The sequence below is a fragment of the Leptinotarsa decemlineata genome, unplaced genomic scaffold, assembly GCF_025532065.1.
Source record: "Leptinotarsa decemlineata unplaced genomic scaffold, Ldec_3_MD MMD2_tig00026354_RagTag_RagTag, whole genome shotgun sequence".
NCBI lineage: Eukaryota > Metazoa > Arthropoda > Insecta > Coleoptera > Chrysomelidae > Leptinotarsa > Leptinotarsa decemlineata.
In genome coordinates, this window is record NW_027412702.1 from 14,710,113 (window position 1) to 14,854,291 (window position 144,179).

The 144,179-nt window shown below is 34.9% G+C and overlaps 3 protein-coding genes and 1 long non-coding RNA gene across 9 annotated transcripts; 3 read left to right on the forward strand and 1 right to left on the reverse strand.

Annotated features, from left to right (window-relative positions):
* The first annotated feature begins 13,501 nt into the window (after positions 1–13,501).
* On the forward strand, positions 13,502–68,585 carry LOC111515237 (uncharacterized). 5 transcript variants are annotated; one of them, XR_012467764.1, is made up of 5 exons: positions 13,502–13,622; positions 52,169–52,316; positions 60,530–60,791; positions 64,781–65,073; positions 65,163–68,585. XR_012467764.1 is itself a non-coding variant. In XM_074184019.1 (4 exons), the coding sequence occupies exons 2-4, from the start codon at positions 52,184–52,186 to the stop codon at positions 64,950–64,952; spliced, it is 567 nt and encodes a 188-aa protein (XP_074040120.1). In that variant the 5' UTR covers positions 13,502–13,622; positions 52,169–52,183; the 3' UTR covers positions 64,953–68,585. The 5 variants fall into 5 exon arrangements, 2 of the variants coding, with proteins under 2 accessions (XP_074040120.1, XP_074040121.1); XR_012467765.1 differs by having other exon boundaries at positions 64,781–65,004; XR_012467766.1 differs by having other exon boundaries at positions 64,781–65,004; positions 66,983–68,585.
* LOC111508612 (uncharacterized) lies at positions 46,398–49,441 on the reverse strand. Its single transcript, XR_012467767.1, has 3 exons — positions 46,935–49,441; positions 46,804–46,878; positions 46,398–46,744 (listed from the first exon to the last, which is right to left on the reverse strand). It is a non-coding gene; the product is annotated as an uncharacterized lncRNA (long non-coding RNA).
* Positions 68,586–79,384: 10,799 nt separating the features above from the next.
* Positions 79,385–110,417, forward strand: LOC111511859 (fatty acyl-CoA reductase wat). Of its 2 annotated transcripts, XM_074184046.1 has the most exons (8): positions 79,385–79,710; positions 91,400–91,648; positions 93,682–93,827; positions 97,524–97,633; positions 99,783–99,987; positions 103,703–103,942; positions 106,619–106,855; positions 110,182–110,417. In XM_074184046.1, exons 1-8 carry the CDS (start codon positions 79,519–79,521, stop codon positions 110,279–110,281), a joined length of 1,479 nt encoding a protein of 492 aa, XP_074040147.1. In that variant the 5' UTR covers positions 79,385–79,518; the 3' UTR covers positions 110,282–110,417. The 2 variants fall into 2 exon arrangements, with proteins under 2 accessions (XP_074040147.1, XP_074040148.1); XM_074184047.1 differs by lacking the exon at positions 91,400–91,648.
* Positions 110,418–114,128: 3,711 nt separating this feature from the next.
* On the forward strand, positions 114,129–135,883 carry LOC111511860 (uncharacterized). Its single transcript, XM_074184149.1, has 9 exons — positions 114,129–114,659; positions 120,617–121,587; positions 122,396–122,538; positions 124,774–125,054; positions 128,350–128,458; positions 134,516–134,635; positions 134,687–134,824; positions 135,232–135,342; positions 135,720–135,883. The coding sequence occupies exons 1-9, from the start codon at positions 114,168–114,170 to the stop codon at positions 135,821–135,823; spliced, it is 2,469 nt and encodes an 822-aa protein (XP_074040250.1). The 5' UTR covers positions 114,129–114,167; the 3' UTR covers positions 135,824–135,883.
* The last annotated feature ends 8,296 nt before the right edge of the window (positions 135,884–144,179 follow it).

A 144,179-nucleotide genomic window follows, 5' to 3' on the forward strand; every position in this document is an offset into this window, starting at 1 on the left:
ACCTCACAAGATATTCTGAGGGGGAATAATATTGTGTTACTACAAATTCTAAAATAAATAATGAATCTCATCATTTGAAGAAGTCTGGAGAGAAGTATTTCACGAAAAAAAAATGTTAATATAAATTCAGAATAAAAATGTATTCATTTTATGGGATTATTTTCTTCCATCAACGGTGTTGATTATTTCATTTTAATGTGATGACAATACTCGATAAAAATATACATTGTGAGAATACATTGTGCCTTCAATATAGACCCATATGACTCTTCACAGCATGTAATTTGAATGAATATTTTTGAAGATATTACAGATTTGAAATGCAGGGTCAGAGGTTGCGGCGGTACAGGCCATGCGGCCGGCGGTACCGGCTATGCAGCCGGCGGCGCATGCCTATAAACTCTAAACGCTGTCTACGAAACTTAACAACACAACTCACACATTCTGTTTTTTATAGGTTTGCAAAACATTCTGTGATGACATATTTATTTCTTTTGAGAACAGCTCACTGTGTGCCTTCCAGTGTTGAAAGTAATGGTCACTTGTAATGTGTGTTGTCGTGTATACACATTGTGTACAACGGACCACATTTTGTCGTAGATAGGATAACGAAACGAAAGATAATACAAGCTACATACTGCCATATTGAATAATTTATCAACAGAAAATAATTGAAATGAATGGTGATTGTAGTCACAGTGTTTACGAGTTTTCTCGATTTTGTTTTCATTATCAGTTTACAGTATTATTCTGACTGGATACAAAAATAAAAGAAAATAATATAAATCAAGCGACCAGCATCGAAGTTCCTTGCGTTTGTTTTTGTTTTTCCCAAGCAATGGTTCTTTCTGGAGAATCTCGAATGAAATTGCTTCATCTACTCTTTGACTGCGAGAAAAGAAATCATGGCATTTCTTAATTTCAGTAATTCGAAAAAATATCGTAGGAGTAATTAACTTTCAGTAGGATGTTTGTTAAATTTTTTTACTGCGGCTGTCATGTATCGCACAAATCAGTTCGAGTTCTTTCTATGCGAAGCATTTTCACTAAATAAAATTGCTCTTGACGAATTATTTCCCGCAGTGAGTTCGAGATATGTTTCGTGACATGTTGACCTAAGGTTTCAAATACACTCGCTTTAACTAAAAGTTGAATATTTGTTGAAGAACATATTCAAGTCGATTATTCATTAGTGGCAATGCTTCTCAGGTCTAGTAAGTTTTAGAAATCTGAATTTTTAAACAACTTGAAAAATTTAAAGATCCGGTGGATCATTTTGAGGCCTCCTATCTTGTTTCGCAGATAATTGTTTTATGTTCTCCTTCATATTCCTTTCGTGTGACTCTAGTATGTTGATTGATGATGTTCATTGTGAATGCTTTATTTGAACTAATATTATTATCAATTTCATTGTAATTTCTATTCAATTATTCCAGATATAATTTGATCTTCAAAACACATTCTTTCTTTATAACTTCTTTCAGATCAAGAACTGACTTGTAAATTATCTTGACCCTGAATATAACTGGAGTTTCTTCCCAACACCAAATCGTTATTTTAACACCTCGACACGTGTTTCGATCACCAAGTGATCATCTTCAAGAGGAAGATCAAACTAGTAAGCTATCCTTATTTACATCATAGATACCTGTTCTAGGTACCTGCGTCTTGAGTGACTAAACTTAATTTCATAATGTGTCTTCAAATAATAGTCAGGTAAATCTAATAATTGAAATATTATAAGCTATATAAAATTAATTTCACATATTGCCTTATCTGCTAGTCTCAAATAAATTTTAGAATGTGTCCTTATGTAATAGTAAGCTAAATCTATAATTGAAGTATTATAAGCTATATAAAATCAATTTCACAAGTTGCCTTATATACTAATCCTAAATTATTTTTACAATGTGTCCTTATGTAATAGTTAGGTAAATCTAATAATTTGAATATTATAAGCTATATGAAATTAATTTCACATATTGCCTTATCTATTAGTCTCAAATAAATTTTAGAATATGTCCTTATGTAATAGTAAGCTAAATCTATAATCAAAGTATTATAAGCTATATAAAATTAATTTCACAAATTGCCTTATCTACTAATCCTAAATTAATTTTACAATGAGTCCTTATGTAATAGTTAGGTAAATCTAATAATTTAAATATTATAAGCTTTATAAAATTAATTTCACAATATTACCCTATTTACTTTTCTATAATTAATTTCACAATGTGTCCTTGATGGTCAGGTTAATCTAATAAATAAAATATTATTTTAACAAGCTATATAGTATACTATTAGGTATTGGTCCACCATCGTTATTCATATTATTATTGTAGTGTTCAGAAAGGGTAACCAAACAGAGCTCAACTCTCAATTACACACTTTATTCACACTCAAGTTCATGTGTCAATGCCCAGCACAATACTCGTTCCCTTTGAGATATAAAAAGTATGAATATGTTTTCTGTAGTAATAAAAACAACGTAGTACCTACCAGAAGGGTTTATAAAATTAGTTCCCTAGACATTACAATTATGTTTACTTATTTCTACACTTCCACAGGCATTTAGATGTCCCTTGTTGTTAACTTGTCTAACTAGTCATAATGAACTGAAGTCTATGGAATGGTTTTGTTGCAAAATATGATAGGCGACTGCTGATTTCCAGGTCTTTCATATTTAAAGTGTGCCATATCTTATTTTGATTGATCTGTTTGTCTGTTCATAATATTTTGCATCGCAGTCCTTACATTTAATTTCGTAAATTCCAGACTTTTTCGGATTCTCGACATTGTCGTTTGGAATTCCCAAAAGGCTCTGAAGTGTATGACTTGTTTAGAACACCACGTTAAAACCAAATTCTCTGAAAATCTTTTCAAAGTTCTTCGTGTGTTGGTGGTATGGAACTGAGATATATTTGTCTTGGTTTTCGTCCTTTCTAAAAATCGAGATTTCGTTCATTCTTAACCTCAACTTCTGCCATGCACAATACTTCTCGAGAAACCGTTAATGGCTCCTATTTCCTGTATTATACGTTCTTCTTTGGTGAACCTATCGTGTGTTAGAGGAAAAGTCAAAAGACGATGCACTAGAAAATTCAACCCAGCACGTTTGTGCTGTCCACAGTGATGTGAACTGTCAGGAATTACCGCAACATCAAGAAATGAAAGTTGTCCTTTGTTTTCTAACTCACGTGAATTTTATTGATGGAAATCTATTACTCGAAAAGGAAACAAAGTCCTCAATATTTTGGTATCGGATATCGCGAAAATATCATTCACATACCTTAGCCATATCCTAGAAAAATACTTTGACTTTTCTTGACCCACTTTCAGATCATGACATGAATAATAATCTCTAATGATTATATGACACAAATATTTGACTCCACCTTTTTGGGCACAATCTTGTTACCTTATCTATTCAGGTATATTTATAAATCCTTTTATTTAGCGGAGAAACTACTAATACAATGTATCTACAATCAAATATAGGACAATGTTGATCAATTGAAATTCAGGAAAAGAATTTGTTTAATCTTCCTCTTGAAGATGATAACTTGGTGATCGAAACACGTGTCGAGGTGTTAAAAATATTTATAGTACAAATACCAATACAATAAATATTATAACAAATACGAGGGTGATCTGAAAAGTTTCTGACCCCAACATTGAGATAGCAGCACTCGTAAATAATAGATAGTGAATTTCGTTGTTCATCTGTTGACAGTTACTGATCAAAGTTTCAGCCATTTTGGACGCGCAGATGTTATGTAATAGTCGTTTGAGTGAGTTGATGTCAGTGTATTTATGAAAATAGTAAAAATAAAGTGTCGAGCTTTCAATAAATATTTTTTTCTGTAAGGCAATACGCCTATGCAAATTAATGAGTTGGATTCAATGTATGGGGACTATGCACCATCATTTACCACAGTATAGGCCGTTTGGGCTTGGGAGACGGGTCGTCTAGCGCAGAATGGTGTTAGACGACCCGACCGCTAAATCATTACAGGAGCATACTACGCATCATCACTCGACAAGCTGAAAGCAGATCTTGCGGAAAAACGGTCACATTTTCATAAAAAAAATCTTCTTCCACCAAGACAACGCACCATATCTCAACTCAGCGGTTGCCATGGCAAAAATCCACGAATTACGGTTTGAACTCCTTGACCATCCGCCTTACTCACCAGATCTAGCCCCAAGCGACTTTTTTTTCGTTCCCTCATCTGAAACTTGCGCTTGGAGGACAGAGATTTTCATAAAATGGAAAAGTAATCACCTTCGAGAAGAAATATTTTGCTGAGAAAAACGCCGAGAATCCAATATATTGCTTTGCTGTTGACAGCACACTTGTCTCGTCATTTCATGTGAGTTCCAGGACATCGGCTCCCGAGGCACATCTTCACCGACACCAGGAGGTCCCATATCTTAATGAGGATCTAGAAGTGATTTAGAATTGGGGTGAAAGTAACCAGGTTCAATTTAATGCCACAAAAACCCAGGCATCGGTTTTCTACCGGAAGATAAATGTCTCCGAGCGGGATGTAATAATGTCAGGTCTGATAATTCCGCTTTCTGCTTCGATGAGTTCGTTGAGGATCAAAATGGACAATAATATGTCTTGGCAGAATCACGTCACTGGAATTGCGAAGGCTGCTTCTCAAAATCTTGGAACACTGTTCCTAGCCAGAAAACTTTACACACCTCTTTTTATGCTTCATGGAGTCAGATCAGACCTTCTTTGGAGTATTGTTCTCATGTATGAAGATCTGACCCCAAACATATCCTGATGTTGCTGGATTCCATCCAGAGGAGAGTCATCCACCTGATTGGACACGCGAACATCACATGTAACCTTGATAGCCTGGAACATCGAAGAAAGATTAGAGATTTGTCTCTCTTCTATAGATACTTTCACAGGAAGTGTTCAAGTGACTGGGCACATTTGATTCCATCAAGAGCGGTACATATCAGAAATACACAACGGACTATAGCTGTTCATCGTTCTGAGGTTCAACTCAGTAAACCGCGAGCTTCACTGTTCGAAAACTCTTTCATTTGCGAACTGCTTCTATGTGGAATAAACTTCCTTAGAAAATTTTTCCAATTGGGTTTGAATTCCAGCGATTCAAATCCAACGTGAATGGCTACTTTCGTACAGGCACCGTTCTTCAGTGTCTTAAGGATTTTTCTGTGGTGCTTGTGGTCTGTCCTTAAAAAAAGGGAACACGCAAAACACTTCTAACTTTCATACCTGTCACCAACAAAATGAAAATGCTAAACAACTGAAACTGTGAACCTATCTATATTCGAGACGTGAATTATATCGCCCGTTCCCATGTGAACCGCTGACCATGCTGAAGCAGAATCTCGCGATTCTGGGAAACTGATGTGCAAGCATTCTTATCTTCATGGGAAGAATACTTTTGTAATTCAGTTATAATTTTGCTCTCATACTGTTAACATCAATTTTTGTTAATAAAATTAATTTTTAAAAAAGGACTTTGACATCCGAAAGTTATATTTGGCGCAGTCGGTAGGATACTCGAAATTGAACGTATCGAACGTGCAGTTTTCGTTTCAACGATTTATCGGGTATCGAACTTGTTGTTTTGTCTTGTGGAGGTGTTTGTGAAGGAGTGGCTCTTCAAACCTCAAGAAACCCAATCCATCGTGGACCTTTAGCTACCCTCAACAGGCAGATCATCGGGGAGTGGAACAGAATCGTCCAGTCTCGCAAGGAAGTCTTTCTGGAAATCAAAAATCGAGGAACCAGTCGTCTACCTTATAAAGGATGCTCAAAGTTCTTACAATTTTAATGTAAGTCGTAATTTTTAAATGTCTATTGATAACTTATCTCAAATTCTTGGAAAGTTAAATTTGAATAACGAAAACCCTTCAGCTGACTCTTCAGTTTCTTTGCCTAATTCTTCTAGTAGTTCAAATATAATAATGGCTAATCAATTCAACTCAGAATACCTTAGGTGTGTGCCCGAATTCGACGGCAACCCTAATGATTTAAATAGATATCTAGCAGTTTGTGATTCAATAATTAATACTTTTTATAATGTGGCTGAGCCGACAAGCTTTCAAAATGTTTATTTGCTGAACTGTCTCATTTCAAAATTATCAGGCAATGCTAAAGTAGTAGCCAATATACAGAATGTTTCAAATTGGAGAGAACTCAAAGATACATTAACCAGAAACTTTGCCGATCAAAGGGATGAAACTTGCCTAAACAGAGACATGGTTATGCTTAGGCAATCCCCTAATGAAAAGCCTCAACAGTTCTATGATAGGTGTTTAAATATATTGAACCTATTGTGCAATTATATCGACGTTCACGAAATCACACAAGAATCTAAAAGGTGTAAAAGAGATTTATATAGCAATTTGGCATTGAAAACCTTTCTTTCTGGGCTCAAGGAACCCTTGGGTACTACAATACGTTGTATGCAACCCAAATCTCTCAGTGAAGCATTGCAGTTTGTTTTACAGGAAGACAATGTACATTACTTCCAAAATTTCTCAAATAAGAATACATTTAGACCAAACTTTCAACCTTCTAGAACACCAATTCAGATAAGACAGCCAAATTCTTCTCCTGTCAATAATTATAGTACACCAAATAACTTTTTCAGACAGCAAAATCAATTTCCTTCACAACCAATACCAATTCAGCCACGAGCACCAAGCCAACCCCAAAAATTCTTTACCAACGCGCAAGTTTTTAGACAACCATTTCAAAACAGAAATGTTTTCAGGCCCAATCAGAATCAGAACTTCACAAAACCTACACCCATGAGTGTATCCACCAGAAATACATATCAAACAAATAAACCAGTACCAATGAGTGTTTCGACAAGAAACGCCCCTAATTATCGATCAGGTCCCTCAAACTCATTTCAAAACCAACCCCAAAGAAATTTTATATCAGAGGAATTATTTAATACGGTAGTTAGTGACACTCAAAATGAACCAAATTATAGCGAACACGAATATTACGCTGAAGAAGATTATAACGAACATTATGACGAATTTCTATACTGCGAAAATGAAAATCAGGAAAGTAACTTTGACAATTCCGAGGTAAATTTTCAGGAAATGCCAACCACGAACAATCAAACCTAGTTCCGCAAATCATTTCTTTCAATAATTCTAGTTCTAGCGAATTATCATATATAACATTTCCGGAATATGACGCAAAATTTCTCATTGATTCAGGCTCCACGAAATCTTTTATAGATCCAGAAATTGCTCAAAAACTGTTTCCAAATCTAATTAAATACGACCCGTTTATTGTTTCCACAGTTTTCCAAAAATCAGCTTATAAATATAGCGCATCTATGCCCGCTTCAAAATTATTCAATTTGCCACAACAAAAACATTTAAAATTTTTCCTTTTCAAATTTCATGACATTTTCAAAGGATTAATTGGTCTTGACAATTTAAAACTTTTACAAGCTAACCTAGATTTTGGTAATGGCTATCTTATCACTCCTTATGCGAAAATAAAACTGAAGTTTCAAAAAACAAAAAGCGATCTCAATTTAATTACGATTGCTCCAAGATCTGAGCAAGTGATACAGGTCAAAACATCAATTCAGAATGGTGAAATAATAATACCTCACCAACGCTTTCATAATTGTGAATTGCCAGAGTGTCTTACTGTTGCAAATAAAGGTAGAGCTCTCACTACTATCTTGAACAACACCACCAAACCAGTAACCCTGAATTTTTCAGAACCAATCGCTGTTGAAAAATTTGATAAGAACGAAATTCAAAAAATCGATTTTCATAATTTTGATGATTCCCCTAAGCAAAATTTAGATTTTTCAAAAATTCGATGTGACCATTTGAATGACGAGGAAAGATCTAAGATACTTTCGCTGTGCAAAGAATTCTCTGACATATTTTATTATGAAAATACCCCGCTGACTTTTACGAGCCGTGTAAAGCACCAAATTAGAACATCTGATGAAATACCGGTGTATACAAAATCATACCGGTACCCATTCATACACAAGCAAGAAGTCGAAAATCAGATCAAAAAAATGCTCGACCAGAAAATTATTCGGCCAAGCAATTCTCCTTGGTCATCGCCTATTTGGGTGGTACCCAAAAAGGTCGATGCTTCTGGGAAGCAAAAATGGAGGGTTGTTGTTGACTATCGCAAGCTCAATGAGAAAACGATAGATGACAAATACCCTTTACCTAACATCACAGATCTTCTGGACAAACTGGGAAAATGCCAGTATTTCACAACACTCGACCTGGCCAGTGGCTTCCATCAGATTGAAATGGAAGAGGACGATATTGAAAAAACAGCTTTCAATACAGAACATGGCCATTATGAGTACCTGAGAATGCCATTTGGTTTGAAAAACGCGCCAGCTACCTTTCAGCGCGTAATGGATAATATCCTTCGTGGTATCCAGAACGAAAAGTGCTTGGTATACCTCGACGATATTATTATCTTCTCGACTTCTCTCCAAGAACACCTTGAGAGCCTTAAATCTGTCTTCAACAGGCTGAGAAGCTCAAACTTCAAAATTCAGCTGGATAAATCGGAATTCCTACGAAAGGAAGTAGCCTATCTGGGACACGTCGTGACTCCCGAAGGTGTCAAGCCGAATCCAGATAAAATCACAGCCATCAAAAATTTCCCCGTCCCAAAAACCACCAAACAGATCAAAGGATTCTTGGGTTTGTTAGGTTACTATCGACGCTTTATCAATAATTTCGCTAGACTAACGAAACCATTAACCAAATGCCTGAAGAAAGGCGCAAAAATTGAACATAATGCAGAGTTTTTGGAATGTTTCAATACCTGCAAAAATCTGTTAATCAATGATCCGATTTTACAGTACCCCGACTTTTCTAAACCTTTTAATCTCACCACGGACGCAAGTAAATTCGCCCTAGGAGCTGTCCTTTCTCAAGGCCCTATAGGCCAAGACCTTCCAGTTGCATACGCATCTCGGACCCTGAATGACTCTGAGCAAAATTACTCAGTCATTGAGAAAGAGCTTCTCGCGATCGTATGGGCTACCAAATACTTCCGCCCATATCTCTTTGGACGAAAGTTCAATATAGTCACTGACCACAAACCCCTTCAGTGGTTATTCTCTCTGAAGGACCCCAACTCAAAATTGCTGAGATGGCGGATCAAACTAGAGGAATACGATTATAACATAATCTACAAAAAAGGCAAGTTGAACACCAACGCCGATGCTTTATCCCGTGTCGAAATCCACACTAAGGACACCAAAACCTTTTGGGAGGAATTGGATGACATACTAGACGAATCACAACGTCTAACAAATCAAGGTGTCACTTTCAGTTGTCAAGGAAACCCAGTAAGTCGTTGCCTTGAAACCCCGGATTATCAACCCTCTTCCGATATTTTGATGATTGGAGAACCCAATCTGGACACTGAATATTCCCCCATCATGATTCCTCCTAACGAAATGCATGTAAATAATACGGACAACGAGTTACCTCCGAAAAGTCACACAGAAAATGACAATCTTTCTTTACAAGTTCAACCTGATACCGAACCTACAGGAGATGAACCCCTACCAGAACCCAGAATACACGAAGACAATGAATTACCTTCCACAGGTAATGGAAGAAATGACATTTCTTCACCATTGCAACCTAATATCGAACAAATAGAAGATGAACCCCTACCAGAACGCGAAAACCTTGAAGATGACACCATTCACTCAAATGCTGAACAGAACCCTGTTGTAACAATTCCAATAGCGCAGTGTGCCGTGAACCTAGGGCTCAATCAGTTGATTATAAGCTCAGTTCTCCATTCTCCGGCCAAACCTAAAACTACCATTCTGTTCGAGAAAAAGATGAGAATTCATGTACAAATATCGCAAAATAATACAGAAAACGATATTTTGAATTTTATCAAACAATATGTCGCCCCAGGAGTGCAGTACCATGTCTATTTTGAAAACCCCGAACTTTATGAACCATTTTCGGCAACAATTCAAAAATATTTCAAGTGGCCCTCTATAAAATTCAAAAGGTGTACCAAAAAGCTTCTGGACGTTACAAAAAAAGAAGACGTTCAAGAAATTATCAAAAACCACCATGAAGGTAAGTCAAACCACCGCGGTGTTGACGAAACTTTCGCAAGAATTAAGGAAAAACATTACTGGCCGAACATAAAAGAAACCATTCAAACATATATTAATCAATGCCTTATTTGCCAACAAAGCAAATATGAGCGAAACCCCATCAAAATGAAGCTCAACATCACCCCTACAGCAACCAAACCTTTCGAAATCGTACATATGGATACATTCACTATCGAAAGTAGAAAATTCCTCACAATCATAGACAGTTTTTCAAAGTACGCACAGGCATACCTAGTCAACTCCTTGACAGGTACGGAAATAGCCGACAACCTCATTCAATTTTTTTCTCATCATGGTATCCCCAAACGAATTATCGTTGACAACGGTACCGAATTCAATAACTTTCTCATTTCGGAACTCCTGGCTTTACACAAAGTCGAAGTTCATTTCACATCACCACATCATCCTCAATCCAATGGAATGATAGAACGGTTCCATTCTACTATTCTAGAACACATTCGTCTACTCAACACTAGAGGATTTTTGAAAACCCCTCCAAAAATGAAAATGTTGTACGCAATTTTGGCATACAACCACTCTATACATTCGGTCACAAAACTCAAGCCAATTGACATCATAAGTGGTCACATTTCAACCAATGATCCTTTCAATATTGATATTGATCGGAAATTACTAAATGATTACACCAATGATCACAAGGAACGATCGAAACTCCTCTATTCCAAAATAAACTCGGATCTAATAAAGCAAAAGGAAAAGATAGTAGAACGAGAAAATAAAAAACGCGATGATCCCATTGTATTCAAAACCAAACAAAAAGTTTACGTGAAAAAACATATTAGGCAGAAGGATGCAAATAAATTTCAAAAACCAACTCAAATCAAAACGGTCGATCATACAATGAAAACAGTTTCTACAGAAAACCAACAAAAAATTCACATGGACAATTTAAAACGTCCCCTCAAAAAATACCCATCTCCCATTAAAAATTGATTAATTTTTCAGATTATCTGGAACTCTCGGACTCCAGGAAAATATATCTAAACAAAACCTAAAGAACAATCCAGGACTTATTCCTCTCAAACTTGGAACAGCCAAAGTCGAAACGCACGCATATTCACTTATTCATTATTATGATTTAAATCCAATAATCGTGGAGGTAAATAAACTGAAATTCCATTCAAAAAATGTAAGGACACTTGTAGGCAGTCACAAAGACTACTCATGGGACACATCTAACTATTTAAAAATATTAGAATTTTCGGAAAAGGAGGTGACTGATAGACTCAACAATATTTTACCACATCCACTTAGAACAAAGCGCGGTCTTATAAACGGAATTGGATCCATTTTCAAGTCGATCACAGGAAATTTAGATTCCAACGATGGTGAAAAATATGACCGCCTGATCAAAGAATTACAAGATAATCAAAATAATCTAGTAACGAATATCAAAAAGCAAAACTCACTCTCAATCTCATTAATTGATCAGTTCAATAGTACAGTTCAGCAAGTGAAACATAACGAAAGGCTTTTGGAATCAAAAATTAATCAAATAGCAAAAATTGTTGAAAATCAAACGTATAAAGAAAACTCTATGTTTATTAAAGACATCTTGAATCAGATAATCAATACATTTGAAATCATAAATTCAATTTTGCAAGATGTTGAAAACTCAATACAATTTTCTAGACTGAACATTCTTCATCCTAGTATTATAAAAACAAAAGATTTGTTCAAAGAACTGCAAAAATTGAATAAAATCGTTGAGAAAGACCAACTACCAATTGAAATAAGTTTCGAGAATACTTTGCTTTATGAAAAAATTATTAGCCTCAAAAGCTATATATCAAATTTCAGAATAACCTATATCTTGCATATTCCAATTACCCATCCATCAAATTTCGATTACTATCACCTATTTTCTATTCCGATATTAACTAAGGGTCAGTTTAAGGCTGTTATACCTCAAAACAAATATTTGTCAAAAAACGAAAAATTGTATGCATTCTTGAGCGATCCTTGTTTGGAGATCTCCCATCGAACCTATATCTGCCCATCCACCAACATCAGAGAGCTGACAGAAGACAATCCATGCGAAATCCAGCTACTCAATGTCCAGAACACCTCCACTTGTAAGCAGACTGTCATACATTTATCGAGACCAGCCATTAGACAACTAGACAACTCAAACAAATGGGTTGTCCTCCTACCGGCTCAACAAACTACCAAACTCAAGTGCCAGAACCAGAACGAAATCGAGAACCTACTACCTGGAAGTTATCTATTCGACATTCCAATTGGATGCCAGTTATCCTGTGGCAACCAAATCATAACCAACGATCACCAAGTTACCAATAGTGAACCAATCATCTTACCAGACTTGGAAGAAGGGAAGCCAGAGCCACCCAAATCAATAGGAATCCAACTTGATGACCTGAACCTGGACGAACTTCATTCAATAAAAACCGCAATAATGGAAAACGAACCGATTATATCTTTCAAAGACGTAGCACATATCCCAAGTTTTTGGACGATGTTTATCTACTTGGTCCTAGTATCAATCTGTTTGTACCTACTGCACAAGAAGATTGGCTTCAGAGGGTGCAAAACCAATGGACCATCCGAACCAAGTCAAGATATCGAAATGTCTAGGGTTCAACTTCCTCGCTGACTCTCCTACGTTGAATCTTCGGGGGGAGGAATTATATCGCCCGTTCCCATGTGAACCGCTGACCATGCTGAAGCAGAATCTCGCGATTCTGGGAAACTGATGTGCAAGCATTCTTATCTTCATGGGAAGAATACTTTTGTAATTCAGTTATAATTTTGCTCTCATACTGTTAACATCAATTTTTGTTAATAAAATTAATTTTTAAAAAAGGACTTTGACATCCGAAAGTTATATTTCGTGTGAACCAACATGAAAAATATTAAAAAATCGCTAATCGAATGTACGAAATTAACCCTATTTTTGGACTAGACCTCGTATGCATATTTATTTTTTGTGTTACTCATATAGGTATATAGAATAATATATGTGGAAAAATTGAAAACAAAATTTGATCCAAGAATTTTTCCGTAATGCCTGTGCAGATCTATGAAGCAATGGAAACAACATAAATATGAGATTGATAGGAAAAGGTGAATCGATGCTATTATACACGTGTTTTTCGAAATGGCACCCCTTTGAGTTCCTCTGCAAGTCTAATCAAACATCCCCAGGAGATACGAAACCTTAATCGTGCAAAAACTTGTTGCGTTACGTTCGTTTTATTTACTACGGGACACTTGTGGAACACCCACATGGGGTTGCGCGCTGCCATGCCTCCCCTATAAAAGGCCCAGAGACCCGCAGGCTCGACACCACAACTTCGTGACTATCGCGGACAATTCGCCGAAAGCAACAACTCCTCGGAATTGGGCTCAACTTTCGAACTTTCGTCAGAACGGAAGACACAGTGGTGCGGTGTTGTGCGAGAGCTTCGATAAAAACACGTAAGGAAATCATTTTATATAGTAATTGATTGTTGACATACGAGTATTTTAAGAAAGCGGACAGGAAGTTTGAACAACAAAAAATATCGATATGGTATGAAACTTCCAGACACGATTATGTTGGTATAAAGAAGTGATAAAAATGTTCAAGTTAACATTAATCATCATTGAACTAAAAATGTTCTTTGATGTTTTTGAAAAATATATGACCTGTTTTAGATTTTTCATTTTTTCATTCAATTTATTGAAAACTTCTGAACAATTGTATTACATTTGGATGAAAATTAATGAAACTTTCTGTATCATAATCATGCAGTTTAGAATATTTAATTAGTGCAAAAGATTCTCAGACAATTTATACAGGAATTTAGCGTTTTTAAACAGTTTTAAATGATTCATAGTGATATTATTAGTCATTTTCTATACTTTCAAAGATATAACATCCACATAAATGAAGTAATTTAAAAACTTATCAACTGAAAATTGAAAGAACTGAAAAAGACTAGCGACTCCCTCGACTAACTGACTTCTATAGGCAGATTTGAAACTTGTCAGTTGCTTTTTGCAATATTTTTTTAAATAAAACACAGCTTATGCTACTCGCTATTACTAGCTTACAATAAATGAAGAAATGTTCAAATTTACTACTGATATTGAAGTAATCGCTTTCGCTAATGGATCAACAGAAACAATTACAAAAATTTACGTTGACTTCACGGAAAGATTTATCATTTCGATGAAATTAGTGAAATCAATATCCATGTATTCATTTTTTCGACTTCTGTTTTATATGTTTATGGTTATTTCTATATTTCTTTGACAGCTCTGAAACAGACAATAAAGTTGACAGAATTTTGTGTTCAAATAGCAGCTTTTTTGTATGAATCGAGAATAACTTTGCCGATAATATAACTTTTTTCATGTGAAATGATTTTCAGTTCAATTGAGTAGTTTTTGTCTTTACCTATTACAAACTGAAAAACATTTTCTCTTCATAATATTAGTTCAGATCGGATCAAGATAAAAAGGATTATTTCTGTAAAATTCTACATCATCAACTATGTTTGATTAAGTTACTTCAAAACTGAAAATATATCTGTGATATATGAGCAAAGTCGATGAAACTTTCTTTGATAAAAGTTCATTATTACAGTGATAATGAAGATATGGAATCACTTATTGGGGCCAGAGAAAAAGTATCAAAGTTTACCTTCACTTCTTTGAAAGATATGTTATTTTAAATAAAATGATAAACATGTACAGGCTTCTCAAATAATCAATTATTTTTATTGCCTACTGTTTCTTATTTCCTACAGTCATTTCCTTGAGTATTCACAATTATTTATTGTTTCTTGCGAATAATGGTATTCAGTTGAAATAACATTGTACTGAACTTCATGTTATTTGGAAAATAATTATGAAAAATGAGAAATGGAAATTTCTTTGCTTTTTACCACTTTTATTTGTAACTAACTGTACTGTAGTTTCGTCCTATATGGACATTTTCAAACTCTGTCTGTTAAAAAAATTTTTTAACTTTTTCTTCAACTAGCTGTCACCCCCTATGAACGACAACGGTCAAACGCCGAAACTTGTGCGAGCTAAAGACTAACGAGGTCTTACCTTTTAACGTGTGATCCCTAATACGGGTTGGACGATATAAAGTGAAAATCGATCGACCGGCCTTGCGGTTCTAACCACCGGTTCGCACATCGGTCGATTTACTAAGTGGAGCTGACTACCCACGTTAACCCACCAGGCTAAAAATACAATATTGAATTAGTTTGAAACACTATTGTTACTGCAGTTTTGTCATATATGGACATTTTCAAACTAAAACAATATTGTATTATGTCCGTATAGGTCTCTTGATGAAAATAAAGAAGGATTTATAAAAATAATTCTCTTACAATGACTTCAGTGATTAAAGTTTTCGAAAAGTAGGAAGGTGTCTTATAAAAATATCTTTATTGAATAGATTGAAGAATAATTTTCCTTTGAACTGTGTTCAATATGAATTCAAGTCATATTTAGAGCAAAACAGTATCTAATTCTCCCTTGCATATTTCTTCTTTCTGTGAAATGCCCCTTGTAAATATGAAGAATCGATGATGGACGCCCATCCCGAAGACATGCTTGTCACAAACACGAGTCATGGGAAGAAATATATTTTGCGGGCAGAAATTTCCGTTACAGCTACCTGTCTGGTATATTTAGTATATATAGAAGTAAATATAGCTTTGCAAGCACCAATTTCGGTCTGGAAATTGCATGTAAAACTGAAAAACCTATACCTATACCGAGTGCCAAAATAGAGCAGCGAAAAAATATTCCAAAATATGGAAATATCGAAATAGAACCTGATTGACTGATAGTAGACAGTATTCACTATGGCCACTTTCATATCGCTTGGTATTTAGAAATCGATGAGCTACTATGAGAAGATATTTTCAACTTATATTGACAGATGTATCCAAGATGAACTGGAATTAAGTTCATTTCGCAAATATGACGAACGGTCGGGTTATGAAAACTCTTTCGAGAAATATTAAAATTCTGATCCTCAAACTCGTAAATGAATCATCAACTGATTTTCATGCTGTTATTATTGATGTGAGTTGTATCAAAAAGCACCTCAAGTCTACATTTTTGACGCTTAGTATTTTTTTCTCCGGTTTTGCTAAATATCAACTTGTTCTAAATATAAAAAACATTTTTTAGGTAGGTATGTAATGGAAAATACTTCATTTCCCCCAATTTCCAACAATAAAAGTTTTGTTAGTGCAAGTTTTGATCTTGAAGTAAGCGAAAATTGCAAATTATGATTGTGGTTTGATAACTGACTACCTCATTATGTTAGTAAAATGTGGTTGAGATGAAACAGACGAGAAAGCAGACTAAATGCTGTTAGTCCATCTCCGAAGTGACAGGTAACATCTGATAATATAATAATAGTGATAAAACGTCTTTATTCATCTAAAATAAGAAAATAAAGAAACAATATACAACAAAATATTGAGATGAATGGGCGGCGTGTCAGCAGAACTGTTTTCAAACTCAACCCCCATCAGTGAAACAGATTGAAATGACTTTCAATCAATATTTCTATATCATATTTGTTACATCATTTACTAGAGGAGGACTTCCAACTCATCAATTCAATTTAAATAAATTGATATCATTAGATAAAAACTAATCAGTTTCATCTGGTTACTGAGCTTTCGGTTCGAGGTTGAATGATGGTTTCCATTTTTTTCGCAAATTGGACACATCATTCAAAAAAACTTCTGCTATGTTCTTCAATTTTTTTGTGAAATGTTCTCCCTATTTGACCAATGATTAGCTCAAGACATACAAGGTAACTTTTATACTTGTGATCAAATCACCAAAGTTATGTCTTCATTGTTTTCGAAGCATTCGTTCACATTCTTATTTGTTTTATGAAAACTCATCCAATATTTTATATTTTTCCAGAAGAATTTATTGTGCGGTAGTTTTGTCGTTTTATATTGTGCTCTTTGTTGTGGTTTCGTGAACTGTTTTGAGCAGATTTTACCACAAAGTATCACTAAATAGTGAGTTTCCATTCACATAATTATTGTGTATATTTCAAATTTTCTAGATATAATCCGATGATGAAAATCCATGACTGACGTAATGAAAAAATACAGCACATGTTTTATGATACAATAACTTCGTCAGGCGTGTCTGATAATTCCAATCATTGGAATAAGGATCAAACCAGATTGATTTAGGATCAAACCAGAAGTTGAGAAACGATAATTGACTCATTTGTAAACTGACAGATGTAGCCATTTTTTCGTGGTAGGAGATCATCATGAAAATTGAGAAATAAAACTTCCTAGCTTTTCATGTCACTTTACGAAGTAGCGTGTTGGAAATATTTTAACACCAGAGTTGAAAGCATTTTCAACACGATTTTTTTCGACCAAATTGCAATCAACTGAACATAATTATTCAATTTTCAAAAAAGTTTTATTATGTACAATAGATATAGACACAATTGAATTCTGTTACAAATGTATTATATACATTGATTACATTATTATTATCATCTATGAACGTCAATATGAAAAGTACAATTAGAGCAACTGCTGATATTAATACTTTGCGATGTTGAAGAGCCTTGTAATATATTTGAACTATATGTGTTGACAATTTCATGGACATTAACATTTAATTCTTGAAGTGGAGAGGACGGTGATGTAATGCTGGAGCTAGCTGTTGGGATTATTCTTTCAGCAATATCCTTTTTATAAGGAATTGATTGATCGATGTCCCCCTCAGCTATTGTTGTAGACTTCCATCCTCCATGCTTCTCAATATCCGTTTTATTTGTTCCCGATTAGGCTAGCAAGGAAGCAGAAGACCTTCTGAAACAGTGACCTGTATATTCCTTTGGTTCGGGGAGATTCAGAAACTCGGCAATGGTAGAGGGCATTTTCCCAAACGTGTTTATATCAACTGGGTTGGCACTGCATTTATAATTTGAGTATTTCAAAAAACAAATTGATGATTGATAACAGAAGGGCATAATGAAACGTATTTATTAAAATAGTCAATGTTTTTTCCAACAATGCAAAAAGAACGACCTATTTCCATTTTTGTATTTGGAATTTGAACAATCAGTGATTTATCCATTAATTTAATGTCTTCTAATAAAAAATGGCACGGCTCTGCACTCCGGCAGGCCCCATATGTTCCAAAAATAGTAGCAACATTCATTATCAGATATTTTTCATCTGGTGTCTCAGTTATAAAGCTCTGGTCTTGTGCAAACGTAAGAGTTTTTTGAGGTTTTGAGCATATAACTTTCATTTTTCCGCTTTAAGAATGCTATTACCTTGAAATATTTGCTTGTATTAACACAATTCTCAACGAGCGCACTCGATTTTATCATTGAAAACTTGCCTCACAAAGTTGACGAGTTTCAAATTTTTTATTTCTCTTCTGGATAGACTTTAAATAAATCGCGTGAGCTGTAAACAATACTGTTTGTTGGTAACCAGGTGATTCGACGTCATCTGACATGGCCACTTCCACAGCAAATGCGATAACATGAAAATAATTAACTGACAAAAGATGTCAAAATGTTTTATAGAAATATTGAATTTATCTATTTTGTTATGAAAACAGGACAGTTGTACAAACAACTTTGTGTGATATTTGTGTTAAAATTAAGTTTTATTTTGTTCGTGAAATCATAATAAATAGCTATTCTAATGCCATCAGTTTCTGTCTGAATCAAATAGCATAATAAGGTAGTTAGCCATCAAAACATCATTATATTCTGCAATTTCCGCTTACCCTATATCTAATTGACTTTAATTTCACAAACTTACAGAAACAAATTTTTCATCGATTGAAGCTAGGGATTCTAGTGTGATATTGAAATAGTTTTATAACAATCATTGCCAATAATTATTCTTCTGTGTATTGAAAAGTTGCTATTTCCTAAAACCAGAATTAAAAAATAATAATCGTCATGAATGTATGACACGAAATGCTTGTTCATACAACCGACATCGGCAATAGCCGCATGAAATTCAGTTGACGATTCATCCGCAAGTTGCAAGATCAGAATTTTAATATTGCTCGAAGGATTTTTCATAATCCGAATGTTCATCATATTGGGGAAATGAATTTCATTTCAGTTCATATGGTAAAAATTGAAAAATCTGTCAATAAAACTTGAAAATAACTTCCCACACCAGCTTATTGATTCTCAAATACCACTAAAAATGAGCGTGGTCGGAAGGCCTACTACCGTCTATATACTGAATACTTCGCTCCTGTACCATCAGAAAATCAAGTTCGTTCATTTATTAAAACCACTAACAAAAATTTTGAAAGAAATAGTTTGTAGGAGAATGAACTATCGAGTGTTCTATTTCAATAATTCCATATTTTTTTTCTGTTCTGGTACAGGGTACCTTGGTACAGGGTCAATATATTCCCGACAGGTTTTTCAGTTCTTTACGCAACTTCCAGATCAGTTTCTTGGATTTATCAATGTTCAATATTTATATTCACTATTATTTGTTTACTCTCTGTTTCACCCTGTATATAGTTATAGTTAGTTTGATGTTCAGTTGTTGTAACTAAAATAAGAAGAATAAAAAAAAACTTTTTTGACTGACACTGAATTTCAATATTTCGTTCTTTGAGACCGGATTAGACCTAGATATTTCAGGTAAAACATAACATTAATTGGTCCTTCTACGCCTTTACCGAATCAACCTATTGAGACAGAAGCAAGAGATTAGCGGAAAAACGGGAAAAGGAAGCGATTCCTATCAGTAGTGAAAGGAAACAAGAAAACATTTCTTCTCGTGGCTTACATTTGGAGCAGAGTAATGACATTGATGACAAAAACTCCACTTCTAAGTACTGCCATGCAGACAGCAAAAAAAAAAAATGACACGGCAGGGTTCCATTCAAAAAAGGAAATTGATTAAATCCAAGACTAGTAGCGCCCGTTCAGAAAAAAAAAAAGAATTTATGATTCAGACAGAAATCAAGAAGAAAGAACTGGAGCAGAAATTATTGAAGAAAGAACAAGAAATTCTCGACTTACAATCAGCCTTCAAGTTATCACAAATGGAATATCAATCTTCGGATGCATCGGTGGAAGATGAGTCTCCATCATATGGATCAGGGTTAGTGATTAACAATGGTTCGAATGTTCAAAAGTGGGTAAACGAGTTCACTTGGAATGGTAATAATGACACAAAAAATTGCATGCCTTGCTGTTCTCAGGTATGTGAACCATTTTCTACATTGTCACGAGCAGAAATATATCCTACTCCTAAAAATGCAAACAACTGTTAAAATGACGTTAGGAAAAATTTCAGTTCACGTGAAATGTCCAGTCAATCAATTGACAATAATGACATAAAGAAAATTTTGACTAGACAAAGTGTTCCGAAAGACTTGCCAATTTTCAATAGGAATCCTACAGAGTGGCCCAATTTCATTCACCAATTTGAAAATTCTACTGCTTTGTGTGGTTATTCAAAAGAGGAGAATCAAAGCAGGTTACCGAAATATCTCAAAGGTCCTGCCAAAAAAAATAATACCTGCATTATTAATACTTCCGCAAAATGTAGATGAAGTAAAAGAGTTATTGAAAAATAGATTTGGTCGATCTGAACATATTATTACTTGATCGTTTGAGAAAATTTCCAATAATAAGGACGACAAATTAGATATTTTGATAGCATTTTCAGACAATTGAACCCAGGTTTGTGTTTAATAAACCCTACAAAATACAAATTAAGCAGAACACAGAATCAGATGCTACAAATGCAATACGGATTTATACAGATGGCTCAAAAACCAAAGAAGGCTCAGGATGTGGAATGTACTCCAGATCACTAAGCCTAAGGATTAAGTGGGGAATGGGAAGAAATACCAGCGTGGTCCAAACAGAACTGGCTGGTATCTCAATTGCCACAAAAGAAATAACCAAGAAAAGAATTTCTGGCAAAAACATAACAATCTGCACTGATAGCAGACAAGCACTATTAGCCTTGAACAGACACCGTGTTACTTCAGGGCTAGCACTAGAGTGCCACCAAGATTTAGCCAAAGCCTCGGTGGATAATAACATTATCCTGAGGTGGGTTAAAGGGCACAACAGGAGTAAAGGTAATCGCATTGCCGACTCTTTAGCCAAGGAAGCGGCTGGACTAAGAATTTTAGGACCAAGTGGCACCCACGGCCTGATGACTTCGACAATTGCGGAACTAATCAAATGTTACACCCATGCTCAATCTTTAAAGAGATGGGATGAAATCAAAGGATGTAATCTTGCCAGGATCACCTTGGGCGACCCTGGGAAGCTGGCGCCGAAGAAATATCTGGCGATGACCAGGAAAAATCTACGCCTTACAGAAGGATTTCTGACTGGCCACTGTCAGCTAAGGAAACACCTACATGATATGGGGCTAGTGGACACACCTCTATGCAGGATGTGTGAACAGGAAGATGAGACTGTCAGGCATGTCCTGTGCGAGTGCCCGGAGTTATCGTCAATAAGAGAGTCTGTGTTCGGCGAGTCTTGACCTACACCTGCCGATATAAAGGCGATGTCTCCCAGCGACCTGTCCACCTTCCTGGAAAGGACAGGATGGACGATGACCTAGGAGGACAACTCCTCGGGAGGATGTACAATGGGTCACATGTGGCCTAAGTGCGTGGGCTTACACTCACCCTCCCTACTCTATAGATACAGATACAGCAATTTTGTATATACTGTCCAGTCACTGAAGGAGAATGAACACTTATGTAATCCTTTGCTATTACAAGAACTTCTGAATAAATAACCGACTTCTTACAAATTGAAATGGGCAGAATATATTACTGAGAAGACAATAAAAAATATGGTTGGGATCTAAAGCTAATGCAGCTTGTCAACTTCAAATTCCACTAATTTCAGAATTCAAAGCTAATAAAGAAAATTGCAGAACTAAAGATATCACTTTAGCCATAAAATTTGTTGGCAAAAATCAAATCATTTGCTGTAAAGATCAATTTCATGGTTTATTTTCATGTCATGTTTTCAAGTCGTTTTCCGTTGATGAAAGGTGGTCATTTGCGACAAAGAATAGAATTTGTTTTTCTTGTCTGATACCTTTTCATGGTAAAAAGAAGATCCAAAGGAAAAAAATGAATATATGAAAAATATTAAAGTATGAGAATGAATTATGTAAAAAGGATTTGCATATGAAAATAAACTACTCAATATATGAAATTAGAAACACATAAGTTAATATAAAATTAAAAAAAATAAGTATAAATATAAAAAGTTTTCAATTTTGACTTATAATATTATTTAAATATATAATCATACAAACATAAAATTAAATCGACAATTAAATATAAAATCACAATTATAAAATACGCGTACTAGTAATAATATATAAAAACATGTTGAAATCGATATGGATATTGTTGAAAATGAATGTGATATAACACATATGTATTAGAGAATTATTAGTGGACTATATAGCAAAGCTACTCAAATAGACGTAGAAGTTCAAGTCAAGAAGAATATGCTCTTTCAACTCTTTTTTGAAGCGATTGATATTTGAGATGGATTTTATATTTTCAGGCCCTGACCCTGGCCATTAGGGGTGTAGTATACTGATCTCTTTGGAATTTACAACGTAAAACGAACCTATATACAAAATGTCAGGTTCCGAAAACATAGCGATACGCAAAAACAGTAATGAAAGGGTAAAATTCATATGTGAACGCGCCCCTTAGGGCTCCCCAGTTGAAATATTTAAATATTATTTCTTAGTACGTATCTGAGACCTAAGAAGCACATATAGCAAATTTCAGCTTCCTAGGACTTACCAGTACAGAGAAACAGAGATAAATGAGTAAGTGTTAAGTGAGTGACTTTCGCATTCATAAGTATAGATTTGATTTATTTCCAACCACTCTCCATAACAATAGAAGAATATAAGACAATAGAAAAAATCAAATAATCTAGATGCTCGTTTTCCAGACAGCGAAAAAGACATATGGAAGATTTCAGACATAATGTAGTCTGTTACTTCCCTATTCCTTCTTTCATTTCTTTCATCTTTAGTACGATAACAATCAGAAATACGTTTACGTTCTGTGTCGTTGTGTAGGAGGAGACATATACAGATAACGACTGCTCATCTGTTCACGTGTGACATTCTGGTATTCAGTTGGTTTTCAGTGAATTGAATTCTTTCCCTAGTCGTTCATCTTATCGTTCGTCTTCTAGTATTACAGTCGAGCAATGACAGGAGATTCGCTCGTTTTTTGAGTAAATAGAAACATTCCACAAAATGCTCACAATTACTTTTTTCATTGAGCGAGAGTGTGCGGAGGAAAGACTGTAATTGAGACTGGAGAATAAACCCGCAAAAAATGTCGCTATTCTTTCATTTCATTCCACATTTTTCAATTTCTAATCTTTCAAAGACGACTATAAGCCTGCTATCACGAATCGCTCTCAACAATTTCAAGCATTTTTCAATGATTTTTCAAGGCGTTTCGAGAAACACTGGACTTCTTTGGTCTACGAAACTGAATAAATGAAACGTGGTCTTCAACACGAGTTATTACGGTCCTCTGAGTTTAACCAACGTATCTTTTGTTGCAAACCCCACAGCTCAGACGTTTTTCAAAGATGACGAAATTTGTGGCATCTAATCGTTGAAGAGGAACAAACACACACACACATCTTTTGACGACATCTCCTGATGATGCTAACTTGGCAAGCAAAACGCACGTTGGAAGATAGTGCCTTCACATTCATTTTGGGTCGAAGATTCCAATTCAACTTGTCAAGTTCTGATATCATGGAGATCCAAGCGATTATGAATATATATTGATATATTTCTGCAGAATTATTATCAAAATATCTATTACTAAATGGTAACACGACTGTATACACTGTAGGTATCCGAACTCAGTGTGGAGCAAGAGACAGCGTAACGTCCTACCAGTGGGGATAGAATCGCACAGTCGATTGCGCTTGGTGCGGCTATTAATGTTTCACATCAATAATTTCAATGATGTAGCTTCATGTATACATTCAATATTTGAATTGTTTTCGAAATTATTTCGTATCATATACTTACTGTCAGCAAATTATAACGATTTTTCTTATCAATTGAAATACCAACTATTTCCCAATTAAGTATGTTTCTTAAAAGTTTTTGATTAAATTAGTTTTTCTCTAATTATCTGCCAAGGCTTCTTGTCATAAAGTGCCTTGTGAGTATAGGTATGTTTATTTTTCATTGACTTTTTTGGGGTATTTTCACTTTCCATATGCTGGAAAAATAAAAAGTATTGAATATGCAGGTGAAAAAAAAACCATTTCAGTCACATCCAATCACATTATCTCTTTGATAGAGCAAAAACGATTTGCAATACAGCTGAAAATTCTGATGAAGAAGTTACATTGATAAAATTTGTTCTGAAAATGATCCTACATATGGCATCACCAATTCAACTACCATCAACTTAACAACCACTGATACATTTCACTACCAACGTGATGCCTTACGAGTACATTCCAAGACTATATGAGAATATAAGACGAACTAGAAATAGATGTGCTAGAACATCTTTCAGAACAACTAATACATTGAGATCTATAATCACGACAAAAAAAAACAAAAAAATGTGTGTGTCTCGGGACGCCCGACAGAAGTTATAACTTAAACTAATCTGAGTTGAACTATTTGATATTGAAATTGAAATCCATTTATTACAGCTACCATAAGACAATTGTTACTTTTGTAGGATTAAATAATAATAATAATAATAACAATAATAATAATATTTATTTCACTTGTTGAACAGTAAGAAATCATTACAATAAACATTTACATACAGTAACAAGGACGTCCATAGGTACCTTTTACGTTATCCGTAAAAGGTACCTATTTATTGTCGCTTGCCCACCTACTAATAGCTCATATCGAGATCATAAACAACCACCCGATAGCTGCTGCCACTAACGGATAAATTAGAAACTTTGTTGGTCCTTGACCAAGGTATTTTGATCATTTTTCAGTTGGAAATTGACAATGATACTCGAACTGTGAATTTAACTTAGGGATTTTCGTAAACGCTATAAGCGGTTGTAATTCATATAATCACAGAAATGAATTCGTAATAGTGTTGATTTGGAAGGTTGAGAATTCCGTTTTCTTATCTCTTCGGAGGATATTTATATCAGTTTTTTCCAACTGTATATGAAAACGTCTTCGAATTATTAGGGTTCGATAATCGGAGGTGAGTTTTTAAGTATTATTCCTTGTGTCATCATAGGACAACAATATATCCCATAATACAAGGAATCCAACAATAATTCAATGTCAGGCGTTGTTTTTTTATAAATTGGTGTACCACCCAGGAAAAAAAACCGATATTATTATATGAACAGTTATTTGGGGACAAGGAAATGAGGAAATGTCACATGGGTTCTCATCCTCTTCCTTGATGGAGCAGCGCAATAGTGCCGTATTACAGCTGGCCCTTTGGAATCGAGGCTAAGTACCGCATAGCGGCATTAAGGACTTTCCATTTGAGTGCAAATTTAATATATATTATTTTTTATAATAATACCTTCACATTTCACATTACCAATATCATGTCTTCCGGTCAAATTTCTCTTCAGAAATTTCTAAATACAAAATAAGTTTTCCCCCTCGTTGTGCAGGAGATTGGAAGGGTAGTTTTGTTTTTCCCAAACACCCTGTCCAGTTATCTCTGTCGTGCACGACCCCCCTCCGTGGTTGGCTATTATTTATTAGTTAAGGTTTTCCTTGCCAAACCCTGTGTGAAAATATGTCAATATATCCATTTGTCAAATTTTGAGTTTTATTGGGGCATTATTGTATAGTGGATAATTTATAGATTTGGATCTGCTTGCTATTACATTATATAGGGTAAATAGTAAATCTGTTGGCGCCCTTGGAACATACATCATTTGTATAACTACCCCTCCCCCTCTCGCTGTCTAAAAGAGAGCTGTGGTGAGCAAATAACCCTATCCTGTTTATATCTAAAATACCCCACATATGAACTAATGATTGAATAAATAAGTAATAAAAAAATATTACGTAACACCATGTATAAAAACAAATATATATAGAAATATAAAATAACAAAACATGACAGATACTACACTGAACATATAAAGGTAATTAACAATTTTTTTTATCAAGAGTAACTATTAAAACTCGTCAACGGTGTAGCAGTTTCTTTCAACGAGATATTTTTTCAATTGTCTTTTGAATATGCAGATGTTCATTGAGTCCTTAATAGAAACATCTAGCTTGTTATATAATTTGGGCCCAAGGTATAGGTGTGACTCTTCTGATCGAGGGAAGTTCGGAGAGGATTCGCTATCAACAACCCCCTAGCTCTAGTTGCGTATGGGTGGTTTTGCTGGTTTGCGCAAAATTTTCCTTTATTCTTATAAATGAAGAGACACTTCTCGTATATATACAGACCAGCAACTCTGAGTGTTTCCAGCTCTTTTAATGAGCTTCTACATGAGTGTCGCCATCCCAAACTAGCAATTATTCTGATCGCGCGCTTTTATAAAATAAATACTCGTTCAGCAGAGGAGCTCATACCCCAATTCAAGATCCCATAGCGCAAGTGACAGCCAATAGTTGCATAATACAGATTTAGGAGAACCTCTCTTCCACAATGATTCGACATAAATCTCAGTGCATAACAGTTCTTTCGTAATTTATCACACAGTGAATCTATATGAGCTTATGATCTAGAGTTAGCCCTAGCATTTTTGTTTCTGGTTTGGATGTCACCTCTAGTTGGCTATCTTCATATATTTTAAGAGTTTCTGTGGTGTTCTGCAATGAGAATTTGACTAATGCTGTTTTGCTGATATTTAGTACTAAATGATTTTTATCAGCCCATTCCATTATTTTCTCATATATGAATTCTGTTGTTTCTGCAAGTGCTAATGTATTACAATCAGTGACCTGCATATGCAACTATATGTACCTTTGAAAGATTTTAGGTATTATATCAAGTCGTTCGCATAAATAATAAAAAGCAGTGGTCCGAGTATAGACCTCTGTAGAACTCCTTGCCTGCAGTCCAAGGACTGACTGTGAACACCTTGAATCATCACTGTTTGTGACCTGTTCTCTAGATAGAACCTCATCCAATCTTGGGCAACTCCACTAACCCCATAGCGATACATTTTCTGAATTAGTACATAGTGATCCACACAGTTAAATGCTCTAGAAAAATCGATGAACAAACCACAAATTTGTAGTTTGTTATCCAAGGCTGTTACTATGTGTTCTATGAAATCATACAAAGCTGTTTCCGTGCTTTTATTTTGCATGAAACCATGCTGGTTTGTCGAAAGTAATTAATTTTTGAGGAGAAACGATAGTAACTGATTTTTAATATTCATTTCGTATAACTTGGATATACTAGAGAGAAGACTTACTCCTCTATAGTTCTCTTAGCTATTTGAGTCTCCATTTTTAAAGATTGGGGTAAAGATTGCAACTTTTAATTTCTCAGGGAACATTCCTCGTTCCATAGACAGATTTATCAGATAGGTCAGAAAGAAGACTATTTCTTCCATGCATTTTTTCAGAAGATTGTTTGAGACCTGATCATATCCACTAGCATTACAATTCTTCAATTCATTTATTAAATCAAAAACCTCATATTCCTTGATTGAGTGGAGAAATATGGAGTTTGGGCAGAGTGTGACTATATTTTCCATAAAATTTAGGTCATATTCTCTTTATTCTTCCGCTTTCGTGAAATGAGCAATAAAATTGTTAGCCATGTCAATACATGACACCTTATGTTCTCCACTTAAAATGGAAATATCTTTGGGCTTATAGTTTTTTTTTTGATATTATTTATAGTTTGCCACATGGTTTTTGATTTATTGTGAGAACTATTTATCTTATGCTCAATGCATTTTTGATTATTCTGCTTTAGTTTATCCCTGTATGTTATAGTTACTTGGCGACATATATCCTTGAAATTTTCGTTTACTCTCGCGCATTCTGAATATAGAGAAACCATGTTTTTAAGGTTATAGAGTTCGGGGGTAAGGGGGTTAGAGTTGACTTTCTTTGTTTTTTTTGTCTGTTTGAGTGGAAAAGATACCTCAATGTAATATTGAAGGATTTCAAGAAATCTATTATATGCTTCGTTAGGACATGTTTCCTTGTAAACATTCAGCCAGTTCTCGTTTCTCAGTAGTATTTTAAAATCTGAAATATTAATGATATGATACTAATAATGTACATACACAAAATTAATATCATCATTTTCAAGCCACTTTTCACATATTAAAAGAATATTATGTGCTTGCTGGTTAGATTTTTATAATAATGTCAACAGTACATGTCTAACGCACACTAAACACTGAGTGTCTGTCCGACGACAGACTAGGAGCCTGCCTTCCGATGACCTATGCGTGGGAGAAAGACGAGCCGTTACGTGCTAGACTTATTCATAAAGTGTATTGAAAACCCACGCACATGGATAGGTATCTGCACGAACTATCGAACCACCATCCTAGTCAGAAGAGAGTGGTCATTTCCACTCTTACGGAACGGGCTCAAAGAATATGTGAACCAGAGCATCTAGAGGAAGAACTAGAAAACCTTCCAGTGACCTTGAGATCGAATGGATACAGTGTACCCGAGATCAACAAAGCCATGAAACTGAAGAGTCATACGGTTCAAAACGAAGAGAAGGATCAGATGGTTGTACGCGCGTATATACCGTATATCCCTCGGGTCATAGACAGAATTGGAAAAATATTGGAAAACATGACATTAAAACAATTTTCAAACTCACCAGGAAGACACTACAAAGCCTCAGGTCGGCAAAAGACGAAAGGAACCCACTACCAGCAGCAGGGGTATATCGCATACCTTGCACTTGTGGAAAGGTATATATTGGAACCACCAAAAATCTATGGGAACCAGGCTGATGGAGTATGAAAGAAACTGCAGACCGGGTCAAACGGACAAGTCAGAACACGCACTCAGTGAAGAAAACCACAGGATTCACAGGATTCACAGAACTTATTGTCCCCAAGCAGGGATACCATAGCCGACTGGTAGCAATAGAGATCCACAAACATGTGGATGATTTCAACTGAAAGGAAGAAGTGGTGAACCTCAATCGAATATGGAATCCCATTCTAAGAAGTTCAAGCATAGAAAACAGCATGACATCAGGTAGAAAAGTGTCAGTGAAAGTTAACGACGAATTACCTAATCCAGGTACAGATATTAGCACTCTAAACTACCTGACACAGCATAAATACGCGTTAAGAAACCTTAATTGTTAGTAATTGGATAGTAATCCACCTGCTATTCCCACACTAGAATCCACAATGCCGAAAGTTACTTTTCAACAGCGACTAGTCAGGCGAATTTTGAAACAGCTCAATATCAACAAGGCGTCTGGTTCTGATGAAGTGCCCGTCATCATACTCAAAATGAACTCGCATCAGTATTTTGCAGACTTTTCAACCTGTCTTACAAGAAAAGGGTTTTTCCTTCTTGTTGGAAGATTGCTCGCGTTCAGCCTTTTCCCAATAAGGTCAAGAAAACTCATCCAAATAACTATAGACCCATGGCTTTGCTTTCAGTGATATTAAAAATAATGAAGAAAGCCGTAAACCCGCAGCACACTTATCTCGTCATCATATTTGGATCCCACGATATCTGCTGCGAGAGCACATCTTCACCGGCAGCAGGATGTTGGATGACTTCATGAGGATCTGGTAGTAATTTCGATTTGGGATGAAAGTAACCAGGTTCAATTCAATGTAACAAAAACCCAGGCATCTGCTTTCTCCGAGAAGATAAATGTTTCCGAACCGGATATAATAATGTCAAGTCAGACAATTCCGCTTTCTGCTTCGATAAGTTTGTTGGGAGTTATGGCACAGCCATGTCGCTGGATTTGCAAAGGCCGCTTCTCAAAAGCTTGGGATACTTTAACGAATCAGAAAACTGTACACACCTCAGCAACTGTTGATGCTTTATAAAGCCCAGATTAGATCTCCTTTGGAGCATGGAGCTCCGCCCCGGATTCTGGATTCCATCCAGAAAAGAGCCATCCGTCTGATTGGATACGAGAACATCACTTGCAACCTTGATAGTCTGGAACATCAAAGAAACGTTAGAGATTTATCTCACTTCCATAGATACTTCCACCGGAAGTATTCAAGTGACTTGGCACACTTTATTTCACCAAAAGCGATACATATCAGAAATAAGCGACCGGCTGTGGCTGCTCATCGTTATGAGTTTCAACTCAGTATACCTCGAACTTCACTGTTGAAGAACTGTTTCATTTGGAGAATGGCGTTTATGTGGTTTTCTCTTCAGTTTCATGAGCATTTACTTATAAATTTTAGATATCAGAATTTTATTGTAACATTGTGGTGTCGTCGGGTATTTCAAACACCATCTCAAAAATTGACCGTAGTTGGCTGCCCGTCTTGAGGAAAAATTTGGATGGTAGCGAAATTGCAACACACCAGTATCAAAGATGTCCTTGTACTATATCGAATATTTCAGAAATCAATAAAATTGACATATTTCACATTCCAAATCTCATTCAACATCTTTCGGAGATGTTTGAAAATGAAGCGAACCAAAAGAGAAACTGTGTTTGGTTAGATTTATTCTATTTCTGAAGACGGAGACAGATTTTAGCCTGCGAAATGATAAGATGGGTATCTGAATAATAATAATGTTTATTCAAGGAAATATTTCATAAAGAAAACAGTGTTACATGAATAATGTAACATGAGTAAACATTGAAAACATCATGGAAGTATTCAAGATACTTGTATGTGATGATGCTAGAACAAACAAACAAATATATACATACATATATAGTACACATAACCGTAAACACTAACTGTTTCACACATCTAATATATCTACTACTTATATATCAGTATACACATATAATCAGCAGAGCCACTTAACAACTTGTACGAGCAAGGGAAGACGGGGGTCCTATCCTGTAACGTGCTATCCTGATTAAGGATTTCTTCAACCAAAAACATTAGCTATAATTGTAAAAATATTAAAATAAAGAAGATAAAAATATAAAAGAGTATAAAATTAAATGAAAACGAGCTCTTAATTTGTTTTTTGCTTCATCGTGAGTATTTTAGATTTATAAGATTGTTCCACTTCCACTTTGCATAATCCAATCTTTGACCTCATCTATATATTTTCTGAATTTGTCTATGCTTTTTATTTTAGCTGGTAGTAGATTGTATAACCTTGGAGCGATGTATTCACATTAACGTTGACGAATTGTTTTTGCACTTGTGCAGGTATATACTGATTCCCCTCTTGTTTCATAATTATGATCTAGAGTATTTACTGGTATTTTTTTCTTGTGGATGTTATTTAATACATTTTGACAAAAAAGCTGCCTTACATCAAGAAATTAGCTCTCTTGAAACAAGGAATCAGTTGGGAAGTCAATATTCTTTCGGTAGATGATTTTCATAATCCATTTTTGGATTACATTCAGGTTATGTAAGTGGTGTTCAGCCACTCCACTCCATCCCAAAATACCATAACTAATAAGCGACTGGACCAAAGAGAGATACAACGTTCTAAGATTTTTTAAATCGAAGAAGTCTCTCAGGTACCTGAATCTAGACAGTAGGCCCCTTATTTTATTAACAACATTTTTTATGTGGTTGTCCCATCGGAGGTTTCGATCAAGTATAATACCTAGGTATTTCACTGTTATTGCTTCAGGTATTTGTGTGTTATTGTCTATATTCAGTGAGCCAAGGTTTGGTAAGTTGTTCGAGTAAGATGTGAACGGTAAATATTGTGTTTTGTCACAGTTCAAAGTAAGTTTGATGAACTGAAACCAAGACTTGAATATTTTGAAGTCATTTTTAAATATCACTTTTTAGGTCATACCACGTTTTTGCCTGGTAGAATATTACAGGGTCATCAGCAAAACTAAGGACTCTCCCCTTCGAGTGCAATGTCATCATGTGATATAAATTGTAAAAAGTAAGGGTCCCAGGACGGTTCCCTGAGGGACACCAAAGGTTACTTTCCTGGAATTGCTGCATGATGGTGTGATGATGATTTCTTAGATCTTTTTTTGGTAGGGAAAATCGATAAAAATTACGAGTTACTGATAAATAAATCATTTTTCTTTGTGAAAAATATTTTGGATTCACATGGTGAACTGAAAAGTTTGTTCTTCCTACACCTGCACTCGTGTGGAGTTTTTTTTCACTTCCTGAACTAGTTAGTGCATTTTTGGTAATTGAACTGTTGAAGAGCACATCAAAATCACTTAAATCATAACATACTTTATTCAGTAGTTTAATTCTGTAGTTTCAATGCTTTCACGCAATTTAATTTATTATTCAAAATTCAATCTCATGAAAGCATTTCTACTAGACACCAGCACTGAAGTATTTTTTCTCGACGGACCGTCGAGAAAAACTCAATATTCAAAGACATCCATCTTCCTCGGGCTAGTTCAGCCAAGATAAACTATAATTCATTTGATGAATCTAACTTGGTCGAAGAAACACGAGTCGTGAAAAGTTTTGCAGTTCCAATATGCGGTAACGGCTTTTTTGTTGAATTTATTCAAAGCTTCAAATTTTCACCCCATCTATCAGTTTTCATCCAGTTGAAAATTGATACTGACGAAGAAGATTTTAATGAATTTGCCAATATTTCAATTCGCTGATTTCCAACATACAAACTGCGTATTATTATACACATTAACGATTCAACATTCAATTTTATTATTTGGAATTTTCAATCAACATAAACTGAGTGGCATTTCTACAAACAATTAAAGTAGAAATGAATGCGCTGCAGGAAAAAAGGAATAAAAAAACTTCTTAAGAAAGTTTCCAGTGGAATTTGACATAATAATATACAAATGAAATACTCAACTGATCGCTATCTTCGTTAAATGATAGGTTTGCTATGTGACGATCTTGTATACCGAAACCACTTGAGGTTACTTTAAATTCAATTACAAATTTGGTGGAGTAGTGGACCCTTTACTGAGAAAGTTTTGATTGATACACAGTTCTGTTAGACAGGAAACTTCTGATATAGTTAATTATCCATTGTTTATAACTGAGTAAAATCTAGTTTAGTAATTTCAAGTATGCTTTTGGTGCCAATTATTTTTCTGGAAAAATTCTGCAATTTGTGCTTTCTGACAAGAAGTGAAAAAAATCAATGAAGCTCTATGTATACGAAATCAATTACTATATGAGTAAAGATTATTCAATAATCAATTTTTCAACTGAGAATAAAATAGATTTCTATACAGTTTTCACCATTGGACGAAGAAAATTAAGGAAAGTTCATGCGTATGATACTGTTAACTTTTCCCTTGTTTTGACAATAAATGACTACACTGTATAATTGAACTCGACTTTATTTCGCTGCTATACTGACAATACAACACAAATACTTCAACTGATACTCAAATGTCTATCACCTTACTAGAACACTCCGCACCGCACTTCCAACTAGACAACAATTGCGATGCGCAAGTCGATTTGAGCTCGACCTTGGCCAAGTCACAATTGAATAATGATGAATAGCAGCGGCCGGTGTTAATTTTTTCAGAGCATGATTGACAAAAATACATTCATATATTTTCTAAATTGGTTTCTAAGTTTTTGTATGCCTATTCCTTTCGAGATGTAACAAAATAGTTCACTACTTTATGTAAAGTTATATAGACGTATACAATATCAATCCTTATCATTCTCAATCCTACCTGGATGCGTTAGACACCTTGAGTGTTTCGTGCACTTTTTAACAATCCTTTTCACCATACAAATCAAATTTATCTCATAGGAATTAACTCAAAATTGGAACAATCGTGCCAGAAAATTAATTGTGCTAAACGTGTGATGTCCTCGTCAATTACTGCACTAGCAGATTGTCAGTCGTATTGAGGGTGTTGTTGGTACTTCCGTCCGGTTCGTCGTTCCAGGAAAGACAGAACCTGGGAAGTGAGTTTCCATGAGAATCTCAGCACTCTCTTGGAGGTTGGCGGCTTTGTATCCGTCAGGATGCCGATACTCTTATGGTGGTCATTTGAGAGTGCCTTCTCTAGCCTAGAAGCTAGTGGAAAGTCTTCGACTGCCTGACAGTAGGCTCTCCAGGCTTCTCTTTGATTTTGTCTTCAGACTTTTTTGAACTCTCTAAGGTTGGTTTTATATATATATACCCCAGTTATCTTCGAATCTTGTACGTTTTGCCTTGTTAAAGGTTATTCTCGCTGTCTTCCTGGGGTGTTCTAGTTCAGGGCACCACCATGTATTGGTTGTGCCACCTGTTTGAATTGTCCTCATCGGACAAGATTTTTTGTAGGCAATGTCTATTTTGTTTTGGATAGATAACCGTGTACCTTTCTAGTTCTTCATTATTGCCAGGAGTCAGGACCTCTGTTTCCCGCAGAGCTCCTTTTGAGGGTCGATTGTAGAGAGCTACATCCGTCCTCTTCGCATCACGGGATTTTACAGTGGTTTTGAGATTGTGGCTTACCGTATAGGTCAACCAGCGGTGGTCTGACATAGAAATATGGTCCAAGACTTGCCAGTCCTAGATTTTGTTTGATATTTCGGCTATCGTTAGCGTGATATCTATTATTGTATGGTCAAGGGCTTAAGATGGCTAAGAACCAAAACCACAAAATAGTATTTTCCTTAACGTAGAAAGGATACGTCTACTGAGAAGTAACATTCACATTTGTCTGAAATGCATTCCGGTATATGCTCCTTGAATCGGATTTCATGATCGAGTTCTAAGCCTAAATTACGAACTATGGTTACAAACGGTATTCATTCAATATTTATATTCATATTAACGGAAAAACATATTTCAAACACATGTTTAACAGATTTTCAAACAGATATTACTTTCGCTAACCACTTCATTTTTGTAACTATAGGGAAAATGTTTTTTATATTGAATTGCCAATTGAGTTTTCAGCTTACTTTGTATCATAAATATGAAATGCATATTTGATCTGCGTATTCATTAGATTTCCCATGATGTCAACACCAAAACAGAGTTGAGCCTAACATGGATCCGTGAGGTACACCACAACTAACAATTGTTTCATTCAAACTACTGGAATCTCATAATTTATCTCATAAGAATCAACGCAAAATTAATTCTGATAAACGTGTGATGGGTAGATATGTACCTACTCATTTTTATATTGAAATTGATAGTAGTGAACACATTTCTGTCTGAGTGGATGTTGATCTTATAATGATCTTCAGCTACCTATATGATTTCCTATATATCACTGATATTAAAAAAATGGTCAATAGTAGTATTTCCATTGAGACAAATGACCCAGTTTCCTTTTATCAAGTTAGACATAATTGTAACTGATGTGAGTGTAAACGATATATCTGCCAATAGTCGGAAAAGACGAGAGACGGATTTCCAATACCGCTATACTTGAGTGGTATCACAACAGTGAAGGAAATCTCTGAAGATAATTAACTTAAGCTGTTTCAATCAATGTGTTTGCAGTTGCCGAGATATCACGGTTAATTCACTTCAGGTGTATATATTCAAGAGAAGATTCCTGGAATAACACGGGGTGTTTATGTTGTCTAACTTAACATTTTCCGTAGAACGACGACTCCAGGCATTTTATCTGGGTTACTGAACTATTTTGTTGAAACCAATTTACTACCCTGGGAAACATGTTTTCTGTATATATTTATAGATTCTTGTCATTATGAATGAATTAGCATGATTTCAGTAGTTAATAATCATTGACTGACATTTACCAGATGTCTTTATATTTTCCAGAAAATAGTCGTGATGATATACAATTAAGTTCGTCATATAATCCATTGTGAATTGAAAATTTTGGGTAGGGGATTGTTACCACATAGGCGTTTGTTTATGTTATGAAATCAGATTTGTTCAAACGTATCATGTTTTTTTACATAATTTTTAGGATTCTATAATTTTTTTGATTCAACATTTTTGACCCTTGGGTCCAGTTGTAATCTCAAGATGTTTATTGTGTTCATTTATCTTTATTTGAAATTAGAAACTTTCATAGTATTTGTTTACGATGGGTGAATTTGCAACTTAACCCTCAATAAAAGGCCTATGCTTCTATTGTTAACTTTCTCAAGACCACCTATTTTATTTCTTCATGACTATATTATTTGACATTTCTCTGCATTCCTATCTTTTTGAATATATGGCAACTATTATCTACAATCCTTTCTAATTTTGTCTGTTTGGCGAATTTGGACCTAAGCAGCCTCTTCCAAGATGTTCGGGAAATACGTGACTTTCCAGCCCATCCTGATAAAATACCCTGTCTCAAAAAGGAATTTTTGGGGTTAGGCAAGTACCGTAGAAATAACAAAATGGTTTAGACTTTCACGGCTGAGGTTTTCAGTGTCATTGCTGTATGTCTTGATGCAAGAAATACAGTCCAGGTACTATTAACAATACCAATCTCGTCTGAGTTTTTCACCACCCATTTTTTTTCATACATTTATTTATCTGGTCAAAAAGTATTGGTGAAGTCTAATAACTTTTTTCAATCAAATCAATTAAATTAATCAATAATCAATAATCAAAAACCAAGATTGAAACCCTTTCGAATTCACATAAACCATAAATAATACCCAAACATTATCTTTGGACTCTTTGTATACGATTTATATTTGACATATCTGATAATGATTCATTAAAGCTATCACAATATTTAAGGTGGCTGAATCACAAAATAGTATTTTCGTTAACGTCTACCGAGAAATAACATTCATATTTGCTTGAAATACATTCCCTTGTATGCTCCTTGAATCGGAGATCCATAGAGTTCTAAATTACGAACTATGGTTACAAACGGTATTATTCAATATCTATATTAATATTAGTTTCGATAGCCACTTCATTCTTGTAACTACAGAGAAAATGTTTTTAGATTCAAGTGCCCAAGTGAATTTTCAGCTTACTTTGTATCATAAATATGAAATGCATATTTGATCTGGGTATCATCAGCATACAAATAGATTTTCCATGATTTCGAATAACCGTTTGGCTCTTCAGGATAAATCATGAATTTCAAAATGGCCAACATAATATGCTGATTTATACTATCAAATGCCTTCGTATAATTGATTATTACTAACCCAAACACACTCTATTCGATTTCACTTTCACAAAATATTTTAAACTTTGTTCTTTTTTATGCACCTATATGTGTAAGAATTGCCTCTGCTAGGAAACTTGCGAAAATATCCATCAGATATAATTCAATGTCTGTCGTGGTATCGATCAAAGTATAGTTATTTTCAAAAGGAATCCGCTGTGTTTAGAGGCGTGAATATATATTAATCTATGACAAAGTCATATGACTGATTTGATTTCAATCGTCTATATTGCTATTCATACATACATCTTGTTAAATTTAAGAGCAATTCACACAAACTGCGCATTTCCTGACGCTTGAGACGAAAAAGGGTAGAAACTAACTGATGTATACACTTCAAGATTATTTTTGCAAATAAAAGCTCCCACCGTCTTCTAACGCGCATCAAGTAGCAAGACCACTTCAAAATTTGGTAATATCTTCCTAGATATGACAAACTGATATGTAAATTATTTTCAATCCCTTTTTAGACGAATGAAAACATTACCATCATTATTATAAAGACATTCAGGAGTTTCTGCTCGTATACAACTCATTGTTTTCGAAAGATTATGGTCCAAACGATTGTCCCGTGAGTTAATTACTAAAACAATCTAATTTAAGTTCTAGAAGAGGTAATTTCACACCAGTACTTTTTTTTTCATCTCACTTTCCCTTTGTGTATTTGATATCTAATTTGAATACAGAAAGAGAAAAATAAATTAGTTTTAATCAGATTTCCTTGAAATTTCGATTATATGAGTCCCTCGTTTTCATTAATTTCAAAATAAGCGACACCTGTTTAGATGGTAAATTGTTTATACAGGGGCACTCGATAGATTTGTTGAAGTAGTAGAAGTAGACTCTATTTCTTTAGTGAAACACACGTCAAGAGAGTTTTGCCATTCTGGTGTTGCGGAGCAGGGATTATGATGTTTCTTTCGATTATTTGTGAGCATTGTGCAGGGGATATTAATTCGCTTTGAATAAAGAATGTATAGTATCGTTTGGAAGACTATCTATCCGCTTTGGAATACAACTGGAAGCAGATGAAATGATGAAATGCTCGTCTTCATCATGTGAACTATTCATTATGATCCACACGAATATTTTCAAGATCATATGATCGTTTCTTGTTGAATGAGTAATAAAATGATGCATAGCTGCCTACTTTCGAAACCAACCACCGATGAGCAAATTCATAACTTTACAGTCGTTTGAATTAAAACGGTATATTTTTAGGAGAGATCAATTTTTGGGAAAGAACGTTTTTGGCCTTCTACTTCCCCATCTTGATACATAAAATGTGGAAATCTTCCAAAGGAAGGAAGGGAAGGAATCAATTTCGAAAATTAACTATTTACGAAGAAGTAACTTTCAGACACAAACTGGAAGAAAAAGCCCTTCGAAACAGTTATTTTCATATAAACATTGAACTATACGAAATAAAAATACTTTCGAAACAAATACTTTCATATGAACGATTAATTATACAAAACACATTTTTCACTATTCCGTTTGCATTCTAAATGTTCGTAACGGGATCGAATCAGATACTATTCACATGATTCCTACACAATATAATTGATGAAAGAAATAAAATCTCAATTACATGGAACACTGTGATCCTCACTGCTAGATATCCGATGTTTTCGCCGTAAGACACTTGCCTTATCGGTTCTTCAGTAGCAAATATCTGTTTACGTTTAAAACCTGTTTTTCCGTTAACCAGCTATCGCACTCCTACAAACAACAACCCTCAGAAGTCGAAACTTCTGCGAGCTGAGGACTAACGAGGTCTTACCTACAAACGTGTGATTCCTAACACGGGTTGGACGATAGCAAGTGAAAATCGGTTGAACCGACCGTTCTTAATTACGACTTTTTGTCAGGGAATGGGTTGAATCCACCCATGTCATCGATGAAAGTACGTAAATAATATCCATTCGCTCATTTGATTGAATCCCAGCCATAGGAATCTTGTTTAAATTAAAGGGGATTGGGAGAGATACATTTTTGCGAAAGAAAGTTTTTGGCCTTTCACTTCTCCATCTTGATACAAAAAATGTGGGAATCTTCCAAAGGAAGGAAGGAATCAATTTCAAAAATTAACTCTATACAAAGATGTGTAGAACATGCAAAGAAGTAACTTTCAGTCACAAACTGGAAGAAACAAACGCCTTTCTGAAACAGTTGTTTCCATATTAACATTAGATTAATATTAGGTACAAAAGGAAAATACTTTCGAATTCCCACATTTTTTGTATAATTATAAAGAAGTAGAAGGCCATTAACTTCCGTGTTTCGATGATTTTCAATCTCATGCATGTCTTGAAAATTTACTTAATTAAAAATATGTTTTTATACGTTGCACTCAATCATTGAACTGACAGTCTGTTTTGAAATATATAGTTCCTAACGAAAAATGGGAATGAAAACATTGACTCGAAACATTGACAAACAAATTGCATTTTTTGAGTTCACCAATCAATAATAGAAGTAGAGTAATTTGGCACTCTTATAGTTTTATTTTACGGTGATTTGTTTTGACATTTGTATTTTCATTTATTTTAACCACACAAAAGCACAAAAGCATGTCCCCAACCCTAGAACTACTGCTACGTGCTACACTCTTAAGTGCTTGTTTTGAGAATAGGACTTCGTGTTCCACAAACACGTTCTGAAAAAGTTAACATTTTAGGTAACAACATTCTGATAACGAAATTTAAGAAAACAAGAAAGTGGAGAAAATAGCAATCTATTTCAATCAAAGATGGCCATCTCTCCTGAGAGAAGATGCTGAAGTGGCAACTGATATCTTGATATCCAGTTTATTGTGTATTCAGAATGGTTATGTATCTCGAAATAATAATAATAATAATGATAATAATTCATTTATTTCGCTTGTTGAATATGACATAACAGTCGATTATTCTATCAGTAGGTACAATAACAAGAAAAACTTGTTTTTGTGATTGATTCGGCCGTTACTTGATGAAGATCCATAGTAATTTCACAAACTACACCTAAACGATTTGATCTCCACAAACTTTATTGAAAAAATATATCACAACATGTTTCGCTAAACATTAGCTTTTTCAAGTGATTAATAATCACTTGAATGTTTTTCGTATCTTGCTTAGTTTTTAAGGAAAAAAAGTCGACCTAATTGCATATCCCTGGACCTCACAAGGAATAATATGGGGAATTGAATGTTTCTTTTGGAAATTATTATTTTTACAATTTTTCATTACTAATTATGTAACAATGACAACAAATATTAAATAACATTAACATCTAGACTAACGAATTGAACTGAATTAATTGTTGGAAATGGCCTCCTTCAGCTTCAATACAACCGTCTAGCCGCCGCATCATTAAATTTCGCACTCTTCTGAAAATACCATAAATAATAATCAAGGGTTGCCTTGGAAAACGATTGCATCATTTAGTAAACAAGTTGACAGTTGTTGTCAACTTTATAAGCTTTTAATTTATAATTGTTATAAAAAGTGTGTTTAGTGGTTATTTTTCGAACCATTTTTGTAAAACATGGTTCAATTTACTAACAGTGAAATGGCAGATATGCATTTCTGTTATGGAATGGCTCACGGAAACTCGAATGCTGCAAGACGCATTTACCATGAAAGATTTCCTCAGCGTGTAGTGCCTGATTGAAGAACTTTCTTACGTCTCCATGCACGACTATCTGAAACAGGTAGCTTTAAAAGATCAAAGGTTGTCATTGGGAGGCCTGCAACGATACGAAGAGTTCAAATTGAAGAAGCTGTTTTAAATGAGATTGAAGTAAATCCTCATACCAGTACTCGGAAAATAGCTGAAGAACTGAATATTACCCATATCACAGTGTAGCAGATTTCAAGAGCCCAGCAGAGATATCTCTATCACATGCAACGTGTGCAAGCTCTCTTGCCCAGAGATTTGCCTGTAACACTAGCTTTTTCTAATTGGTTACGCGGTAAAATAAGAAGAAATCCAGGTTTCTTAAGTCGAATATTGTTTACAGATGAAGCTTGTTTTTCTCGCAATTCAATTATTAACTTCCACAACAATCACATTTGGGCCGAAAACAATCCACACGCCTTGATTGAAAATAATTTTCAAGAACAGGTTTTTTTTAATATTTGGGTTGGAATTGTTGGTGACCATCTCCTTGGGCCTCACTTTCTTTCTAGACTTAAAGGAGAAGAATACCAAGGTTTTTAACATTGTTTTACCAGGAGTTTCATAAGAAATTCCAATCATGGAAAGATTCCATATGTGGTACATGTACGATGGTGCTCCACCTCAATTTAGTGTAGTGGCACGGCAATTTCTGGATGAAAATTACCATAATCGCTGGATTGGGAGAGCTGCTATTCAAAGTGAAGAGGTTTTACGGAATAAAATCATCAATTCATGTGACATAATAAAAAATACGTCAGGTATTTTCAGAAGAGTGCGAAATTCAATGATGCGGCGGCTAGACGGTTGTATTGAAGCCGAAGGAGGCCATTTCCAACACTTAATTTAGTGCAGTTCGTCAGTCTAGATGTTAATGTTATTTGATATTTGTTGTTATTGTTGCATAGTTAGTAATGGAAAATTGTAAAAATTATAATTTCCAAAAGAAACATTTAATTCCTCATATTATTCCTTGTGAGGTCCGGGGATATGCAATTAGGTCGACTTTTTTTTCTTAAAAACTAAGCAATATACGAAAAAAATTCAGGAGACAAAAAAGTTGTATTTCTAATTGCTCAATCCAAAGAAATAATAAAAATTGCACAAAACTCAGTGGCATACATTTGTAAGTCAAACATATTCGTTCAAATCCCGCTCGAGACGCCACTGGACTTAATGAATTGAATCACGTTCGAGATAAGTTAGCTCCTTAATGTTATAAATACCATTGCCAAATTACAACAAAATTAGGTAAAGGATATTTAAGATATTTACGAATAACTTTATTTTTATTTTTATTTCAACACCCTGTATCTTGAGAACGAAAGATTTGCGGACCCATGTTTATATGAACATTTCGTCTTGAAATTACCTAAAGAATTGTCTGTTAAGTTTATGGTACATACTTAATTAACAACCTGTATATATAATGGAACTGGCCGATACTTCATGAAATTTGGGTCCATATCTATTGCGAGAATTTCACTAAACGGTTCACAAAATCGCATCACGTGTTTCACTATACAACACTTTCATGTGGCGTGTTCATACTTATATGAACAGACGTGTTCAAACCAGTACGAACATGCTAAGTGATTTAATAAAATATTTGACAGCTGAATAGTTCCATAAGAAACGGTAGTTATTAAGTTGTTTCGAAAGTTTTGTCCGTTTTTCTGAGTTCACTTCAGACTGTCATATATAGGGGAATACGTATTCAATTTAATTGAAATGAACGCCTTTCGAATCAGTGCTCTTTTTCCAAAGTAACACAAGTCGAATAATTCCGTCAGCATAAAAATAAGATGCTTGGAATTCGTTGAAGTCGACGAAGACCGTTTCGGCCTGCTTCCGATTGGCGACGATTCTACCAGTGAAAAAGTTATGGAAGTCCTCAAAAAGTTGGTAGTCGATTGGCGAGGAGTCTGGAGAGTATGCTGCGTGAGGCAGAACTTCAACGCTCAATCCATTCAATTTTCTGACGGTGATTTGCAAAACGTGCAGACAGACGTTGTCGTGGAGCAGGATCGAACCTCTTCTGTTGACCAGTGCCGGCTGCTGCTAACGTAATTTTCGGTAGGTACATTTTGTCGATTTCCTCACAATAGCACTCTGCTGCGGAAGTTTGGCCCGGTTGCAGAAAGTTATAGTGAATCACACCAGTCGCTGACCACCATACAGCATTGTTGGTCTTTTTTTGGTGGGTTTTCAACTTTGTGAAGTGCCTAGGTGGCTCATCGGTGTCTAAACACGGACCTGAACATCTACTGCTGTCGGAGAGAATTCACTTTTCATATAACGTGACGATCAGATCTAAAAAAAGATTTTTGTTCCACAAAAGCAGGAAAGAACAGTCATCGAAATGTGACAATTTCTGTCGATCGATCAGGTCGTGGAGCACCCACTTTTCGAGCTTTTTGACCTTTTCAGAACATTTTAAACCATCAAAAACCGCATTGGAGCTGACGCCCAGTTCGTTCGCCGTCCCACGCACAGTTCTGGATGAGTCAGTCTTCACCAGGGTCCTCAAATTTTCGTTCTGAATAACTGTTCGTCGACCACTTCGGGGCTCATGTTTGAGGCTGAATTTCTCGGAAAGAAATTTCGCAAACCAATCACGAACAGTGCGTTCATCAACACTATCATTATGAAATGCCTGGTTAATTGTTCGGCATGTGTCGGCAGCGCTTTGGTTCAGTTTGAATTAGTAGACATACATTCGCCAAACGACAATTGAATCGAAAGTACGGTGGGTATAACAATTGCAAGCATTTAATCTTGAAAGTCACAGCGTTCTGGGAACGACTTCCGATCTAAAGCATTACGGTACGATAGACAACATGCCGGTCGATAATAGTAATATTTTTATGTGCTGCAAAAAATCTTCTTCAAATTCCATATGTATAAATTGTTTTGGAGTCTTCCATAAAACCTATATGATCAAGGCAAGAAAAAGTCTCAAATTGTTGGGTAATAACTTAGTTATTTGTTGTGACAAGCAAAAAATAGGGAACACAGTGAAGAAATCAGCATACTAGAAACAACCATTCAGGATTTGTCAGAGGAAGCAGAATTGAGAACTAAACACATTGAAAAACTGAGGAATGAAAAGGAAAAATTCACCCAGGAAGCCATTGAAATGGAACAGGAACTGAACAACCTGGTTGAAACTCAAAATATAATCATTGAAACTACAAGATCTACAAAAAAAACTAAGTGATAAGGAACCTGTAACAAAAAGTATTGGTATACAAACATTGAATTCCCTAGCGAATAAATCAGTAATGACGAATGAATCGTTGTTCAGTGGTGTATCCATTAATCACACAGAAATTCAAGGGAAACAGCAACATGAGTTGATTAGAAGCTTGAAAAATTCCAACTCAAGTAGCCATGATGAAATATCAAACAATCTTCTTGAAAAATCTGTTTTTGAATTGTGTTGTCCTATAAAACATATTATAAACCTTTCCACTGAACATGGAGTATTTCCTGAAATCTTGAAAATGGCAATTGTCTCTCCTGTGCATAAAAGAGGAGACAAAAACCTGTACGAAAATTACAGGCCAATTAGTCTACTCTCAAGTATCTCCAAGTTGAATATCAAAAATCAGTTATTGTCTTTTTTCGCAAATAATAAACTTCTTTCCCCAAATCAACACGGATTTACTGAAAGCACAGAGACAGCACACTCAATGGCAAATTGAGTATTTGCGGTTTGTTCATAGACTTTTCAAAAGCATTTGATTATGCGAACCACGATCTACTACTAGGGGTGTTGCCTTGAATTTGATGAGGTCTTATTCAGAAAACAGAGTTCAGAGCGTCAAGATTGGTGATAAAGTTAGCAATTTGGCAAATATCAAACATGGGGTACCTCAGGGTTCAATTCTTGGGCCTATACTATTCCTGATATATGCAAATGATTTGATGAGTTATCTTCATGAAATGACGACAGTTCAAGTGATAACATATGCGGACGACACAAACTTTATCATCAAAGCACAAGATGCATCAAATTTAGTAGATCGTACCCAAATTGTGTATGAAAACATGGGCAAAAAATAATCACCTTGAACTCAACATATCTAAAACCACGCTGATGAAATTCACAATGAGCAATGTTGAAGAAATTTTTTATATATAAAAACGAAGATCGACAAATTGAATCTTGTGCAACCACCAAAATGCGAGGTCTAACTCTTAATTATAAACTTACTTAGACTCCTCACATAGATACTCTCTGTAATAAACTAATAAAGAACTGTTATGCTCTCAGGTTTATGGCTAATTTCTGTAGTGAAAAAGTCTTATTAAGCTTGTACTATGCGACTATAAACTGCCATTTAAGATACGGAATCTTGAATTGGGGTACAAGCTCTTCTGCTGAAGAGCTTGTACCCCAAAAAAGAGCCGTCAGAATTTTAGCTGGAATAGGGTGGAGAGACTCATGTAGAAACGTTTTCAAAAACCATGGAATACTTACAGTTGCCGGTTTGTATATCTAAGAGTTGTGTAGTTATGTTAACATGAACAAACGTATATTTCCAACCCAGCAACATAGATATATTACCAGTAAAAGAGATTTTCTGATGCCCAACACTCACAGAATGACCTTATTCCAAAAAAGTTTCCTTTATCTCGGCCCGAAATTCTTCAATAAGCTGCTGACTCAGTTAAGAACTCACCTACGTTGAAAAGCTTCAAGTATAGATTGAAAAAAAATTTATTTGAGAAAAATTGCTACTCACTTGATGACTTCTGAGCATTTTCTCACGAATGTATATATGTGTATATATATATATATATATATATATATATATATATATATATATATATATATGAATATGTGTGTGTGTGTGTGTGTGTGTGTGTATGTGTGTGTTTGTTTTCATATCTTTTTGGGGATATGTGTGTGAATTTTTTCGGAGCTGTGGGGACTTGCACAACTTATACTAAGTACAGGGGACATACCTTCGTCCCCTTAACGAAAATGTGGTATACTTCTTTCATTTCTCAACTTATTGAATCATTTTTTGGTAGGAATCATTTATTCATTATCACGCTATCATTTCTCTCAGTAGTTACCATCACAGTCAATGACATCGTGATATTTCCGTCAAAAATTTTCTGTCCCCACAGCGGTAAATAAAGGTCTGGTGTGTAGAGATAACAATAATGTAACTATTGTGAGGTCACTATAATTCATCGTTTAGTGGCGCCCTCTAAAATTAAAATCATTTGTGCTCTTATTTTCATATATTGAACAATATGGGTGTGAAGTTTTTTGGAGTTGTGGGAACATTTGACTGAAACGTGCTTGAAGATAGAATAATATTATTTATACGATGAAAATGAAGAAATCATATAGATTACAATAAAATTAAAATTGAAATTGTTCTTGAAAAAATATTAACGCCAGTACTAATGAGGTGTTGGTGCCCTCGCTATTTTGTTAAGTTTCGTAATATAGTTTTTCATGTAATATTTTATATCTGTCCATCTTCTTTGGTTTAGCACTTCCCCAGAATTTCGTATGCACTCTTCACACAAAACCTTTCCTGGAACAATCTTCTTTTTTATTGCAACACGGAAGAAGTTGGTAACTGCTATTTTTTCATTTTGTGTCCAAGGCCGATGTCCCTTGCGCTTTTTCTTAATTGGTTTATCATCTGGTGGAAATTGATAAAATTTGAGATTTGTAGCAAGATAAGTGGATCATTATTATTACCATTCGTAGAACTATTCTTTTTTGTTTTATTTGATTGTCGTGATGTTCCAATGGAAAGAATATCTTTCTCTTCATCTGGAAATTTCATAATGTTACTGTTCTAGACAATGACTGAGAGTTTGAATTCATACCTGGCTTGTCTTCTTCATCAGACTCATCTGCACTGTCTGTAATATCGGGTAAATCTGAAAATATTCAAAGAAGTGCTTAATTATTGAGCTACTGACGAAAGATAAAAGAAAATGTGAGAATGAGAGATGGACAGTACAGCAAATTGATTCCAACGAGAGATTGTCCTTTGAATTTAGAAACTTCCCCCGAGTCGATGGCCATTAAGATGCGGCTGATTTTAGTTAACTCTACTGCTGATTCATGTAGCCTGTAAAAATCTCGGTGAACACGAACATCATGTCCCATATGTCTTGCCAGCCAGTCTACTTCCCTCTCTTGTAAATTGAAAACTTGACATACGGTTGCAGTATATTTCCTCAGTTTTGTACTAGTAATAGATTTGGGAGAACTGAGGCCAGCATTTTCAACAATTAATCTCAAAGCATCTGGTCCTCTAATATAACTCATTGAGTCCTTATGGGGTCTTGCAAATATATATGGATTACTTGAATTTATACCTGCCGACATTCTCGTTGAAATAAGAAGATTAATACTAGAAACCATTTCTTCCCTAAGTAGAACAGGTACCGTTCTGCCACGTTTCCCAGGTATTTGTATGAGTTTCATGCTATTTGCGAGCTCTTTTTCGAATGAAGTCAAACTGTCTTGCAATTCTACAGTTGACTCTTTCGACCAATCTGGACAAGATGAATATTGTTTGATTGTCATACGTGACATTTCTCCAGCTCTTCGTTTATTAAATAAAATTATTCTGGTTAAAGTAAGTTGTGCTAAACGAAGCCAAGCCGTTGTCTCACAGGGATTATTTTGTAGTAGCACTTTGAATATTTCTATTTCTTTCATAATATGCTCATTCAACTTCAATAGGTCCTGTGTTAGAGGTAGGAGTGATGAACTATTGATCTTCCTCTTAGTTAAGGTAGAAAGAGCATTAGATGAAATTCGCACTTCCCATTCCAAATCCAAAAGTTGTAAGAATGAGGATAATTTTTTATCTTCCTGAAATTCACCTGCTCTTAAAGCTTGGTCCCTCAAAAATCCTACACTTTTTCTCAAATTATGACCAATTTTTAAAGCCAATGATGGAATGTCATATTCCATTTTCTCTGATGAACTGAAGTTTGCTTTGCATAAAGTTTTCACAGAATTGACTACTATATCAAAATATGTGGGGTCGATGAAATATTTCAATTTTTTATTTGCAAATTCTGAATCACTTTCTCTAATGACTTGGAGAAGCCTCGCTAACTGTCGCATCGACTGTTTGATAAGCTCTTTCTGGCTGTTAGCATGTTTTTCAAAAAGTAACATTCCAACACCGAGTATAACATTGTCAGTTTTGCAGATTTCAGATATTTCGTCATGGCATAATGTGTCTAAAATGAAGCTCCTAAATTTTGAATCACCATTGAAGAGCATGGAATTGACAAGTGCGTTACTTGCTACACGAAATGATTTCTTTGTATTAGGATTTTCAGATCTGTGTGATGTACATGCTTTGACATGTCGTGTCAAAAAAGTTTTGTTCATGAACCCTAAACAATACGGACAAGGTCCAAAATCATTATATGAGAGCAAACGGCCACAAATGGCCGATGGACGTCTACACAGAATCAGTTGTCCAGTTTTAGATGACAGAACCTCCATATTGTGATAGAAATCGCCAACCCTTATGAGTTCTAAGAAACTTTTTCTTCTCTCTGAAGATTTTTTTTCTTCAGCAAGAATCTGTGCAACGGCAAGCTCATTCTGATGTTTCAATTCCAAATGCCTAGCCATTTTGAGACACTTCTGATAACATATGTAGCAACAGTGTGTTTTGTCATATATTCGTTTATTGTCCTTCATTTCAGCAACATCTAGAGATATGTTCACATTCAAATTTTTATCAGGTACAGTGAATTTTGAACAACTTGAAGTAGTATTCTGCAATTTTTCTACTATTTCACTATTTGAGTAAACACTGTTTTCAAAAGATGGTTTCATTGCTTCAATATTTTCTTTCAACGTTGACTTTCTCTGTACTTGTTTTCTGCACTTCGTTCTCATGAATTTTTCAGGAACGTCTTCTCTATCAGAAGGTAAATACTCACTTCCACTATCACAATAAGGTTCTGTAGATGAATCAGACAAAATTGGATCTGAACTATTTTTGCCTTCATCGTAGTGATCAGTATTAAGGTTTGAGAGAGAAATATCTTGTAATATATTAATTATTTTCTTTGAATGAACTCTTAACTCTTTTTTCTGTTTTCCAGTTTCGAGGTCAGCGATATCTTCTGCTGATACTATTATTTTTTTTATAGGTTTATTTCTAAAGAACCATTTTGGTCATCATTTTTCTCCTGATTTGAAAGTTTTGAATCAATTGGAAAACTATGAACATCTGTATCAATATTCAATTCACTATCACTTTCTTCCACGACGAAATATTTTTCTGATGAACATGCATTATCATAGTTGACTGAAACATTCGTATATTCATCTGTTTTGACCTCGTTAGGTACCTTCTCGAAATCGAAAATAGTAGTTGAATAAAATTATTAGCCACTGTTCTCAATCATAGAAAAAGATTCTGCATATATCTTAATCACATTTTTCAGATCCGTTTTTCTAGTTGTTTGTAATTGTAAGCAATGTATTTATTTTTATTTCTCTTGTGTTTTTTGTCATCTTGATATTCTTGAAAATGGAAATAAATTCATTCCGAAAACTTGATTAATGGAAAATAGTTCGTTTATAGGCATATAAAAGTTCTGTGACTATTGTACCTTAGGAAAAAGAAAACTCTTTAGAGTCCAGTATTTTCTTTTTCCCCATTGTCTTTTGTTTCATTTTGCCTCATCTTCAAAAGTTAATTGTCCCTAAAATGTGAAATAAATATTTTTTTTTAAATTCACTGTTGATTCAGACCTAAATTGTTCACACAATTGATAAGAATTCTCTGGTCCAGAGCAACTAGAAATCTATTTTATCAAATGAAACAAAAATGTTTCGTAATAATTCTATAATATAGTTTTTGTGTTAGTCCCTTCTGAAAAAAATTGTCCACAAGCGATATTCGTATGGAACATTGCACAGCAGTTGCGCCAGAGACCGAAGTCAGGCTAAGACGGCACTGCCCGTTATCATCGGGGATTTCCCGAAACTACATTCTTTGTTGATTATATTCAACTGTCATAGAGCTCATAGAGCTGATTGTTGAAACAATTTCGAAAGTTCAAACAATCGGTTGTAGATGAAAACCACTACACTTCTTTAGTTAACAGTTTTTATTCAAATGGTTGGACGGCCCACAATAATCTGTTGAAGGAGGAATATTTCTGTATTGAAAACTCGTGACATTAATATTTTCGAAATTGTTTCCCCAACAACTAGGAAATAAATGGTTATTGTTTCAAAATACGCCATAGACATATAGGTACCGTTCAAAGGTTTCACTTTAGCAACTTACCTTTAGGACTTCTGATTGCCAAAAAGGCTCCTTCAACTAAAACACCTTCCATCACTGATCTGATTTCCTGAACTGATGAGAACTTCAACCATTTTGGATATTACATGGAGACGCGCGTAATTTAAAAATGACCCCACAATGATAGAATTACTAAAATATATAATCAATATTTGTACTTCACGGATCATTGAACGATATTGCGCATTCGAATATATGACAAAATTCAAATGGAAGAATAACCGAATCATATGATTTTTCCGGGGTTCGTGAACCGACGCATAGCGTGATAAAAAATATTTAAAACCACACTGTGTGTATAACAACAAAAAAATAAACATATATTTAATTTGAATTGAAGGGGTTATATTTTTAGGAGTGATTAATTTTTGGGAAAGAAAGTTTTTGGCTTTCTACTTCTCCAACTCGATACAAAAAGGATGAGGGAATCTTCCACCTTTTTTTGTATCGAGATGGAGTAGTAGAAAGCCAAAAACTTTGTTTCCCAAAAATATATTCTATATAAACTCATGGAAAAGTCCAATATGGATATCTCCTGTACGTTTTAAGGCGACAAAAATAAAAAACACACCGTGTGTAAACCATCAATAAAAGATATATACATGGGGTCAGGATAAGACGTTTCATTCAGAGACCTCAAAGGGGATCAGTATGAATGTCCCCTGTACATTTCAAGAAGAGGAAATGTTTCAAAACACACCGAGTGTATACCAACGACAAAAGATATATTTATGGAGTCAAGAAAACACACTTCATTTAGAGACCTTAAAGGGGATCAGTATGAATGTCCCCAGTACATTTCAAGAAACGGAAATGTTTTAAAAACACACCACGTGTAAATCAACAACCAAAGGTATAGTCATGGGGTCAAGAAAACACATTTCATTTAGAAACCTTAGAGGGGATCAACATGAATGTCCCCTTTACGTTTCAGGGCGATTTATTCGTAACCCACGGTGTGTAAAAGAATTTCGAAAATACCTATGGAATCAGCGTAAAGAGGTCTAAATAACTATGTGTGTAACTTCAGGGACCCCACAATGTTCAAAAAAGTATCTAGTTCCCACAACGTATTCAAGACAAGTATGTGTGTATATATATAGGGTAATAGTCTAAACTGAAAACATTCTCTGCCCCTTTTTTTTAAGGCGTTTTTTGACGTGTTTCTTGTTTTTTTTTATAAAATGATGAAAAAAATAATTTTGTACTTTCAAACATATATAGTGTAATAGTTTAGTGTGAAAACGCTCTCTTTATTCACGACGTATTTCTCTGACGTATTTCTTGTTATTGTATGAAGATATTGTGAAAAATAATTGTATACTTTCAAACAAGAAAAATAAATACTACTAGTACTACTACTACTACTACTATTATTATAGTGGTGAGCTGAAAAGAGGCAAACAGTTGAAATGTGCACAATTTGCACAACATTCTTCATCGATCAGTGTGCTTCATATGAAGCTACAAAAAGACATCAAAACGGACAGAATCTTTGAAACAACTCAATATTTTTTATACAAGTACATCGATCCAAATATTTCAGTATCATGAACGTCTACAACGCAACCGCAACGCTAGAAATATTGGAAAAAAGCCAGACGCTTTTTTAAACTTGTGATGATATCGCGATGACGGACTATTTTCCCTCTTCTGATAAAAGTCCATTCTAATTACTACAAATTGTTTTAAACCCATTAGCCGAACAACAAAACCCGACTAGATTCAATCAAGACTTAATTGGTTAATTTCATTTCGCAGGAGAAAATTCAGACGATGAGATACCCCACTCCGTTAATGGCCTTATTGGCTTTGGGATATTACACGAGTTTGGCAGCCAGTTTCCACATGTCTTTCCAAGGGCCTGACGCAAGTCACGATGACGAAATGATTTTTAGAGGACGAAACGGTGAGTGGAATTGTGGGAAAATTTTTATGCAATTGGCTGGTACATACGTGATGAAAATTGATAACGTATTCAAGTAACACTCCATTGTGATTTCTTCACCGAACAGTATACCAAACCTCAACACGTGTTTCACTATATAAGAGCTTCTTCAGGTATGTTCATGACAACAATATTAATACGCCTGAAGAAGTTATTGTATAGTGAAAAACGTGTTGTGTGTGTGAACTGTTTGAAGAAAATCTCACTCAAGCTTGAATACATTGAAAAATGATGATCATTGAATCTGAAGGTAGTTCCATTGTCTAATACGATATAAAATGATTTGAAATTTCTGAAAGAACAAATAAAATGAAAATCAAAAAGAATAGCTGAAAATACAATTATATCAAGCGAAAAAACCTGAAATCATATCACAATAAAATAAAAAATCCAACGAAAAACTGAATATTGAATAATTTTATTGAAATAAAAATCAAAAGATTTCAAAGCAAGTTACTTCACGATGTTTCGATTGTTAGTAACCACAATCGTCTTCGGGTGATGACACCGAAACGATGCGAAAAATATGAATACGATCTGGTCAGGTTAGGCAGTCAGATTAAGTTGTGTTATATAAAATAACGTCTATATTTCAAGTTTTGAGTTGTAATTTTGAGTTTAGAGTCGAAATCCCAAAAAAAATAGAATTTTTAACTGTAACGCTTCTACTCTACCGTGGAATTCATATTCATTAGATGTCATGAAAGTTATTATTCTAATCATTCAAATAAAATTAATAAAAAACTTTTGTCTAATTTTCGCTAGTTTATATTATTTATACGACCGGTTTTGAGTTCAACCCCATTATCAAGTTTACCTGAGTAGTTGATGCTACTTTATTACATATATTGTGTTCTCTGCAGATCCAGAAAATATTCAAAATCACTTCTCTAAATACCAAATAACAACAGCTTTCATAAGTATTAATAATTTAGGCAGAACTTTGATTCAAAACCCAAACGAAAATGAAAAATTCAGGTATATAGATGGTGTAACTAAATAAATGTAAAACATTCAAGGAGGTGATTCCTCATCGAAAAAAAGATAGGATCTTTCATATAAAGAAACTTCATTGCATCCCTTGTTGAGATACAGCCCCTTAAAGGGGGTAGGTACATGAAATGTGTATAACAATGTTTTTCACAAGCATTGAAAAAGTTTCAATATTGAAATTAACCTGAGGTTTTGTACTACCAAGAAATTTATTTGGTTTACCCCATGGTTTTGAGGGGTGGAAAACGCAACCCCTAAAATATATTTCCAATGTAACTTTTTGTCTTATTATTTGTTCACCATTTATTTCCGATAGCCCGTTTAATTGTAAACAAAAAATGTCTCCTGAGTTTTTTGCCCAAAATAAACCAGTTCGCAGCAAAACATTATTTTAGGAACAACTACAGAGACACATCATCATAAATGCGAAAATACAAAACTAGTCTATCTAGTAGGTCGCTATTAGCGATAGTGACAATTAAATTGGTATAACGCTGTCAGTTTGTGAATTTTCGAAATTGAATCAATACTAATTGTGTGTCGTTCTGTTCTTAATTTATTACTTTAATAATTCACTTGTTATTAAAATGGCATACACAAATGAGGAAATGGCTGATATGCATTACGTTTACGGTCTGTCGCAGGGGAATGGGTTAGACGCTTCTAGAAGATATGCTGAAATGTAGCCTCAACGGCAGCATCCTTCACATAGAATATTTGCTCGACTCCATCAACGATTACGAGAATATGGTTCATTCGACAAAAAAACGCAGGATTGTGGTCGCCATCGAGAAATACGAACACCACAGCTTGAGGAAGCAGTACTTAATTTGATTAAAGAACAACCTACTACCAGTACTAGAAAGATTGCTTTCCAGCTAAATGTTGATCATATGACGGTATTTCGAATTTTAAAGGAACAACTCTTATACCCTTACCATCTGCAACGAGTACAGGCAATGTTACCGCGAGACTTTCCGAGCCGTCTTGAATTTTGCAATTGGATGCTGGAAATGATTAGAAGAAATTGTGAATTTCTGAAGACGATTGAATTCACAGACGAATGTAGTTTTTTTCGGAACAAGATTATTAATTTTCATAATTACCACATATGTGCTGATGAAAACCCCCACACTATTGTCGAAACTTACCATCAAGAACAGTTTTCTCTTAACGAGTGGCTGGGAGTTATTGGTAATGATTTAATTGGGCCTCATTTTCTACCTCCTCGATTAAATGGTGAGGCATACGTTCAATTTTCAAGAGAAGTGCATCCAGTACTGCTGGAGGAAGTTCCTTTGGGCGTCAGAAGGAATATACTTTTCATGCATGATGGGACTCCTGCTCATTTCAGTCAAGTAGCACGTCAGCATTTAACTGAAACAGATGAGAATCAGTGGATAGGTCGAAGAGGACCACAGAACTGTCCCGCTAGATCACCGTATCTCAATCCTCTCCATTTCTCTATTTGGGGCCATTTACAGCATTTGGTTTATCTTACTCCTGTTCGCGATGTAGAGGACTTAAGAAACCGCATCGTAGATGCATGCAGGGTAATCAGAGAGACTCCAGGAATATTTGAGCAAATACGTGGCTCAATGCGCCGACGTCTAGATGCATGCGTAGTGACTGAAGGTAGACATTTACTATGATTTCAACATGTGTGTTTTGTTATTACCCTTTAATCCAGTTCGCATTTATGACGATGTATCTCTGTAGTTGTTCGTAAAATAATTTTTTGTTGCGAACTGGTTTATTCTGGCCAAAAAACCCAAGAGACATTTTCTGTTTAGAATGAAACAGGCTATAGGAAATAAATTTTTGAATGGTAAACAAATTAAGACAAAAAGTTACTTCGGAAAAAAATTTTAGGGGTTGCGTTTTCCACCCCTTTCAACCATGGGGTAAACCAAATAAATTACTGGCTAACTGTCTTTTTGGTAGTACAAAACGTCAGGTTAATTTCAATATTGTAACTTTTCCAGTGCTTGTGAAAAAAATTGTTATACAAATTTTATGTACCCCCTTTAGGGGGCTGTATCTTAACAAGGGATGCTCCAATGAAGTTTCTTGATATGAAAGATCCTATCTTTTTTTCGATGAGGAATCACCTCCTTGAATGTTTTACACTTATTCAGTTACACCGTGTGTAGAAGAGCGTGTGGTGAATGCTCTGCAGTAGATACATGCCAAACCGGTAAGAATTTTGTCGTAAGGCTCCGTGAACACATCTGTTTGGACAAAAAATCTACAAGATAAGTAAAGATAACCTCAAAATCCTACACATATGTAACAAAAGGAAAAACTGAATTTGTTGGAAGGTATGGGAATTAACAAATCAATTAAAAATCTGAAATACATACCCCTAAACGAGCAACTCGATTTATGTAGGTTTTCCACTTTTGAATTCATAACTTTAACAACCCCTATAATCTTCAGTGTTGAATTTCATAGTTGGCACCCTGGTTCGTTTAACTACCTGTCCTTCTATCTTACCTGAAACCTTCCAATATAACCGAGTTTCCAAACTTCGCATTTTAGTTTTATACTTCATTATTATTATTATTATTATTATTATTATTATTATTATTTATACTTTACTTATACGACCGAAACCGGTCGTATGAATAAAATTAACTACTGGAAACTAGACACTAGTATTTCATTGATCTCATTCAATTGATCATGAATTACCATGAAATGAACAAGTGATCAATCGCACATATTATTATTCTGGTATTTGCTTTCTTAAAACCTGCGCATACACCAATATATTGCACAATAAAACTTATCCATCATTCAATCGAACAAGTTTATTGATTTTCGGACTCTTCAAATTATTTAATGTGTATGATGACTATGATCACTGTAGCAATCTCATTAGCAGTTTGAAATTACAATTGAAAAATGAGTTTCGAATTAAATTGTTGAACTTACCTTGATGTGGAAGGAAGTGAAATAATTTATTTTTTAAATGTTTGTATAAGAAACATTACTGGGGCTATTTTTCCCAACACTAAACCATTATTTTAACACCCCAGCACGTGTTTCGATCACCAAGTGATCAAGAGAAATGCCAAACTTGAAGATCTTCCTCTTGAAGATGATCACTTGGTCATCATGGTGTCGAGGTGTTGAAATAACGGTTTGGTGTTGGGAAAAAACTCCAGTAATATTCATTACTACACCAAAGGTTCCAAACAGTGCATCACAAGTTTGATATAAAAGTATAAGTTTTGGAGTATTCGAGAACTACGATTATCACAAAGTTCAGGCAAATAGACATCGTCATACGATTCACATACTATTGTGCTAACATTTTCAATACTTTTGAAAATCCTTCAACTTCTTCAATGACGGTCAACACGACTTCTGTCAATTTTCATCATACTGGAGTTTGAAGTGAATCTTTTCCAAACAGACAATTATTTAAATTATTATTTCTTGATTTTACTTCTGCAGAAAAAATGTTTGTTCTTTTTTTTCTATCTCGGATGGCCATTTACCATATTCTTTGTTTTTTACTGATTCATTTCCTGTTCTGGTTCCGTACGAACCAAGGGCTTATATCAAATATATGCAGGGCTAAATGAAACGAACAATAATTTGCCTTGAACACGTCGCTTTCGAAGACAAGCGTGTCAATCACTAAAAATAACTATTTCAATATTAAGTCACAAAAGGACCTCGACAATATGCAATATAATGAAAGTTTTCAATAAATTACTATCAGACATATAAGAAGCCAGACATTTGAAATTAAGGAGAGATTTGGATGCGTTTTTTGTAAAAAATTATAATGTTCTTGTTTTTTAGGTAAATTCAGGAATGTATCTGATGTGTCAGAAATATATCACATTCAATATGTTATTCCAATAATGATTTCATTTAAAAAGCAAGGTTCCGAGAAATTCAACAACAATATACCATCTTTTCAATAGTATCGCATGTCATGAACTGAGTAGGTTTTTCCTTAGGCACTTCAGATCAAGGCGATAGCATATCCATTCGTTTATTCATCAGTGTTTTCTTCTTCTCTATCACGGTTTCTCCTCAAAATTGAAATAACACAAATTTAAAAAAAGCTCCAGGGAAATTGTGATAATACATGACAAGCCTAAAACGATTCAAGAGAACTGACTGGACTATCCCTTCGGTGCGATGTGGGCGCCATCACTATACCTGAACAGTTTTTCATTAGGTCGATCAAAGTCACATGATTTGGGAAACATTTCCATGTAAATATCCGCAACGTAATCAGTTCCGCAGAACAAAGAAGAAATCAGTCAGATAAAAACTCAATTTGTACGCATTCACTGCCAATCAACTCGGAGGATGAATATGCTAATATCTGTTTCATTTTGAATGGTTATCTCGTGTAGAGATAATGTATCCAGGTTACCAATATATATTCATATAACGTCAGTTATGTTCGACCTATAGTGAACAAACAAAGGATTGGAGAAATTGACTTACTTGAAACAAAGCTAGCAGAATTAAGCTTAGAGACACCTTGTGCTAAATGTACCCTTGACACCAGAGAGTCATCACCTATAGTTCTTGAGTACATAGAAAATAATAATCGTATTATATAATACCAAAGTTGTAAAATGCATAATGTAGAAATGCGTCTGGGAGTTTCTGTTATTTTTCAACTACAGTAATTAATTTAGAATTCCTCAGCAAGAAACAAAAATACGTAAACAAAAGTGTTTCTTAATTGATCAGAGGGCTAATCGCACACATTGGTGAAAGTTTTAACACAAACACTCTCTTGTTTCGCGAATTCTCAAAACTCAGTTCCCAAACTTATAGGAGAGAATGTATTCATGAAACCTACACTTATAAAATAGGCTATATACAAAACGAACGACAAGAGAGAAAGATTGTTGGAACATGACTGAGGAGAGTCAGAGTAGTTTTTGATAATCAATGTGGCGAAGCTAAGTATAATGATATGCAACCCTTGTAAGTAATGGTCATATAAGACACAATCCGTTCAATCTAGGTGTTCAATGACAGGTTCTAGTTCGATGAAGCTGCTTGCAGCACCTTCCTTTCCAAGAGAAAATGCAGCCTCATTGCCTTCTAGACCAGTATCGCCGGAAATCCAGACCAGAAACGATTTATCAAGTCTCCCTATAGAGGAGAGTTGTTTCTGGCAATTTGCTATCAATTTAGATGTTGCTTGGTAGGAGCCAAGAGCTTCCAATGCCGCTTGACTGTCCGAGAATATTTTTATATACTTATGTATGAAGTTGGATTTTACCAATATCTCCGCACACAATTCAATAGCATATATTTCTGCTTGAAATACAGTCGCATAGGTCCCTAGGCAGGTTGATATTTCTGTCCTGGGTCTGCCAATGAAAACACCTGCACCAGAACTTGGGGGTATTTTTGATTCATATGTGAACCAACAACTATCTCCTCTTATCCCGGTGGATCCAGTCATCTCTACTCGGGAACAGTACTTTATAAGGCAGTTCCTAGTTGACGGAGGCATGATGTCAGAAGTCATTCACAGAATGCTATGACTTCCAGTGTCAACCAGCAGTCTAGCATACTCTGTCTGCAGTCCATCTAGCCCCTGTCTCCTGAAAAATATGGAGAGGAGGTAGATCTAGAAGGATGGATACTAACGTTGTGGTACTGATGGCACCACTGATGGCCAGACAAGCCTGTCTCTGTAAGCCAGTGAGCTTCAACTAAGTAATACAGGAGTTCAAACCAGGCTACACATTACTGATGATGATAATGCAGTGCCTCAAAAATATAACATGACTTTACTCACGTTTTGAGTTATGTGTACCGTATTTTCTTACTCAATCTAATTTCATTAGAATTCACTAGAATATCACGAGTCAGAAGTTTTCAAAACTTGGAATGGTCATATTAGATTAAGGAGCCAAGTGTAAAATCTAATATCGACCGATATATAAAACCTTTAATAACTTGAGGAAATGAAGTACTACTCACAAAGCACAAGAGCCAGTTCCATTCCGAAAATTTGATGTTTTTTACGAAGGAGTATCTAACTTCAAAGAAACACCGAATCGACTTCACGAGTAAATGAAAAAAATTGTAATCAAAACTGCATCCACAAAGTAGTTCAGCTTTGTAGATTGCCATTGATTCTGACATTTTTTTTCTTTAATAACTATTTCAGTGAGTAGCGAGTACCTCTACCAGGATAACCTTTTTACAAATGATAATCATGAACGGGACTCCCAAACTCTGTTGCAATCTTTGACGTCCATCTTCCATCATAATTTGTGCTCTATCTTTCTCTAAAAGTTTAGCTGTGAATCAACTAGTTGATATAAAAGCCCAATCACAAAGCATTCCTATCCGACAGAATATAGCGCTGTTTTAACTCTCTTCTGGTTTAATCAATGGTACTAGGCTGAATGCAGTGTTGAATGCATCTGGTTGTCTTCTCGACAGAGGACCGACAGATGAACTAATAATGAATATCATTGGTAAACATCCAAAAGCAGTCCGTTGAATAGTCAGATTTCGGCATCCCGTCTGGCTCTGAGAGGAGAACTCCTGCTTTTTAGTCAGTATTATCCTTTAACGACAGCTAATTCTAACATTCCATTTGTGGTTCAGATGAGACCTATGGTGGATCCAGAGGAGGCTGAAATGGTTTTGTTTTTAGATAATCGATTGAAATAACTCCATGACTATTCTAAAAAACAGATGAACAATAAAATTCACCAGCTCGTAATGTCTCTTCATATTTTCCATTGGGAATAATGAAACTACGGAAGGATAAAATCCTCGACTTGTAATTGTTTCCTAATCGAAACAATTGAATTGAAATACTATGATGAAACATTCATTATTTGTAGCTTTGTTGAGTACAGCCTTGCAGTACAGAAAATGAACTAACATTTTTTCGCTTCCAAGGAAAAGAGATCATTGATGAAGCTGATCGAATAGATGACAGAAATCTGTTCAACATTTTGAAAAAGTATTCACAGTTATTGCCAAAATGTTTAATATTGATGTGTTACCCAGAAAAAGGCTTTGTTTCTTTTGCTCTATAGTAGGCAAAACTGTACTTCATTTTCTGTACCATGTAACCACACCATCTTCATATATTTGATGCTTCAGTAGTGAAATTAACGAAAAAAATTGAAATCAACATCAGATATTATGTTTTATGTTTGCAGCTGATTCCGATCCTTTGTTAGCCAATGAAATGCAGAATGAAGAATTGGAACAAGCTATAGATATTCTGCGAAAGCTACTAATCCTGCCCTGGCCGAATGGCGAAAGTCCTCTGCTGTACGTAGAAAACAACAATGTTGCTCAGCAACCAGATAACTCAATATTCAATGACCATGTGGTGGAGGAGGATGAGCAAGTTAACCCGGTTCCAATGAAGAGAATGAGATATTACAGAAAATATCCATGGAAAAGGCAAAATGTGAGGTAGGTGTCTTAGAGAGAAAATGTATACAATATTTGTGGTGAAACTACTGCGAATCAGGTTGTAGACCAATATTTTCTATCAAATTCAATGAAAAATATGGAGAAATATTCAACGTGAGTAACAATTTTTTTTTCCATTGCTCCATTTTCTTTTACTGCATGATTCACTTTAATTATTCATATCAGTGAAGTTACAACACTTTCGTCCTTGGCGATTCTTCGTCAACTGTGGTAAATTGAAATGGCACTGGTTGTGCTACCAACAAACATCTACCTCTAATAGAAAAAATGTGCATATTATCGTGAGGAATTACATATTTCTTGATAGTCATCAACTACAACAGTTACCAATTCATGTCGTTAGGATTGAAACAAAGGTGTTTCATTTTCGTTCACGTCAGCGGTACTCAAAAGAATTCGGCAAGGCGAAATCTCCTCGAAACTCTGATTCAATCGAGACTACTCTCATTCAGATGAAGTGGATCATCATTGGGTCGAGGATTTTATGGCTTCAATTAGATAAAATGATGTCCATATATATCTCTAGGTGCCCTCTCATTACTGCATGTTACTAACTGCATACATCAGACAAAAAACGGGTTCCTGGTCCTCCCAGACAATCTGTAACAACCATTGTCGTCCGGAACGTGCAGTACTGGGCCCGTATCTGTGGACCATCTTCTGAAATATCTTCTATGACAGTCATAATTGCATATGCATACTGAAGAGAATCCAGTTGCAAGGGAACCCATATGAGATCAACTATATCTGACAATATATCAGATTCAGCCTTTTCAACCTTTTCACATGTGGTTTGGTGAATCACCTTCTGAACATAAGCATCTGCTGACCTGCACAGGGATATTGTTGCCATTCCTGATGCAGATTCAACTTCTGATGCTCAAAAATTTGGTGCACGACAGAAGGCAACTATGTGGCATTCTGACTACACCAACGGACCTTCTGGGTTTCTTAGCAAGCTCAGGAGTTGGAGAACTGAAAGCTCTCGTTCTTTATTCGATGGTACAGAGCGGATGGTTGGGGTATATTGAGCGATATTCTTCTTCATTATTGATTACTGAAGGTCCACAAAGGGTATGAGTAACTAAGAAAAAGAGATACATAACGGTAGAACCCTGCTTTACCGTTACAAGGCTTTCTGCAATAAGAAAACGCCTGGAATTTCAGAGGTTCTGTTAATGGCATTGATGGACTCATAGTATCACATCCTTTCTGTAAGAATACGCATACCCTAGGATTAATTCGTTTTGGGATGCTGTTCGGTGGGAAATTTCAAAATCTGGAGGTCCTACGAGAAAGCAGTTTGATAATTGAATTTGGTCACTGTTATACAACTATCAGGCATGCAAAAGAAGTCAGCAATATTTTGAGCAGTGAGGCAAAGAACAGACAACTGAACCGAAGTTATCAACACAGTTGTTAATAATAATAACCCAAACCATACTAGAGATTCAATATTGTCGGATTCAAACGTTCATCGAATAAAAATGCCATTTCATCCTCTACCATTCAGAATGTGTCTTTCACAGTTTGTGTGAAGTTTCATTTGTGAAAAGGCTGAATTGACGAAGAAGAATTGACAACAATGACTGGAAACAGCAACAGCTGATTTCTTTTTCTCTTAGAGAAAAGCCAAGTAAAATTTTAAAAATATGGCAACCTAATTTCCATTTCTTGACATTTTATTGTAATGTTGTCAGCAAGTACCTAGTAACGATAATTAAAATAACATTTGAAATGTGTGAGTGATAGGTATAAAAAAAGATGTCATTTCATGAGTTTCCATTGCAGAAGTGAGCCTTTGGAATAGTCGTTTTCCACAGTTTCAATTTATGAGAAAAGTGAACCAGAGCGCTAAATTTCGACTTCAAACTCGTGATCAGTGGGGTGGAAATGCCTCTATCTGTGTGTTTTTTTTTCCAAAAACCAGCAAGAGCTATGAAAACGAAAATTCAATAATAATCATAATGAATGGTCTGTTTTCCCAGAACCATACAATAAATATGTGTGAACAATCACTGAAACGGGTATGGCTGAAAATCAGTTGGTTGTATCTAAAGATGCAAACTCTGTTTTTCATGTTTCTTGACCACATATGTTTATATTCGAAAACTGACATTACAGCCTTGTCCAAACATGAAAAAAAAAATAAACATAAATTCGAATTTGACAAGGTTGAAATTTTAACTGAAGGACGAAATCCAAAAGTTAGAAATTTCCTTGAAATGATCCACATAAAAAAAGATTTCAATAGTATGAATAATAGAAGCGATATCAAGAATCTCAATCAAGTCTATAAGAACTTACTAAAATAGAAATTACAAAAAGTTGACTAGAGCTCACATACTATAATCGAAATGGTCGAACTTTCCAATCAATTTAAAATTTCGTTCAATTATTTTGTGAGTAGAATTCATAAATGTTCCTTCATATTAATTTCTAGTCATATCTCAGTCTTTGCTGACTAGTTAGCAACAAAACTTAGAAACTATCTTTGGGTGATCAGCAAAACGGAAGTGTACTCTTATAACACAAGTTATTCCAATATTTCGATAAAGTTTATTATCATTATCAAGGAAAAGCCACAAAAAAGTGATGAAATAATATAAATTCGTTACAAAAAGGCTCAACTTACTGTTGGTGAGGATGGCCGTATCGAAAAGACTGTTACATTTAAACAGTTGAAACGTGTCAATAAAATAAAACAAAGTTACCACATCAAAAAAGGTTTTGGCTCCTCAAGGAAGATTATTTAAATTTACATAATAAAATCGTTATATGGTTCGAAATTATAATTTACTGGTGAAATCCATGTGGCTGCAGACCACAGAGGGAGATAAAAAACAATTGACACTGACAGCTGTCCTGTGATTCAGTTTGAAAAATCGTTTGTTTGTAGTTTATGATTAAGTGTCGAACAAAAGAGAACAGTTATGGTGCGAGTGTGATCAGACTCATCTGCTGTTTTGTCAGATTATTAATGAGAAAACCCAATGTCAAAAACATGAAAAATTATTATTAAAATGAGGTAAAGCCCTGCCTTAGGGAGGTTGTATATTCGGTATTTCCTTATAAAATTTTATTATGAGTTAAGTTACTGAGAATTCAGCATTGTTACTGATTTGAAAATCATGTAAATTTCTATCAATATTAAGTAAGAAGGCATAAATATCGCTGAAGTGATCAGTCTATGTCTATGTCTGATTTTAATAAAAGATCAGACATAGACATAGGTATAAATATGCAGGAAAAAGGAAATAGCAATGTTACGAACCATTCTTATTAACAATCAATTAGATTTCTTTTGAATATTTCCGTTTCAATGTTCTTTTGGATTTTTGCAAAGACATCAGTTTGAATTTGTCAGAAATTGAGTTAGTTGTTCACTCGTACGATCTGGGATGAAAAATATTTTTCAAATAATTATGTACGGTGTATAGGGAATATTAGTCTCCTCCTGTAATGAATGTTGATATTGAGAAGTTCTGAACGGTATGACAATTTCATGTATAAATATTTGGGTGCTTTTTCGGTGATGATTTTATGATATAGACAAGCAGCATGTGATAATTGTCGTTGTGTCAAATTGAGCCAGTTGGTATCTTTATGTTTATGTGACGTTTAAATTTCAAGTTTGAATCAAGAATGAAACCTGAATTTTTTGGATGTTCAGTCGGTGCAATCACATCCCTGTCTACAGTTAATTTGAAGCCATTCAATTCTCTCTTAGCCCCGAACATCAAAACTGAACTTTTGCTAGCATTGCTTTGAAGAAAATGCTGCGCAGAAGTAGAAATCAACAAGGTTATGTCTTCATTTAGCATCTGCATTGCGGTATTCATGTCCGATGGGTGGAACGGAAGTTGTATTTATGTATCATCGGCGTATAGGTATATTTTGGAGTATTCAACACAAAATTTGTGGTGAACTACCAACTTTGATATAAGGATACATTACTTATTTTTCAGATACGACCCCGACAGCCGTTTCGTTTGTTCCCCCACTAAAGATGAAGTCCATCGACTGTTGGTAGCTCTCCACGAATCAAGATATGGTAACAGAAACCTCGCAGTTGATTTCTGTAATAGAAAGCGGCCAGCCTACGCTGTTTTCACGAACATTCGTTATCTAGGAAAATGAAAATCCATTTCGTCCAATTTATGAACTTTTGATGAAACAACGGACATACCAGGTATCCTGGAGTGATGATTCCAGAACGTTTTCAATTTGTTTCCATTTCTATTTTATCTTTACCTAACAGGTATTTATTGATACCAAAATCTCTAAAAAATTGTGAAATATAAATTTAACAGGGCCTGATTAGGTATATAAAATGTATTTATATTTTAGCTTTCAAAACGAATAATACCATTTCTCGTCCATCAAGTCAAAAAGCAACAAAAACACAGCATCGTCCTAGTTTTTTTCAAGGTAAAATTCATTATCTCCAAGGAAAATACACATTCTGTATGCGAATTCGAATTGAAATATTTGGAAATGGATAATTTTGTAAGCCATTCTGAAAATACAAATGATTTTACGATAAGTGATATATTTTACTGATGAACTTGATATTTCACCACCAATATTTTTTGTTTACTAATGAGTTGTTTAGGAAATTATAATTTTGAAACAATCGTAACAGCATTAAGATTTTATCAGTAGTAATCTCAAAATTACATCGACAAATTTCCTATTCAACGAAAACTTCAGCTGTTGTTCAGTTATACCATGAGAGCAAACAATATCATAAAAGTAGGAGTGTGTAGGATGAGTGGTTTTAACGATTGTTAATTGCTCAATTGGTATTGCTCGAAAGTTTGAGTTCGAAAAAAAGTAAGTCGTATTTGTCAACAATACTTGACATGTTGATGCGACTAGATACATCACAAATACGTCGCTTATTTTTTTCGCTTTCATTCACATTCAGAATAACGTTTTCAATCTAATTAAAAATGTCTTATTATACGAATAAATTTCGATTGTTATCTTGAGATTTCTGGATATCATATATAAATTGTTGTTATTCAAGGAGAAATTGCAATTGAATGATTAATGTATTATTTCCATGAGGTAATATGTAATAGTGAAGTGTTGCAATTCATTTTTCATTTCAGTTTAGGATCTAGTTACTGTCATAATCATTATATCAAATTGAACCTGCAAATTCCGGTTCGAATATATGATTCCATTGGTTCAATCTGATAAGGACAGTGACAGTGATTGGATCCATAACTATGCCCCAAAAGTCAAGTATGATTCAAGAATAACACCTAGATATTAGTTTCAAGACTGTCAGTTTTATCGCCCTCCATTTCACCTAATTTTATCGGTTTAGAGGAAATATACAATGGAAGAACATTCATAAAATATCAAATTTGGCCATTCTTCAGTGAAAACTTTGAAAACTGTGACAACCTCAACAATGTTGAAATTCGAAATCACAGCGTGTAGCAGAAATGGACACACCCCAAATCTTCTTTTTTATTATTTCAGTTTCAACTATCAACAAAAAGACCGTTGCCTCTATATTTTCTATGGAAGAGCATAGTTACGACTATAAAAAATCTGAAATAGATAAATGTAGAAAGTTGTCTGTCGCAGCTCTTTGAAAAGATTCAGAGTACAGATCCTATCCATTTGGGAAAAGAACATCTCTTCATTTATAAAGCAGATAAAATGACAACAATGTTAAAAAAACATTCGCCCTACTGCATTTAGCAAAACGTTGTATATATAGGAAATTAAGCTATGGGAAGCCATGGAACTTGGAAAATCCCCTCATGAGTGATCCGTTCTTCTCATTCACTGAAACGCTATCTGTGCGTATTTCTGGATATCGTAAGTTGGAATGTCAGACCTCGTTAATCCGCAGCTCACTCAAGTTTTGGATTTTGATGATTATGGTTCGGAGGCTACCTAACGGAAAAACAGATTTGTTTGTATTCTTTCAACATACATAAATGTTGTGTTTTTTGCCGTACATTGAACATGTCCCAAATTCAAACTTTTCTTCTTTCTAGCCAATATTCTATAAAGACGAGGTTTCGGGGTAATCCAAATAAATATACATTACAGAATAATAATCATTATAGAATCATATTTGACAATGAAATTCACCATGAAACATTTTCAACCACTTCTAAACAAACGAAGAATATTATCTTTAGGTTCTAGCCACTATTCGTGAGGTAATAAGTAGTGAGGGGCCAAAGTTGTGGAAGCTTCATCTGGACAATAATACAGCCCATAATGCACTGATTGTTAGGTCATCATTTGACTTTGAACATTCACCATACCCACCAGATTCAGTTCCGTTTGACTTTCAAGAGTTTCAGAAAGTGAAGGAGCTGTAAAGAAAAAATGATGGAGACTATGAACATACTTTCAGAAAATAACCTACAAAACTATTTTGGATGATGGCAAATTTGAATAAAAAGTTGTAAAGAGAGTGAAGGAGAATAAATTGAAGGAGATGAGGTGAAAGTTGTAAAAGAAAGAACTTCAAGAGAGTTTAACCACATGTCATGTTCATATTGAGTATGAAAAAAAGTAATATGTTTATCACATAAATGAAAATGCCAGTTTTCAAAATTATCTGATTTTTGCTTGATCAGATCAATACGAAGCTAATTGTAAAAAACCTCTTTATCTTCTTTCTTTGTAACCAATTATAGATGTGAATTATTATACATTCTTGTCACAGTATCAGCATAATAAATGATATATTACGTATTTTTCTTTGTGAAATGAATAAAATGAAAACGGTAATCTGATATTATCAGGATAATAGATGTAAAATGTATTCAAGCGACCCAGAAAGTTTTCAATTCATACCCAACGTAGAAATAACATTTTCAAGGGTAACTTATAGAAATAGGTCAAAGATTTTGCTTAGTCGAATTCGAAAGCTAAATTTACTTTCATTCACGTTCTTGAATCAGAAATAGGACATAACAATTCAATTCTACTTAGAAAATCAATTTCAGTATTCACTTTTCATAACGGAATATCAAATTGCATACAATGGCTTTAAGAAAAAACGTTTGTAAAAATTTGAAGAATTTACGTATTTGCTAGGGAAAAGTTACAGTGAAAACAAAAAATACTACAGGTTTTTGAAACCGAGTTACCACAATTGTCTTCGAGTGGTGAATACTCAATAATGAACGTTGCTATCTACGTGCTGAAAATGTAATAATCACAGATGCTTCATTACAAGACTTCAACAGGCATTACGCTCCTATCGGAAAAAAGTAGTTTTTCCAGTCAATATATTTTGTTTGTCAAAGAATGAAGTGAAGTCATGTTCAAACAGGATTTTCAAAATCTTGTAACATAAATATTTATTTCCATCTGAAACGTTCTGAAATGTTTCAACTCCAGGATACTTGGTAGACCAATGATTTAAATGGAAAAAACCCTGAGAGTATTCAATATATTACTTTGTTTTAGATCTCATCTTCATCTCTTTTTCTGAAATGGAGTTGATGAGTAGAAATCCCAACAAATTTCATTTCAACGTATACCCATCTTCCGTAATAATCTCATCACAAACTGTGAAAGAAAAACCTTAAATTGTTTCTATGGAATATATGAAATATGGATTCTCTCGATAAAGCTTGATGTCTCAATGTTTGCATGTGATTTATCCGAAACAAAGACTGTTCTTAGGTAATTATCATGTACTCATATCAGTGTATCCAAAAACATGTATTTAATCTTATTATAGATGCCAAATAAAACAAATAAATGTTGTTTCCATTGTTTTTATATGGATTTTTATTCCGCTTTCATCTATAATACACTTCAATTTTCAGAAATAACTTTCACGGGTTTATATCCCTTGAAAAATATGTAATCGACCAATGACATGATGGATCATACCTAAAGTCAAATGAATCTATTGAAAACACTTCACCTAAACTAGAACTGAAGCACGCCGCTAGAAGTGGTGTGCTTTATCATAATCTGGAGATTACTAAAACAAAGTTCCAACAATTAGAGCCCTTCGTATCCATGTGGAGGAACCTTTGGTAATGAGGATGATCAAAACAGTTATTATGAGGTTGTTTCAAAAAGTTTGTCTATTTTAATGTCATGTGTTTTTGTAGCTCCAATATTTATTCTACTGTGTCGTGGTATATACTGATCGATAGAGAATTTTATACTCTACGGGGTGATTCTCAAAGGGGGCTCACCTATAACTTTTTTTATTATTGGAGATAAAAAAAACGAAATTTGGAGGTTGTGTTTTATACTTCTGTTTACATATTTTGACATATTTACATGCTTTGCCTTCATTCCGGTTTGTCCGGAAATGACCCCACCTTTTAATTTTTAAATGGGACATCCTATATATTTTTACTTATTTCTATCGAGAATGACATTCTGAATCCAATAATACTTCATTTGTCAATATATGACCAATGAAATTATTTCTATTTCAATTTTTATTTTTTGATCTAGAATGCCATGGATCGTGTGAATCGCTTCATTCTTGATCAAGTAACATGGGAAAACTACGACTATGAGGCTTATGACTTCACAGTCGTTTTAAGAATTATTTCACAGAAAACTGTTTTTTGTGTGCTCTGAAAATTTTTCGGAAATGGAGTTACGCATTATGCCGATTAAGCCGACGACATGCATGTTATTGAAACCAGAGGTATTTGAACAATTATAATTACTTGGTATTCTCTTAGAATTGAATTTTGTGATAAAGTACAAACAATGATAAAGTATTTCCATTGAATTGTTCTCTGAGCGACGAGGCAGTAAATAAATTACATAATAACGTTATCAATACCATATCAAGAATTGGAATTACTTTATTTTTCAGAAGATGAAGATTGAGATACTATTTGATACTAATTACGATAGAACTTTTTTCTGAATATCAAATGACATGTTCTCAAAATCATCACCTTCGAAATGACTTCAAAACGATTTATACATTGATTGGCATGTATTTAGAATTCAATTGCGTAATGTTGAAATTGACATGGTAATATTTTTGGTGACTATTGACGTCATTTTCACAATCTGGCAAATATGAATTCATGAATTCTTAGAGTTCCTGATCTATGTTGTCATCATTTAATATTTGCTCCATGTTGTCATGCATTCAGTCTCAAAACAATCAGTGCTTAGAAATTTATCACATTTTTTTTTCGATATTCAAGAAGAAAATAGGGAATCAGAACGAATTCCGGAAAATTCAAAACTTTTTAGGGTTTTGTTTGTGTACCGCGTGAATATTCCTGGAGATCGACCCAACCGAAAAAATATGAGTAATATCATATACCACTTCTTTTGTGAAGGAAATCATCGTCTTTTATCGACCTAAAAAGTTTGCCCTTTCTACACTTGCATAAAGTTCTAAATTACAATGTTCGTTTGTTTATTTATTTGTTTGAGTCAAATTTGATCATTGAAATTCTTGATGACAGACTAATCTCAAATTTGATAAACACATTTAGTTTTGATGACAATACAATTTATTAAACTCTGTATCATTATAAATTCAAGATGGACGCAGCTACAATGATGGACTGCATACAGACTTGTGCACATTGCCAATTGCACAAATCAATTCAATGCAGAGTGCAACAGACTGTTGGTTGACATTGGAAGTCACAGCATTCTGGAAATGACCTCTGACTTCATGCCTCCAACTGTCAACTACGAACTGCCTTATAAAGTACTATTCCCAAGTAGAGAGGACTGGATCCTCCGGGAGGAGGAAATATTAAGAGCAGATAGTTGTTGGTTCACAGATGGATCAAAAACATCTTCCGGTTTTGGTGCAGGAACTTTTTAGTCGCAGACCCAGGACAAAGTTATCTACCTGCCTAGGAACTTATGCGACTGTATTTCAAGCGGATATTTACGCTATCGAATTGTGTGCGGAGTGATTGGATAAATCCAACCTCACTCACTAGTCAATGAAAATATTCTCGGACAGTCAAGCGGCGTTGGAAGCTCTTGGCTCCCACCGAGCAACGTTTAAATTGGTAGCAAACTGCCAAAAACGACTCTCTTCGCTAGGAAGACTTAACAGATTGTCTCTGGTCTGGATTCCTGGCGTTACTGACCTGGAAGGCAATGAAGCTGCTGACTCTATTGGAAAGGAGGGTGCTGTAAGCGGCTTCATCGAACCAGAACCTGTCATTGGTATCGCTTTGGGCTTTGCCAAACAAACGCTTACAGGTCACTGTCATTTGAATCATCATATGCAGAGACTTGGACTGTCGGAAGACAGTGTGTGTCGCCTCTGTCTGGAAAATGATAAAACTGCAGAGCATATACTTTGTGCCTGCCCCGCTGGGGACCGAATCAGGTTCTTTGAGTTCGGCAGATCGGTACTCTCACCATCTGACCTGAAAGACCACTCACCATACAAACTAATCGGCTTCGTTAAGAAGCTAGGTTTATTTGGCCGAGTGTGAATGAGTGTGAGCCACAATAAACCCTTGTGGATTATGGTGGAGGGTCGAATAGACCCGCTCACTTAACTACCTCAATATGGGTATCATATGACCGGGTTTGATTAGAAGAATAGTAGTACACTTTTGAAAAGATGCAAATTCGAAATGGCCGCAGCTACAAAATGACGGATAAGATATAATCTTGTGATTCTGAGGCACTTCATGAACCAAACAGAATGAGAAGAATTCATTTACGAAATTAGAAACTGAAAAATAAAATTATTAAAAATAATTTGAAAGGTACTAGGTAGCAATCATCACACCACTCTCTTCAGCAATATATACGATATTGATCAGATAAAAAAAATATTAAATTTGTTAGGCCTAGTATTTCCATATTCACTCAGGTTACGCCACACCCAACGATTTCATTATTGTTTCATCTGATCAATGCCGTAGATTGCTGAGAAGAGTGGTGTGATAACAGCTATCTAGGACCTTCCATATTATTTTTAGTTTTCAGTACATTATCTACATCATTTTCATCTTTTTTATCAATAAAACCGTTTGACATAAAATTTTTTTATCACGATGCAAAGAAGTGATTTTCAGCAATCCTGTGAATGTTATCTGATTCAATAGCATTAAAAATGTTTAAAGTACAAATTGAATGGAAAATGTGTTCTTCTATAATTGATTGTCCATATAACGTTATGGATGCAAAACCCTTTGAGTTTTGCAGTGTAACTGAGTTGGTCTACAGTGACAAGTACAGTATTTCTGGAAATTTCAATAAAAAATCAAGAGCCAACCTACGCCCTTGCCTTAGCATTTCTAAGAGCTGGTCATTCCAACTGGGCACAGGTGTAGATCAAAGAAACAGTACACTGGATTGCTCACCACTATCAACATTATTATACGAAATGCTACAATAATCTAATAATTGAGATTAGTCTACTCATAGCTACTATTAAATCTATCAATTTTAAAACTATGCATTCACGGCTATTTAGCACAGTATTGCCTCATACAAGCTATGCTCAAAGCAATCCTATGACTAGGGTGCAAAGTGTCTACAATGAATTGAAGAATATCACTAGAGTTTTTTCCCAATACCAAACCGGTATTTCAACACCTCGACACGTGTTTCGATCACCAAGTGATCATCTTCAAACCCAGTTTGATCCTCCTCTTGAAGATGATTACTTGGTGATCGAAACACGTGTCGAGATGTTGAAATAGCGGTTTGCTGTTGGAATAAAACTCCAGTAATATTCATTACTACACCCAAGATTCCAAACAGTGAATCACAAGTAATGAAATGAGGTTTTGGATACTTTTGTTACGGAGAAGTTTAAAACTTTTCTCAAGAAATTATAATGTACGTACATTTTATCTAATATTGTTTGAACTGGGGGGTTTTCTTTAATAAATAAATGAATGTATCCTTAAAATAATGGAAAAACACCCTAATGAAAATGAAAAAAATGAAGATGTTTTTTCACCTACACAATACACCATGTTAGAAGATCACAACGAGAGCAAACGAGAATTATAATTTTTTGAAACTGGCGCAATGTACGCCAGTAAGTGCTTGAATGTTTTGAGGTTCGAAATATTGATTTCTTTCTCAACTATTCGAATTGAAGGTGATAATTAGTACAATAAGCTATAATCTAATCTTGCATGTTACATTGATTTGACAGACCGACATTTTTCCAATCAACGATAAATGTTTCTGTTGAAAAATTAAATATAGTTGTAACGCAAATATTAGTAATTAGCGTTTTCTTACATCCAACATGTCATAGTCTTCAAAACATAATAATGAATTGAAAATACAGTTTCTCTGTAAATTACAGAAAATAACCGTAATTATCATTTTTCTTGCATTAAGTACCGATTGAAAGTAAAAAATGAATAAGCATCTTGTGACTAGTGCCAGCGTATTTCATTTCATTTGACGAATGCAAATTCAACTCATTTTTAACGAAGTATTTGATGATATAATACAATTATTTTTTCATGACTTTCCAATCTACAGTGTAGACGTAAAAAGCCTTCCTCTTCTTAGCTTTTGAAAGAGACAGAATATTAGGTCAAACAAAATTTTGCATTTTCATTATTATTTGAGGAGTTTTGTTGCATTACTTGTCGCCAGGGGGCACTGCATACTTTTTTCAAATGAAAAGGGGTTACTTGTATGATCGATATTTCAATTTTCTATCCACTGCCACTCTCTCTAAAACTTTCAATTTTTGGAAATCAGATCAACCATTCCTGAGTGAAATGCGAAACGATAACTCAACTGAAGACTGCAACACGCAATGAAAATAATAATAACAATAAATTTTTCATTGTTTGTCAGTAAACGAGATGTACATGTTGATGGATAGCAATGACAAACAAAAGGATAAGTTTGTTTGAAGGTGAGTAAGTTTGAAGGTAAAGGATAGGTGTTAGGTCTATTGTTGTTATTGACTCATTCTTCCACACTGTCCTTGAAAGCCAAAAAATTGAAATGAGAAATAAATAAAAAGAATACAAGAAGAAATCGAAATGCTCCAAATTATTACGAGCTATTGACAACATCTTCCAGAGATGATCATCTCACCGACATAATCATCGACATTATCCATCGACTTCACTCAACAGACTCTTAAATGTTACACTTTCAGAAAGCAATTTTGAAAAAAATCAGTTTCATTAAAACTTAAAAAATTACAGAAACAAGCGATGGACTAGATCTATTTAATGACTAGAACAATACTTATTACAAAAATAGAACAAATGATAACTTGAACAAATGTATTGAGAACGATAAAGACAAAATTTCAATGTCGGATAGATCATAAGGTTATAAGTTAACTTGTGATTCTGATTCTTGTCCCCAACTCAAGTTGTACTCGAACATGACTATGACCTATTACATTTGGAAGACGAAGGTTCAAAACTCAATCGTTTGAAATGCTCAGAAATCAATGAGTTTGAGAATTTGAAACGTTATATTCGTACCACGTATATACACATAAACGCAGTGCTCTAGATGGGAGAGTTCTTTAAAAGTGAAGTTCGAAGTAAACTGAGTTGAACCTCAAAACGATGAGCAGCCACAGTGCATCGCGTATTTCTGACATGTACCGCTCTTGGTGGAATCAAATGTGCCAAGCCACCAACCTTTCTTCGATGTTCCAGGCTATCAAGGTTGCACGTGATGTTCGCGTCTCCAATCAGGCGGATGGCTCTTTTCTGGATGGAATACAGCAACTTCAGGGCATGTTTGGGGGCAGAGCTCCATACATGAGAACAATACTACAATAAGGTCTGATCTGAGCTATATAAAGCATCAAAAGTTGCTGAGGTGTGTACAGTTTTTTGGATCGGAACAGTGTTTCAAGCTTTTGAGAAGCAGCCTTTGCAATTCCAGTGACATGATTGTGTCAAGACATACTGGTGTCTATTTCAACCCCCAACAAACTTATCGAAACAGAAAATGGAATTGTCTGACCCGACATCATCATATCTGGTACGGAGACATCTATCTTCTTGGAGAAAACCGATGCCTGGGTTTTTGTGGCATTGAATTGAACCTGGTTACTTTCACTCCAATTCAAAATCATTTCTAGATCCCCATTAGGATATGCAACCTCCTGCTGTCGGTGAAGATCCACAGCCGATATCCTGGAATCCAAATTGAATGACGAGACAAGTGTGCTGTCGTAAGCAAGGCAATATATTGGATTCTTGGTTTGTTCCAATAAGTCATTGATATACAGTTAAAAGTGGGTTGGAGGCAATATGGATCCCTGGGGAACACCAGCGTTGATGGTGAAAGATCAATATACCAATTTCATGAATGAATTCCAATGCTTGGGGATCAATGGTAGCAAATGTTTCAATTTTTATTGCATAAAAATGAAATTATCGGCTACTCGTTTTTTCGATTTTTATGTCAGTTCCTCTGACAAAGCTGCTGAACCGCTACAAACCAAAGTCAAAGGAGCGTGACAAGGAGTATCGACGCAGGTGATATTCCAGATGAACGGTTTTTCTTTCCAACAAGAAATAAGAGAGGTCGTTTCCGATCATCGCCGCAAGTGCCTGGAGGTTCGAAGGTGGAAGTTATATTTATCGAACCCAAAACATGTTTGATGACACCAATCGCGGAAAATTGTTATGGACAATCGTCAGGTCACTATAAAAGACGTTGTTGAGGGTGTCGGCATATTGGTTGGCTCATGCCATAAAATGTTTTCGAAAATTTTGGACATGAAGCTTGTGGCAGAGGAGTTCGTTCCAAATGTGTAGAATTTTAACCAAAAAAATTCGTTGTATGAGCATCACTCAGGAATTATTGAATGACGTCAACGACGATCCAGATTTGCTTGGAAGGGTCATGTTTATGACATCGAAATCAAAGTCCAATCGTCCCAATGGAAGATCCCAGGAGAGCCAGGACCAAAAAACGCGCCAAGTTCGATCAGATCTGTGGTTTTTGCCACATGGTCGTTTGATCAATAGTTGGTTCTATTTTGAAGTTATGCTCCGCCCACAAGAAACAATACGAAGAAAACGTAAGGTATTATGGAAAAACAGTTCAATATCTACCAGAAAAATACGTTCACAGAATGTACAATTCCCTTTGACTCTTTCAGTCCAATCTTACATAAGTTATCCGCGTTTAGGTCGATGGTGCACAGAGCTTTCGCTATCCCTTCACCTGAAATGAATTTACAAGATTAACTAAAAATAATTAAACAAATTGCAGTAAACAATCAGGAACAGATAATAATATGTAAAACTCATAATATACATAAACACATAAATTATACCCAAACTGCAGAAAACACAATATAGTTCAGTATAGTAGCATCAACTATTCAGGTAAACTTTCAAAAAAAAAAATACTTCTCTAAATACAGAATCTCAACAGCTTTCATAAGTAATAATAATTTAGGCAGAATTCTGTTTAATGCAAAATCAGGTATATAGAAAATAGTGTGGCGAATACTCTGAAGTATATACAGGTCAAACCGATAGAAATTTTGACGTGAGGCTCCGTGAACACGTCTGTTTGGACAAAACATCTACAATGTATGAACATCTTTAAGAATCAAAACACAAGATAATGAAAGATAACCTCAAAATCCTATACATATGTAATAAAGGAAAAGAAATAAATTTGTTGAAAGCCATGGAAATTAACAAATCAATTAAAAACCAAAAATACGTACCCCTAAACGAGAAACTCGATTTATGTAGGTCTCCACTCTTGAATTCATAAGTTTAACAATCCCTATAATCTTCAGTATTGAATTTTAAAAGTGGCACCCTGTCCTTCCATCTTACCTAAAAACGCCCGATATAACCGAGTTTTCAAATTTCAAATTTCAGTTTTATACTTGATAATTGGGTTAAACCCGAAACCGGTCGTATAAATAAAATTAACTAGTAGGAATTAGACAGAAGTTTTTTCATTTATTTCATTAAAGTGAAAAACAATTAATGGCTTTTGTATTACGATAATGCACCTACTAACTCGTCATTGCTTGTTCATAATTTTTTGTCCAAAAACAACACCGTAATAATGCCTCAGCCGCAGTATTCACCAGATTTGCCCCCCCGCGTCATTTTACTGTTCCCAAGATTGAAGAGACAGGGTTTTGCGACGATTGGGGAAAAAACGAATCGCTGAGAGGGTTCAAGAATATACCAAAAAGTTCATATCAGAACTGCTTCGAGGATTGAGAAAAACGATGGCACAAGTGTATTATACAGTGCTTTTCTTTAATGTCCCCCCTTTTATTAACGCATAAATACTTTATTTTGAAGTAAAACTGATAAATGAAACTTCCAAGATGGCGACTGGGCGCCATCTGGGAAAAAAATTTAAATGGAACGGGGAGTCTTGTGATACATCTTTTTAAAGCTCTCGACAAATGTTTCATAACCCTGGAATATAATGTCAATATGTTCAACTACTACAAAATGGCGGAAATTTTAATAATTGCCTGAATACATTGTCATTTAACTGCATAATATGAGGTAATAAGCTTGAGGTCAGTTCAGAAGACGCTCGAAATGGTTGCCTTGAACTTCTTGACATACAGAGTGGTCCAACGAAAAGTATGCACCTTGCTTTTCTCTTTTTTTTGTAACTTAAGGCAAAAATGCTCGGACAGGTCAATTTTGCTTTTGAAGGGGACACATTTTAGATGTATTTTTCTACCTGTGCTTTCAACCCCCTAGCGAGGGTGAGTAACAACCCTGAAATTTCAAATGGAAAGTGGGGTCGAGTGATATATCATTTGAAAGCACACAAAATTCTTTTTCCAATGATACCTGATTTGTTGTATTTCACTCAAACATGTAGGTATTATGAAGAAAAACAACTACAACTCAGTACTTTGAAATGTGTAAATGACTTAGTAGAATCCTACTTCAGCAAGTGCTGAAAATGTGACCCATTTGCTTCCATACAATAATACAGATTCTGTTCTAATCTATTCCTATCATTCTGTAGCATATCAGGTGTTATACTTCTGCACTCTGCTGTAATTCGTTGGCGAAGATCTTCTGTGGACTCAGGCAATTATTTCTGTTATGAGAGGATCAATTGTATCTTCAAGCATGTTCAGGTAGACCTCACCAGTTAAATTCCCAGGAATAAAAAGTGGCCCTACGGTATGACTACCTAATATGCCACACCAGACATTGATTTTTTGAGGGTACTGGGTATGGACCTCTCGGAATAAGTGTGGGTTACTGTCATCCCAGTAACGGCAATTATGTCTCTCACAGACACCTCACAAACATTCGCAACGGAATAAGTAGACTGTTCAGGATTCACTACCATCTCAACAATCATTTTGAACTTGCTGTTTTTCCGGAATGGACGGATGACCTGGGGGCTTTTTGTTATGTACACTACCGGTAGTTGTAAATTTGGATGGAAGTTCCCTCAAATATTTTTTATAGATAGGACGATTCGGAAAACGTTCATTGAAAATCTTTTTGCGCTCGTGGAAGTTACGCGTCGCACCGTAAATAAAAATCTCTTCAATTTTCTCTTCCAATGGACGAGAATTGACCATCTTAGATATTGTTGATGTGGTACCTTTCTACTAGTAAAACCGAGAATTAAATAAGAATATTCTAACTGAACAATGATGTTCATTGTCGTACTGACATTTTTTGTCGTTTTTATAAACAAAAAATAACCTAACAAACCTTATCGGGTTGTTGGAATTGCCATATGGGAGATAAAAAGGTATATTTATATAGAAATATTTAGAAATAATTAGAAATTTCAGGAAATTATTAAATGTTCCGCCATTTTGTAGTTAGTGAAGATATTGACTTCATATTCTAGAGTTGTGAAGTATTCATCAGGAGTTTCAAAATGATGTATCACAGGCCCCCCTTTCGATTTAATTTTTTTCCCAGATGGCGCCCAGTCACCATCTTGATCGTTTCATCTGTCAATTTCACTTCAAAATAAAGTATTCATGCATTAATTTCATTATCTCAAATTTCAATTTTTTGAGTTGACCCGTTCAAAAACTAAAAGGGGAGGGACATTTACGAAATGCACTACTTTGAAGATGGCAAAATAGAAATTGATGAACAAATAAATATTTTTTGAGAAAAATGAGAATTCACCCTATCTTTTGAACCGACATCGTATATTCTTTTCATTCAAGTGGGCAACGTTCTCACGCTGCCAGTAATAGAGCAACTACAGTGGATAAAACCACTCATCAGACGGACTCTTAAGTTTTATCATGATGATTGTTGTCTTGGTATTAGCTAAATAACAAGTTTTATTCAACAATACCATTAGAACAACCAAGATTACTGTACCACGAGTCCATGCAACGAGTGGTTTTGCTAGTTGCTCAATTTATATTGTTCAAAGTTTGCTGAAGGCATCTGTATAGAAAAATCAATTTCAATAACGACTCATAGATGTTAATCTCCTGGGCATTATAATGATGTAAAACTATCGTGGCGACCTAGCCTTCGATCATTTCATCGAAAACCAAGTAGCCGAAAAAACCAAACCAAGTCATCCCATCTGTTAACGTTCATTATCTGGTACTTTTAACACAAATATCATAAAACGTGTTGTTTGATAAAGGATTTCAGTTCGCCTTGCCGTCTCATAGAACGCAAACGCGTGGTCTATCGGTAGTTCATTTTTTGCTAACAATTTGGCATGATATACGAGTATATAAATACGAAATTGTTCCTGAACCACGTTTAGTTCATACGCGATGGGTACTTCCGGAATCAAAGACTTTTACCTATATAGCAAAGTGTTTATTACTGGCGGCACTGGCTTTATGGGAAAAATTTTGGTCGAGAAATTGTTACGATCAACCGAAGTTTCGATGCTTTACCTACTGATCAGAGAGAAAAGGGGGAAAACCGCACATCAAGTTTTGGATCTGTTGCTTCAAGATAAGGTGAGATAAATGTAGTGTATTCGTGAAGAGGATGTATTCTTGATGTTTTGAGTGAAGTCAACAACCAATAATGTACATGGAAATCAAATAATTTTCTATTCGAGCTGATATTTTGTTGAAAATGACAACGCCAGGAAAATAATATAATAAGCGTAACCAATTGCTAAAATGATTAATGAAAGTATTGTTGAAACAAATTAATTTTGATTTCAAGTTTTCAACGGCATCAAGTAAGTCATTTCCGAAAATGAGGCTTTCTATAGGAAATTTAGTACCTTCATCAAAGAATATGAATTCAAGTTACGTGAAGAATGACACATTTCCACAGTCCAATGCACTGAATTATATGTCCTCCTCAAAATTGATTATTCCCTAGAACTTTTCGAATAATATTCTGAATTAATTTATGTGTTTGATGGAATTGTCATTTCCTAATTTGATTGTTTCCGTTTTTTTAATATCCTTATTCAAAATTCAAACTTCCATCAAATGAATTTCTGAAGTAAATGTGGCAACTGTCGATTGTTTCACGTACTAACAAACAACCATTAAAAATACGTTATTCCCAAATAATAAATTATTAATACTAGTCAAATGTCATGTATTTATGACAAAAAATATTGTTGCAATTTTTTCCAAATTGTAAAAAATTGTAAATATTCAGAAAAAGATTTGTGAATATTAGTAAAGTGAACCAGTTTTGTGGATATAAAGCTGCTGTATAGTAGATATATACGAAGTCAATTCGAACTGCATAAACACTAAATAGTTACCGAGCGTCGACAGTTTCTTTGTATGACATGGGGAGCGTGGACCTCATACGAGGTCTGATCATTATTTTCATGTGGAAGTTTTATATGGTATTAACTTCTCAACTTATCAGACCCGGTTTATTAGTCTTTTATTTAGCTGTTCGGATTAACGTCGTATAGACCATAAAGTCATCTCAATGATAAGGCAATAGCGTGAAACTTCAGGAACTTTTCGTACGGACCGTGGTCTGCAGGTTTGTATAGCTGACGTTTGTACACCGGCCGAGAAAGCCTATACACCATGATCCTCCATCGACCCTTCAGATAATCTATACTAATATGAGGATGGATGTATATATGTATTTTTGTGGCTCTTTCACACCTAAACGGATTTAGATGTAACTTTGCATAAATACAGCGTATACATCAGAATAACATATAGGTTACAATTTACAAAGATTTTGTATAGTTTTTGTCATAATATAACGATAAGTTTTAAGTGAGTCAGAAAAATTATTGCGACCTGAGAGATATCTTGGCTAGCGCTGCCCATACATTTGGAATAACATGCAGATAATGTACCGTAAGATTGTTAATCTCAAATAGTTCTAAATGAAAGTCGGCAATAACATATATCTACCTCTTATGTGAAAGCCACTATATGCAAAATACTGAGCCATAAATATGATTGAATTGGATAATTTTTCACAATGCACTGTCGAATTCTTAGAAAAATTGATACAATTGTCGTTTTAAATATTTAATATAGATACACTTTGATTTTTACATGATAAGATTAACTCGACACAACACAGTAAGCCATTATGTATCGCGTCTACTGTAAGGGGACGATGCGCTGGGATGAAGGGGCAGTATAAACAATGAAGCGCCATCGTCGAGAACGCGACCCAAACGCGAACAGACGCGTGAGGGCAGACGTCTTTGACGGTTCTATTAGTTTTGCAATTTTTTTATAAGTAACATAATTCGATTCTCGAAGCTATTCATTATTTAATGCAGTTGGCATATTTTCTCAGTTACTGTATTTTTTAAGCAAACATATAAATCACTAGCTGCTAACAGCTTCGCCCACATAGTATAAGTGGGTACCTATTGATTGACTGACATTCTTATATTAACGTACAGCTGAAGCTACTGAACCTAGAACCTTGAAATATGCAGGTAGGTTGTTTGTCTAGCGTGAATGAGCATCAAGAAAGAATCAGGATTTTCCACCCCCAAGGGAGAAAAACAGAGGTTCAAAGATTGAATTTCGTCAGTTTTGAAATTGCAAACCTGAATTTTTGGGTTGATGAAAAAATCTGTAACTATTTGTTTGAGATGGTCTGTCACAAAGCTCATGTGACAAACCAAATTCTACGCGGGCGAAGCCGCGGGCAAAAACTGATATTGAAATCTAGATTACATTCTTCTCTCAGAGAAAGAATGTGACTGAAAATATAAAGGTTTTATATTTCCAAATCTAAATCCTCAAGTTGAAACTTTTTTAACAAAGATACATAAGTGATTACACAACCCAAATGAAAATATTTTTCTGAGAAACTTCAATCCAGGGGAATGAATAATTCAACTTTTGAACGGGACAAAATATCACGGTCGGATAAAATTTACGTAAAAGATATCATTTTCAGTACTTTCTGATAAAGAATGCTATAGTGTTGTATCACACTTCCCTGAGAGAATATTACCAACTCCATTTTTCAAACAAAAACTACATTTCACCTGATATGATATTGTCGACGCCTTTGAGAATGGTCAGCATAGCGCTGTAACTCTGTGTGACTTGAGTCAGGTATTCGACTGTGTCTCTCACCACTTACTACTTCATGAAATCAATGAATATGGGGTTAGAGGTGTGGCTCTCTCCCTTCTCACATCGTATTTACAAAATCGAAAGCAATCTGTCGACCTAGGAGACAATAGAACGTCTAATTTAGAGCCAATAATAAACGGTGTTTCGCAAGGATCTATGCTGGGTCCTCTCCTATTTATAATATTTATAAATGACCTCTTCTTCCAAGTTCTGCCCCATGAATGAGTTGTTTAAGCCAATGACACATCTATTGTCTGCTCAGACAAAAATTGCACAAATTTATTGAAAATCTCTGAACTTACTGAAATCCAAGCTGAAAAATGGTTCAATGCGAATCTTCTCAAAATTAATATGGGAAAAACCCATAGACTGATATTTTCTTCCAATAACATGCTTTTGGAAGGAAAAACAGCCCAATTACTTTGTATAACTTTGAATGACTCCCTTAATTGGACATGTCATATTGATGAATTAAATATCAAATTATCCAAATATCTGTTTCTGTTGAGGCAATTGAGAAAATTTGTTTCTATTGACACTCTTCTCGCTGTCTACTATGCCTTTTTCCACTCGTTCATTAGCTCTGGGACACTTCTTTGGGGTAATTTTACTTCTGCTGGAAAGATATTTGTAACACAAAAAAAGCAATAAGGATCATTTCTAATGCGGACTATCGGGACACATGTTGTCCATTGTTCAAAAAATTGGGAATCATGACTCCTCCATCGATTTTCATTTTTCAGTCACTGCTGGAGGTATATGAAGTTAAGGGCACGTGGTGCTAATCTTATACGACCTGCTAAATTCAATATACAGAAATCTTCCAAGAATTCCTTAGATGTTAACCTATACAATATCTTGCCAACTACAGTCAAGAACTTATCACAGACACGTTTCAAAAAGGGCATAAAAAATGTCTCATTGATGAAGGCATTTATAGTAAAGATGAATACATAGCTGCTTCCATGGTAATTTAAGTGAAAGTGCGTGTAATAATATCTTTCAAAAATTTTATTGTATTTTGTTATACAGTGGTGCTTGTAATAATGTATTTTAAAAATTATTGTACCCCTTTTGGGTGTCTTGTGTTTTGTTATACTGTAGTGTTAATGTTTTTGTTTTATTTAGGTATTATTCAATTTTATATGTTTGATTTATCACCTGACTTGCTACAAATGTTTTATACATATACGTAGTCAAATAAACTATCTATCTATCCATGGTAGTGCACCTCCATGAAAAAGTTTGTTGTAAAGATTGAGAAAAATAGCACGGCGATACTCACAATATTGTTTTCTGATTGCTTTTTCTGAATTTCTAACTGTTCACCTAGAATCACCATCATTAACTGATCAAATATAGAAAAGTATCAGCTTTCCACTTCTCCATCTACATACAAAAAATCGGGGAATTTTCTGAAAGAAAGAAGGAAGCAATTAATTTCAAAATTTACCCTTCACAAAGATTTGTAAATCATGCAAAGGAGTAACTTTCAGACACGAACTAAGAGAAAAAGCCCTTTCGAAACAACTACTTTCATATAAACAATGGATTTCACGAAAGAAAAAATATTTTCGAAACAACTACTTTTATATGAACATTGAATACAAAAATAGTTTTTTCTATTCAGTTTGTATTCCAAACATTCGTTATGGAATTGAATCAGATATCAATCAGCTTTCGACACTGTTAGTCACCGTCTCCTTCTGCAGTCACTGGAAGATTATAAATATGGAGAACTTACTAACGGGAGAATAAAATATAAAAAGGTTCAAAAACAGATAGAAAAATATTCAATAATGACAGTTGATAAAATTTTTTGGCTGACAATGTCAAGTGGGAAAATTCTGAATGATACTCGAATTACTAGATCTTTTATTTTCTTTATCATATTTCAGTAGGTACGTGTAAATTTTGCTAAGACTATCATCAGTTCTTTTATTCATTGAATGTTCTTCGTTATTAATATGTATCATTTCCAAAAATATTCTTTCAGTTGTATTGCTTTCTCTATCTAAAATATTTGGATTTTCAAAATTAATTTCATGATCCTCCGAATTAACATGTTCTGTTAATGCACAAAAATTAACATTTCGTCCACAGCCGCTCTTATGGAAAGTGATGCAACTACTTAGAGGTCTAGATGTTTGTCCTATATATGTTTTAGAACAATCCATACAAGAAATTTTGTATGGCTTTTAAATTGAAATCAATATGGGAATGATCAAAAAGTACTTATCTATTTATTTTTTGATTTTCATGGAATTATTTTCCAGCAGCTTGACTGCATTAACCTATCTAGATTATAAATATATATATATATATATATATATATATATATATATATATATATATATATATATATATATATATATATATATATATATATATATTTATATGTAAATTTTGCTAAGACTATCAATATCACGTACCTACTGAAATATGATAAAGAAAATAAAAAATCTAGTAATTCGAGTATCATTCAGAATTTTTCCACTTGACATTGTCAGCCAAAAATTTTTATCAACTGTCATTTATTAATGTTTTTTCTATCTGTTTTTGAACCATTTTATATTTTATTCTCACGTTAGTAACTTCTCCATATTTATATATTTTTTACAAGATATATAATCTTATTATTGTAGTTGTCCTGACGAAGGTGTGAAATATATATATATATATATATATATATATATATATATATATATATATATATATATATATATATATATATATATATATATATATATATGTATGTATTTCACCTCATTTTTTAATTTTTCCCATGATTCAGATTCTAACTCATGTATCATCCCCTTTACCCAAAATGAACCATTTTCGAGTTATTCGAATTTTTTAGAAAAAGTGACAGATGCAGCCTCTCGAACAAGAGACATTCATATTAACATTTTTAAAAATATGCAGCTAGTGAATTGTGATAATTTAAGTTTTAACGGATCACGCATCATCTTCACGTCCACTGAATAATCCACAGGGTGCGCAAAATCTAGGGTCCATTAGTTCTTCATCCATCGTATCAATTTTCAGAATCGCCCTACTTTCAGTTTTCTATATATAGATCGCGTTAACCAGTCAAGATTAGACTAGAATGTGGTGACTGTTCAGTAGCTTATACAGGCCAGACAGGCAGAAATTCCAAAATAAGATACCGTATTGTCACATACAAAATCAGCTATATATGCGCATCTACATAAAACAAACCACACAACAAATAACACAAAACCCTCAATGACCAACTAGAACTATGCAGCTCTCACCTTTTGTATTTGTGAACTTTGACATTTAGTTTAAGATCCATTGGTAGTTGGACCAATCCACAAGTAGTATTTTTGAATAAATAGTTATTGTTTTGATATTGGTATTGACAATTCAGGTAACATTTTGTTATTTCAAGTACCTATTGCAGATATCGGAAGCACATTGACTGTATCATCGTATACTTTGAGTTTACTTGATAATGGTTTTACAAATCGAAAACTGTCGTAACAAATAAAAATTTCAGTATATATCAGACAATAGTTATTTTTTTTGTCCGATATTCAATACAAATTTCTACAAAATGAATAGGTCACCAATCGTACAAAATATATAATCACTTCTTAGAAAACATATTAATTGAATTTAATTTATTTTCGAAATAAAATGACAATATTTATTTTGTTTTCCTAGATATTTGGAACCCAACTATATAATTTGCAAGAAAGAAGTGGTCTGAGATTCATCAATGTCGACTTAAAATCATAAGTTCTACAGCTTTTTGCGCAAATGTTAGGGGAACCAAAATTATTTTAGAATTTTCCTTTGAATAACGAATTTGTAAATGGAAATCACCGTGATGTACCATAAAGTTTCAAATTGATTTTCATCATGAAAGAAATAGTACAGTGGACAATAATTGGGAAACAGTGGCTTATTATAAACATATTCACAAAATGAAGGGCAACTACATACAATGCCTGGTATGACACATACTCTTGTAACGCCAAACTCCTGTCCTGTCCCAGACCAAAAACTGTGCTGAAGATTTTAAACGGGGAAACAAGTTCCTGACTAAATCTTAAATATGTACCTATATGAGATTTTCCAAAAACGACTTGAAATAGTTGGAGAAGACAATGTCTGGGCATGGTTTTGGCATGCGTTGATATATTTCAACTCAGAAAAAAAATTCGGAAGAGTTTTAACCTTTCAGCACTGAAATAATCTGTTTTCAAGTAGAAATATTATCCTTATCCTATATTAGATTAGTGACATTTTTTTAAATCAATATTCCCTGTTGTCAAACGAAAGATCACAGCTTGTTTCCGTTCCTGTAAAATGGAATTGCTGGATTCCCTTCTTTCAATTTGGTATCTGTTTCATTCCATCCATTTCACCTCCAACCCATAGTTTTCTGTTGTTGCGGTAGTAGGTTTGGCTGCTTCAATATGTCTCCCATTTCACTATAATTGCATCAATATGATTTTTATCCACTTACGTTACCAAGGTCAAACAAAAAATTAAAACCCTGAAAAACCCCTGTTGGTAGTGATGCAAGCAATGCAGTTGCAGGCGCCGTGCTATCACACAAATTTCGAGATAAAACGCTGAAACCAATCACCTTCGCATCAAGATCCTTCAGTGATGTCGAAAAACGTTACTCCACTACTAACAAAGAGGCTTTGGGATTAGTATATGCCGTTACCAAGTTCCACCAATATTTATGTGGTCGAAGATTCACCCTCATTACGGATTATAAGCCATTGGAGCGTATTTTTGAAGAGGATTGTCAAACTCCAAAAATGCAATGAACCGACTCTTAAGATGGGCCATGACGCTAAATAGTTATAATTTCAACTTTCCGTATCAGAAATTGTCCTGCAGATTCACTTTCCAGGCTGCCCTTGAAAGTAACAGCGAAAAATTCAGCAGCACCAAATTATGCGCGCTCATTGCATCTGAGAGTACGGAAGCTTCCTATGTGGAACCAAGAATTAAAAACACAAAGTGGAAACGACAAGACTATTTCACAGGTTATAACATATGTACAAACATATTGGCTCGACAAAAAAAAACTTCTCTACCGACTTCATTTCATTCTATGAAAAATAAAATGAACTGTCATTGGAATAAAACATACTTTCATGGGAAGGACGTATCTGCATACCTTCTATTTCGCAATCAGAGGTATCAGCTATGTTACACGACGGTCATTCAGGCATTATTTTCATGCAGTCACTGGCAAAACTGCACGTTTATTGGCCGAATATTAACATCGACATCATTTATGGAGTAGAAACACGTATTTTATATCAACAGTCCCGAAAAAAGGCAGAAAGTCACCACTACATCCATGGGATATATCCGCAGATCCTTGGTTTCGTCTTCATCTGGACTTTGCAAAACCTTTTGCAAACAGGATTCAGGTTTACCAATGGGCTCACCCTTTAATCCACTTTTAGCAGACAGCTTGGAGACCACTTTAGTAAATTTCGAACTGGGTGAAAAACATATTCATTTTTGGTACAGATATGTAGATGATATTCTCGCCTATCTCAGAAATACTACACGACAGCTGAAACAATTTATGATATTCATGAATAATCTCAATTGCAACATTCAGCTCACTCTCGAAACAGAGATAGAGAAACAGAAAAAATTTGAGTTTAATGTCTTCAGAAATCCTAGCTATACAGACATTACCATCCCAAGCGATTATATCCATCCAGACAGTCATAAATTAGCATCCTACAATTCAATGTGCCCACTGCCTTTGTCTGCTAACAATCTAGCGGGTGCAACCTGTAAATTGATCAAAACGATTTAGTTCACTCACCGGTTTTCAAATTAGCATATCCGCATTGTAAATGCAGGTACTCAATTAAACCAAGTACCTCTATTATTACCTACAGAGGTGCTATATAAGGTCTAATGTAAGAAACAATTGTTAGTTTAATGTATAAGTTTGAAAATTTCCTTATAGAACGAAACTGCAGTAACGTTAGTTACAAATTAAAGTGGTAAAAAAAATAGAAAGTTTCAATTCTCTTTCGTTCATTATGATTTCCTACCAGGTAGTAACGGCTACATCTATCAATTTACATCTAAGTCTACTATAGACATTCTCCGTTCGATATTTGCTAGACTGGGTTTATCCAAGTTCTTGGTGATTGATAATGGGCCACAACTCACCTCAAGCGAATGTGAACATTTCTGCAAAGAAAATGGAATAATACCTATTGAAGTGACCCCTTATGATCCGAAATATAATGGGCTGGCACCTTCTGGCCTGTTCGCACCTTCAAAGAACGAATGCGAACCAAAATCTAAATCAATCACAAAGACTTGCAAGTTTTCTATTTTCCTACAGAAATACCATAAGGAAATCGACAAACAGAACACCAAGTCAATTAATGTTCGGTCGGCATTTAGGAACCGGATGTAACTGAAAATATGGAGTTAGATCAAATCATTCGAAAACAAAACCATGACTATTCAGGTGCTCCACTGCATCATTTTACAGAGAAAGATGATGTATGGGTAAATAGGCTTTTAGAAAAGGATTCCGAGCCGGGAAAAGTTGTTAGGCTGTCAGGGCCATTGTCATATCTCGTGGATGTTGATGGTATTCTACGCCGCAAATATTGCAATCAAATGCGGAGAAGAATCTCAGAAGCTCCTTCACGGTCGAGCCTCGAGATGACCAATTACCAAAAACTATAGCAGAACTACTACGTGATAATATGACTAATGTGTCGTTTACTTCGGAAAAAATTAAAAATCATTTATTGAATATTAAATCGAATTCATCTCCTGGTTTGGATCCATCATCGTAGAAGATATGTAAAAATTTTTAACAAAAAACGCAATCATACCTCCAGAACAACATGGTTTCGTCAAAGGTAGATCAACCACCAGCAATCTACTACAATGCATGAACGATTGGACGACAGCTCACGATAGGAAAATACCGACAAATATCGTTTATCTTGACTTTGCGAAGTCTTTTGACAGGGTCCCAGTGAGGAGGCTAATGCACAAACTTGACACACACGGTATTCGAGGCCAACTAAACCTATGGATTGAAAATTACATGACAGATAGAACTTCATTGGTCAAAGTGGGTCACTCTTTTTCTTCGCACAGACAAGTCACAGCCCCAGGGACCTGTTCTTGGCCCGCTCCTCTTCGTTGTTTATGCAAGTGATCTTGCTCTTCACATAAAGTCCAGCAAGTCGTTCTATGCCGATGATACTGAACTGTATGGAAATGCCTTAGTCGAACATCATTCCCTTCAAGAAGAACTCAACTCGATCAGTTAGTAGTGCGAGGATTGGCTTCTACCTCTAAAGGTCGACAAATGCGTCGGTACTTCATCAAGGAAAGAACAATCCACTCCATACGTACACAATAAGTGGTCAATCATTACGTACAGTGTCCTCACATGTAGACTTGGGAGTGACTATTAATACCGACTCAACTTGGTCCGAACATATTATATCCACATGCAAACGCGCAAACACACTGATTTACCTCATCCGCAAAACGTTCCTCCATCTATCATATTCAAGTTCCATAAAACTCTACAAAACCTACGTTCGTCCAATCATGGAGTATGCAGGTCCAGTGTGGTGTCCTGTTCTGGTGCGCGATAGGGACGTGTTGGAAAATGTACAGCGTCGAGCCACACGTATGACTTTTGGTGAAGTGCGTTCAACCTATCCCTAAATACTGGGGATGGCACAACTGCTAGGTTTTGACCAACGTCGACTCCGTGGGGACCTCATCATATCTCTCCATATAGTTGAGTATAACTATGCTAATCAGAAAGAACTTTTTGTTTTCAACAATGATTCGCGGTTACGTGGTCACACACTCAAATTAAAAAAGAAAAAATTCGCAACGAGCCAGAGATAATATTTTTTGGTGAATCGTATTTTCGAAACATGGAATAACTCACCCAACGATGTTATGAATTACGACTCAGTGAACAGTTTCAACAAAATAGACATTTGCTTATTTGTTTAATCGGCTCTATGCATATATTAATAATTTTTTTTTTCTTTTTGCATGCATTGTATTAACTTTTTGATATCCTTCGTTTTTAGACTTACATAGGACTTTGTCCTCAGCCTTTATTTATATGTAATAATAATAATGTAGCACCTAATCTAGATATAAACCCATCGGATATACAATGTGCTGCCGTCGAATTAGAAAGTCACCCTGGTTCCCAACAAAACAAAGGTACCCAAAACGAACCATCACCAAGCGGCCGGTTCGAACAAGAACATCACTACAACTTACCCCCAAATCAGGCACCCCGAAGAAATCTTTCAAAAAACAGAAGACTTTCTGCTCGTTTCAAGGAATAAGCTTATCATTCGTGGAGGAGGAATGTGGTATCACTGTGTGAGTCTGGCAACGCTGCGGCGAACAGCCAAGTGACATTTTCCGCGCAACACAATCAGTCGATCTGACACTCCAAGATATTGGTTTGGGTTGTATGGATCAATGAAAATGTACATGAAATGCTAAAAGCAACTAAAACATAAATTGATACCCATATTGAGGTAGTTGTGAAAAAAAAGGTAATCCGCCATTTTGTAGCTGCAGCCATTTTGAATTTGACTCTTTTCAAAGTGTACTACTATTCTACTAGTCAAGCCGTGTCATTTGATACCCATATTGAGGTAGTTGTGAAAAATATGTGATCCTCCATTTCGTAGCTGCGGCCATCTTGGATTTACAATGATACAGAATTTATTTAATTGTATTGTCATCGAAACTGAATGTGTGTAACAAATTTTAGATCAATCTGTCAACAGAAAGGGGGTCAAACTTCAATTACTAAATTTGACCCAAACGAATAAATAAATAGATAAACAAACAAACAAATATACAGGGAAAGTTCAATAAAACCATTGAATAAAAATAGACAAATATGCACGTGTCTCACTTTTTATGAGGCCGGCGTTATTAACTCTGTATGGCTTCATATATCCTCATTACCCATATTGATTCTGATTGATATATGAATGTGAATGAACAACTTAACCTTCTGACGTTATGAATTGCATTAAAGCAACTCTGAATTTTTCAGATTTTCAACAAAATGAAGGAAATATGCCCCAATTATCGACAAAAAATCCAACTGGTTCAAGGTGATTGCTCCGTGAGTGGACTCGGGCTGGGAACGTCCGACAGACAAATGCTCATATCAAACACAGATATAATTTTCCATTTGGCGGCGACAGTTAGATTCAACGCTGATTTGAAAACTGCCTATCGCATAAATGTATGCGGGACGAAAGATCTGATTCTTTTGGCGAAACAGATGGGAAACCTGAAGGTGAATAACATTTTCATTAGTTCATTCTCAAGTTTCAAAATAGATGCCTGCATCGCAGATTCTGTCAATTTCTTATGAGTACACGGATAATTGCAAAATAATTTTTTCGTATAACATTGCAGTATTCTTATAAAAGCTTCAGAGCTAGTTTCTGATTTAACGAATTTTTTCTTTAAAAACTTCGGGGAAATAAAAGGACATTTTGAATTTTACATTCGATATCAATACCTGAGTGTTGTAAATTGTAGTTTACACTGACTAACTAAATTTGAGCTTGTGTGTTAATTTATATATAATCTTCCATCAGAAACTTCCGAACTTTGACAATTAATAACGATCAATTCGTTGAAGCTACATCTGTCAAATTAGTTGTCATTTATTTAGTCTGTTGTGCCAAATCACCATGGATCGATATAGATGATATCAATGTGGCTCTCGTTTCGGACTTTCGACCCACCTATTTCTTCCCATTCAATGGAAAGTACTACTGCTGCATGGTCTCATTTAGTTTTCCTCCGATCTTTTCATGACTTCTACTTCAAGAATCTTGTTTCCTCCATTGTTCAGGTCCTTTGTTGAGTGGTATTTATATAACTACTTCTGGAATCATTTGTGGTTAACCGCATATTATTTAATTCCTGTGATCCAATTCCTCACTGTTCCCTTTCCTTTTTTTATGATGAAATCTCTATTATCGAGTACTATTCCAACTCCAACTGACCTTCCTGTAAATTCAGATCAGGAGCGAGTCTACAGAGGAGATGGATGTCGATCTTACGACTCCAACTAACCTCCCTGTAAATTTAGATCAGGAGCGAGAGCTTCTCAACTCTCCAGCTCCTGATTCAATAACTGAACCTAAAAACAAGGTTTATGGTGCAGTCAGGAAACGACTGAGCCGTCTCCTCGAAAGCGGGGTATCTTATGAAACCGCCTTGCACCAAATTCTTGAGCGGCGTACGCAGAATCTATCTCAGGTGGAGGAACAAATTCCCCATGAGCAGGTGAGCTAACTTTGCGCTCAAGTGATGATTCACCAAAACCAGAGGCGAAACAGCCCTGCACGGTTGAATCTAATGCATCGTCAGGTGTAGCTGATGTATAAAAACCCTCATATGGGAAGGTTGTCGCGGGTATCAAGGTGTGAATCTTGCACCTTGACTATTCGACTACCTCATTAATGATGAAACAGCAGAATATATACTTTGTGTCTGCCCCGCTGGGGACCAAATTAGGTTATTAGAGTTCGGCAGAGCCGTACTCTTACCATCTGACCTTAAAGACCACTTACATACAAACTGATCGGCTTCGTTAAGAAGTTGGGTTTATTTGGTCGATTGTGAATAGGTGTCAGCCACAATAAACCCTTGCGGATTGCGGTGGACCTAACCTAACTATTTCATCCAGGTGAGGTTGAAATGTTCTCTTCTGAGAACGGCTATCGAATCAGTTATTTACTTCCCTCCACAAAATATTCTACAAGTTTGTTTCATTTCCTATAATTTCAGACTGTTCTTCACAGCATTTCGAGACCAGTCTTGAGTTCATCAATACCCAAAAATCATTCTTATTTAAGAGAAAAACATTCAAGAATGAAATCAGAGTTTTTTGCATCAGGATCTTTAATGATTTCATTTCAGATAAATGTAATGACGAGATATCTCGTATTACAAATGATATCAAAGAAAGAAGCAAGAGGTCTGCTTATACCGCACGAAGGGAAAATTTACATAGAATACCATTCTCCAAATAGTTAGTATTGAAGTAACTAATTATCTTTCAGAAGAATTGAAGGGACTGATGCGTCACATATAGCATGGTGCTTTCTGTTGCTTCAACTTCCTCCTCAAACTTTTATGACAGAAGCTTTCTGATGATTGTTATAAAGTGAAATGAAACGGGGAAGATTCATTTTAGATTTTTTTCGAAATCATATGAACCTTGACTTATCCTCTTCAGAAAACACTAGCACATATTAGAAAATATTAAACTGCTTGATTTTCATATATTTTGATTGGCGTTTATTGTTTCAGAGCTTCGTACACGTGTCTACTGCATATTCAAATTTCCCGGTGAATTATATCCAAGAAAAACTCTACGATATGCCAGAATCTTTGGAAGAGATGTGTCAAACAATTGAAAAACTTGATGAAGATTATATAAACAAATATACGGAAAGGTAAAATCAATTACTCTTTCTGTATGCATTCATAATATTAGTGGAAGTAGGATTACCAATGCATTTTACTCCAGTCTTTTCAGTTTTTTTTTGCTGATGCTATTCAATATTGTATAAGTGGGTACCTATTGACTGACTGACACTTATATTACCGAACAGCCGAACCTACTGATTCAGGTAGGTTTTTTGTATAGAGTAAATGAACATCAAGAAAGGGAATCAGGAATTCACCCCAAGGGAAAAAATAGGGGTTCAAATATTGTATTGAATTTCGTAAGTTTTTAAGTTAGAAACCTGAAGTTTTGGGTTGATGAATAAATATTGTAACTATTTGCTTGAAACGGTCTGTCACGAAACTTAATGTGACAAACCACATTCTACGCGGGCCAAAATTAACCATCTAACGGTAAATTATTTTCATGTTTCAGTATGTAAATTGTATTCATATCATAAATTGAATACATAGTAATTGATCGAAGATCAGTGAACTCTTCTGGGTGATTTATTTCAGGAAAAGTTATAATTTTGAGGATTTCCGTTATGTGGAAAAAAATTCATTAATACACAAGTATTTATTAAGTGAGCAATGATAATGATATTCAATGCATCGTCACCAAATATTTGGAATATTCTGAATCATATCTTAGTGGTTTCAGAAACAAAATCTACTTTTGGTGGTCATAATAATGAATGAAACCATTTGTGTGAAAAATACCTTACGCAGTAATTCATCGCCTTGACCTAAAAAGTTTTTATTTTTCAAATGGAATGTGAAAATATTCAGGTTGGGCTGGATCTTGACACAACTGAAGAAGTTATTGTACACAGAATCATAGTTTTTCAAACTGTTGAAACTGTCTTACAAGCCTCGAGTTATATGTAACCATATAACTCACAGATGACAGAAGTCAAAGCAACAATGAAGATTCAATGATGGCGACCAGTACCTAACTTCAATAGAACTGGAGGTTAGGTTGAGTTATTATCATCATTGAGCATAGAAGGAAATCAGGAATTTGGTAAATCTTGTTCGATTGTTGAGGTATTCATTTTGTGGAAATTCATATTAATTATATGATAGAGAAAATAACTTTTGTCGAATTTCTACTGGGATTCTACTGCAATTTATTTAAAAATGACCGAAACCGTTGATAGAAATTAGACACAAGTTATTTTCTCTATCATATATTTAAATTGGTCAATGGAGCACTTGAAGATTATTCAAAGAATATATGTGAGAACACTAATGGAAGTTTTTTTTTAAATTCACCTATGACAAAAGAACTGAAAAACTGAACACTGTACATTCAATGGAAACCTGAACAAAAAAGACTATCTTGTTTCACAGGCAATGCAACAAAAGGACAGATACTCTTTCGCAAATGTGAGGTATTGACTCACAGGAAGAAACCAATTCATGGTAAATCGAATTGGGAATGTGTCATGAAAAGTTGAAAGCAAAAATGTTATAAGCTAATTCTGAACAGTCCTGATACCGGTCACATGCAGAAAAACCATGCAGTCGTCCTTACACAAATATCAAACTGTGATCAAAATTGATCACACAATATTGATCCATAATTGTCATTAAAATCAAAGCTATCATCGGTATATTGAGGATATATTTTCCAGTTCTCAAAACAGTAGGCACTTTCATTGTAAAATTCTTTATTTTCTATAACACGAGTACAATATTCCTTGAATCTCTTTCAAATCGAGTTTAAATTTTTCATAAAATTGACTAGCTGGCGAATACTAACTGCATTCGAAAATTGAATTTCGAATATCGGAAAAACTCATAGCCTAATGTAATTATTAACATGAAGAGGATGTTCATTATAAAAAAATCCCACTGTTATAGTATGTATCCATAAATCATCCTGTATATATACTTCCACTTTTATTTGTGTGATCACCTTTTCAAACTGTCTACGATGTATACGCATCAGACTTTATTTTTTATTATATTATTTAAATTGAATAGGGGTATCTTTTTAGGAAAGAATAATATTGAAAAAAAAGGTTTTGGTATTCTACTTATGCATCATTCTACAGAAAAAGAGGGAATCTCCCAAAGAAAGGAAGAAACTTATCGAATGCTTAATATACCTTATTTTACAATTTAAAGTACCTATATTTCAAGTACCTGAGCTTTACCTGAGTTTGTAATGAAGTAAATTACCTGAGCTTATGTCCCAGCTTTCACATTTGGAAAAATATTTAGTAACGGGGAATTATTCAATTCTAAATGGTCAATCAGTGAATCAATCAAATTCTTAAATCTATTGATTTCTAAACATTCTAGAAGATTCAGTTTCAAACTCTTCTCTTCTGAATGTAACACTTCGTATTCACGATTGAACTCATGTGGTTTGCAAATGTTGAATTGTTCTTTCTATTCATAAGACCACTTCTATGCTATCAATTTGAATCAATTTTATAAGAATTTCTGAGATTTTACAGGTAGGTGCCGTTACAAACGACACCACAGGTCTAATCGGGAAATTGTTTACCCAAATTCAAGATGCAATAACGTCAGTTATAGGACATTGTCATATTTGGGCGAACCAACCAATGGTTTTTTGAAGAAATAATGCGTAAACGTAGCTTGAAGAACGAATAGTAGTCTAAGTCAATTTATTAAAAACGATAAAGACAAAAGTTGGGTGTCGGATAGATCAGGAGTATATAAGCTGACTTGTGGCTCTTGCCCAAAACTGTATATTGGGTAACCAGGGAAAACATTTTTCCAAATAATTAAAGAACATAGAAGTGGTTTTGTAAATAGAAAGACCAATTCCACATTTGCAATCCACCTTTTAGAAGAAGAACATGAGTTCAATTATGAATACGACGTGATACATTTAGAAGAGGAGAGTTTGAAACTTAATCTTCTAGAATGTTTAGAAATCAATGAATTCAAGAATTCGACTGATTCACCGATTGAACAATCAGAAATCAATAACTCCCCATTACTAAATATGTTTTCAAAAGTGAAAACTAGTACATAAGCTCAGTTAGTTTAATTCATTACAAACTCAGCTACTTGAAATGTAGGTACTTCAAATTGTAAAATTAGGTTGATTGAATATTAATATAGTTAGTTAAGTCACGCCCGAATAAGTCATCTTCTGTCGAAATACGTGTTGCGTATTTGTAGTACTGTTTAGTGAAAATCTCACTTTAGTTATGGATTTTCATCAAATATTGGCCAATTCCATCATGTATCAAAGAAAGAAAGCCAATAATTTCAGAATGAAGAAAGATATGTAGATCATGCAAAGAAGTAACTTTTACTTTCATATAAATACTGCATTACAGGAAAGAGGAATACTTTCGAAATAACTACACTTTTCACAAAAAACACTTTTTCCTTTTCAGTTTGTACTCTAACATTCCTAATGGAATTGAATCAAATATCATTCACAATATTGCTACACAGAATATTACATATTTCATTACTTATCAAGAGGATATCGTAAAATTAAATAATATTTCATCATAGGAAAAGATGACTTGTCATCAGGTAGAGAAATGGGTATCCCATCCTGAAAATATGTTTGGGAAGAAAATATTCATGATTTTAATTTGCTCTTCAATTCTCCAACCACAGACACATTAGAAGAATTATTTTTCGAAATGCTTGATATGTATTATAACTTATTTGGTCTAAACTAATGATTTCGTCTTTCTCAGAATAATCGAACCATGGCCCAACACTTACACATTTACAAAAGCCATAGCAGAAATGGTTATCAAAAATGGAGCAGACCAACTACCAATAGGGGTGTTCAGGCCATCTGTGGGTGAGTTTATTAAATATGACAGAAGGAGTCAAAACACCACGAACTACAACAATTATTCCAATTCGAAATATTGTTATAAAATACATATAAAATATCCTTATGATTGTTCAGCTCTCATCCCCTATCATTCTTTAAGTCGAAGCGACAATAAAACCTTCTTTTCTTCATATCCTTCGGATTCTAATTTGTAAACGGGAACCATCAGTGCTGATTGAGTCACATCAGTGAGGTTGAATGTCTTTCAACTCCAGAAAACTTGAGATGAAAGTATACACATCACCAGAAAATACTCAACATTTTATTTCAAAAAGATGTTGATTTTTTGGTAAAGAAAGGTTTTGGTTTTCTATTTCTGTATCTTTTTACAAAAAATGTGGGAATCTTCCAAAGAAAGTGATTAATTTCGAAAATGGACTCTTCACAAAGATGGTAGATCATGCAAAGGAGTTACTTTCAGAAAAAAAATGGAAAAAAAGGCAAAAATACACTTATAAAAAATTCTAAAATGAATCTCTTAAAACCGCAAATACCTCTTCTTTGGAATTTTACACAATTTACACGAAATGATTCATATGAATAGTACCCTATTCAAAATCTCCAACAAAAGTAATGAATAACTTTCAAGTTGTGATATTCTTCATGTACCAAAAATTAGCTTTTTCCTTCTTTCTATCAGAAAAAATATCAGTCAATATGATTTTTACGGAAATAAGTCACATATAGTCATTCTGAGAAACAAGTAAATTGTTTTTGTTTTTTATGCTTTCGAAGTAAGGTGATTATCTGTTCTGTAAGCTGTTTCTCTGCTCTTCCTATATTATTGTTAACAGGGCTTCAAAAAGTCGCAAGTTCAAAAACATTTTTTCGTATCCCCATGATATATTTATATATCGTTTGTTTGAAGGTGATTGACAATGTTTCATGATGAATTTCACTAGTTCGGACTTCCATTGTCTACTATATAAAATGATTTGAAATCCCTGAAACAAATAAAAGACAACAGGAGCCTCGCAAGGAAGAGAAGCCGTCACAACCAGTGCTTGCACTTCCCTACATCAGAGGGTTATCGGAGAGAATGAGAAGAATTGGTTCCGAGTACAACATCAGAACCTGCTTCAGATCCAGTAACACTATCCGTAGCAGCCTCACGAAAACCAGGCCACCAAATGCGGACTGCGATTCCAAAAATTGCATTTACCGGATACCCTGTAAGTGCGGAAAATTCTATATTGGTGAAACTAAGAGGCCATTGAATGTTCGCATTGCCGAGCACAAGAAACACACACAGCGAGGGGAAACCAGCAAATCAGGAATAGCAGACCATGTTTGGACCCATCAACACAACATCGAGTGGTTCCAAGCTGAGATCTTGCACAAAGAGGAACATTCGTTTAGGAGAAAATTCAAGAAAGCCGCATACATGTTTCCAACAACGTATTCAGCCAAGCCAGCGTAGAAATACGCAACATATGGAAACCCATCGTCAAGAGAAAAATGGCCAACTCCCGCCAAACGGTCATCTCCCACGGAACCAGTGAAGCGGAAAACGGAAAGCGGGGATAAATGAAAGTACTCGAACGATCTATAAATAGTCATCTCTCGGAGGAATCAGTCCAGTCATCACCCGAAGACGATTGTAGATACTAACAATCGAAACGTCGTGAACTAATGTGACTTGGAATCTCTCAACTTTTTATTTTCTTTTTTATTTCTTTATTTTTATTTATTTTTGTTCAATTGTTCTATTTTTACTTGTATTTTATTTCACTATCATTTCATTTCCGGTTTATTTTGCTTAATATAATTGTTATTTTCAGCTGTTCATTTTTAATTTTAAATTAAATTTTAAATAATTCTATATAATAGACAATGGATGTCCGAACTAGTGAAATTCATATTTATATATGTTTTTTCCTTGAATCTCCTGAGGGAATTCTTATCATTTGATCAAAACACTCATAGTCAGCTATATATTTTGGCTACGGAGGTTGGGGATGGAAAAAAAGGGATATTGAAAAAATTTGGAAACTGTTTTATTTTCAAACAACAAGATCTCATGGAAATGAGAAAATTTCAAGAATGCTGTTTCAGTCACATTGTTTTTACCAAGATATGATGATATGATTGACATTCTCTTATGGTTCAACAGTTATGCCTACGTACCGAGAACCCATAGCTTCTTGGACCGACAATCTGAACGGACCTTCTGGAATATGTCTGGGAATCATCAAGGGGATATTGAAACTAGGGCCCTGTGATCACAATGAAAGTTTGGCAGATCTAGTCCCAGTCGACATGTGCGTCAACGGTTTGTTAGCATCTGCCTGGGATATATCAGCGAAAAGAAACTCTAGGTATATTCTATATATTCTATTCTATATTTCTTCGAGAACTTCAAGAAACCTAGATTTTTTTCAATGAAAATGTAGTAGTAGTGTTATACAGTGTATCCATAGCAAGGAGGGCCAACATCGGTGACTCGGGGTAATATCGGAAATCAATAATATAACGTTTATTGGATTTGAAGTTAATAGTGAACACTATTTTTGAAAGCAAGCCTTCCTACACATGCTCTGAGAAGAAAAAAATTAACTTCGAATTGAATCAAACACAGCAATTTATTACGTTACCCCAATGTTATGAAAGCTATTTTATAAATAAACACATGCTTTTTTTAGGATTACTTATGTCAAGAGCAACTTATGTCCTATTCTCATTTATCTAGATCTAGACAATTAAATCTCGCGTCAAGCTTTCATATCATACTCATTATGTAACGTAATGAAGTCTGTTTCCAAAAATGAAATTCACTTTGATATAAATTCATTTTTAATTTTTTTTTTCATCACTGGACATTTTCTTGAGTCTATTTAATATGTATTTTTTACGGTTGCTCCTTACAATATTTGTTCGAGCACTACCAAAACAACCCTGACCTTTACCCAGTTATGTTTCGACATAGGTCAGGGTATGACTGCCATCTTGTCTTTCGCCATTTTGATTGTTTTCCTTGAACCTACCCATTTTTTATACATACATATTATGAAGGTGCGTGAAAACATAGTGCTTCTTTGGCAGTCTGCTATGCTGTATTCAGAGTGACGTCATTTTATTTATCGTATCATTTTCAGCAAACTCTTCCAATCGATACCCATATGATGGAGCTAATCATGTATTGTCATCTGTACGCATAACTTCAGCTCAATCGGTTGAGAATAACTGCTTTAAAATTCAGTTTCAAGATTTGACCCGAAATAACATGTTGGGCTGAAAAGTGGGCTAAAATAAAAAATGTATTTTTTTGATGAAATTTGATTTTATTATTGCCTCGAGGGCCATACACCGATTATAGCGGTCATACAATTTTTCGAGCATTCTCTTGCGGTCTGGGAACAGGAAAAAGTCGCTGAGGGCAGATCTGGACAATAAGGTGGATGCGAAAGCAATTTCAGGCCGATTGGTGCAATTTTGCCATTGTTTCCATTGATTTGTGACATGGTTATTATCTTTATGAAACAGCACTTTTGTTTCTTCAGATGAGGTCGCTTTTCCGCGATTTCACTCCAATAACGCTATTGGGAACTATCGGTTTTGATGCTTTTTTCTTCTTCAAAATATGTTGCGAATGTTGCCGAATGTTGCGTATTTGCATGCTTTGGAGTCAATTCACCACGTGCAGTCCACTCAGATGACAATCGTTTTGATTCTAGTGTGAAATGATGGAGCCATGTTTCATCCATTGTCACATACCGAAGCGATAGTTATGGTTATTCATAGTGATACAGCTTCAAAAATTGCTCAGAATCATCAATTCATTCGAACAGAGCTTTCATATACTCAAATGTTCATGCACGATATGTCCAACACGTTCCTCTGATATCTTTAGAGTTCCAGCTATTTGGATAAACGTCACTTTGCGGTCATCCAAAATTATTTTGAGAACATTTTTATATTTTCGTTTGTAACAGTCTCTTTGGAGCTGCGTGCACATTTTACCACGTTTAATCTCAGCAAACCACTTTTCAGCGGTGCAAAGTCAGAATAATGTTTATCAAGCCGAGCCTTGCCTTAAACACTATTTGTTTTCCACCAAAAAGGTGATGCTCCATTAAATTATTTCTTATCCATTTTCTCAAAACTAACAAAAGTTGTTTCACTCAAAATTATGTGTGTTATACCTACATATCATGAAGGTGCATGGAAACATAGGGCTTCTTTGGCAAACTGCTATATCTGTGTGTTAGCCTCCAAACTCTTCAGTCCATCATATGAACATTGCAAGGTCGCTTCATTGAAAAAAATACCTATATTATTTTTTCAATAAAGCGGCCTTTTAACAAGTTGTGAGGAAATCGTCTTGTGCAAAAATTTTGCCAATCGAAAGAGGCAAAAATTCCACTACTGAAATTCGTAACAGGTTTGTTAATAGTCGCAACAAATTAGGAATGAACGAAGACAAAACTAAACAATCAGAGAATAAGAACAAACTGCTTTGCAGAAAATAGATTTTTTCGTTAGAGGTTATTGCCATCGGCCAATAGTTCAGCCATCATTAACACAAGCAAAAAAGCAAAATTAACTTGCTGAACAATACGCATCTAATTGCAAAGTTGATTTTTGGGAAAACACAACACAGTATTAGTACTGTACATTCAACAATGCGGGATATTAATTTTCTATAAATAAGTATGTGAGTGGCTCTATTCGACCTCTCATGGCAACTCCCCGTTTATTGTGGTTCAACCTCAATCAAACTCGACCAAATAACTCCAGCCTACCAAAAAAGCAGATTACTTCATTCGGTGAATGTTCTTCAACGTCAACTGGGTAGAGTGGTATTATGATAAATGCTGTAAAAGTTATTCGGTCAAGAATAACTTTTACAGCTTTGACAGACAGACCAGGGAATATATTTCTCAATCTACTGAGGGCCTGATTGCCAGTCAATCTGTGGCAACCTTCTGTTGCGCATTTCAGGGAGACGCCCCTCCTCAATGACTGTGATCACCATCAGTAACCACCAACCAGGAGATGAAAACTGTGGTCATCTTGGCCGGAATGTTCAGCTTCGGAATCGTGCCTGTGAAACATCTTCTGGAATATCCTCTACAGCACCCATAATGCAAGGCAGATTCATAACATATCCTCTTCTTGTGGAGGAGATAGATTAAGAATTGAAAAGCTGAAACATTTTAGTCCAAAGTTACAGAGGGGGCAGTTCGGGTCGTTTGGAGAACGTCCATCGTTTCTATAGAGTCAGTGAGGGTCAGATTTTTGGTTATCCCGTATCATCATAATAAGGTTTTCTACAAAGACCCCGATATCTCGAAGGTTCCGTAACTGACACTGAGTGGGTTCAGAGTCATACTTCTTTACACGGATCCACTCACCTTAGCATGAGGCCGTCACAAAGTAAGACGCTCACCTTTACGGGTGACACCTAACGCAGTAGGAGAATTTTAACGCCTTCAGCTGCAGGGCGCTACCGATTATTGTACCTAAAAAATGAACTGAAAAAGTTTCTCGAGTGTTCCATAGGCTCTTCAGCCTTTCCTGTAGAAAAGGGATTTTGTATCGTATTGGTATGCCGCTCGAGCTTGGCCTCCACCAAAAGATGGCAAAAACATTTTTCCAAATACCAAAGGTTGGGTTGAAAAAGAGAGGCAAATATGTGCATTTCTGTGCATCACATCCAGCTGATACCTAGCTTTTTTTCAAATATACATGACCTTAGTCCTCCTGGATGTTTTTATTGTATATTTTTCATTATGTATTTTCAAATTGAGGCATATTGTTATATTCATTATCAAATATAAACTTTCTCATCAGCACTATTGTTATATTCTCCAAGAATGGAAACATTTGAGTAATTCACAGTGACTTTTGAGTCTAGTTAGTCTTGATTTCAGTGTTTGACCTGTGTATGTTTGTGGCAGGTACCACATTCTGCACCACAAACTACCCTCGACCCCAGCATGATTCCTTTATATTTTGATTTCCTTCATTGTTTTATATACATTTCTTGTCTGTTAGAAATGTTTAGAATGAAGAAAAACGTTTTTTTTTTAGTATTCCAGAAACTACGCCCGTGTACAACTATGTCTGCGGCGCCGATAAGAGCCCCATAAGATGGCGCGAATTACTGAAGATATCGGCAGTCTATGGAAGAAAATACGTGGACAATTCTGCAAATATATTTGTCATATTCACAAATTTTGCCATGTGTCACTGGGTTCTGGACATGGTCTACCACATTATCCCCGCATTTTTCATGGACATGTTTCTGTTTCTAAGAGGAAAACGTATGAGGTATGAAGAACTGAGTACTACAGAATGAATCGTAACACTTTTCAACTTTCAATGAGAAAATCAAGTGCAATAAAATGGTTTACGTAGACGTTTTCAACTATGAAGTTGAAGTTTCAACTGAAAAATATGAAGCAGATGCTTCGTGATTTCACAATTAACTTCACAAATAGAGGTGAATCGGATCACTCATTATAATTTATGTCTGTTCCTATTCAAACGTTTCCAGTACGAACAGTGTTGGATTGTTTGAGTGGACTGTACTCAAATGATAGGTTTGGTTCTGTTATATGTATGTTTATTGGAAATTCTACAAATATATAAAATGGCCTACCTTGAGAGGTCATGATTATTAGGAGCTAAGCGTGTTTTTATAGAGGTATAGAACTTTAAGTTGCAATAAAACAACGATGGATTATTCGATTGACATGAATTTTATTTATCCGAGAGATAATCTTGTGGCATTTTACATTTTAAATATGATTTCTGACATATGACCGCCACGGCTGGCGCGGATGTAGTCCAATCTGGACGTCCAATTTTCCATGACTTTTTCCAACATTTGTGGCCGTATATCGGCAATAACACGGCGAATGTTGTCTTCCAAATGGTCAAGCGTTTGTGGCTTATCCGCATAGACCAATGACTTTACATAGCCCCACAGAAAGTAGTCTAGCGGTGTTAAATCACAAGATCTTGGAGGCTAATTCACAGGTCCAAAACGTGAAATTAGGCGGTCACCAAACGTGTCTTTCAATAAATATTTTGTGGCACGAGCTGTGTGGCATGTTGCACCGTCTTGTTGAAACCACATCTCCTGGACATCATGGTTATTCAATTCAGGAATGAAAAAGTTAGTAATCATGACTCTATACCGATCACCATTGACTGTAACGTTCTGGCCACCAACGTTTTTGAAAAAGTACGGACCAATGATTCCACCAGCCCATAAAGCGCACCAAACAGTCAGTTTTTGTGGATGTAACGGTGTTTTGACATACACTTGAGGATTACCTTTACTCCAAATGCGACAGTTTTGTTTGTTGACGTAGCCATTCAACCAGAAGTGCGCTTCATCGCTAAACAAAATTTGCTTATGAAAATTGGGAACAACGGTAATCTCGTTTTGTGCCTATTCGACGAATCTACGCCTTACTTGATGATCGTTTGGTTTCAATTCTTGCACGAGTTGGATTTTGTAAGCACGCAAACCAAGATCCTTCCGCAAAATCTTCCATGAAGTGAATGGATACAGATCCAATTCCTGTGCTCGATGGCGGATGGACTCCTCCGGGTCTTCCTCAATGCTACGCTGTACAGCAGCAAGAGCTTCTTCTGTACGCATCGTACGGCGTCTCTGGGGATACGAGTTATCAATAAGAGTAAACGTGGTGCGAAAACGTTCCATGGTTAATCGAATTAACTGCTCTGATGGACGATTTTGTCGACGATAAAATGGACGTAGTGCGCGATACGTTTTCCGCACAGAACCATTATTTTCGAAATAAAATTGCACTATTTGCAAGCGTTGTTCAGACGTGAGTCTATTCATGATGAATTGCCAAACCAAACTTAGAATAAATCACTTGACAGCTGTTAAATCGGTCGCCATCATGAAACACATGTACGTTCACACCTTTCAGGTGTGGAATTTTGCTCACATATGGATAGCGATGATGTAGACCCCTTTTCTGGTCTTGTATGGCCACTCCCAAATTCATATTTGTAAGCTAGTTCTCACACTGTCAGATTACTATCCACTCCGGAGATTCTTTACTGAGGTTCAATTGAGTCATCGAAATCCTTCACTTCCAAACTTTTGCCTCTCATCACATTCACTTTGGTTTTCCTCTTTGTGGGCGGAGGATGCGTCATACTATATCAAGGAATCTATCAGTTCTCAGGTCTTAAATAAAAGAATCGTCTATACGGGCAGAAGCAGGTGATGTTATTGAACCAGCAATAGTAGGCTTATTGTCAGACAACTTTTCGAAGACCTGATATCAACACAGAAGTAAAATATCACACTTTTTGAAATTGAATACACCTTTTTCTTCATTGAGTGCATCTTGAAGCTTCTTTAGTAAGGTTGGATGTATACAAATGCCTGATTTTCTCCAGATTCTACCTTCCATTATACCACAAACTTGCACCAGAACATCTTGTGTATAGTTTATTAACTACGTTGCATTTTCATGTTTGTAGCAAGTCAGGTGTATAGGCATTCTTAAATAAACATATAAAACAAAGAAGTCAAATGTAGTCAGAAGTAGTGACAGGCATATTGTCCTGGACGATCTCTGGGATCATTATCCTCATCAGGATCATGCTCGTTGAAGTTTTTTATGCTTACACTAGAGTATTTTCGAAGTCGGAATCTCAAAATCATGAAAATACGTCAAATGGACAGTTTCAAAACGGAGTTGAATTAAGTAAAACAGGCTATCGTGGTCATAATTTCTGCTGTCCGAATTTGTGAAAAGCTGGAAAGTGTAGCTAACCCCTCAATCAATGCAACTGCTTCATATTTTTTATAATTTCATGAAATTTCATTTTTACTGAATCTGCGGTTTCTCAAGCCAAATTAGCATATTTTGGTACTAGGCGTATGCTATCGAATCTAATCATACTTCCAACAATGTAGAATATCATTCAAATAATTATTCTTGAAAATTACAGGCTCCTGTCAACACACAGAAAAATTCGAAAAATGTTTATCCTGCTATCGCCCGTCTACACGAATACATGGAACTTTGATAACGACAACATTACTCGGCTGTGGAATAGAACAAATGAAAGAGACAGAGAACACTTTCCTTTTTCATTACAAGATGTCAACTGGAATAATTATTTCGCAAGTTACATAAGAGGACTTAAGGAACAATTTCACGTAAAACCAATCAATTTGTCACACTGGTAAGTTATTAAAATACATTTCTTTCATTGATGTATCTTTCGAAGGGATTGTATTTTAAAAAAGCACGTTAGTCAAAGTCAAAGTCAAAATATGCTTTATTGTCTGAAGATTAATATCTTATTGACAAACCTTTGTTAAAATAATTCGAGTAGCCATCGCTACTTGTCAGGTTATAATTATTTGAGTAATGTTCTCGAAAACTATACACTATAAATTGATATACATTGGCAGGTAGTTGTTGAATGAAATTTCAGGTAGTTATTGAACATATGTATCTACAAAGAACAAAAAAATAACAAAAACAAAAATACATCACTTGCACGAATATAGCCAATAAGAGTTTATTTAAAGTTTACGTTATTGCATGCAAATTTCAGATTTTATGGTAGGTGATTGAACATTTTCAACCCATTATAAATGAATGAGTCTTTAATGAGGCAATATTTTGGAATGGGCGAATTAAAGTCGTTTCTTTATCGAGTGGCGTTTGTGTTAATTGGAAATCGATTTTGATGTTTTGCTGTGAGACATATAGTTTCAATAATAAAAATAGATATTACAGTGAGGATTTTCTTTTCCTGTTTCAACTCAATCATAAAAATATTAGAGAGGAAGGAATAATAAATGCTGCAATGTATTTTGCATTGAACAGACACATCAATTCTTGATCATCATCTGAGAGTGACCAATTGTGAGAGTTTTTTGGTGTCCAAAAAAATTAGAAAGAAGAAACAGTCTTCAGTAATTTTTTATGCATGTTTATGGGGAAATGCACGGAATTTATTTTATTAGGTGACAAGTCTTAACGAGCGCAAATATGTTTTGGTCATTTTATGTGTGTTTCTTTGGCAACCATTTACCAAAAGCAAGAGCATTTTTGTTTTTCGTGATCTGAGATCATGAAAAAATAGTTCTGAATGAATCGTCAATTCAGAATATTATAAATTTCTCATTTTCAATATCAGTAAGACGGATACATTGAAATATTTTCCACCGTCATGTTGAAAACTATATAATTATCATTGATTTCTTTCTTTGAATAACAAGAATCAGTATTCCACATTTGCCAGAGGAAATAAAGACGTTCAAATTCAGTGACAATGTTATTTCTAGAACAACGTGTTTTACGATTAGTATCTGGAAAACGTTCTTTTCGCTGAACTACACGGCCTAACGAATATAGAAGAAATCTATGAAATAAAAATTAATTGAAACAGATATCATTCCATTCCATCCAAATATTCATTGCGAATTTTTGGAGAACAGACTGAATGAAAAAAGTATTTTTCAGGTAATTCAGTGCCCATATGAGAGAAGTTATTTCAAAAGAACTTTTTCTCTCATATAATTCAATATTCATGTGGAACTAGTTTTTTGAGAGAACTATTTGTAACTTTTGTATATGATCTTCACATCTTTGTTAGGTGTTCAATGTGAACTCAAGTAGTTCCTTCTTTCTTACGCAAATTTCCACATTTTTTGTATGAAGATGTAGAAGCAGAAAGCCAAAAAGCTTTTTCTCAAAAACGGATCTCTCCAATAAGTATGTTCTCTTTCGAATTGAAAATATAATTGTTTCTTAACCCCGACTGAGCTATGTGTTTGTATTCAATGAATTTATTGTATTTCATCACATCATTATAAACAATACAATAGTATAGTGTCGAAGTTATTTCCTAGGTTTGTGACATTATCGAAGGCAATGACGAATTGATAGGGTTGTTCTCAAGGGTGGAGCCTCCGGTTTTGTTTCATTGTAGGTGGCATTACTTTGTTCCTGTTGGTCGAATTAAATGATATAATGTTGCTACTATAGTATAGTACTTACAGGCACAGAAATCTCATCAAGCACCTGGGTCTCTTCAAATACGATAACTTGGATACCCACTCTGAGTGCTCGATCCGCTACTGCTGACTTGCCTATATGCCCAAAGTGACAACTTTTCTTGTGCTCAGTGAACCCGTTACTTATACTTCTTTCCGTTGTTCATATGTATACCAATCCACACCCACAAGGAATCTGGTTTACTCTGGCATTACCAAAGACCTTTTGGGAGCTTTCACTGACCATAGTCTCTCCATGGTTTTTAGCGACCTGAGAAATGAAAAAAAACTGCTTTAGATGTCCTGCTTTAGAAGGGCCCGTTCACTACGTCTATCTGGCCTACCAAAAATTCACAGAATATTCTTTTTGTTAATGTGAAACTATGAGCTAGCTCTACCTACATGTAGCTGCTCATGAGAAAATTAGAGATATGAGGCTAGGACCATATATACGATGGTTTCCTTTAAATAAACGTATGTCACCGCATTGGCCAGTCAATTAAGTCCTGTGGAGGCTTAGAGCGAGAGGCCATGAAACCATATTGTTGGTTGAGAAAGTTGATGATATGTTTGCGAAATAGCAGCAAATAGAGCAACTGAACAAATGTCTCTTTCATTTGAACTACCTTAGTCCAAAAATCAAATGCACGTTGAAACGGAAATCCCAAGAGACAATCCATTCTTGGATGCACCAGTAAACAGACGAGAATATGGGACATTGGTACCTAAATGAAAAGTCCAACCACCAGCTAAGACAGGAGAGAAGGTAATTATGATTCATAAGTGATCCTGAGACTATTCCCGATGAACTCAATCATTTGAAAAATACCTTCACAGAAAATGGGTATAACGAAACCAAATTCGGGTGGGAAACGACCCAAAGAGAATACCAAAGCAACGCCCAATGACCTTGTTTATGGAAAAGCGTTCTTGCTTTATGTAAAGTATGTTACCGAATTGGGTGAATCCTGAAGAAAAATAATCTGAATTTGTTATTCAGGCCTTCGAAATCCATCAGGAAGGGTCTAAGGCCAGCAAATGATCCCAGAGAGCCTTTACCGGAAATATATCGAATCTCTTGTATCTATGGACCGATCTACATTTGATTCACGAAAAGTTTCCAAGAGCTTAAAAATTACACTCCTAAAAATAGATATTTCAATTTAACCAACGGAAATGTAGCCACGCTCACTATCAATGGAACAAAACCGGATACTTCAGTCTTAAATGTAGTATACGCTGTGAGGAAAACCAAAGCACTTTGTATGTTCCCTCATCGCTCCTGATTCTTTCTACTGCAGTAGTAGACAACTCCGTGCATGAAACCTGCAGACCATGGTCAACAAACTCGGAAAATAACTTCGACATAGTTATATCCAGTCGTGAAAGTTTACGTCATTTAATATATTATTATTATTATTTCATTGACTTCATCAATCGTGCAAGAGTGAAATTTATACAAACAATCCAAATACTATTATAATCATTTTTTATTTTACAGGTTTGCTATATTTTGGCAGCTTCTCAAAATATTGCTGGTCTTCTTCACTTGCAACACTGTGATTTCCAAATACCAAAGTGTCGCCGAGATATATTACTAGTCTCAAGGTTACCTATTTTTTAAATATTAACTTATTTATTTTTTGATTGTGATAATGAAAATGTATCATGACACAAGGATTCATCAAGAGTGATGTTTGAAAATGAAAAAATATACAGTAGGTATAAGTTTCAAAAGTGTTTTCATTCACCATAATTTGTATATAAATCAAAATCCATTCCTGCATTGAAAACAACTTCTCTTCAAAACAGTCTAGTTCTAGGTATGACTTGTAGTGCATTCCAGATTTTATGTTGACCAATTCTGAGCAAATATTGGATTTGTTATCGTAAATGTGAAACAATGGTGTATAATTAGCGAAACGTCGTATATTTTTTCGAGCATTGCGTCAAGGTGTCATTCTTGCTCAAAAAATCAAACATTACGTCATACGTATTCAACATTTGTACAAAAGCTTAGTGAATATTTATGGTGTAATTTTTCATCAGTTCCTGAAAATTATGAACGGAATCATAACTTTAGATTACTTTAGAAGAAAGTGAGTCCTAAAAACTATGTCGAATCAAATCGACGCTATCTTCACTGAATTACGAAAATGGTGGTAGTTTCATCTAATTATCATTTTTACAGTGAAAGCTACAGAGAGATAACAAGCTATCCCATTAACCGATCGATGTTGCACAGTGAGCCGTCATCAACATTTTTCTGAAGTTTGACTTGATGTCGTCATTTTTTCCAAGAAAATATTAAAACTCGAGTTCAGAACTGAATTTCCTAGAATCGATTTTTCATTTCAATGCATTGTGGAATTCCAAAAATACTTCAAGAGCAGAGGCAAAACTCAAATTTTCAACAGAATCTCTATTCTAAATAATAGATGCCGAGAAAAAAATGTCCTGTGAAGTTTATTCAACTTTGAATGTGGAAGAAATGAAATACTTACTGAAATACTGAAAAATGTTTTACAGGTTTTGGTAATGCGGCTTGAAGAACCGTGCCTACTTGACTGTATAGATGGTATATTTCTCACTTTTATGTACTAACCAGAGCCTTCATTTCCATTTTTTCATTACCAGTAATCAATCAAGATTTTCTTGAAGCTGTTATATCCATAATAATGATAAGTTTGGATGCAATTGAAACGGACAGTTCAATTGATCAAGTAATCATTATTCTTGAACCTTTTACAATTTCAATTATTGGCCTGTCTAAAGAAAAACGAACAGGTTTGAGAACACAAGAAACATAAATCAACAAATTCACAAAAAGTATCAGAAATGAGGAAAACAATACATGAAAGCTTCGCTCAAATAAAAATAAAAATAAAAGGGGCAATGACACACTTATTGAAGAAATGGAACGATCAGCAAATAAGTAGGTTATGATTTCGAGTGAAGAATAGAAACTGAACCTTCAGTTACGAAAATGAATAAATTTGTTTAAATCTGTTTTTCCGTTAACCAGCTGTCGCACCCCTACGAACGACAACCCTCAGAAGTCGAAACTGGTGCAAGCTAAGGATTAACGAGATCTTACGTTTTAACGTGTGATTCCTAACAGCAAACATTTTGGGCAATTACTAACAAAAATTCATAATAAGTTTATGGTATGATTTTCACTATAAACTGTATTAATGAGTTTGATTGTGGATTTTCATTGAGTATCGGCCAGTTCTATTGAGTACTTAGTAACAAAGTACACCACTTTAAAATGTCTTCATTTCTTGCATAACCTGACTGATTATTTATTCTCCGGTATTTCCTCACTAGCATGGTCAAGTGTAAAAATACGCATAAGTCACGCTATTTGATTTTACTCCTAATCATCGAGATCAAACATTGGCTTCCTCGGGATGTATTACAAAGAGCGCAGAGGTGGACTTCAACTATAAGAAACGAAGAACCGTCCTATACTTATACAAACCTATAAAAGAACGAATAACATTTCACCCTTAGTATGCAGGCTGATCCAAAAATGTACACCATTAATGACTTTATATTTGATGATAAGAGAAACATTTCAATCTGTCAAATTTCAACATCCGCCTAGATGCCAGAAACAAAAAACAATTACTGATATCATTTTTAATTTTTTGAGTGAAATACTTTTTTCAAGACGTTGATGTGATATTTTTCTTGTGAAATCCCAAACAATCCTACCAAACAGTTGTTGGACTACAGTAGGGATGAACTACGATATCCAACAGGCCTTCTTACAGATCACTGTCATTTGAATCATCACATGCAGAGACTTGGACTATCGGAAGACAGTGTGTGTCGCCTCTGTCTGGAAAATGATGAAATAGCAGAGCATATACTTCGTGCCTGCCCCGCTGGGGACCGAGTCAGGTTATTAGACTTCGGCGGATCCCTACTCTCACCATCTGACCTGAAAGACCACTCACCATACAAACTAATCGGCTTCGTCAAGAAGCTGGGTTTATTTGGTCGAATGTGAATAGGTGTGCGCCACAATTAACCCTTGCGGGTTGCGGTGTAGGGTCGAATAGACCCACTCAGTTTGGACCTAACCTAACCTAACCCAAACAATCCTTGAACGTATGATGCGGAATATGAGATTATATAAACTTATTTCACTAATAGAAATTAAACTGGAGAAAATTATATAGAAATAATAAAAGAAATATTGAATGAACAAAAGATGGCCAGTTGAATGACCTGGCTCTCCTGCATTGAATTTACTAGATATGAGTATGAGTTTAATATTCCATAAAAGAAATTGTTTATGGAAGATAACAAACGATCTATAGAACATCAAGCAATATCTGAGAACAAAAAGAAGTTTCTCAGACAAATTGTGTATTTGTTTTCTCAACGTATACAGGGTATTTATTGAACATGCGGCAAACATTTAAGGAATTATTCCTTGGACATTTTCAAGGATATTTAGTCCTTTGATATAATTTTTGATACGGCGCTTTGCTTTGAAGATACGAAACGATACGACAATAACAATTCATTACCAAAAATTAAATGTAATGTTTCTTAACCTACAAGAACTGTTGAAAATGACTACCCCCTGCTCAAATGCAAGAATCCAATCTTCTCCTAATCAGGATCGTTTCTGATTGTGATACATTCAGCAATAATTCAAGTTTTCAAATCTTCCACATCTTCCACTATATTCGGAATGTTGTTGATAGGTTTTTCGCAGCGTATCTTCGAAACAAAGCTACCTATCAAAAATCATCAAGGAACAAAATATCCTTAGAATAGTCCAAAGAATAGTCCCTTAATTTCTTTCCGTCTCTTCAAAAACATGACAAAATGTAAAGAGTCTACCAAAGGAAACTTGTACGACTCTCATCCCCGATGCTTCGCCCGACGCTTCCCGTTCAAATTATTTATATTACGCTTTAGGAAAAAAGGGCCTACTCAGTTTTTGTAGTTTCGCGTCAGATGAAAAATCGAAATGTTCTCCTTGACTAACTTGACATTATATGCCGTTTTAAATAAAAAAAATCTATCCTATATACGAGGGAGTTTCAAAAGTTTGTGTTCGAGGCATCCTTGGATCACTTGAATAGTGAAACACTTATTGCGGTAGAATCAATCGTCTTGTGTTAGTGGCGCAACGGTTTTAACTGAGGTCTTTCAAGTTTCGGAAGTGACTTTTACTTCTCAAATTGAAGATATTAGTATTTTCTATAATATTACCAAATATTATGGATTATCTGTCTAGTAATTATTTCTGAAATATAACGTCATAATTACTGCCTCGACCAGTATCATATGGAATCAATCCTAAAATAATGAAAAACAAGTTCAGAATTTTCAAAAGTCCGATCCTGTTTGCTACCCAACCTTTGTTGATATTCTTGGAACAATAATGCATCTCCTGTTTGCCTAAAAATGAACCATCCGATGATTCATTAACAGTCATATCCTAAAATCTCAATCACGAACATGATGAATCTCAGTGTTACAATAGCGGTAGTCCTCTTCTTTCTGAAACTCACAAATAGTGAGAGTTCCTCAAAAAATAATGTTTCTAAACAAAAAGGAATCGTCAGTGAATGTGGTGGTGTGTTTACCGAAAAACAGTTTTTTCTACAGTCCCCGAAATATCCTCAAAACTACACTCCAAATCTCGATTGTGACTATTTTTTGAAAGGTCCGGAATGCCCTGCGCATTACAAAATTGATTTCCTCCATTTTCATTTAGAAAACTCGGTGGGTTGTATCAAGGACAGATTAGAAATTGAAGATCAAGATGCTCTTTGCGGCAGAAAAAATACATCCAAAACATATTTTGCGAAAAACGGATCGTTGCACTTGAAACTGAAATCCGATAATGATTCATCCGAAAAAGGTTTCAAAATGTTTATTACACGTTCGGATTGTGAAGAGAAATCAATTCAAAGTGAACATACAACTACAAGAAAAAGCATTGATACAGTAAGTACAAAAATGAGTTAAACAACCTTTGAAATTTCATTCAGTATTCAATTAATTTTTTTTCATAAAATTTCATATATATTTCGTTTGTATGAAGGTGATCCATTGGAAGTAATATACAACTATAGGAAGAACAGACATAATGGGTATAAAATTTTGTGAGTCAACTATTTAGATTTTTTTCAATGGACAAACAATAGATTTAGATTTTTCACAATCTATTATATATATTCCGATTCATGTTCGTTTCGTATTCATAAAAACAGGTGTGCTTCAGGACCAAATAATATAACATATCATAAATCTATGTGATTTGGAGGCAAAATGCAGATGTAACAATCGACAAACAGCCCCATTTTCAAATCATGAAAAATGAGAATTAAAACTACCTTGAAAAAAGGTCAATATTGTATTCGTTTCAAAATGTCCTTGTAGGTATAAAAACAGTGGTATAAAAACATAGGGTTTTTTAATTCTCATTTTATTATCCCACGCTCCATATTAGCTTCACCTGTATGTATGTATGTTTGTTTGTTTGTAACTCTTAAGCTCTGGATTTGTATTCGACAGAATTATCGACATTATTTCTTGATTTATTCGCGGGCAGATGGCGCTGTTCGTAACCTCCTTTATACAGGGCTTTTCATGATGAGCGTTAATTAGCCGTTTCTGACAAACTATTTAACGGATCAACCTGAAAATTTCACAGTATGCATAAATCAATATGACCTACACGCCTAAAATATTTTAGACGAAGCGGCGTTGTCGCTTCTACTATAAAGTAGCGGCTCCTTTGATTTTTCAAATGGAACACCCGTATATATCATATTATGATTCATAATCACTTTGTGAACAAATTCATATACTATTTTTCTATACCTATCTATTACCGTTTAGAAGATATAAATTAATTTCGATATTTTTTTGTTACCAAACATGAACTTTTATAAATGCTGATAATCTTGAACTCTCTTGCACTGAAACGATCAAATTTGGAATGGAGTGGAGTGATACTATGAAGATCTTCACTCCGAGTCATATTTTCATTTGTCTCATACAGGGTCTTCAAAAAATGCAGATACTTTGATCTCATGAAAAAATGAGTGGAACTCAATTTTTCCAAATGGAACACCCTGTATATTTCAACATTTTTGAACTTTACATCCAATTTTAGATTAACTTTGTTAGATAATACTATTTCAATTTTGAACCGTTTTCGAGATAAACTGTTTTTTTTTTTTATACTCAGTAATATTTTTTTTTGATCCAGTTTTTTAACTGTCTCAGATCAGTCAATTCGAAATTGGTATGACCTTAGAGGAAGTTACAATTTGTATACATTAAGGGATTGGTCTCTAACGTACAACAGTACACATTAATATTTTTTAATAGTGTGCTTTGGAAAAATAAATAAACCAATTATTTTACGTCAGACTTTCGTTGGTGGTTATGACTGATTGTGATAGCTACCAATTATAATAGAATAATGTCAAGATTAGGTTACAGCAATGAAGATTTCTTAAATTTATTAATAATTTATGGTGAGTGCAATAGAATTGCAAGTAGAACATGCCGAGTATTTCATAAAAGATATCCTCAACTTCCGAAGCCGAATGATAAATCGACTACTAAAAAACTGTAGGTTGAATGGAACCTTCCGTCCAAAAATCATTCGTAAGAAGACTAAAGTGGATGATGATGACAATGGTATAACAGTTTTGGGATACTTTCATGCATTTCCATATGCTTCTCTGCACGAGGCTGAAAGGGAGATAGGTATACCCTACGTGACAATTTGTCAAATTCTTAATAAGCATAAATGGCATCCCTATTAGTTCTACTGTGTCCAACATTTGAAAGAGACTGATTTACCTCGTAGAGTGGAATTCTTTGAATGGTTACTTGTCAAGACTCAAGAGGATGAACATTTCCTTGACAATATCATATGGACAGATGAGGCCAAGTTCACAAAAAATGGAGTTTTCAATAGACACAACAGTCATTATTGGGCGCCAGAAAATCCCCATGTTGTCCGCCAAAGGGGTTTTCAAGAAAGATGGCAATTCAATGTATTTTGTGCCATAAAGAATGAGTCAATTTTTTATATCGAGTTTTATGATGATAATTTGAATGCATCAAAATATGAAGATTTACTGAGGAATGGAACTCAAATGATTTTAAATAATAGATCAGGAAGAGAACGTGTATGGTACCAAATAGATGGTGGTCCACCCCATAATTCTCATTCAGTCAGCGAAGCTTTAACCGAAATCTTCGAAGACAGATGGATTGGTAATAATGGACCTTTTCGTTGGCCTCCTAGAACACCAGATGGCAATCCATTAGATTATTTCGTGTGGGATTTCATTAAAAATATGGTTAACTCTACTCCAATAATAACAATGGAAGATATGAAATCGAGAGTTACAACTGCTTTCAATAGTTTGACTCCAGACTTGATCAGAAGCGCTACACATGACAATCTTTTGAAGAGATTACATGGAGAGGTGGAGATGTGTTTGAACATATTCTGAAATACACTGACGATTAAATTAACTCATTAATTTATGGGTTTATTATTTTCAGTTCGTGTTTCAGCGTTAATAAAACTATTGTTTGAAGAGAAGTGTCATTCGATGGTTGAGGAGTATTTTAATAATTATCTTTTCATTGTATTATCTGTGACTAATTGAGAAACATCAAACGAAATCTGTTTTACAAAAATGAGCGATGAACAAGGAAACCATGTCAATTTCAGTTTGAAACAGTTTATCTCGAAAACGGTTCAAAATAGAAATAGTATTATCTGAACAAAAATAATCTAAAATTGGATGTAGAGCTCAAAAATGTTGAAATATACAGGGTGTTCCATTTGAAAAAATTGAGTTCCACTAATTTTTTTATGAGATCTGCATTTTTTTGAAGACCCTGTATGAGGCAAATGAAAATATGACTCGAAGTGAAGATCCTCATAGTATCACTCCACTCCATTCCAAATTTGATCGTTTCAGTGCAAGAGAGTTCAAGATTATCGGCATTTATAAAAGTTCATGTTTGGTAAAAAAAAATACCGAAATTAATTTATATCTTCTAAACGGTAATAGATAGGTATAGGGAAATAGTATATGAATTTGTTAACAAAGTGATAATGAATCATGATATTATATACGGGGTGTTCCATTTGAAAAATCAAAGAATCCGCTACTTTATAGTAGAAGCGACAACGCCGCTTCGTCTAAAATATTTTAGGCGTGTAGGTCACATTGACTTATGCATACTGTGGAATTTTCAGGTTGATCCGTTGAATAGTTTGCCAGAAACGGCTAACTAACGCTCATCATGAAAAGCCCTGTATATCGACATTATTGCTTGATCTATTCGCAGTCAGATGGCGCTGTACGTAATCTCCATGATATATCGACATTATTGCTTGATCTATTCACGAGCAGATGGCGCTATACGTAACTACCTTGATATAATTCGAACTCACTTTACAAGCATTTCTTCATTTGAAAAAATCATTTTTTTTATTAACACGCGCGCCTGCTGCCTTATTTGTAACCCTCCTCTGCGCGCCTGCTGCCTTGGGCTTGGTAGCTCTCCGATTCCGGAGAGGGAGCCTGGGAGAGGGAATCAATGGTCATTTTTCTAAACAATATACGGCTGATTGATCTCAAAATTTGGATGAAATAAATATAGTTTGAGAAGATTAAAAAACGCACTTTTATAGCATACGCAACTAAAAAATGAAAAGTAAATATAGTTTAAAAAACTAAAAAACACGCTTCAGAAGAACATCGAACTAAAAAGTTGAAAATATTGTTTTAAATAAGCTTAAAACAATAAACAACCAAAAATACTAGTATTATTGTGAAAAAAGCCATTTTTTTATATATCATCTACCCGTCGCTTTTTTCACAATAATACTAGTATTTTTCGTTCGTTATTTTTAACATTATTTTTTTTAAATATTTTTAACTTTTTAGTTTGATGTTCTTTCAAAGCGTGGTTTTTAGTTTTTCAAAATATATTTATTAATGATGATTTTCTACCAAGTAACGGCTACAAACATAAATTTATTGAACACAATATTAGATTTTTTATGGAGTATCTGATTTGGACTTGCCTGAACGATAGTATGAGAGGAATTTTTCAAACGAAAAATTCAAATGTCATATGTTTTCATTAATTGAATATATTAATAATAATCATATTCGGTGTTTTATCTTTTCCACTGTTTTAATTCGGCTGAATCATTCGGTTTTGGTGCCGAATAGAATCGGTTCCAGTACTTCTATGTTCTTGGCTACACAACACGGTATAGACAAAACTTCTTATGTGAGATTTATTTTATATTAAAAGTCAAAGAAAGTCTATGAAGAATGTATTGAATAAAGCTGATAAAATGAAGCAATTGAAATTAAAATCAATAGTTATTTTTAAACCTCAAATCAAAACAATATTTATTTTTAAACTTTGATTGAATCTATATTCATTTTTGAACAAAAAACCAACTCCTATCAAACCTCAATCAAATCCACATTTTCTCTTGAAACATATATCAACATTTATTTTAAACCTCAAATCGATATATAAACCGAATAATTCGGCCGAATATCCAGTTCGGTGAAGGTTTAACCAAATAGTATTTGGTATTCGGTTATTCAGCGCATTATTCGGCGCATTTATATCTGTATCTGTAGAGCAGGGAGGGTGAGTGTAGGCCCACAGCACTTAGGTCACATGTAACCCATTGTACATCCTCCCGAGCAGTTGTCCTCCTAGGTCATCGTCCATTCTGTCCTTTCCAGGAAGGTGGACAGGTCACTAGGAGACATCTCCTTTATATCGGCAGGTGTGTGTAGACCAAGACTCGCCGAAAACACACTCTCTTTGGCAACCTTGAGGTGTCTCACGGCGGCCTCCGCGAAAGATTTGGAAGGTGCAGTGACATTACTGTCGTTGCGCGGCTTTTTCAACCTTCTTGGGGTTCTCCCCGTGAAGGTGCACAAGTGAGGGCGCTTTCCTGCAGGTGCAGCCGGTTCCTTGCCTTTATTCAAGGCGGAGCTCTTGACGCCCACCGCAGAAAGTGCCCTAGCTGTTGGAGGTAAAGTGGGGGAGGAGGAGGGTGCACTTATAGTTGCTGCCACATCTGCCTCTTTAGCTCTCTTTCCACTTTTGGCTTCAGAGCCGCAAATGCGCTTATGCCTTGGCTTTTGTATTACATCACGAGGTGATCTGCTATGTCCAGCCTCATTCCGAGCGGTAGAATGAGATGGACATTTCTATTCATCCCCAGCACTTCTGTCTAGCCTCAGGATTGGTTTTCGTTGTTGTTGTTTCTGTTTTTGTGCTTGTTTCATTTATGTGTGTTCCCACTAATAGCAGAGGAAGAGTTGGTCTCTTCTGGCAAAGCCCTACATTACCAGAGGTAAGCTAATTACAATGAGATTTCGCCAGGTTCTACAAGAGGATCGTTCCTAACCGCGTATCACACTGCGGCCATTCAGCTGTCGGCACGAATCCTCTCACCTTAGCCTGGAGAGACTGGTTCACGGTGGTATGTTTCTCAAAGGCTTTTAGAGAGTTTTAGTTCCTCTCACCCTACTTATTTCTGCCACTGACCAAGAGTCCGGCGAACCCGTCCGTAATGGCATATTGCCATTCTCCTATTCGCCACCTGGGAACGCGCCCGATAGGTACACCAATCCACAGAGCGCATCTTCAATAATATATTTATTGTTCTTCGAAATACAATCAAAATTAAATTTTACGAAATAAAATGAAAAAACACTTTTTATTCGACGTGCAAATGGCTTTTGGTTCAGATTGCGACTTTGCATTCCCATCTGGTTTCTAACAATGCCAAATATAAAAATTTTGATATGAAGTAATAAATGCTGAGAAAATATTACTATATATCTTGAAGCAAGTATAATTTTCATCACCCATTTCAGAACGAAACTCAACTAGTTCCAGAATCAACTACATTTCCATTTGTACTTCACAAAATGCCAAATTTGATGCCTCAACAACCTGAGTGTTGTTCAAACATCTACAACTCAAAAAGGTTTCTCCTAACAAGTCCTGACTTTCCATATAGTCTCAACAGGAAGACCAAATGCAGCATTCAAATCCGAAAGGCAAACGACAATATTTGCAGAGTGAGGATGAACTTTCTCTTTTTTTGGCTAGGAACAACATTGTATAATAACTGTCCGTACGGGTCTCTGGAAATCGATGGAAAATATATCTGCGGGTGCAACAAAGAACTGAAATTAACAACTACTTTCGGTGGCAGCAACCTAAAAACGCTAGTATTCACAAGCGAAGGCATTGAACTCAACTTTCCTTCAGGATTCGTTCTGGAAATCACTCAGGACGAGTGTCCCAAAAAATACTACCCCCAAGCACCTAACAAAGAAAGAAACATTTCACAATTAGTCAGATTCGATAATAACCAGTCAATTGTAGTGCCAAGACCAAGAGAAGCAACAATACAGCAATTACAGCTCATCAATGAAATAACCGATATAGTGGAAGATGATGGCAAGAACTACTATCGAAATTATCCGCGAATCATTAAGAGCATTTATTTCTTTGCGGCTCCAGACTACTACCCCTTCCCTACGGCACCACAGGACATAGAAAGAACAACCTTCATCGATACAGGAAGCATTAAAAGTATCGTTACAAATCTCAATCAGTTCCAGTGCAACAAGTGGAACCAGATGCAGTTCGATCTTCTGAATGAAAGGTATGGAGGAAATCTGCAAACTTGCAAGAGGGAAAAAGAACGTGAAAACAAACGCAAGGAAGAGGAAAATAGAAAGGGTCATAACTGCGTTGAACTAGATTATCTTGCTGGATATTTCAAAAGCCCTGGATATCCATATTACTACCCGGCAGGACTGAATGTATGTTACAGGTGAGAAAAATTGTATTTAAAATATTACTGGAGTTTTTTCCCAACACCAAACCGTTATTTAAACACCTCGACACATGTTTCAATCACCAAGTGATCATCTTCAAGAGGAAGATCAAACTAAACATAAAAAGTTATCCTTATTTATACCAAAGATACCTCTTCTAGGTCTTTGCGTCTTAGTGTATTAAATTAATTTCATAATATTGCCTTATCTGCTAGTCTCAAATTAATTTTACAATATGTTCTCATGTAATAGTCAGGTAAATCTAATAATTAAAATATTATTTCAACAAGGTATATAGTATACTATTAGATATTGGTCAACCATCGTTATTCATAATATTATTATGTTTACTTATTTCTACCCCTCATTGTCATCTAGATGCCTGTTAACTTTAACTAATCTTGATGAACTAAAGTCTATGGAATGGTTTTGTTGCAAAATATGATGTGTAATTGCTGATTTTTCATGTCTTTCATATTTTAAGTGAGCTAAGTGTTCCTTATATCTTATTTTAATAGATCTTTTTGTCTGTTCATAATATTTAGTATCGTAGTCCTTACAATAAATTTCGTAAATTCCGGACTTTTCCGAACTCACGGCTTTGACTTTTGGATTTCCTAAAAGGCTGTATGACTAGTTTTAAAAACCACCTTCATACCTAGTTCTTTGAAAATATTTCCAAAGTTCTTCGTTTATGGGTGGTATGGAACTGAGATATATTCATTTTGGTTTTCGTCGTTTTTAAAAATCGTATTTATCTCAGTCGTATAAAATTGATTTCATTAAAAAAAAATGACTTTGTAGGTTCAGGAAACAACCAGGATATTGTTCGATAAGAGTCTTCATGGTCGACTTCAGAATTGAAAATAGTCTAGGCTGCAGAAAAGATTACCTGCTTCTGGAAAATAATAACAGATACTGCGGAAAAAATTTATTCGGAAAATTCAGTGAGTAGAACAAAATAATTTAAATAACAAGATGTCTACAAGATGTCTACTTTTGGTCTGGTTCACAGAAAATTATGGTTATTATGTCAATCGATACGTGGTTTCACCCACAGTAATATAAAATTTGAGCCAAGTTGAGCAAAACGAAAAGTTTGGAAGTTATGTAAAAATTTAGTAAAACAGAAAAAAGGAGTTCGTTTTTCGCAAATATCTCAAAAACTATTGAAGATAATCAGAATTTGAAAAATTATCCCCAAATGATAGAAAATCTACTAGAAAATTCTGACGTCTCGAAATCGTGACAGGAATATTCAAACGTATTAAAAAAACACTAAACAATTTCACAAAAACGCAACACGTGTTTCACCATACAATGGCTTCTTCGGATGTATCTTTACTAAATATAGTCTACATATTCAATGCTTCTTATACCTAATTTTACAATTTGAAATACCGACATTTCAAGTACCTGAGTTTTACCTAAGTTTGTAATGAATTAAATTACTTAAGCTTATATAGCAGTTTCCACATTTGAAAATATATTTAGTAACGGGGAGTTATTCAATTCTAATCGACCATTCAGTAAATTACCGGAATTCTTGAATCTATTGCTTTCTAAACATTCCAGGATATCGAGTTACAAACTCTTCTCTTCTAAATGTAACACGTAGTATTCATGATTAAACTCATGTCCTTCTGCTAAAAGATGATTTGCAAATCTGGGATTGATGTTTCTTTTCACAAAACTACTTCTATGCTCTTTAATTCTTTGGGAAAATGTTCTCCCTGTTTGGCCAATATACAGTTTTCGGCGAAAGCCACAAGTCAGCCTATGTACTCCTAAGTATATTTCTGATCTATCCGACACCAAAGTTTTGTTTTTATTGTTTTCATTAAATTTACTTAGACTGTTATTCGTTCTGTAAGCTACGTTTACGCACTCTTCCTTCAAAAAACGGGCAATATTATTGGTTGGTTCACCCAAATATGACAATGTCCTATAAATGACGTTATCGCACCTTGAATTTGGGTAGACCTGGTCCATGGCTTGCTTTTGTAGTTTTTTGGAAAGAATGGAGTCTATGCTATCTACCTTATTACCGTTGTTGACCGCGATTTGTTTGATTAAACTCAGCTCTCTCTGAAAATTACTCTCAGGCAGTGGAACAACTTTATGCTGGTAAGGGAACGTGGAGGAAATATGTATGAATATTTAAATTTAAAAAAAAACTGATGTCCGACTCGCGTATGCGACACCCTCACAGTGTTAAGCAATTTTCCTCTCATTTATACTTCTGTTGGACAACTTTTTTTTCCAAATCAAAGGTGTACATTGAAACCTCACTGATTTATAAAATGAAATCTTTTTCTGACTTATTCTTTGAAAGCTAGATGAAATTGAAAAAATTTTATTTTTCATATTTTTACGAAAAATCACAATTATTGAATGAAAATTAAAAAAAAATTGTTTCGTTCCTAATGGAATGAGCTATCTCCTAATATCTCCTAAAATAATACCCTTTCAAGCTACAAAACATCTTTTGACACAGGGCCACGAGTTCAATTATGATAACGACGTTTGAATTTAGATGACAAAGAATAAAATCAAATTTTAATGCTTGGTTATCAATAAGTTCAAGGATTCGGAACTATTTCTCCATAACGGAACAGATTTGAATGAATCCTCTTCATTAAATCTGTTTTGTAACGATGAAATGGGTAATAAGGGTATTTCTTATTAAGGTGAATCGAGGTTCAAAGTAGTTTTTGTATTTATTATCATTGTATATACATTTTGTATACTTAGTTTGTTCTTCAAATAGAGAAAAATGATCAAGTAGTGAATTTGTCAAGTAGTAATGGTTATTTGAATACATAAAAGTACGATGTAGAAATAGTAGGCACTGAACATGCCTGAACAAGTGAAACTAACAGGTGTCGCGCGTTCGTAAACTAATATGTGAAAACTTCACAATGAATTGTTATTTTAATGAGCCATATTTTCACCGCTCAAATAAAATTTAAAATTTTGATAGTACAGTTTCGACAGGCGAAACTGTACTAAACCAAATTGTTTATAGCTTTCAAACTATTTGTCTACGAAACTTGGCTCAACTCGTAAATTACCGAAGCTGAAATTACAAATCCACTAACACCTCAATTATGATTTTTGAGACATGACCTTCGTGAACTAAACATTTCCTAGCGAATTTCACAGCTTACGTAACATTTCAGTGACGTTCGATTTGATCAATAAGGACCACGAAGACGTTAGATTTGTGACGGACTCATTCCGTTGTGGTAGAGGATTCTCTGGCGTATACCAGCAGATTGCTTGTCAACAACCGGAGCATCCAATTAATCCGGTTAAACCGACCACCACCGTCATCCCCGTTATACCGACCCATTCAACGAAACCGCCAATTTGCGACAGATTCGTGGGAGAGAAGGAGTTTGTTCTTGAAGTGATCGGGGATGAAGAGATTTGTCATTTTCAGATCAGGAAATCCTCAGAGGTAATTGAAAATGATACACTTTCCATTTAAAAGATCATGTAGAAGTGAATCAATATTTCTGGGGTTAATTTTCATCCTTCACGGCAGGAAAAATTCGAATGTATAATGGGGAACATCTTATTCACCATGATGACTGTCAAAAATTCTGATCTAAAATAAACTGCCACATTATCAGTAACTTTCACCTTCAGAATGCATAAATATGTTGAGACGCGAAATCATCTTTTTTTTTAAGCGGTGACTCGTTACTTGGTGAAAATTAATAACATTAAAAATCTTCAGAATATACAGGGTGTAACTAAATAAGTGTAAAACATTCAAGGAGGTGATTCCTCATCGAAAAAAAGATAGGAGCTTTCATTGGAGCATCCCTTGTTAAAATACAGCCCCTTAAAGGGGGTACATAAAATTTGTATAACAATTTTTTTCACAAGCACTAAAAGATCTGACGTTTTGTACTACCAAAAAGACACTCAGCCAGAAATTTATTTGGTTTACTACATGGTTGTAAGGGGTGGAAAACGCAACCCCTAAAATTTATTTCCAATGTTACTTTTTGTCTTATTATTTGTTTACCATTTGAAAATTTATTCACGATAGCCTCTTTCATCCTAAACAAAAAATGTCTTTTGAATTTTTTGCCCAAAATAAACCAGTTTGCAGCAAAAAAATATTTTAGGAACAACTACAGAGATACATCGTCATAAATGCGAAAATACGAAACTAATCTATCTAGTAGGTCGCTATTAGCGATAGTGACAATTAAATTGGTACGACGCTAACAGTTTGTGAATTTTTGAAATTGAATTAATTCTAATTGTGTGTTGTTGCTCTGTTCTTGATTTGTCACTTTAATAATTCACTTGTTATTAAAATGGCATACACAAATGAGGAAATGGCTGATATGTATTACGTTTACGGTCTGTCGCAGGGGAATGGGTTAGAAGCTTCTAGAAGATATGCTGAAATGCATCCTCAACGGCAGTATCCTTCACATAGAATAATTGTTCGACTACATCAACGATTACGAGAATATGGTTTATTCGACAAAAGAACGCAGGATTGTGGTCGCCATCGAGAAGTACTAACACCACAGCTTGAGGAAGCAGTACTTACTTTGATTGAAGAACAACCTACTACCAGTACTAGAGAGATGGCTTTCCAGCTAAATGTTGATCATATGACGGTATTTCGAAATTTAAAGGAACAACTCTTATACCCTTACCATCTGCAACGAGTACAGGCACTGTTACCGCGAGACTTTCCGAACCGTCTTGAAATTTGCAATTGGATGCTGGAAATTACTAAAAGAAATTGTGACTTTCTGAAGACGATAAAATTCACAGACGAATGTAGTTTTTCTCGGGACAAGATTATTAATTTTCATAATTACCACATATGGACTGATGAAAACCCTCACGCTATTGTCGAAACTAACCATCAAGAACAGTTTTCTCTTAACACGTGTGACTTGGAGTTATTGGGGATGATTCAATTGGGCCTCATTTTCTACCTCCTCGATAAAATGTGAGGCATGCGTTGGTGCATCCAGTACTGCTGGAGGAAGTTCATTTGGACGTCAGAAGGGATATGTTTTTTATGCATGATGGGGCTTCCGCCCATATTAGTCAAGTAGCACGTCAGCATTTAACTGAAACATATGCAAATCAGTGGACAGGTCGAGGAGGACCACAGAACTGGCCCGCGCGATCCCCGCTAAATTAGTTTTGTTTATTACCCTTTAATCGTTTAATGCAGGTACTAACTACAAAATAACAATAAATCCAGTTCGCATTTATGACGATGTATCTCTGTAGTTGTTCGTAAAATAATTTTTTGCTGCGAACTGGTTTATTTTGGGCAAAAAACTCTAGAGACATTTTTTGTTTAGAATGAAACAGGCTATCGGAAATAAATTTTAAAATGGTAAACAAATAATAAGACAAAAAGTTAGAGTGGAAATAAATTTTAGGGGTTTTCCACCCCTCACAACCATCGTGTGAACCAAATAAATTACTGGCTAAGTGTCTTTTTGGTAGTACAAAACGTCAGGTTAATTTCAATATTGTAACTTTTTCAGTGCTTGTGAAAAAAATTGTTATACACATTTTTTGTACCATCTTCAAGGGGCTGTATCTTAACAAGAGATGCTCCAATGAAGTTTCTTTAAATGAAAAATCCTATATTTTTTCAGTTACAATATTGTAACTTTTTCAGTGCTTGTGGAAAAAATTGTTTTACACATTTTTTGTACCATCTTCAAGGGGCTGTATCTTAACAAGAGATGCTCCAATGAAGTTTCTTTAAATGAAAAATCCTATATTTTTTCAGTTACAATATTGTAACTTTTTCAGTGCTTGTGGAAAAAATTGTTTTACACATTTTTTGTACCATCTTTAAGGGGCTGTATCTTAACAGGGGATGCTCCAATGAAGTTTCTTTAAATGAAAAATCCTATATTTTTTCGATGAGGAATCACCTCCTTGAATGTTTTACACTTATTCAGTTACACCCTGTATAATTTCATTTCCAATATGCGTTTCACTACGATAGTGGTTTCCTCAGTTGGACTGATACTCTACCCCAGGGGTCGGTAAGTAGTTTTAGGTGGGGTCCGGATACTGTGGAAAGTTTTAACGAGGTCCAGAAAAAAATGTACATTCAAAAATCTAGTGTCATGTACCGATCTCAACAATTTTTAAGTTTTTCATCAATTCTATGACCATATTGACCGTTTTTCAACGAGAGCGAGAGTGTTGTACGACACTAGACTTTTCTAGTCTCCGAAATCGAAGAGGTGCTGTGTGATATCTGAAACGAATTTTGACAGCTTGATATGCAGAATTGAAACTTTCAGTGTAAAATGAATCAACCAAAAAAACTCACCTATTGTCCTGAACCTATTCTCCTGATGGTGCTAACTTGAGCATCTAAACGCACGTTGAAAACAGGATTTTTGTTCTGTAAACAAATGATTTCTTCATAGCTTATTTCGTATAACATAACGTTCCAACATCTCATCTTTAGGGATATGTAACATTGTATACATTTTTGAACATTCGAGAGAGAAACAAAGGGTCAAACAATCCCCAGTCATCAACAAAAAATAAACAAAAAAGGTAACCTTTAATCAAATATTTTTTGATGAATTCAAGAAATTTACCAACAGGAAGAGCATCGATATTTCACAAGTTCTCTTTTTGACCTCCTTTTTCCCAGTTTTCAGTTAAATACAACTTTATTTCATTGTTTGTAAGAGTTTAGAGTATATAATCATCAGTAATTTCTGTTTCAGGATGTTTGCAAAATCAACTTGTACTTCGAAAAATTCGATCTTGTCTGCTCTATCCAGTCTTTGAGTGCAGATGGCATGATGTTTTGTGGACATCTATCGGGACGTAAAGGTAGCTACTTGTAATATGTGAATAGGATACCGGTAAGATTTCTATACACTCGTGATTCTAGATCTCTTTTTTTGTTTTCCTGTAAGTCAACTGTAGTAGTAATAACTTTGCCGCAAGATGGTGTCAACAGTCAATAAATAAATTTTAGTTTATTCATATTAATTTCATCGTTAATTTTGCCAATACTATATTTTTTCTTAGAAGCTATTTGGATAGTTTATACCTACTGGATGTAATTGGTTCTTTCGACATTTTTATAGTCGTATCACTAAATTACATGTATTTATAAAAGCATAAAATAAAAAAATGGGCGATTAATACAGATATAAGGAAAGTTTTGTAAAAACGAGTCTTATTATTGATTTTTTATCAGAGGAAACATAGGTAGTGATGATTCACTTAAGTTTTTGGAAAACTTGTCTGCGAAACATCAATATCGAAATTCTTTCCCTTGAAGATGGTCAAGATATAATGTATTTTGAGTTACTCGGGCAAAATATTTAAGTGCTTATAGGTATTTGTAAATAGTATTAACAATATCGATAATATCTTTTCCTAAAAAGTAGTGAATAATATTATCAGTATACTACAATAAAAAAACACTGAAAAAACTAAACATTAAAGAGAAAAACAATGCTTCTTACCAGAAGAACTACAGGACGTTGAGGCACTCAATCGGCATTTTGTTGACTCATGTGAAAACTCTCGCCAGCCAAGTACTAGTTTACTAGATGAATATACTGCTGAAAAATTACCACATTTTTTACATTCGTGGAGGTGAATGAAGAATATGTTTTTCAAACTTTGAAAGGTATTTGGGTATGATAACCTTAATATTACTCTAATAATACTATGCTGCCCTTTTTGCCATATATAACGTATACAGTGTGTCAATTTGAAAACTTCCCACCCTCAATATCTCCCTTCCAGTACATAATATGAAAAAATGGTCAGACAGGTCAACTTTATTTGCAAGGGGGACACTCTGAATGAATATTTTCAACCCTCGGGGTTCAACCCCCTAGGAGGGGTAAACCATTCTTACAATTTATACACTTTCTAAGGTATCGCTGATCAGCTCAACAAATGAAACTGAAATGATAGTACTACCAAATGGCTTGAATGCGATGAACACCTTTTTTGCTCAAAAAACGATACTTTTTATAGCAGAAGTAACAAAAAAGGGATAAGAGTTTTAAATCCGATAATAAACCCAAATGAAAGTCACCGAAATCAGATAACTAATTAATGTAAATTTTTTGAGGCTTGTCTAATTTTACCCCTGATGGAAAGTTGAAAAGCTGACCCGTCATCACAAGTTTTACTTATAAGAGAGTCAATAAATTGTATTTCTTTGCATACTAACTTGATAACCAGGCATTTTAGTATAGGCCAATTCTAATTACTTCTATTAGTTTAGAACTACATTTCGGATACTGCTGATCGGAAAATAATAAATGAGGGCACCGTCGGCAAGCGAATTGAATGCCCTTCAAAATGATGTGCCACTTGACCCCCCTTTCCATTTGAAATTCTGAGGGTAACATCCACCCCTCCTAGGGGGTTGAACCCCGAGGGTTGAAAATATTCATTCAGAGTGTCCCTCTTGCAAATAAAGTTGACCTGTCTGACCATTTTTTCATATTATGTACTGGAAGGGAGATATTGAGGGTGGGAAGTTTTCAAATTGACACACTGTATAATTAACTCTTGTATACAAAACTCCTATTTTCCCCAGTTATGGAAGGAAGCTCTCCTCAATCCTCTGACAAAAATAAGTTCACCATCAGAGTTTTCACACTTACGTTCAGTTTCGATTCTACCTGTTCTTTCGAAAGTGCTCGAAAAAGTCATTGAGTCTCAAATAGTACCGTTTATCAACTCGATAAATTATTTACCAGCGAAACAATCAGGTTTTCGGCCGGGTTACAGCTGTAGCTCTGTATTGACTGATGTGTCAGATGATGTTCTGAGGGGAATGGACGAAAGTAAGGCAACGATCCTGGTACTCCTGGACTACACAACATGCGTTCGATATGTTGAAACATATAATTCTATTGGCAATTCTAAATCACATCGGCTTTTCTGTGCGAGCTTGCGATTTGATAAAATCATTCCTAACGAACAGATTACAGCGAGTAGTGTAAAAAAATGAGACATCGACGGCGATTACTGTCACCACTGGTGTACCTCAAGGGAGTATTTCGGGTCCATTATTTTATGCGATTTATACTGCACGGTTTGTAAAGTCATTACCTGTTTGCAAGTATCATCTATAAGCAGACAACACGCAGCTATACTTTTCCTTTAACCCATGAGATACTGCAGCAGCAGAATATTCCCTCAACTATGATCTGCAAAAACTTTTTGAAATATCAAATGAACATTCATTGAAATTCAATCCAAAAAAATTAATGGCTATACTTTTTTGTAATGATAGAATCAGAGAAGAATTGCAGGCATCTTTGAACATTAGTATAGCTAATGAGATTATTTCTTTCAGAACATCCGCTAGAAATCTGGGTTTGATAATTGATAAATAAACTCAAATTCACGAAGCACGTCACGACAAAGTTGAGAATTGGCTATGCTAATTAGAAAATGATTTATCCCCAGAGAAAATTTCTGAATCAAAGCACAAAGAACTATGTGATTCAATTGTTCTCTCACACATGAACTTCTGTGATAGCATATATGGGGCGTGTTTAGATAATAGAGATTCCGGACGCATTCAGAAAATACAAAATTCCTGTTTAATGTTGATATTTGGTATAAGGCGAAGACAGAGAGTGTCGCATAAACTGAAGGAAATAAATTGGATGAGTATTTATCATCGAAGACTACTTCATACAACCTGTTTCTTCTATAAAATTTTAAAATGCGAAAAACCTCCTTATTCACACAAAAAATCATCTTTAGAAGCCATGTTCATAATGTGAATATTCGTAGAAGAGGAATTATAACTATACCCTCCCATAAGAAAGAGATTTTCAAACGTTCCTTCACATACTGCACGGCAAATTTTGAATAAATTCCGGATCACTGACTTCACAAAATCGATGGCGTCATTCAAAAGAATAATTAAAGAGAAGCTATCTCAACATTAATATATTTAGTACTCACCTGAGAGTTTTTATAATATTCAAAATATAATAATCTCAATCTTAGTCTCAGTATATGCATTTTCCCTCTGGGCCTCAACAGCACCTGGTCTCGTATCAGAAAGCTGACAATAGGCCAATTAATCTGTATATTACAAAATATATGTATTATTATACTGGTCATGTTATTGTGAATTCGGATTAATAAACGTCTTATTATTATTATTTAATATAAAATCTAAAAGTATAAAATCTCTAAACGTGTACATAATTTAAAACACATAAAACGTAAAAATTTAAATGTGTAAACGTATAAAAACATGAATGTTACAATATAAAATACAAACTCGTTTTAAATTAAAAGTATTCAAAATGCTAGGTAGGGATGAAAAATATATATGGAAATTGAGACATTAATTCAGTAGAATTTATTTATAGTAATCTTATATTTTCATTTTTGAGCCATTTGATCACTAAAATTTTTAATAACTTAAACACATATTCCGTTTTTATATGCTCTGCAGCAAGATTGAATAATTTAGGTCCAATGTATGTAATTGATATTTGTCCAATAGCTTTGTTCATTTTCGGTATATCTAGGTTACTCGCTTTGAGTCGGGTTTCATATCCATGTTGATGATTTTTGAATTTATTTCTGTTGTGAAATATAAATGATAATAATAATAATTGTTTAAAATCCAGATATAATAATAATAATAATAATAATAAATGTTTTTATTGCTACACAAAAAGCAGTTACAAAGAACAAGGTTGATTGATGTTATGTAGCAAATGGCATCGTTCGCTCTTCTATCTTCTGAGAAAGATAGAATAGCGCTCTTCCACGCAACCACGTCAAGGGACCAGTGACAAAAACTGGTCCCCCCAGAAGAAAAAAAGAATATACCTTCTCATAAACATAGTACAACTGAAAAAGAATATACATATAAATATAAATAAAAATAATAATAATAATTATGTCACAAACTCATCAGATTTCAAAGAAATCTAGCTGGGTAAACATTCATAATTAGGCATGAACATTTTGTCAGGTTCATCACAATTCGCATCTACCTTTCAATTTACCACTCTTGAAAAACAACAGGGTACCGTCACATGGACATCGATATTAACAATAGCTAACGTTATTTTAAAAAAGCTTGAAATCCAAATGAATTCAAGTCGAGTGAGTCGCTACACTAGTATATAAACATCTTAGATATCGATATATCTTCAAATAATGCTGAAATCTAGAATTACAAACAGATCTGTCGTTGTTTGAAGAACTTCAAACAGCAGGTTTGTACATAAGAACTGTGAGATAAGCGACATCTTCGGATTATTAATGAATATATGCCAAGGAAAAATTTTTTTCTTAAATATTTAAAAATAATCTTTTTTTTAAATAAAAAGTGCATACTACACACTTGAATGCGAGAAAATAACTCATGCCAAAAAAGCATGTAGTTTGTAATAAAAATACACATTTCGCCATCTATTAGAGAGACAATGAAGATTAAACAAGATCATTTGTTTAGAGTGTAGAAATCTTACAGGAGACTTTCAATTCATTTTTAGTTTTTCAAACAGAGAATGCTGCTGTCACTAAAAACAATGAAATATTTCAGCAGGAATAAATTCAGTAGGATTATAGAATATCTTTCAAAAATTTGTGGCATTATCATTTTCATTAAATATTTTTGTTGTGGTCAGTTTTATTATTCACTTCGAACCAGAGGTTTCGGGTTCAAAATTTCTTCGCTATTTTTGCTGACCTAGTGTAGGTATAGTTCATGACACGCCTCAATATTTCATTGTAAACAAGACATCTAGATTGCGTACACACCAAAAAATAATTAGATAGCTTACACTTTTGACGGATTGCAAACTACATTTTTCTCATACTTTCTACATCCTTGGCAATGTCAATGTTTTTAAATTTCCTTATCGAAAACTGACCTAGCCTACCACAGCCTATGAAATTGGAAAGAAAAGTTTCTCTCAAAACTAAGTTTCTCATCAAAAAATAATCTTACCTTTAACCTAACCAGGCCTACCTTGTTGAAAAGTTTGGTATAAAAAAATAACCTACCAATCCTAACCAAACCCATGAATTTTGTAATAGGTACGCTACAAAATGCCTAAATACCAACTGTCAAGTGTCACCGATTGTGGAATAATACACGATCTGAGCTTGAATGTTGTTTAATCGGTGACCTTCGAGACAGTTGGCACTTAGGCATTTTGAAGCGTACTTATTACATCTTCTCTTTTTTTCTTTTTTCTTTTTTTTATCCTGTTCATATATTCAATAACACATGGCACAGTCGGTGGGATGTGGAATGATACACGATCTGAGCTTAACTGCTATTTAATCGGTGACCCTCGAGACAGATGACAGTTGGCACTTAGGCATTTTGTAGCGTACTTATCACATCTTCCTTTTTTTAATGTTTTTATTTTTTTTTTTTAATTTTCTCTTTACGAATTTCTCAAGTTATTCTGAGCTGCGCAGAGTTGTAGCTCATATTCTGCGCTTTGCAAATAATTGTAACCAAAAAATTCCAACTGTCAACTGTCTCGTGGGTCACCGATTAAACAGCAGTCAAACTCAGATCGTGTATCATTCCACATCCTACCGATTACGCCATACATGTGTTATTGAATATATGGACAGGATAGCAAGGATGCTTGATTTTGTAGCGTACTTATTACAAATTTAAAGAAGACTGCAGTGGGCTCATTTACAAAATATAGGCAATATCTACACTGTACCTGTACCTAAACATGTACACAATCTAGATGATAAAAGATATAGTCCTTGGACCTTTATTTCCAATAATTTTTAATTTTTTTACAGTTCTTATCAACCATCAGTGATGAATATCTTGTGAAAATTGGAAACATTAATACCAAAACAAGTTCATATACCCATTTACCAGCATTTTCTTTTCAGTATCCATCAACGTAGAAGGTGACGAGATCAAACAAGTGATATACCGAAATAGTTTGAAAGATAATCAAAATAATTTCAGGCTGAGAATAATTGGTCAACAAATAACTGATGATTGTTTGTGTAAGTTGTTATAAATATTGGAATTCATCGATTTCATTCATTTTTCTTCAGATCCAGAACCAGAAGTTGAGCCTCAACGACTAACAAAATTGAATTCAATTGGTTTAAGAAATAATAGTGACAGAAATATAAAAAAAGATAAAGACAGCAATGGGTACTTTATAGCGATGCATAACAAACATCTGAAAGGTAAGTTTTACAGTATTTTTAAGTTGACAATCATAGAAAAGTTGCCAAAAATCTATATGTTGTAAAAAATAGACGTTACAAAAAGTGAGGAATATGAGATTCACAGTGTTGCACTGATATTTCCATTGCCGTGATAGGTAGAATTTGGAACGTCTGTTCCAGTCGTCTCCTGATGTGGCTAACCAAGTTAGCATCATCATGAGATGACTAAAACCCAACTCATAATGTGGCTAACTTGGTTGGCAAAACTCGCGTCGAGAGACGGCATGTTTGTTCTGGTGGGGAAAAAGTTTTTTATTATCACGGTATTTATTTATTTTTATTTTTAGCAAGAATTTTTTTCTCTCGATCCGTAATTGGAACATGATAATTTTCCATTGCTGAACAAAATGACTTCTTTTTTTCAGAAATCTGTGGAATTGTTACCAAATCGGATTTCCTACCGGAAAACTTTTGCGATATCTTGAAACGCTTTCACAATGCCACGCAGTGCACGATTCTAGATAATAATTACTCATGTGAGTTGATGAGCATTTAATAATAACAAGTATGAATGATGATATAGTAATGATATAAAAAAGAATATTGTACTTCTACCTTGAGAGATAAAATCATAAAAGGAAATACTTCAACACTGAATATGAATATACAAAATTGATAGAAATGATGACATGGATGAATGTAAAATCATTATCAAAATTAACGTTCAGAATATGAGGCTTTATCATTGAAATATTGAGCATTGTTTCATTCATATATAAATCAACTGAAATTTCGACACTGCATAGTGAAAATACTCTTATTGAAGAGATGTCTGAATTTTGAAATGTAACAATCAGTTTGCGTGAAAAAACGTGAAAAACTGTTTAAAATTTTATTATATTTGTTTTTTCAGATTTACCAAATCAGAAGAACAAGCTAGACCTGATGAATGAAAGAAATATTATGGAAATCGAATATGAAGAAGTTGACTGTGACAATACCGAATACAAGGAATGATTAACTAATATTAATATTATTTTGTGTCTTCCAGTTGAAGCAAAACATGTTTTTGATGAATGTTCATTTTTGTTCAAAAGCGCCTAATTCCAATCAATCACTTTGAACTTGTAGATATAGGAGTATTGAAATTATTGTGAATGTTCTTTTTCAATTGAAGATGAAAATTTTTCCTAAAAATTAAGTCTTCGATGATAATTGCAAATACTTGATAGTTTCAATTGGCATCATTACTTGTTAACGTAAATGATATACAGCTTGTCAAATCTAGGAAGAGACTTGAAGATTCTCTCCTCTCTCTCTCTCCTTCTCTCTCTCGCTCTCTCGCTCTCATAGTCTTCTAACAAACGCAGATCTAGTGGGCGGGATCATAACGGAATTCAGAAAGCTCTTCCCATGTTTGGCAAACTGTATTTATATTCAGTTTTTTAAGTCCAGGCGTTTTATTATGAATGCATCCCTGGCAACATATTCAATGTAATCATTGCCCAAGTATTCGAATCTTCTGATGATTTTCGTTACTGAAGTTGAAAAAAATACTTTCGTCTGAAGTTCTGATACACCAGGATATCCTGCAAAATATGACTGAACTTTTTCCTTAACCCTTCATTTTATAAAACAAAGTATCTTCGAAACGAGCACTTGAGTTAAATTACCAAGGGATTGTAAATAATTCTTGAAAAACATCATCTTTTCAAGTTGAACTCCTTTATATACAGTGCGGTCCTGAAATAACGGATAAATTAATTTTCTACGTAATTATATTTGAAAATACACTTTTTCATTGAAAAAGTGTATTTTCAAATATCAAAATTGACCTGTTTCAGGACTTTTCATTTGCATTCATAAACACGTAGAAAATTCATGTATCCATTACTTTAGGACCGCACTGTGTATAAACATACATCTAGATGGAGCTAAAGAAGTTTTACTTTAGTCGTGTGGTCTAAAGCACACTCGCTTTTTTCAAATTACGTTTTTGTGGACGTAATTTTTCCACAGTTATCGTTGTTTGATAGCATATCTGGAATATCTTTCAGTTCTTTTCGCTAATACGCCTTATTTTCATCATTTATGCAATTTGTATCACACAAATTATAGATTTGATGTATTCTTTAGAGTTGTGATAAATTAAAAATTGAAATATCAGATGACTCGACAATGATCCTTGTGGTATGACTTGATCTGTACCATAATGTATCATAAATACGATCCATCTTCGTTCCAGTTTGCAATAAATTTCAATCTTTAACAATTTGCCAGAGACGAATTATAAATGTTAAGTAAAGTCTTATATAAGATTAAAGTTGAGTGGAATTTAAGTGCCGATATTTTTTAAGTCCCTGATAGTAATTTTTTCAATTTGTACCTATACAAATCAATGTTACAATTCTAAAAAGTGAAAGAAGGACAAACGTTAAAGAAATCAGGGTTACCGGTTTTTAAATTTCTTCAAAATGGGATCGAGTATTACTAACCCTGAAAATTTTGCAATTTTATAATATGTATCTACTATCTATTAATTCAAATTTGGAAACTTTAAAAAAGCCACTAAACTGAAAAGCGTAATCTAACCAAATAAAAATATCTTGTACTCCTACTTCTGACAAACAATTGCAATACCCGTATCCAAGTCTAACCAACTGTCATGGAATATAGAAATTACATTAATTGTTGATAATGATAGTTATTACTGAAAGTCGAGAATTTCTTTGAAGTTGAGCCTAAAGGCAAATAACAATATCCAGTTTGTGTCATTCTCAGATACTTAAATGAAGTATTTCCTTGAAACTCTTCATTGATAGGATCACCAAATACATCTACATTATTTCTCAATTAGCTTCCTCCGGATTGTAAACCATATCAATTAGTAACATTATATTGTTTGTACAATGTGTGCCTAGAGGGAGGACAATTTTTTTTCTACCTGCTTTTAGCCGATCAGCAAATTTTCAACAAAAATTTCACTTATTCCTACTTGTATTCCAAAAGTTAGAAAAGATAATGCATTCCAAAATAAACCAAATAATGTGCTATTTAGAGATGGAATGATAAGTATAAATTATCAGTTATTCTGGATTCGATTATATTTCTCACGAAATGAGAGAAAAAAAGCAAATGTCCAAGAAAATAAGTTCTCAATATTCGTTTATAATAATAATTATGTATTAGAAAGTTGATATCTCTGGTGAATTTCAGAAAGTTTAATAACAATTTCAAGCTGAAATCAAGGGCAGAATAGATGAGGATGAAATTCTTAATAGATGTTACTTTAAGATTCAAAAAGATCATTGAAGAAGTATACAAGTTACGAAAAATCTATGTTATTATCTTTTTTATACATTTCTAAAGAAATATTTCAGTACAGTCAGTGACCTTTTTCTCGGATAACTTTAATTTTGATTGAGGTTCTACCTTCAGGTACTTCAAAGTGACCCTGTACTGTAGGTGGATCCACCTTTTCTCGGGAATAAATCATTTTTCTTTGAAAATAATTCGAGAATGGATAGATTGTAATGAAAAGAATTATGATATCAACCACACAAAAAAATTGTGGGTTTATAGTGTCTGTGGACACTATACAAAGTAGTTGCTAGTTGAATGGTTGTTCTTTAAAGTTTCAATGAGAAGTAACCAAATGCCATTAGGCCTAATCGGTACCATGAATGCATTGCTAGCCCCCAACTGTCCCAGAGAAACAAAGGTAAGTGATAATGATGAGTTCGAAAGAGAACTCAGTCTTCGAATATCAAAGATAAACTAGGCTCCCCAAGGCCGACGAATCTCGACGGCGGTCGACTGCCTTAGCTTTACAACTGACCGCCTTGGGAAGCCTCGTTTACCTTTCTTTGATATTCGAGAATTGAGTTCCCTGTCGATAGCATAGATGGCGTAACTGAAGATGGTATCATCCTCAATAGCTCAAGTTTGTCTTTTGAAGACAGTTAAATCCAGAAATACATTTTTGCAGCGCAGTTCTATCCCCACACCTTTTCTTGGTGTACCCAGCAGACGTACCTAAGCGTACAGGACGGCACAGGACGGGAACATGACGGGACGTCGCCTTTGAGCAGAGACAGCACGGCATAGGCCTTGTCCGTCCTGTTCGCGTCCTGGCATGTGCCTGTTTTTTACCTGCCTTGGTGTGCGCCCCTTCATAAGAAACTATAGAAAGAGAAAATAAACGTCACGTCATGTTCGCGTCCTGTGCCATTCTGTCGCAGTGTGCGTAGACTTTTACGTGAACGACACAGCTCTACTGGCGAGATCCACCAACCTCGCATCAGTAACAGGACATCTGCAACAACAAGCGGATAGGCTAGATGAGTGAGTCAACCTCTGGAAGATTAGTATCAATCCTGACAAGAGTCAAGCGATAATATTCTTCTGGAGGAAGATACATCCGAAAGAACACAGGAGATTCCGTGGACAGATGAAGCAAGATACCTGGGAGGCACCCTCGATAGGAAATTAACATTCAGCTCCAATATCCAATAGAGGTTAGGGCTGGCGCAAGCCACTCGCCACAACCTTCATCCCATCATCGGACGGAGGAGTGACATGGATCTTCAAGAGGAACTGCTTGTAAACAAGACCTTCCTACTCTCCATCATCCTGTAAGCCTCCACTGCCTAGGGTCAGTGCGCAGAAAGAGTCCGCTTCCAGATACATACTCAACCGATTCATTTACCAGGACCTGGATTTCAGTATCCAGTCCATGATAAACCACGCCGAAAACATCTTTAAGCGTATAGGGAAACACCCCAACCCAGCTCTGCCTGGTCTTCACGGCGCCCTGAACAGGGACGACCCTAGATTCCGCGATAGGTACAAGCACATGAGGCCGACAAAGCAGAACCAGAGATCATCTCCAAGGGTTGCCTTCCAGAGGCTACGGTAAGTATACAGATTTTTCACAATTTTCACAGACACATACACATACATTCCGGTTCTAAAAACACACACATTAGTCCGCGACAGACAACACTCATCTCCAATTAAGTACAGGAAACTCCTGCGCACACTACACACAGTAGGGTCAGGTGTCACAAATAATCAGATAAGGGAGTAAAAGCATTAGAAGCTGACTTCTGACCATAAGAGGTTCATATTTCAATCTTGATGAAGTGCTAAGCAGCAAGTTGAGGACCACTCGGAAGTGAGTGGGGGTGGATGGATGAGATTTCAGCTTTTGTACACAGAAACAGTACGGTGAAAATGTTATTTCAGCGTACTCAACCCTTAAGTGGGCATGGTGGAATGTATTTGTGGTTTTGTTTAGCACCATTAATGATACTTATGGAGTGTCAAAACAGCGCTGTCTGATACTGAATCATGAATGCGTAGTGATTGGAATCTGGTGTTCAACTTTTTGCCTTGCAGTGAAGAACAGGAGGTCGAATCAGGTCGGCTGTCGATGTCGAAGATTTGCTTTGAAAGCGACCGCCTCGAAGATTGAGTTCTCTATCAATCCCATAGATGACGTCTTCGTAAAGGGAGATGTCATCGGCCTTACTCACTTCTTCAAAAAACCTTAATTTTTTCCTTCTTGAAAATTCCCAACATCGAAACTAAGCGAGTTATGAAGAAAATTATTTTGGAGCCTGATCACAACTCCATTTAAAAATATACGTTACCACTTTGCAATTCATTGCATTTATGTTCCAGTACTAGTTGTTGCCCGTGGCTTCGCCCGCATAGAGTTTGACTTGTTACATTAAGTTTCGTGACAGACCATTTTAAACAAATAAGTTTCCTACTTCAAAACTGAAGAAATTCAATACAATCTTCATATCCCTATTTTTCCCCTTGGGGGTGAAAATTCCTGATTCTCATTCTTGATGCTTATTTACGCTATACAGACAACCTACCTATATATTTCAAGATTCTAGGCTCAGTAGCTTCGGCTGTACGTTAATATAACCAATAGGCACCCCCGCGTTAGCGTTGCGTTTTCGGCGATGGCGTTTCATTGCTTAGACCACCTGTCTACCCCTGAGCATCGTCCCCCGTCGTCTTTCATTCAGTAGACGCGACGCGTAATGGCTCAGTACTTATCGTTATATCATGACCAAAATTATACAAAACCTTTGTTAATTGTAGCCTATATGTTATTCTCATGTATAAACTATTTTCATCCAAATATGTTCAGTCGTTTAGGCGTGAAAGAGCCACAAACATACATGCATATATCTATCCATCCACACAAAATTTCACATTTATAATATTAGTAAAGATAATAGATATAAATTATGTTTTGAAAGTTTGATGAGGTGAAAGTACTCAGTTTTGTGAAAATTTGATTTGAAGAGAAAAAAACATTTTAATTTTGCAAAATAATGTTTTTTTAATAACTCAAAAACTACCCAAATCAAAGCTATAATGTGTACAAATCAATGCCGCAAATAATAACATTTTTGTAGAACCTAATTCCAAACTTTTGTGCAAATTGGTACTATTTCGCAAAATTATATATTATGGCCGTATTTCACCTTCGATGATTGGACTATTTGAGATGTTCACATATTAGTACAAAATGAAAGCATTTATTTTCATTGAATGGGTCCTTGTATCTGAATATGTAAATTATCTAACGTTGTTGACATTGGTATTCCGTATCTGAATTATGATTCCATTCGAGCATAATACATTTTTAACAGTTGAAAAAACAACGGTGTCAAATGCCTGAATTCGGAAAGTTTACATGTTCATTTTGCAGTGCTTTAGTTTTTATGGGAACATTCTTCAGCATAGGATCAAAAAAATAGACCAAAAGTCAGTTCCATTTCTAAATAAAAATGGAAATTTTCAATTTAACCCGATTGTTATTTTCAACACTTTTTTTTACGTATGCAAATTCCTAATATATCCCATTCAACTGATTTATTTTCGACATTTAAAGATTCCCTCATTTTTTAATTAATTAATTAAGTAGTTAAGCAGTTCAAAAATTTGGCCAAATTAGGCACGTCTTCCGAACAGAACTGCAACATTCATCTCGACCCTTAAAGACGCCTTTATCTCCTGAAGACGTTAACTTGGTTGTTGTTCTGGTGTTTGGGAGAAGTGCTTATTTGAATTCATTCGTTTTGAAAAATTTGTATTTTCCATTCAACCAACTGACAAAGGCACCCACAGTTATTCCCAGCGAACACTTGGAAATAGCTGTTGAGTACTGTGGAAGAACCTTCACGAGTAAAATGTTGCAAACGATGTCCCGTATAAAGTCTATACAGAGCCACAATAAACCCTTGCGGGTTGTGGTGGAGGGTTGAATAGACCCACTCACTTTTGATTTAACCTACAGTCTATACACCTCTCATACGCTGTTAAGAGTCTGTCACATTTTGTCTGCAAATTATCTAATAGGTTAATTCCAAATGAGTTTTCTGACGAAACGTTTCCATATAGTCGCATAGAAACATTTTGAGACTTAATAATTAATATTCACCATGCATAAGAGTTCCAAAATAGTTCTCTCATTGAGATTTGATTTCGTTTTTGATTCAGATGTGATTTTATTGTCTATGATATGAGGAACACGATGGACTATCGGTTAGGATGTGACTGTACTGAAAACATTATTGCTGTTAATTAAATTTCAGAGATTTTTGTCTGGAAAACTATCAATTTTTTCAATTAATAACTTGTTCAAAAATTATTGCTATTTCATTGACAACCAAAGTTTTTCATCCCAATCAAATGAGATATATTTCATAACCTCAGCAGTAATATATAACATGAGCTAACTAACGGGAATAATTGTTTTCCAAAACTTACGTTTCAATTAGATGATACTAATTATTACAAACCGTCAACTTTTTAAAATCTTTCAAATTATTTTCACGAAAATAATATATTTTTCCAACAGAATACTTCCAAATTAAATCTCGATCATTCGTTTCCGTTTTCCTCACAAAAACCAGCAAGCAAAAGAAGCCAAAAAGCTCGATGATCCATATGTTAAAATACATCGATCACGTGTTTTTGCCAAATCTGACCTGAAATTTGATTTTATATCAATTTGGCACGCGGCATCTTTCATTCATGGGGTCTTTCCAGAGGCGGCTCAGGAAGCTATTAAAAAGATAGAAGGTTCGCGGATACCTAAATAGTCTGCGGATTGGACTTGCTTGGTGAATATGACATACGAGTATAAGAGATAAATGAACGTTCTTTGTTGAACTGTCAGTGAACTTGTTCTGAAACACTTGAATTTCATGACGCGTTCAGAAAAGTTTTCAGTTTCTTCCCAACCATTTATGATGTAATGAAAATATAACTTATATAACAAGTAGGTTTGAAAACTAGGTTAGCTTAGGTTAGGTCCAAAGTGAGTGGGTCTATTCTACCCTCCACCGCAACCCGCAAGGCTTGTGGCTCACACCTATTCAAACTCGACCAAGACTATCGAGGAGAGAGAGAGAGAGACATACATATAAAAAAATAAATATTTCTAAATAAAATCTTGAAACATTCAATGCCAAGAAAACCCAGGCATCAGTTTTATCCAAAGAGATAAATGTCTTGATTTCGAAGGAGCAATTAACAATGCACTACCTGAATCTATAGGACTTTCTCTGGCTGGGAAGGCTATAGAATCGACCATAACTGGCTAGATCTATGGTATGCTAGTGAACAGAACTGCAACTACGACTCTTCAAGGCGGGGCTAGAAGGTTCAGGGTCACCGAGGGTTGCGCTCAAGGTGGGGTACTATCTCCCCTTCTGTGGTGGCTCCTGGTGGATAGTCTGCTTGATGCCCTCAACAGAAGAAAAGTTGATCTGCATGCAGATAACCTTGTCATCATGGCAAAGTCCACGTCGGGAAGGATAGCTTATAATATCCTCCAAACCGCGTTGGACGTTGTTCACAGTTGGTGCCTGAGGGAGCAGATGTCTGTCAACCCCAGCAAAACTGTGTCAATCCCCTTCACCAAGAGAAGAAAATTGGACGATCTAACGCCACTTTCCCTCAATGGTCTGGTCATTCCATTTAGAACTGAGGAGAAATATCTTGGCATTGTCCTTGATAAAAGACTCACCTGCAACGCTCACTTGGAAAAAGTTTTACACAAAGCCAGACTGTCTGTATGAACATGTCGAAGGATTTGTGGTAAAACTCGGGGTTTAGGTTCCAAACAAATCCATTGAATTTATGTGACGATTGTCAGAACAATGATCACTTATGGTGCAATTGCCTGGTGGCCGAAGGGTTTACAGAAAATGGCCCAAGCGAAGCTCTCTGGCTTACAGAGACAGTCTGGGTATCACTGGTGCCATAAGTACCACACCGTTAGCGGCCATGGAGATCCTTCTAGATCTACCTCCTCTCCACATTTTTCTGGAAAGAGAGG

Coding starts and splice junctions, on each gene's coding strand:
- LOC111511860 (XM_074184149.1), top strand. CDS start 114,168: ATGATGAATCTCAGTGTTACAATAGCGGTAGTCCTCTTCTTTCTGAAA. Junction 122,539..124,773: donor AAATTTATTCGGAAAATTCA/GTGAGTAGAACA, acceptor GTAACATTTCAG/TGACGTTCGATTTGATCAAT. Junction 125,055..128,349: donor AGATCAGGAAATCCTCAGAG/GTAATTGAAAAT, acceptor TTTCTGTTTCAG/GATGTTTGCAAAATCAACTT.
- LOC111515237 (XM_074184019.1), top strand. CDS start 52,184: ATGAGATACCCCACTCCGTTAATGGCCTTATTGGCTTTGGGATATTAC. Junction 52,317..60,529: donor GATTTTTAGAGGACGAAACG/GTGAGTGGAATT, acceptor TTATGTTTGCAG/CTGATTCCGATCCTTTGTTA. Junction 60,792..64,780: donor TGGAAAAGGCAAAATGTGAG/GTAGGTGTCTTA, acceptor CTTATTTTTCAG/ATACGACCCCGACAGCCGTT.
- LOC111511859 (XM_074184046.1), top strand. CDS start 79,519: ATGGGTACTTCCGGAATCAAAGACTTTTACCTATATAGCAAAGTGTTT. Junction 93,828..97,523: donor ATAAACAAATATACGGAAAG/GTAAAATCAATT, acceptor CGTCTTTCTCAG/AATAATCGAACCATGGCCCA. Junction 106,856..110,181: donor CCAATCAATTTGTCACACTG/GTAAGTTATTAA, acceptor TTTATTTTACAG/GTTTGCTATATTTTGGCAGC.